This window comes from Homalodisca vitripennis, chromosome 5 (genome assembly GCF_021130785.1).
Source record: "Homalodisca vitripennis isolate AUS2020 chromosome 5, UT_GWSS_2.1, whole genome shotgun sequence".
NCBI lineage: Eukaryota > Metazoa > Arthropoda > Insecta > Hemiptera > Cicadellidae > Homalodisca > Homalodisca vitripennis.
Window position 1 is genome coordinate 106,968,523 of NC_060211.1, and position 144,179 is coordinate 107,112,701.

Consider the following 144,179-nt stretch of genomic DNA (forward strand, 5'->3'; position numbering starts at 1 on the left):
GTCAAGTGATTAAAGTTTTATGTTTTTTTATTCCCTGGTATATTTGTATATATTAATATGAATATCATTTTTATTTTGGAGGTCTATCCATTTTTATTTCGTAATTGTCACGTGTCATTATCAGCTGACTGCTGCCAGTCAGTGCTCGATCTTTTGTTGTTTATTCTTTATGCTTCAGTGTAATCGTATTATTGTATGCTGGATTCTTCTTCATTATTTTATTTTGTGGTTGTAAATATTAGTAGTTTTAGTTGTTACGTGCTTAGCTATTGTGTATAGTTACTACAATGACTTATAATTTGCGATCTCACAGGAGTGAAATTGACCGACAGTTAAATGACGATCTTGCATTATCTGATACAAAATGTGTCATAAAAAATTTATTTATGAGAGAAATAACACAAAATTTTGTATGGATGTTCCTTTCTAAATGTATAATATAATAAAATAGCTTCCCACACTAAAATTATTTTTACGTTTTTAGTTATTGCAAAAAAAAATTAAAAAATCAAAAATGTTTATGTAATCTATTAAAACATTTTTTTATAAATTTTAAATTACTTTAAACTACATCTATATATTTTTTTGTTGATAGTATATATCTATACGAGTAATTTGGTGCATCTTTTAGGTCATTGTCTAATTTTTATGAAAACATAAATTTTGATCTAAGAGACTGCAAAATCGTCAATTTTAGTCTGGCCTTTTTGACTAGTCACAAGGGGATATGAGATGTGAACAAATTTTGCAACATCTCATATTTGCTCCTGGCCCTGAAAGGGTTAAGAGTTCAATATCCTATCACAAAGGTTTTATAAGTACAACTGTATTTTCTTAAATTACAATATAATCTATGCTATTTGTGCATGACACTAGTTTGTATGTCACTCGCCTTCCACTAATAAAATTAATTCTTGTTTTATCTGCTGCTGAACAGACTCAAGAACAAATATTTGTATGCTCACTTTATGCATTTTTATGTCAGAAAAATAATATGAGGGTGTGTCAAATGTAAACAGGTCTGGTTATATAGAACATTCCGCAGGAGTCATTGATCTACAATCAGTTGATGCACACACAGGCAGTTGTACTGTTAAGGAGTGAGGGAAAGCAACCGAAAATCTCTTTGATCTCGTTACTAACAAAACAAATCAAGAGGAAACAGAAAGTGCATTTCTATGTGGACCAATGGATCATAATCAAGTTATTGGCCAAGGAAAAAGTGAACCCAACAGACATTTTGTGGCGATTACAGGCACAGTTTAGGGGCAACATCTGGTTGAAAACCATTTATTTACTTGGCTAAAAGAATTTTCTGAAGGCTCTGAAAAGGTTGAGAACGAGAGCCACAGTTATCGCTTAACCAATTGGGGAACTTGTCCGAGCGTCACTCGTTGCAGCCGAGCGGGACTGAATAATCTTGCCCGAGCGGCACTTGTGCTCTTTATAGATGCTAACGATCGTCTATTTATTTGTTTTTCCGCTAATCGCAGTTTTGTCCATCGAGCATCTTTATAAACAATTATTCCATTTCGGTTTGTCATGTTAGCACACAGGAACCACAACTAATAGCTTGTTTTGTTGCTGTTTACATTGTGCCATATGCTCAATTTTTGTCACTTCAATGTTCTGTTTACATTCTATGTATTGTGTTCTCAATGTTTGGTGTTTAACTGTTTATAGTTGAATGAGTTTTTAGTCCTTCCACTACCTCATGGAACAAGACAATTTGCATACTTCAGAAGTAGACAGATACTTGACTCAAAAAGATATCAAAGATACACAAAGACTGACACAAAAGTGAATTATAAAAAGTAAATAAATGGTCATTGTATGTAATGTAAATAGTTTATTTTAATTATCATTTTAATAATAACAATTGAATGTAACAAACAGTTTTATCTCATCTCCCACACAACTCATTCAGGAGCTTGTCATAAAATCATAAAAAAGTGAAAAAATGTTAGAGAATTTGGATTGTTTTGTTATTATGCTTTATAAATTAACCAATCCAATAAAAACTGATTTTTCTTGTCAAAAACATAGTGCCGTTTTAAATTTAAAAAATTATTGAAATAGATAAACAAAACAGTATTAAAGTACTGACAGTTGCTTTTGATTTTTTGTTTTTATTACTAAAAAGTTGTTAAAAAAATACTAAAAAAGTGAAATAAAAAATTTATTTGGAGAAAGCAACAAACGCTATTGTAGAGCAACAAAATAGACTAAAATGTCCTGAAAAATTGTCTAATTTATCTATATCCAAACTCATTCTATTAATATTTTAGTACACACATGCATTTTTGCCAAAATCAATCCAAACATTTAGTCCTAGACAGGCTAGGTTAATTGCTTCCTCAATGGGTTAAGGGTTAATTTAACTGAGATCAACATTGAAGCAGTCCAAATCCCATTGAGGAAAATCGGTGCATTACTCTCTCTGATATCACAATGCACAATATCATTGTGAAATTGTGAAGTACTAGATACTGTAAAATCGTAATTTTTAAGGAAAAGGAAGCAGAAATTCACCAGAAGTGACATTCTTGTGCATGAAAAAATGCCTGGCCACATGCAGCTACGCCATAAGGCAATAATCGGTTGCGTCAGGATAGAAAACAAAGGAACATCCACTCTATAGTCCACTTTGTGACTTTCATCTTTTTAGACCCCTCAAAGAAGTGTGTGGAGGTTAACATTTTGAGGTTAATGTAGCGTCAGAGGCGTTTCTGCTTCAATAGCTAAGAAAACTTCCATGCAGTTTTTACGATGCTGGAATAAAAAAACTCTGAATCCGGTGGAAAATATGCATTTAAAGACAAGAGTATTGTTTTACTCAAAGGTAGCGTGTTGTCAAAATATCTCTTGTTTCAGTCTCTTCCAATGTCCAAATTTTAAAATATATTCTCTCACATAGAAGACTGTAGAAGATTCTGAATTGCTGCTGGGATGTATAGATCAAGATAAAAATATTCTTTACAAAATGTGAACAATTTTTCTTGTTTCTGCTTGTACAATGTCTGAATTTGGTTGTAAAATTCAAGTTTAAAATCTGTTATAGGTTTTAGGGAGAACAATTCGAGTAGACCATGTTGCAGACTACAAACCTCCGAAGGAGTCCAGTAAGGCAGACAAGGAGCTATCTAAACTGCAGAGAGAAGGCTGTGCACCTGTTCTTGTAGTCCCTACAGAGGTTAAACAAGGTTTGTAATATCATTTTGTTTGTTGCCATTATTAGTCGTATTATATTTTTACAAAAATCTAAGTAAAAATTTGTTATACAGTACAAGTTATATACTTACATGTAGTCAGTGGTTATTATTATAATGTAGCTACAATTTGTATTTGCAAAATGTGACAGCGAGTATTCCTGGGAAAATCATGGACTTATGCCTGGTGCCTTTTCATATTACAAATCAGTTTCTTAAGCTTGCTGGTTTCCTTTGCCTCCTGTCTTTGAAAGAATGTCACTAGTGAATCCAAGCCAATTCTCATACAAAACTTGGATTGTACACTCTCATTCCTTCATATTTACCCCCAACATTATTACAGCTCGCTTTTATTTAGCATGATGCCTCATTATCTCCACAATCTATAGTGTCAAGTCTGGAAAATCATAGGTTTGTATAGTTAACCATAAAAAACATTCAGTTAGCAAAGGTTTGTAATAACAATTAAGTGTGAGAGTACTTGAGAAAATCTGGTGCCAAGAGTTTACTCTACTCACAGGTGTAAATATGTAGTATTAGTACTATTGCTGTAATATGGACATTTAAGGTTATTGGAATGGAGCCCTTACGTCAGAGTGTAGTCCTTAAACCATTTGTTACAGAGATACTTTAAAGTAACATAAATACTTGTGTAATATTAACTGTTTCATTTCATTCAATAGTTTATAAAATTTCAGTAATTTTTTAGCCAGGGTCTAAACCCTGACGTAGTATATCAAAGCCATTTCTTAGAATCTGGCACTGAGATGATATACCATAGATTGTGTTATATCCTTCTGTTGTTTTTCTTGATGATTTCATCAGGTAACCACAAGTGGTCTGCCACTTCAAGGACGTAGTTAAAAGCCATTAAAAAAAAAACTAAAATCTGTTTCTCTGTCAAATTAAGTATTTTATTATTCATTATTTACATGAAATAACTCTATATCGAATACTTAATGTTATAATTTTAAATACCGGTAATAAATATTCTGTTACAACCTGAATTTCTGTATTGTAGTTAAAATGTTATGTCATTAACAATTTATTCTATTTTAGATTATTACTGTATTATTTTATTAAATTTTCTTTCATATAAACATTGGGTTTAGTTGCTCATTTGAGATTTTTTATTATTCCATGTTGTCAAGGTTTTTCTAACCACCAAATAATAAATATTAATAATTTTAAATATTATTTCACACCTAATACTCTCCAGTAATTTAAATTGTATATTGCTGGTCTTAATTTTATTGTAATTATTCGTTTGACATGATCAAGAATATTACAGCATTGTAATTTGCAATTTGTGTGCTGTCACATTTGATTTGCACATTGTAATGTAAATCCCTTATTACATTTATCCACTTCACAGTAATATTGTACAATATAACTAATGTGCATTCATAAAAAAGTTGAATTGTTAATAAGTTCAAAATACATTTTTACAAAAATGTAAACAATATGATTAGATACAGATTGTTACCAGATAGGGAAAATGTGCTCTTTTAAGTGATACAACTTAAGTGACCAAGTCAGATCTGGAAGGTTAGTGAATTGAAGAACATACATTTAGAGGAATAATGGTTGTTAAATAAATTATAACTTTTGAGCCCCTTTCTTTTTTTATGCCCAGTGACAGGAACCCTCGCTTATAAGTGAAGAGATTGTAATTAATTTTAACATTGTAATAGTCCATTCTTTGTCAAGATACAAGGGTTTAAAGTTCAGGTTTTAGGTTATGAAGGGGGAAATGTCTTGGTGCCTTTCTCTCTCTGTGTTAAGAGGTTCTGAAAGTGTGGGTAGTAATTGATCTCTTCTCTGTTCTGTACCATATCTATAATATCACTCATTAAAGCTGGCTTTCGTTTATTCATTTTCACTTTGGTCTAAGGTAAAGCCAATAGCATCTTTTTCAGCGTACGGAATATAATTTTGTACAATTAATGTTGATTCTATACAAACACTTTACGTACAAGCATAGGAAAAAGTTATTATTACTTTAATTTTGTTTGGATTAGAATTGTATTTTCTTTTTCAGAAGAAGAAGCAGAAGAAGGAGAAAGAAAGCAGAAGGAGAAAGAAAGAAAAAGGAAGAAAAAAGAAAAGAAAAAGAAGAGAAAAAAAGATAAATCCAGTAAGAAGAGTAAGAAATCGAAAAGAGATAGGAGTTCTAGCGAGTCAGCCTCTTCATCTAGTGATAGTGAAACAGACTAATGTAAAATATAGTTTTTATAAGTGCACTATACATTTTATGCATAATTACCAATCATAAGAATAAATGTTTTATTTTGTTGATAATATCTTCAACCTAAATTAGGTAATTTCATCCCTACAACCCTTATTGAACAATATCTATACTCTATTAAATTACAGTGGTAGTGTCATATGAGAACTCCTAAGTCAGAAATAAAGATATTTAGTTAATCTCCTTAATTTAAAATTCAAAAGTGAATATATAAAATTAACCAAAGTGTTTTATTTAAAATTAGCTGTTTCCCACAGCTTTGCACGCTTTTCGTAAGCTTTGCCTGTGTATGAGCACTTTTGGTTCAAGTGAATTATATTTTTAACGCCGATGTAGAGTTTACCTTGTTGCTACGATCAAGAAAACCTGTCAAAAGTGTATGTTTATAGCCATTGTAAACATCCATGTACTTTATTATAAAGTGGTCTAACACTCAAGCTTTAAGTTCAACCAGAAATTTATTTTAAAAACAAGTATATATCAAAACTTAGAGCCTTCAAATTGTGTTTGGCTATTTAATTTACTTAACTGTCTCGTAATTGAAATTTATACTGTGCAGGCGCTTTGATAATTTACGTCCTGGTCCATTTTAGATTTAAAGAACAGTTTTTTGGGACTGAAGTCAAAGGGTGAAAGTTTTTAAAAGTACATGTAAAATAACTCTAATTTCTCTTCAATATATTATGACGTTTTATTGAATAGCTCTAACAAATCCAATAAAAAATTAATTGAACTATTTTAGCCCAGTGTGGAGGAATTCTAAAGTTGAAGTGCATAGCTTTATGATGTAATAAACAGCTGGTGCTCTGTGTAATTTTGTAATGGAAGTAGGCATATTATAGGTACATATTATTACAGTGTTAATGGGTAAGAGCTTCACATGTAAGCCAAATTCCATATAGTTTTTTACTTTAGGTTTTGGACATGTATGAGATCTGGTTTGAATTAATTTCCGACGCCATGGTTGAGTTTGCCTTGTCGCCTTGATCAAGAAAAAAATATATACATACACAGGTCTCAGAAGCTCACTTCGGTCATAAAACACCTATTTTTGGCCATTGTAATTTATTTCCAGTTTAAGGTATTTCTGGTACCATAGTTGAGTTAGTTTGCTTTGTTACCCTGATCAAGACAATATATACATATATATATTTCTGGGAACCCTACTTCTGTAAAAAAGAAACAGCTGGGATGTACTTAAAACAGTCTTTAAATCTGTAGCAAAAGTTAGTAATGTTGCCTTTGATATCTGCATTACCTACTAATCAAGTAATTGCTAAAATTTACAGTTTAAGGGTATTTTTACTAAAACTTTCAGTTTTATCTGGATGTGCACAACAGTGATTACAGAAAAGGTTGAAATAAGAAGTGTTGTTACTCAACGCTTTCAACCTATAAACGTAAAGAAATTTAAAATGGTATTTAAATTAATTAAACATAATATTGTGTTGTTACATTATAATGATTACAAAGTACAATTGATTACAAAAACACATTTATTATTTGCTGATTAAGCCAAAAAGGGAGTTTTCATGGCCAGTGGGGCACAGTCGGAGAGATTTTCAAAATAGGTATGGGCCTATACATTAACCAGTAACGTCCAGTAATTTTTACGTGATTGATTAATACACACAATCTCACAGACAGACACCATTAGATTTTTATACAATAGTATAGATAACTAATTTATTATATTGTTTTGATCCTACATAAACTCCCAATTGATTTAATAAACAGTAAATATCTAGTTTCTCTATTATTTTTCATCCATCTTTCTTGGAAGAATGTTGTCTGTAAACATTGTTTTTTAATTTATGGCTGTTTTTGTGAAATTTGATATAAACATTTTTGAATGGCTGTCATTTTGAAACTAACCAAAATGTAGTTTTAGTCTTTTCCCTTGATTACATGTCAATAGAATAAACATTGATACACAATTATAATGCTGTAAAATAAACCATTCATGTTTATGTAAAAGATACAGACTGGCTAATAAATTGAAAATAAGGAGTTTAGGTCCAGACTATGGTCATATGACCTTTTTTGATAATTTTTCTGTGTATAGTTATATTCTGAACATATTAAAAATCTTATATTTCAATACCTGTTACAACCCTTATTATATTATAGATTATAAACCAAGTATTCCAAAATTCATCTTGACCCACCATTCTCCAATTTAGACAGGAATTGTACAGTCAATTTGCCTGATGGACTAAAGAGTAATCGTACTATGTTGTATTTTTCTATTCAAGATACATACAAATCCTTAACAAATAAACACTCCAAACAATAGCAATTGATGTCAAATTCTGATTATATGTGTGATTCACAGTAATTAAATTGCAGTTAGTGGTGGTTATAATTGACACAGCCATGGAGTCACATAATTCTCGTGAGATAAGGATAGCTAGGCGATGCCTGAGAATGTATAATGAGTAGGCCAGGCAGAGAGGTATTGAGAGCACGCCAGAGCCTCATTACTTATCAACGCCACACTGACACAATGCGCTGCTGTCATTGCCTTTACGTGTGCGATCAACTATCTATTACCTTGGGGGAATTCATTGTTTTCGTGTGTGTTCAGCAGTCCATTTAATGGAAATCCTTTCTTGTCATTTATCAACAATATAATTTCTCAATTTTATAAATATTTATTATGAATAGCAAAAATTAAACACTTAATAATATCTTTTCTCAAATAGGTGATAGGTTGTATATTTTTATTGGTGTAAATGGAATTTTGTATAGTTTTAAGCCAATAATATTGAGTTAAACCAAATTTAATTTACTTTTTATATTTTTAAGTTTCCAAATTTTATACTGGGTTGATCTGAGTATATTCAGGTGTGTACTTAGTTGTTTAATGTGTCTACAAACAGCTTGTCTGTAAAAATGCATATACTTATATGCATCAAATGTTGACATCACCTGACTTATTGTCAGAAGAATTTACATTTGTTTAAATTAATATTTTCCAAAATCACATAATCAGCGATTTACTTTTGGACATAGACAATATTTTGTATCTTAAATTCATAGCTTTTTAAGATAACATCCCTAAATACAGAAAAAGAAGACATTCTTTATCACTACATATGATCACAGGCAATTTTGGCATTTTATAATCAGATTCAAACATAAACAGCTTAAAATAAAAATGTGAACTTTTTACACTCTGTTTAGTTTTTGATGGATAAAGATGGAGGGATGGAACTCAGGAAACCTTTTCATGAATTAGAATTGATCTTTTTAGTCACTGTTACAACTTTGCCCATTTGCTCAAAATGGGATTTTGGGGAGGGGGGCTCAAAAAATGTTTAAATGTAAGACCCATTAAATGACAACTCATTTAAAAGGTTTTGATAAATAAAAGAACAGTGGAAACTATAGCTTTATATCTCAACCTAGTACTAAATGGCAGCTCATTGAAATTAATTGAGGCAAAACATGAACATCCACATTCAGAAAATAAATAACTTCAATAGAAAACCACCTTCTTTACAAACCCAAATGTTGAAATGGAGTATGTAAAAGTGAACAAGAGCACATTATGATCCTTATGATGCGAGGCTAAGGAGACAGGGTAAGATCTTATGATGAAGTAAAGAATTTATTTAATGGCACTTATCCCAATCAAAACTCTGTATTTAAATCAGGCGTTCAAAAAAACAATCAAATGTTTCCAGGAAACAGGCAGTGTTAAAGACCGCCCCAAACCTGGACGATCAAAATCTGCTACAAACGAAATATTGTCACTTGACGTTTTACAGTCTGTTGTAGATCATCATGGCTCATTAAGAAATGTTTCTCAAACTTTATCAGTTTGTAAAGTTTTACATGACAGTGGTTATAAAGCGTACAAAATTTGTTTAGTTCATCAAATGCAAATTTTTCAGAGTCCAGACTCATTTAGGATCTTTCTAAGCAATTTGTGCATTCACTTCATCCAAATATGCTTTTTCAACAAATAAACACACATGCCAATCTTAGTAGTAAGAGATCTTTGGCCATTCAAGCACTCAAATTGTATAGGAACTGAAACATGAAGGCAAACAGGAATGGTGAATTTTGAGGGGTTGATGGACTGATCCAAGTTCTTTGAGAAGGTTGTTCTTTCTCTCATCTGAAATGGTACCAACCAATAAAGGAAATTAGTCTTGGGGAGAAAGAGGGCAAACCAACACCCTGGCTTCTAAGAAAATTATTGAGCTATTTGATTACCACGAGAACAATGCTCATGCTTATAACTTCCCTCTTGGATACCACAAAGTAATAAACTGATACACCAGTGAGATGGGTTGCAAAGTTGCAAATTTTGCTCAAAGAAGTATTACTTAGTTTGGAAACTATTTTTCCCATGGGTTTCTGAAAACACACTTTTAAAAGTCTGTGGGTTTTTAGGTTGTGTAAGGCTGAACAGAATTGTGGTGATGATATCTCTCCACCACAGGTTTTCTAGAGTTTATTTCACCACCCATGTAAGTGTGTACAATAATACTGCAACTGAAGGCCATGTGATACGTTCAAACTTTACACCTGCAGAAAGATGAGTGAGAAACAAGAACGAGTAATTTATTTTGCTGATATTTCTTCTAAGATGGGTTCACAGAATGCTTGCTATTATCTGTGGCTTACCTCAAATCTTAGAATAGTTTCAAATCTTAAAGATGTAACTGCCTTAGAATATCTGAATATAGAGAGCAATGTCTGACAATGAACAAGTTGAAATAGCCTCAGAAAAAAGCTTCATATGAATAAAAATACTAATATTCTTACAGAATTATTACAGTTAACTTGTTTGTTTGTTTGCTGAATATTTAAAAACCTATCATTAGATTATTTCTAACTAATTTTATTTCCTTCCAGCATTGCCTAAATTCTCTTTTTGTCCCATTCTTTATCTGTAATTAGAAAAGTTATTATAAAATTTGTTTATTTGAAAAAATCTTGGATTAGAGTGAAAGCTTCGTGGTAGATTGGTGCAGTGGTCTGAACAACATTACAGTTGAGAGTTATCAGTTTGTTAATCCTGGCTTGTGCAAGCGTATCTTTAAGGTGATTGTGTTCGCTTATGCACCGACGGATTTCGTTGAAACAAGTACCGTTGGAATTATAATGAAATTGCTCAAATGGTTGGTATCTAGTACATATTTTTTTATCTATATGGTTTTTTTGTTATTTGACTTTAAATATTTTCCAATAGACACCATTTTGTTAATGTTTGAAAATAACACAACTATTTCTTTTTATTTTCCTCTTATGTATTCAAACCTATGGGCCAATGGCCAATGGATACCTTAGCTTGAATAGTTCTAGACATATTATTTTTGTTATGAAATAAAATAAGCTAGCAGCTAAATGATACATTTCTCGACCTATATGAATAGAACATTTTTGCTTGAAATGATAATCACCCACAGAAGTTTGTGACACCCTTTTCTGAACACCCTGTATATAGGCTGAAAGGAGTATAATTTAGGACGGAAGATTTGGAGGACAGCAAATTTTGAGGGAGAAAATTCAGAAATACATATAAACTAAAAGAATAAATGACAAAAGATAGTGATAAAATATATTACAACGAAAACTTTTAAAACATAAAGGAACATTAGACCAAAAAGGCAAGCTCTACTAGTATTGTTTCTTGAATTAAAATAGGCCATTTGCTACAGTTAGATAAATTATCCTTTTTGTGGCTATGTACATAGTACAATATGTTCTGTCGTGACGCTGATGAATCGTGAATCAGCATGACATTCGCGACTGAGTGTCTGACGTCACGCCGCCGCCAGTCCTGATGGCCGCTACCGCTGCTGTGCAGACGCGATGATCACAGCCTTTGATCATATTGTAACAGCTCACTTTTACTTAATATGTTATCATTTAAAGTAAATGCTGTAGCTTACGCAGAATGTTAAAGCAGAGCAGATATTATATATTAAGATGGTGTACTGTGTTAGAGAATGCTGACTATTACGTATCTAACGCAGTGTTTTCCATAGCTAATAATACAAATAACATCGTGTTTCTGATATGGGTTGATCTAATATTATGTGATATCAATTACGTGTATTCAGTTTTCTTTTTAGTCGACATTTTTACAACGCTCAACTGGATGAGGTATAACGAATTGTGTATTTTTATTAGCAGTTATTAATTAGGCCTAATTAATTGATTTATTCTACCTAATAATTTATTTCAATTAAAAACAAATAGGATGCGCACATTTTTTTCACGGAACACTCTTTGTACAACGGTACAATGTCATATCGTTATAGAGAATTGCGTGATAGCTATGACTTTAAAAAGAAACATAGTTTTAGTTGAAAGTTGGTTTCATTTTCATAACATTGAAATATTTGGTACTTTTTGTTATTGTGAAAATTTACTCAATATAAAATATTTTATATCTTTCTGTACAATTTTTTTCGTCTTTTAGTAATAGATAAGCAAATATAGCTTCGTTTCATATGGCAACATATATTATAGCGTTTGACTACTACAAAATGAAAGGTTGTAGGTTTAGGGGGACTTATATGGCGGTCATCAGTCATGGAGGGAGGAGGCGGTGCTATCGAGATAGCCTATGGGCGGCAAATTTTCAAATCCGCCTCTGGAGAGTTATAATACTTTAATCTTCGCTGTGTGGTAGAAAAGTTCTTCTAAGAGGAAAGAAAGTTTCTGGACTTTAAATAGTAATAATACATTTCCTAGGAAGTGTTCCTGGAAACTTCTGTAAATATTTATCGTAACAAAATTAAGTATTATGTCTTTAGAAGTTGTTTATTAAGTTTTATATAAACCGAGTTTTAAAATTTGTTCTCCCCTTCACACCTCTCCAAATTGACTCTGGATCTATCGAGTGGAGTCTAGTCGCTGTTATTATTAGTGTCAAAGGTTGCTTTAAATTCTGCGACCTTGGCCCCAATTTATCAAATAGTGACATCAGTACGGATCAACTCCACCGTCTTCTGTGTTGTTACTGCCTATTTGGCTGTATCAGTTTACCTTTATACATATCTGATTGATAACTGAACGTTCAAGTTAATGATCTCGACTTTCCAACATATTATTTTAATCTCAAGAACATAGTGTTGTGGTTTCTACCAGCTATTTATTGACGAAGTATAATATTCCCTACACACGAGTCTTCATTGGCTGAAAATATAGGTATGTGTTCCCTACCATAAACCAAAGCTGATTGTTGGCATAGAGAGTCTATTATGTTTCATTACTGGACCTATGAACCTTTCCTCGGAGAATTGCCATGGTCGGCCAATTAAAAGATTTTGTAAAGGTACAAAAAGAAAAAAGCTCATATAGTTAATGCAATTTTAATTAGTAGTAAGTGCTTGTATGAGTCTTAAACGTTTACTTGGCTTTAGAAGTCCCAGGATGCTGACTTTTCATGACCAAACAATCTTTCATGTGGAAATGAATTGATTCTTGTTTGGAAATGGGTTTCTGATGAGTCCCCCAATCATTCTATTTCAAACGAGAGTGTATTTGTGGTGGCTTTAATACTGTTACATATTTTTGAATCCAATCCGCTCTACTGCTTCTTCATCTAGATCACAATCGTTTATACTATACCAACTGTCAAGCCTCCTGTACTACTGTGTTGACCAATAGAAAGTGTATAAAAGTTTATAAAAGTGTTTCTATCTTACTAATACAATTACTTCATTTTGTACACAATACTTTTATTACGTAGGCTTTTATTCTAAATTATTGCTTATAACAAAACTTAGATTATTGTATTACGTGTTCCACATCACTGTCAATACAATATGTACTTTAATGTTTGTACATTATTTATATCTTTGTATATTACGTTCAGATTTTATTCATTGTTGATTCTGCCTCTCATATAGCATATCAATACACAAATAAAAAATGTATATACCTTACATTACAAAAACGTCAATACTATACTCAGGGTCGTACTCAGCTTTGGCGGGCCCCGGAAAAGATATTCGGCCGGGCCCCGTCATGTACCGCCACCCGTCTCAAGTGTGGCGGAGCTGGCCCCGGGCCCCATGATGGTCTGGGCCCTCGGTAAAATTGTCCGTAAAAACCGGCCTGAGTACGGGCCTTTATATACTATAAGCTCAAACTGCAATTAATTGGTTTACTATGTTAGCTTGAGAGAAATATAGTTTTCATTATGTGTTATTATATCTGATTTATTTTTAATACAGTAATTAGTTTTTAGTATATTGTTTATAAGGACTTGTAGAATATAATTCTATATTTGTATATTATATAATAACTGTAAGGTTTTAAAAATATTAAGTACATTATGTGCGTGCGGGGTGCTTAATATTTAAAAACCTTACACTTGTAAATGGATCATAAATATATATTACTATAGCTGTTTCCGTTTTGAATTTATCGGTACACCAATTTTTGAAAACGTGTAATAATGAAAATATGGGTTGAACATTTTTTATACTTTAAAAAAGCCAGTGTCTTGAGATAACGGGAGTTTATTTTAATAAAAAGATTGTTTGCTGTTTGCAGCATTATCTCAAATCTACGCATCTATTATTTGTAGAGAGTCAGAGGTCCAACAGCTAGCTTATACATGATTTTAAAACCATGGTTTGACTAATACTATAGCTGTCTTGGCTCAATCATTTTTACGATGATGAACACTTTTCACTTTTTCAAATCGTCCAATTACATTCGGTACTTTGTTTTAAGACGACAACCTTTGTACTTGATATTATAAGTATTAAATTATCAAATTTCAGTATTAAACCGTGTGAACCTGTAAAAGTGTGTTGAGATAGCACAAATTACCATCTTGAATGGCAACATATCCGAGTATTTTAAAATGGATTATGAATGAAGGATGTGTGTTGATGGAATTGATGAATAGTGTACCTTCCCTTTATTCAGCAAATGTCATCACTTAATTTCATAAATTTCATTAATGTCATCAATTTAGTTTATTAAATTACTTTTACGATACAAACCTTGTATTTTCTTAAGTATTTTCTGTGAATAGATAAATAATTAGATTGCATACAATTTTACAACGTAATAAACAACCAAAAAAAAACAAAAAACAATTCTAACTTTCCTAGCTTAGATCAATTACTTTTCTGACTAATGTTACAGGTTTATGTGATATCCATAAAAAAAATTAAAATCAGATGTGCAAACTTTATAGGTCTTATTATGTTATCTGAGTTCAAAAATGTTATCATCTCCAATACCCTAAAATTAGCTATTTTATACTGTTAATATTGTTAAAGGATTCTATGTTTAAGGATAGAATAGAGAATCCGAAGAGAACTAATCGTATAGCCCTTCAACAGAAGAAGGTAAGTGAATTAAGCGATTGTTCTCAGTAACGAATTTACTAGTGACAGCTTCTTTTCTCTAGAAATGCACTGAGAGAGTGACAAATATTCACTAGCAAAGTGTAAATGTAAGCATTGTGCGGCCGACTCCATTAATCAGGCTGCTAAATTGGACGGTCTCATCGCTCGCAGACATTAATTAATGGCGCGTATCAGCTGACAGGCTACCTGTGCCTGCACGCTCTGACACGTCTTGTCACGCTGTCACTGTCACAACACAAACACTTCAAAAACTCAGACACAGCTGAAAAGAGCATCATAATATGTAAAACTAACATGTTAAGAACAATCATTATAATTTAGAGCATTTGTCTAAAAAAATATTTACAACATGATTTCTTCAAATATCGCACTTGTGTTGGAGGAAGAAAACCTTTAATTAAAGTCTTAACAGAAATATATTTGATATTTGAGTTAAAGTAAATTTCATCATAGTGAAATATTTATTAAAATAGCAGTTCTTTATTTCATTTTATAAGGTTTCCTCTGGAACTGTAAAACATTATTATGGTATATTGGTCGAGTAAAAATTAAAAAATAAACAGGAATAAACTTTATTTATTTTCTTGTAATGACTTTAACCATGCTTACGTATAATTTAATAAAAACATGTACTATCTCAAGTTAAAGTAACGATAAAATATGAACTCGATTAGACGACAAATTAAAACTATCTATAGTTTTAAATGTAAAAATCATACTAACTTAAACAAACTATTTATTTATAGTGGTCCAGTGTCCAGTTATACTCGAATTTTGTTTTAAGTAAATAATCACTTTTAGCAGGGATTAATTTTTTCAGAAGATTAATTCAAATCCCTTTGAGTTTTCTCACTGAAGTAAATAAAAAAACATCTCTTTGATCATTCAACTAAGTAGGCATTTGAAGAAGTAATTGGAGACATCTTGGAATCGGAGGCTTATAAGAAAAACGACTCAAGAAAAGGATATTAATTTTTACAGTATGTATATGAAAGACTATTGAAAGAAAATGCGTGTTTGTTTATAAAATGTCATTTAAAACATGATGTTCTGAAGCCATAATAGATAAGAACTGTAAAAATTCAAATTCAGCATGTGTTTATTTTTAGATAAAATTCTGATAAATTCAACAGTGGGAATTGCTTCAACAAATTCCAGGTTCTGTGTGGATATTAGAAACTCAATTGCATCAGCAACACCGGCACTTAGGGTTTATGTCATTAAGTTAGTTGGAAAACTTTAACCGTTGTACTTTCTGCATGACATTTAGTCGTTCAGTATATTTAAAATCAACAATACCATCTACCGATAGTATACTTATAGCGAGCCAATGTAAGCATGTAACAAACATTGAGAATTACATAGACTTTTATATTTACATTGTTTACTTTCAAATTAAAAAGTGATTTATTGGGAATTTTACAACCAAGTTTTTTAACTGCAGTTATATTGTAGAGGTACCATCGGAAGTAACATTATGTACTTGAATGCCTGATTCGTACAATTTAGTAATAGACATTTTAATCAATTTAGATAATCGCAGACGCTATTTATTCAATTTAAAAAACAAACAGCATATAAAAAATCTCATCACATTGACACTGTTTAAAAAACTACAGATTCACTAGCTACCTAGTGTTCATCGAGTTTTAAGTAATTTCTAAACTTACATAACACATCCAGCAGGGATCACTTCTGGCTGGTTTATACCTTCCAGTTGAACCCACCACTGGGCACAGTAAAAACCGATGTATCACTTCAATATGGGCAACCTTATGAATGTTCAGGAGCGGCACATCACTAACCGCAAATGTAGAGATTCTGGGGTCGAGTCTACTGTAGGAGATGACTGTTGGAGTTGGTGGGGTTTGTTCCCTAAACCTCAGAGATTCTTGCTAGCCTCAACAAGGGTGTGCCACCCCCTGCCTACTTTGACTAGAGAGGCTGGTTCAGAGCTGGCCTCTCCTTCTTCCGGGGAGACATGCCTTTGAGATGTAGTGCCCTAATCCTTCCTCATGGAGGCGGTCCCTACCCCTTAACCTTATCCATCCTGAATATCCTGTCACTCCGGAAGCAGCACAAAGGTTCTTACAAGACTAAGTGCCATTTATAAGCTTCTTGTCCTAAGAGAACAAAACAAACTTACATAACTAATAAACTTCCCTTGCTTCTTCTCATCGTGCATTTAACCTCCAAAACATGCAAATATGGCATTAGGGTAAACAGAACACCCCGCGCGCCCGTTGAGTGATGTAGGTAAGACGCGGGAAGAGGGACTGTGTTGAGGCATCGTTCTAGCACTGACACGAATAATCCATATCGTTTAAATCGATGTTTAACACGATGTTAGCGACACTAATCGTTACGTCTCTTACAAACCTTGTGGAGCTTGCGGAGTCCTTCAGTGTCGATCGACCGCTCCTGTGCCACAGTGAAAATAAACCCTTATAAGGCACGCAACGATAATAATAATACTCTCTTTAATGCATTTTTTTTACATAGTATCGTAATTGTCAATAATTTTAGTCCATTTACATGGTTTCATCTACACATTCACACCTTCATACTCACAATTCATACAATCATTCAAGACACAATCGCATTGACCTCAGATCCAGCACTCTCAAAGATCCTAGCAGCTTACCATGAATTCATCAACAGAGTAGAAAGCTTTTTGAGATGAGTTTGAGACGCGTTTCAAATTGATTTTAATTATTGGAAATATTGATTTCTTCAGGGAGCCTGTAGTTTTTTTGTTTTTGTTTTTTGTAAAGACAAAATTCGATTTACACTGGTTTATTTTCAAAGTACACACACTGTTTCGTGTGTATACATTATTGGCCCTCCTCGGGATTTGAACCCGTGATCTCTCAGTTAGAGAGCCAAGACTATAACCATTAGTCTACGAAGGAGGTCTAGAAGCATGTAGCCTGTAGAACTTCTTGCGGTAGATGTTTTGTTAATGTCAGTCTGCGTTGATGAGTTCGAAAGTAGTTCCTGCCTCTAGTTTCATATTGATGAACGTTCCTGCAACGAATCAAGGCGCACCTTGATCTGCAGTACATGATCTCCTAAAAAATATAAAGTCAGGGCAAAGTCAGCAATCTCAACTCCCTGAAAGATTCCCTACTCGACTCTCTGTAACTACTACTAACTCTACGATGCGTCACGCACATATCTTGACGTTTGATGTGACAACTATGACTTTTGTGGATAGTCAGTGTTCCATAACGTTAGGAGGGAGTATTACTGTACCAAATGTATCCTTGCTGACATCCAGCAAATGTCATCGGACTAATTTTGTGCTCGCTGCTATAGTGTAGTGTCCGTCGTATTTCCTGTCAATGATGAAATTATTTCGAATAAAGCTTACAGATGACAACCACGTTTCAGGCAAGACCACATTATTGAAGATAGTCCCCGTCAAGGATGAAAATATCTCCTAGGATCTTGTCTGGATAGCCTATTCCTGGTGTTGAATAGAAAAGCCCGCAACTGTTTATTCACGCTTGAAGCTTTCTTTTGACGATTCCAGATATCCATTTGTTTATTCATCGCTATAGAGGAGAATGTATGTGAAAGGGCTCATTTGAACGGATTTGGGCTCATTAAAATCATGTCATAAGAAAATGATATGTTTTTTTCTTTTATATAACATGATTTTTACCTGTGTTCAACATAATCGTATAAGATTTGTTTAAACATTTTCATATTAAAATATACTTAAAAACAAAAAAGAATGACTTCAGAGGCCTGATTTGTGATACCCCATCATGATGTATTTCCTATCATTGAAAGTTTTATTTCTTTTGTAAAACATTTTGGGAATTGTAATAAAACATTATATTCCTATTTATGGTTCAAAAACTTTTGTCGCCGTGTTTGCCAATGCCATCAACAAAGTTCATTTCAGCTTAATGTTCTTGTTTATCAAAGACGTTTAAAATTATTTACAATTTGATGAGTACTTGCAATTAATTAAGATTTCAATCATTCCACTCGGTTTGTCTCTATGAAGATATGAAGAATACTGACAACATAAACAGTAGTATTTAAGGGCCGTGTTGATGTAAAAAGTTGTTTTTCAGTCAGGATTTTGCAGCACATACCGTATACTGTGAAGTGATACAAAATTTGTTGACTGTTACATCAACGCATAGCTCTTGACATCATAATAAATTCATTACCAACTCCTTTCATTAATGTTTCCCTTTTTATCGGTAACAGCGATACAACCGATACATTGATACAACTGTTTATGGTCGAAACAGTTGTTATAGGGACCAAAGCCAAAGGGCTAAAATAAGGTAGAGTAGTATACCAATGAATGTTATGTGTTTGGATAAAAAATAATAATTTAAACGTTACAATATTGTAAATACTGTTATCAGTTTCATATTTCACTAAAAACTTATTAACGGTTAACGAAAATAAAATATAAAATTTCCTGGACCAGAATTGGTGCTTAATTTGTTAGATTAACTAACTATCAATCGGGTTTATTTGAGAAAAAACACATTTAACTTTTCGTTGTGCAATATTCTTAATTTTAGATGAATACATGGGTGATATATATGGTACATCCTTCATAAATCTGTATGTGCGGAATGAGTGAAACCCGATTTGTCACATTCAAAGAATAGAATTATTTCGTATATCGAAGAATACAGTGTTCTAATACGTCCATTTCATGTCAGTGCTCGTTTGATACGAGAAGATCAAATAATGATTTTAAATACAACTGTATTGAGCTACAACTGATTTTAAGTACAACTGATTAAATAGCATAACAAATTTTATCACGCTGTATGGTGAAGAATTCTGAGATATATTCTGTTCACTTAGTATAAGAAGACGAGGACCACATTTTTTATTTTAATCCTAAAAGGACCTTCGCGTTGGTTTTTAAGTGACAGGATATTCAGGATGGGTAAGGTCGAGGGCAGGGGCCGCCTCCTGTCGAGATCCAAAGTGTTGGGATAACTGGAACATCTACATGTCACCTTGGAAGATAGGGAGACCAGCTCTGTTCCTGCCTCTTCCAGACAGAGGGAGCAGAGGAAGCCATACTCTTCATGTACAACCATTAGAAAGCTTCAGTGGGAGCCCCACCCACTCTAACAGTCATCATCCGCAGTAAACTAGACCGATCGACCAGCCCGCTCCTTTTCTACTCCATTATGACGATAATTGCGGTTAATGGTGTGCCGTTCTTAGACATCCATTGTGTTGCCCAGATTTTGTGACAGATCGGTTTTTGCTGAACCCATATAGTGATATAAGAATTTAGCTATTTATCAATAAAACATACTGTCAAAGTTACTTACTAATTGATTATTGCGTACAAATCTATTTTTTAGTATGGTCGGTAATAATTAATGTTTGTTTTATTCGTGCAAGTCTTATCGGTAGTATTAGTGCAGTCATTGAAGCATTATTGCTCCGAATTTTTTTACTGTGAAACCGAATTGCATACAATTTTGGAATTAGGTTCATCTTACCCTTAACTTCAAAAGTGAAAATGATTTGAACTCCGCTACCACACTGGGTGGTGCCACCCATCTCAGGGGTGAATTTTTGTTTTTTCAAAATAACCTTGGGACAATCGATAGAAGGCCTAATTTTAAGCAAATAATCATCTATAAAGTTTTTAGAAAAAATCCCAATACTTTTCAAGTTATTGGAAAATTGAAATTTCGCAATTTTTTTTACGTTTTTCATCGGTTTTTTGCAAATATCTCCAAAAAATATACGTTTTATCGAAAAATTTTATAAAGAACGACATTGTAGCAGGTAAAAAAATGAACAATTTGGTTTTTTATAAGGTATTCTAAGTGCAATTTTAATAGCTAGATATTAAAGATCAAAAGCCGTTTTTTATTTTGTCTGAAATTTAATCGATGTGGCCAATGCCATCTAGCGGCGAGCAGACGCATTTTAGGCATTCTAATAAAAAAGGGTTTTGTAGTGCTTGAAATAAGCTTTAAAATGAGCAACTATTAAAGTCTTTTGCACGTAAAATAAAGTGAGCTGTATTGCAAATAAGAGGAGCATCTAATGTTTTTTCTTTTAAATTAATGGGTTTCATAAGTGCCATTTCCACCAAAATTAAAATTAATATCGTATTCCGCCTAGAATTAACTTTATTATGAAGATTTTGATAGATTATATCAGTTTGGCTGCTTCAGGGACACATATTTTTTCAAAAAAGTCACGATTAAAAAAAATTTCAACTTTTTAAAAAAAAACCAACGTTTTTCATAATATCTCAAAAATGACGACAGATACGTATAAAAGTGTAGGGATAACACAATTTAGGTATTTTTTCTGACAAACAATTTTTTTTTTTGTTTTTTCTGTCAAAACAAAAAGTGACGGAGATATGATTGTTTAAAGAGCGCGTGGCAGCGCAATCACAGCCTCTTCTTAAGCCCTTTAACCCTTCACCGTTTTAGAAAAAGGTCTGTTTTACTATATATTGCAATGCAGGATGTTGTAGCTCTCTTAATTACCTTTACAATGGTTTTTTATAAATTGTGAAAGCATGAAAATTGAAGGAGTTATGGTCCAAAAACTTATCATATTTTTTCTACTTAGTAACTGAAAATTTCGGAAGTGTGAATATTTGGAGCAATGTGAAAGTACGCAGTATTAATAGAGAGACCCAAAACTGTTGTAATGTGTATATATATAAATACATAATATGGCTCATATATTTTGGAAATTTATATTGTAAATAAAGTAAAATTGTTTAATTATTTATTGACTAGCCTGGTCGGCTTTTAAGCTTATTCTCCTATTAATTTAATAAAATTACTTTTTTTAAATATTAAGGTGAGAAATCGATAAAATTTGTCACCAAATTAATCGATAATAAAATTAAACTGATAATGTATAGTGCAATTCTTTAATTCAACACATTTTTAGAGCTATTTTGCTACATAAATATATATTACTAATTAGTTCTGCCCTACATAAAAAATATTTTAAACAGTGGAACTCGTTTCTACCAAGTTTTTAATATACTATAATTCATACAATTTAATTAAGAAAATTAAAATTGACCTTACTTCACAGGGTGAAGAGGGTTTAAAAAGCATCTTCAAAAGAATACTTGTGGAAGCGATTTTTTTTCAATAGCTTTTCACTAATTGGGTATCTGTATTGGTAAGTTTATTTTAACTGATAAATAAACTATCGAATAAATGGCAATTTTTTTACTCTAAATTAAATTATTTTTAAAATATGTAATCATATATATTTACTGTTTGAATTTAGGGGTAGTTTTAAGGGTAGAAAAGCTTAAGAATATGATAATAATTTTCGAGAGTGTGGAATTATATTTAAATCCTTTTCATTTTATAAAATAAAAAAAATTTTTTAAATTTTTTATCAGGGGTAGTTTTCAAGGGTTTCAAGGGGGTTAAAAATGGGATAATTATTTTAGAGAATATAAAATATTACTTACTCTATATACTTACATCTTTTATGTCATATACCAAAGTATTTTTTGTGATTTTTTTCAATTTAGGGGTTGTTTGCTAGGGTTGTAAGATTTTCAAGGGGTTTAAAAATTATTTTAATATGTGGTAATTGTGTTATAAAACACTTTACAATTTCACCACTCACTATTAGACATGTTTTCTAGCGATAAAATGGTTTAATGTCAATTTTTTCCATTAAGGGGTTGTTTACACCCCTTAAAAATAATAGGCGGAGTTCAGATCATTTTCACTTTTGAAGTTAAGGGTAAGATGAGCCTAATTCCAAAATTTCATGCAATCGGTTCACAGTAAAAAAAATTCGGATGGTAAGACCGTATTTTTCGCTTCAATGACTGCACTATATGTATGTACTTAACACACGCAATTTGTCGTGATTCCTGACTCCTGGGTATCATAACGCTTTGGTACTTGTGTATTCTTAACCAACGTTGTTATGTTAACACATAACAGTTATTAACTCATAACAACATTGCTTAAAAATAAATTAGTAAGAAAACGTTGTGACACGCCAGTCATAAAACACAACAATTCGATCATCGTTGGTATCAAGTCTAACGATTAGTTATCCGCCCGAGAAATACATCAGGTTGCAGATCTCGAAACGTAGAGTTACTGATTATGCATCTCTGAACGCTTGCAAACGTTCGAAACTATCCGGTTACCTCCACAAAGTTATCTAGACTCTTCTAATTTTAAGATAATTTGTCTCATTTTTTTAATGATAATTTTAATATCTATACTTTTATGAGTATTAGAAATTTGTTAAAAACTATCCCAAATATCACCAGATTGAGTTAGTTAAGAGTAAACTCCATGTTATGTATTAGATTAGTTATCCACCTGAGGAAGACGTCAGGTTGTAAATCTTGGAACGTAAGAGTTTCTGTTTATGTATCTCTGAACGGTTGCAAACGTACGAAAAAATCCGGTTACCTCCACCAATTTATCTAATTTTATCCGGACACTTCTATTTTTACGATAATTGATTTCAGGCGTTGTTGCTAATTGTAATATCTATGCTTATAAATTAAAGTAGATAAGTAGGCTACATAAACTATCGCAAATACTGTCAGTAGTTACGTCATGCCATACTTATGTAGTCAGAAATGCCTAAGAACCTGTAATTGCTTCATGTTATTGGAAGTATTTCTGTATATGAAACGTATATACAAAGTTATAATGAATTTTCATCTTTGAATATTACCAGATTTCAAGAGTAAATTACCAACTCTCGTTAAATAATAATTGGAAAGTCGTAATAATGTATTTTGGTTGGTACTGAATACACATATAAATTCTGTTTTTGACGTGACAGCAGAATATAATTGTTATGATGTAATTTAGCTGACAAAACGGAAACTTTACAGAGGAAATGTAATATAATAAACGCCGTGAGTGTAAAATAATGGATGATGACAGTTTGTGATTAACGTTGCGATAAATTCTGCCAACATCCGATTCCTGTTGTCATACTTCTGCTGCACATTCTTTACAAACTTCTTCAGAATAGCTCCAACAACGTGGGTCCCGATAATCGGTTGGTTAGCCTACATTGTGATAGTGAAATCTTTGCCAAACAATTGAATTCTCACTTCGAGCTAATTTCAAGGTAATGACTTATGCATACATTAAAATACTCGTGTGAAAATTACATGGTTTCAATAGGTATAAATATCGGTTTATTGTAATCTCACACTATTATTATTTAAGAGAATGTAACTGATCCAAAAATATATATTTTTTGTGCATTACCACAAGCAAAATATAGCTTTGGAAGATCACCACAGATTACAAAGTAATTGATAAGCCTGCAGGCAAAACAGTCGCATTTCAGGTAATAAAAAGTAAAGAACTGCTACTAAAAAGTAACCCAACTGCTACGAAGTTAAAAAAACCAATGAGATAATAAAAGAACGGTAAGTTGAAAGCCATGAAAATTTAAATTCCAGATAAGTAAACAACTACACTTAGCACAGTAGCGTACGTGACTAAACTCATAAACCTCCATAACAGAGCCAGCAATGTGGTTCGAAGCTCCGTGTGGTTGAAATCTCCAACTATATTCACTTGTACTCCAAGAATAACCAATAACCGCCGTGGAATCCACAATCGCCAGCTACTACTAACGACCGCTTACGCGGCAAATCTGTGGAGCTGAATCGATAAACTAAATTGCATTTTGTTCATTCAGTAACATCAGCGTAAGGTTGTTCTGTATTATTGGGGATCGTATAAAAATATTTTGTTTTTGTAATTAATATTTTTTGTGGTAAGGGGTTGGTTGGTGTTGAGATTTGAGGGCGGAGGGTAATGATAAGATAAACAATAGTACACTGAAGTACAGGTGCGTAGGTACGGTGATGGTAAGGTACGGTAAGGTGAAGGTAGGGTGAGGGTGAGGGGCAGGGTGAGGGTGAGTGGGTGGTAGTGTACAGTATCGGCAGATTGCGGGCGCATGCGTGGCTGGACCGAGGAGGCTGCGGCACTGTGCATCTCTGCATCCCTACACTTACACGGTCAGTACAAGCCCCGCTATTATTACATTTTAAATGCTACATTTAAGACATAGCTTTACACCAACTCTTCCAAATAATTTTGGTAAAATTTAAATTGTTAAGATCACACCTACATTATAAATACAAATCGATAAAATTGCGGTAATGATTTATTCCTCTGATAGATTGGCTATCGCCGAAGCAGTAATGGAAGGGGTACTTCTTTTTATGGTACAGTCGTAAAATAACTATCACCGTGTTAGGAAGACGTTTCAATTTTACGGCTCAATTCTGAGTTGGAGTCATCAAGCATAGTAATAAAACATAAGTGAAATTTTTAATGCGATACATGAATAATAAACCGCTCGGCAATCATGTAACAATCCCTAGAAATCTATAACAGCAAATTTATAAATGACGATCTATAGATATAAATTGATTTGGAGGTTTTTCTTTATGACTGTCATGTTGTTAGTTATGTTTCTGTACAATAATCTAATATTTTGTAACAATAAGAATAAATTCGCTTAATTATTTTAAATTGAGCCACAAGTAATGTAGTATTTCTTAGAGGAAAAGTCTATGAATTTATTCTTTGCTTCTTGTCATCAAAAGTACGAAGTCAAGTCAAACATTCTGCATTAAAAATGTGCAAAAGCAATGTTTGCTTAGAAACATGTTGATAATAATTAACAGTCATTCCAAATTCAAGTAAATTGCCTAATTCTCCCAATAATCACAGTTATTTCACTGATCGGAAGGATATAAATTGTTCTTTCCCAAACAACAACTTAATTCCTTGCTACATCTAGAAAATACAAACATTCTTTTTTACATTTATCGCATAATCCAAGGTTGGTTTAATTTGATGAATTGTTCAAGGAGAATAAGCTATTATGAAGAACAAAACTATAACTGATTTATTTAATAGTTTTGAAAGGGTCTTTTAGCTTTTTGTGAATACCTGTGATTTATTTGATAATAATAATTTTAGGTCTTCAAAGCTTAATAAAAAACAATGTACTGGAAATCTCTGGACTGTTTTGGTTATTCGAGCCCTTAATTCCTTTTAACTCGATAATTTTTACATTCAAGAAGAACGTTTTTGTTCACAAAGCATAAAATTGATTCCATCAGCCATTAACAAATTAAAATAGTTTAACACTTTCGTATGCTGTAAGTGGATGACACACTTAGTAAGAATATTTATGAGATCCACATTCATGTTATTTAGAGCTCTGATGATTTAAGGATTAAGACGCTCCCTTCTTTCATAATATCTAATATTTATACTACTCTGATGTGTTTGTTAAGTTAGAACATGAAACTACTTTGTGATAAGATGGGTATTTTGAAGCTAATTTTGTTTGTAGAACATGTTTATTAAAACATAGATTTATAAACCTATTGTATTGTTAAAGCAGAATATATTTAATTATTTCATACGGAAAAATAAAATGTATTGCTATTAAGACGAAGAGCAGGTATAGTGTTACTCTTTGCGAGTTTATTTGCTGAATATAATAACTTGTTGAAGTATTTTGCAAGAGGCAGTTCTATGGTTGTTAGTGTCTATTTGGCAGTTGTAGACACATGAAAGATCAAACCCAGAAGTCTCTCTATAGCACAGTTCACAGCTCGATCCTACGGACAGACCTAGGAACTGCCATTTACCAGATCTAGGGTAAAAATAGAGAATCTGTCCACTGCTCCTAGTTACTAAACCCTGTAGACGTATAGGTAGGGAATTCCATTGAAGGTTATACATTTATATGTCCTCTAAACTTAAAAGTGAATTTTACTTCAGAAATAGTCTAGAAGAGCATATTTACAATTATCGACCGTCAGATACATTACTAATCTTGAACTCTATGAAAGTTGTCACGCTAAGGTTAGTTGACATAATTTAATATTTATTTATGTGTCTTCTTGTTTTGGCGGTTTTTAAGTGTACAAAGCTAAGAAAAATGTCTTATTTTATCCCATTTGATACCTTCCCATTTCGATGTCAAAAATAAAAAACTATCGCGACAAACGTTCGATTTTATTTTTAGGATTATTCTTTATAGCCTAAATTTCAAGAAAACATAGGTTTTTGCTTGTAAAGCGCAAATTGGTTCTCGGCCCTTGGAATATAGTAAAATACTTTTAGTTTGATTCTCGTGATTTCGAGGGGAAGACAGACAGGAAAACAAGGGAAATTGTATAAGCTCCTTCGGTAACGATCAGTTAATATATTTATAATAAAATCAATACCAATACATTTCAAATGAATGCCTAAAGTATTGAAAATAGCGTTAAACTACGCATCACTCAGCTATGGTGAGGAGGGTTGATTCAATGTGAATATTGAGATTGGCTCCATTTAGCTGATGTGAAAATGGTGAAGGTGAAAACAACTGAGAACTCATCGCGTTGCCGATAGTGCGATTGGATACTGAAATCACGACGAGTACTAAAGTAATATTGCCAAGGTACTTTAATGGCAAAATACCCTGAACTGGTACAGCGGCAGCGCGCGTTTATTTTATATTTAATACCGAGTTTTCATTGCATAGTATTCGCATTTAGTTTTGTGAAGAATATTTAAGGGAAATCGCCATTTTAATTTGTGAACTAAGACGCGTATCTGACTATACGATCCAAATTCTAGCACTTTGGCGCGTCTCGGCCCGGCACGGCGTTTTTGGATTGAACATCGAGCAAAAACATAACAGATTATCGTTGTTTTACCTGTTTCAATAAATTGTAGATTTGATTATATTATGTTCGATACAGTTTATTGTGAAAGTAATGCAATGTATGTCATCTTTAAGGAGTGTAGTAATAAAAAAGCAGATCAAATTAAGTTATGCAGATCAAAACTTCACCACATCACGCAACTCAGCAAATTCTAAGCATTTCTTTCTCGTCCATTTTGATACTGACTTAATATAAAAAATGGATTATAGCGTTCCGCCTGCCTTAAAACACTCGTACAGTTAGTCACTTCGAAATTAGGCGCAGATTAAGCACAGAAAAATGTACTCGTATAGTTACATAAAAAAATTCAGAATCAACTTTTTTGATCGCTGGTTTTTGCAAATAGCAAATTAATGTACTCTCTTTCAATTATATTTCGGTAATGACTTATATATTAGGTTACTACTGGTTTACCATAAACTCGTATTTGTCGTATTTGGATAAACTTATTGCATTATGCGCTATTATTGTGTGTAATAATGTAGTCTGCAATAAACCCCATAGGTATTACAAAATATTAGTATTATTATTAGGCTATACTATCTGTTTTATTTTCACATTCATATTTCCATGGAATTACTTCTTTTATTACATGTTCCCTACAATATTAAAAAAAACGAATAATAAATCCAAAATTGTTGTTATGATTAATTATTCATCTTAATCTCATTTTGAGCGAAATTATATACAACATGACGCATAACATATTCCTAAATCTGGGATTCCTATAAGTACAATTTTAAACCTCACGCATCTGATGCGAGGTTTAAAATTGGCCCGCCACCATAAACATTATAGCCACCAGGGGGTTGCAAGTATAAAAGAGATACTGTGGTCTGCATTCGTACGTAGGATAGAATGGATTACACCAATTTCAAACGAATATTATAATTTATTGGCTGAGCGTTAGCGAAGCCTATCACTCATTTATGGGGCTGGCAAAAAGTGTTATTCCTTTTTCCCCACGATATCAATAGAATGAATTTACCTATAAACTCGAAATGTTTGTATAGACAACATCGAGTTGATGATTGTTGCATGCCCTTCCATGGGATTTGGTAGAGCGATATCTAAGCCTCATACCTCAAGAACTTAACTACAGAGTTGAAATTTAAAATATTTTGCTATCACTATTCCTTATTTGTCTGTCTGCATATTAGTATGTATCTGTCTGTGAGTCAGTTTAAAGCAGAATATTTTGTGAACTATTAGCTATGGATTTGACAACTTTTTTCGTGTAACTTAAAAAAGCCTATGGGATTTGGCCTAATTGTCCGCAGAATATCTCGAGAACTATTTGACCTATGCACTTTACACTTTGCATGTTCGTATTCTACATTAAAAAACTGAGTTTGGAGATGGTATGTGACCGACCATGCAATGCGTAGCTCCGGAGGGTATCTCGTGAGCGAACTGAGTTATGCACTTTATATTTTGCATGTTCGTATTTTACATTAAAAAACTGAGTTTGGAGATGGTACGTGACCGACCATGCAATGCGTAGCTCCGGAGGGTATCTCGTGAGCGAACTGAGTTATGCACTTTACATTTTGCATGTTCGTATTTTACATTAAAAAACTGAGTTTGGAGATGGTACGTGACCGACCATGCAATGCGTAGCTCCGGAGGGTATCTCGTGAGCGAACTGAGTTATGCACTTTACATTTTGCATGTTCGTATTTTACATTAAAAAACTGAGTTTGGAGATGGTATGTGACCGACCATGCAATGCGTAGCTCCGGAGGGTATCTCGTGAGCGAACTGAGTTATGCACTTTACATTTTGCATGTTTCGTATTTTACATTAAAAAACTGAGTTTGGAGATGGTATGTGACCGACCATGCAACGCGTAGCTCCGGAGGGTATCTCGTGAGCGAACTGAGTTATGCACTTTACATTTTGCATGTTCGTATTTTACATTAAAAAACTGAGTTTGGAGATGGTACGTGACCGACCATGCAACGCGTAGCTCCGAAGGGTATCTCGTGAGCGAACTGAGTTATGCACTTTACATTTTGCATGTTCGTATTTTACATTAAAAAACTGAGTTTGGAGATGGTACGTGACCGACCATGCAACGCGTAGCTCCGGAGGGTATCTCGTGAGCGAACTGAGTTATGCACTTTACATTTTGCATGTTCGTATTTTACATTAAAAAACTGAGTTTGGAGATGGTATGTGACCGACCATGCAACGCGTAGCTCCGGAGGGTATCTCGTGAGCGAACTGAGTTATGCACTTTACACTTTGCATGTTCGTATTCTACATTAAAAAACTGAGTTTGGAGATGGTACGTGACCGACCATGCAACGCGTAGCTCCGGAGGGTATCTCGTGAGCGAACTGAGTTATGCACTTTACATTTTGCATGTTCGTATTTTACATTAAAAAAACTGAGTTTGGAGATGGTATGTGACCGACCATGCAACGCGTAGCTCCGGAGGGTATCTCGTGAGCGAACTGAGTTATGCACTTTACACTTTGCATGTTCGTATTCTACATTAAAAAACTGAGTTTAGGGATGGTACGTGACCGACCATGCAACGCGTAGCTCCGGAGGGTATCTCGTGAGCGAACTGAGTTATGCACTTTACACTTTGCATGTTCGTATTCTACATTAAAAAACTGATTTTGGGGACGGTACGTGACCGACCATGCAACGCGTAGCTCCGGAGGGTATCTCGTGAGCGAACTGAGTTATGCACTTTACACTTTGCATGTTCGTATTCTACATTAAAAAACTGAGTTTAGAGAGGGTATGTGACCGACCATGCAACGTAGAGGTCCGGACGGTATCTCGTGAGCGAACTGAGTTATGCACTTTACATTTTGCATGTTCGTATTTTACATTAAAAAACTGAGTTTGGAGATGGTACGTGACCGACCATGCAACGCGTAGCTCCGGAGGGTATCTCGTGAGCGAACTGAGTTATGCACTTTACACTTTGCATGTTCGTATTCTACATTAAAAAACTGAGTTTGGGGATGGTACGTGACCGACCATGCAACGCGTAGCTCCGGAGGGTATCTCGTGAGCGAACTGAGTTATGCACTTTACACTTTGCATGTTCGTATTTTACATTAAAAAACTGAGTTTGGAGATGGTACGTGACCGACCATGCAACGCGTAGCTCCGGAGGGTTTCTCGTGAGCGAACTGAGTTATGCACTTTACATTTTGCATGTTCGTATTTTACATTAAAAAACTGAGTTTGGAGATGGTACGTGACCGACCATGCAACGCGTAGCTCCGGAGGGTATCTCGTGAGCGAACTGAGTTATGCACTTAACATTTTGCACGTATCTCAATTTATACGTAGACAAGATAATTGGCAAAGTACATGTCCGTTCAGAGCTGAAATTTATTAAATTTTATAACTCAGGGGATATCTCAGGAAAAATTGAGCCATATACTTTACACTCATTCGAGGGGTATGTCTGTCTGTTTCCGTTTACGCAGGATTTCTCGTAAAGGAACTGGGCTATCTCCGCAGGGCACCTCCAGAATATAATGAGTTATACACATAACACTGTGCATATAATTTCAGCGCAGCCTGTTACGCGACACTAGTCTGGCGAACTCTTACTTTATAATCAAATATAGGAATTGTGTTAACTAAATACAATTTGATTTAGTTATTTAATGTTTTCTTTTATTCGTAACTCTTTTATGACGAGATCAATGACTTGAATGTGTGTCGCTCCCTCTCTCCCTACATCCTCGCCTTGGCTCTAAGCCATCTCTACTACTACTGTGGTAGTGGCTGAATATCAGAGGTCCATCATAGTACAGTTGCTGTATTATGTGCTTCTTGAGAAATTAAGTCCTCACCAAAATATAATCTATTACGTGTAATCCTATTCTTATGATAGCCAAAATAAGTGATACAAATTAAACATCTCAAATATTTATTAAAATCATTCTATTGAAATCCAAATAATATACATATTTATAAAATATATCAATTTAAGCTTTGGCTAAAAATGAAACAAGTAATCTTGATCTTACTCCAAATTAAGTGTTTGCTATTCGGTATAAACATATAAAATCAGAAGTTAAGCAATTAATAACTGTAAAGAGCAAGACTACATTAATAAAGGTAAAACTTTTAATTACAAATTAAATTAACAGAAGAGCATATTTTAAAATCTTTTATTTATCTCAAATTTGTGATTGTTTTCAACACTTACATTATGTTAAAATTCGATGCAATGCAAGTAAATTGTCATATTTTTCACATTTAATTTAATTAATTAATAACTCGCCATGTTTATATTAAGTAATTATAACGAGATTGTTTTAGTTACCATTTGGTCTTATTGCTGACTGTAGACTGCTCATTAAAGACAAGATATAATGGAATGTGTAGAATAAAGTGAATCGGATGGGAAGCTGTATGCTGGCGAAAAACACACTCTGTCTTAAATATACGGACATGATAACATGTATTTACTTTGAAAATAAATCCAAATATCCGCTGCAATCAAGAAAATTCCAGTAATCGCATCAAAAATGGTTTTATAATAACTGTCCACAACATGAATACACGTCTCTGTTGGTTTGTTGCGTCAAGCTATTTTATATTCCGTTTGAACAGTTCTAGGGGCCTTTAGTTCGTGAAAATTGTGTACAGGTGGGCTGATTATATATGCAATTTGTCCCTATAGCGAGAGTGGCCTGTAGTTTAGGCCTACGCATAGCTTGTTTTCAGTTACCTTCCCAAAACCTTCAAACAACTTGTTTGTCAATGATAAAAAAACCAGTTACAATCTTAGTGTAAGGTACGAAACGACACCCTCACAGCTATGTGTTTTCCGCGATACCGAGGCATAGCCTAAACTAGCTGTACTTACATCAAATTTGGCGTGAATCCATTGCATAAACTCGAATTCCAAATAATCTGATCGTTCCTCTCATTCATTGTAGTGATGGTTTTAAAAATGTTGAATCCTTAGAGAAGTAGTCAACATTTGGAAATAACGTCTTAAGCTCCTAAAAGACGTGTGTGTCACTGTAAGAAATTAATACAAAATAAATAGATAAATAATAATAATAACAAAAAATAAAAATAATTACAATGTTTTTACTAACACTGCTAACTAGCTTGATCCGCAGAACTGACAAGCACAACGGTTGTGTTTTTAGCAAAGGCTTTGCATGTTTTTTTAAAAGCCACTCCATTTTAGCCAAGGACAAGCACAAAAAATGTTTGTGCAAGCTTCTCAGTTTAATATAATTCACCAAAGTTATAATGTTTAAATTTAAAGCCAGCACTTTATAATTGAAAATTTGCCCTCACTCCTTTAAATACATAGGTCTGTAGAGTATAAATCCAAAAATATACTTAAATAAACAAACGTGTTTGTATAATATTGTGTGTTTTATTTTCAATTGTATTTCAAAATTTGGAAATTTTCAGTTGGAGATTCCAATCTTTCGAGAATATTCCCTTGAAATTGTGAATATGCCAAAAAGGAGATTGCATTAAACTATATTCTCTGCCTTCTTTTCCCAACTGATGACGGTAGAATACTAGCAGGTATGCAGCACCCCTGTGTGTAACTAGGCTGAATATTCCAGGTTACACAACATGGTTGTCGAGTGGGTAGTGCTGAGTTGTATGGCCTGGCTGTGTGGAGCCTCCCCTGGACCATCGACCTCGCCTTCACCGCCCCCGGCTCTCAACATTGGATGCGACATCAAGTTAGGCCTGGAGACGGTTCTCTGGCGACCCAACCAGACACAGGAGCTGCTGCTTCCCGCTATGGTAACTTTGTGTTTATGCATTAGTTAAGTTTGTGCCTTTTACTCATGATTATTCTTCGGAGCGACCATGCAGAAGCAAGAAGTTTACAAACTAAACTAGGTACCATTTTTGTGTTACCATATTTATGACTTTTCTTAGTCCTCACATAAGTAAGTTCTTAACCAAAAATGTTAAGCTCTTCTAGCACCAGCTTGGTGGTTATTTGAATTAATAATGAAAAAGCATTTAGCCATTAAAAATATTAATAATTCGTTTTTTTGGAGAGTTTGGACTTATTTTCGTGTGAAAAATCATTTCTCTGCAGCATCTTATGTAAAATTCTCACAATAATCAATGTTTTACATATTCCTACGGCAAGAATGTAGCCAGGAACAAATTTTGGGGGTCCAGACAACTCATATTATCCCGTAGTGGACATAGAGTAAGGCCCCATTTTGTTCCTTAAAAAGTTCTTAGCCCGTTTCTTTGCTGAGAACGATCTTTCAGCAGTACATGTCAGTAATACTGAATTATTTAAATAATAATAATTGTTTACTAAAAAATAATTGGAAAAATTAAAAATTTGAACATTTGGGGGGTCCAGACCTGGCTACGTCCTTATTCTACGTTATCTACTGTGTGCATTTTTAAAGAAAGACTTTGTACACACTGGTAAGTTTTTGAACATTGCACAGTTTCAAAGCCGTAAAATCTTATTTCCACACATTAAGAGCAATTTTATTACAAACTCAATAGTAAAAATAAAAAGCAGTAAGTAACAAGAATAAGAAAAGCACTTTAGTATGTTTTGCAACGTTATCCGAAAATATGCATTTCTTGTAAAGGAATTATATTATATTTGAGAAAACTTATAAGTTGTATTAGAAGTGAGGACAATACTATGTTTATTTTTAAACATCAGAACTCTATTCATGGAGACTGATTGAAATCTAAGCAAAATATTTGCAAGTTTGTCTATTTCATAAAATTGGAATTAAAAAGTCATACAGACAATATCTTTCTTACATTTCGGTTTGTTTTGTTAACTCCGAGGGTGGCCGGTTAAATTATTATATGCGAACGCTATTTACCACCGACATGTTTAAGGCAACTGCAAATGCTGAAAGAGTTTAAAACACATAAATATTGGGTTACATATGCAACAAACAAGTGGACTGTCGTCGCACAGTTGGAACACAATGGTCCCGGGTTGGACAGATGGAACGTGCGTCCAATTAAATAGGTAACAGGCATTTAATGGCCTGGTGGGCACTTTGCGAAGTGCAGTTATATGGAAAGCGGTGCCGAGAAGTTTCCAGATGGCTTTTGAAAATCTCGTTCAAGCCAATTGTTTTGTGTGACATAATATTACATTATGGTTGTAAATCAAAATAGTCAAACAATGTGATAATTTAAATTTTTCGATAAGTTACCTAATAATATCACTAGGTATTATAATATACGTTATACACAGCCCACTAGATATACAAGATTGTGCAACTACACAACGTTATATTATGCTACAAAAACACAATGTGCATACGATCGAGGTCCCACGTTGGTTGTGCCAATTTGCTCACGATCGGTTTTCTAAGTGTGCTGCCCCTCGTTGGTTGTGCGACTTGCTTACGATCAGTTTTATAAACCGCTTTTTAACATGTGTTGTAGTCCCCTGTTGGCTGAGTCATATTGTTCCAAGTCGGTATTTAAATAACGATCAAACTTCAATGTCTGTGGTGTTGTTGAAAGTGTAGTTTGTGTTAGTGAAAGTAGGCTACACGTTATATATCACTAGCACTGGGTCTATATTTATCTCAGGTTTTTTTAAGTAGGTTGAATGATGGTTCAAACTGAATATTACTCTATTGAAGGCTCTGATAAATATGATTATTTATATCATGATAAAGTTCACAAAGTATTCACTGGGTTCTCATCAATCACTTTGATTCTAATAAGTTTTGAAAGTAATATTCTTTGAGTTAAAGCTTATTTTCTTACTTACCACATTTCTTTTAGATGGGATAATCAATGAAAGACAAAGCAAATCACTTTGATGTCAATTTATTTCATATTATACTGTCTAATTGTACTCACTTTGCTTTGATAATTTGTTCACTAAAGCAACATCCCATCCCTGATTACAACTTTAATGCACTATTGTACAGTTTCATATTTTATCACTACTGTACCAGGAGGATCTACACGAGTACACGTCCTCCCCGCTTCAAGTCCAGAGAAAGAAGAAAGATTCTCCCACTAAAACCACGCGTACCGGCTCAAACAATGCTCATCCCCTCTCCCGTTCAAATCAGCGTCTTCACGATTGAATATAATTTAATTCTTTTCTCATAGTTATCGAAATTTATCACGTTCACTATAATTGATCAATTTAAGTCTTTCTATTTTCTTTTATTATTTTTCTATAGCTTTTTTATTTAAATTTTTTGCAACATGTGCTTTCTGATGTCATCAATACGCAAGTCATTTTATCCTACAATTGGCTTTTCTGCGTAATTTTATTTAGTACTTTTGTAAAACACGAATTTTGGTTATGGTAAACTCATTTTAATTAATTAAATTTGTTCCCGTATAAAGTTTAATATATTTCTTCGTTATTAATTAAATAAATCTCAATTCCGATAACATGTGATTTACTTACGTCACAAATGTTGTAATTTGACCTGTCACAAATGTAATCCTTATTATGCAAATATTTTATTTTGAGAGATAGTGAATTCTATTATGAACATTTCTCTTGGGCTCTACAAATAAACCTGTATAAAATTATACAATAGGCAAAGAGGGCTTATCTGCTTTTATATCAAAGTAGCCTATTTTTATGTGGACAGTGCCTGCATGTTGTACGATTAGTTAAACAATAGTTTTTATTTAAGTAATACGTTATGGGGTGCAGATGACCGAGTGGTCTAAGACATCCGATTTTGAATCTGAGTCTGGTTAGAGATAGCGCAGGTTCGAATCCTGCCTGTGACCGTAGCACTTCTTATCAATACCATTGACCTTGTGCTGTATCGATTTGACAAGCAAGATCCTCGCGTAGGCCTGTAGCCGATAATGACGCACAGAATAAAGCTTAAAAAAGTTCATAAAATATAAAAAACACACCATTAACTTATAGGGAGCTTTCTGTATACATCAGAGATCGTTTTAAGAAAAACTTATAAATAATGATTTAACACCTAATATTAGCAATACAGACTATTATATACGAACTGTTGAGATTTGCCATCGTTCAGTGAAACAAAAAATCAGTAACACTCACTACGTTTCGAGATCTGCAATCTGATCTCTTCTTCAGGTACGTTCGGAAAAAAATCCTGTTTCCTTCACAATCCTTCCATCGTCAAAAATAAACTTCAAACAAAGAAGTGTTGAGATTTGTAATGAAACTATTATGTTTAAAGTAAAGTAGTGCGTGAAGCACATTTAATCTGGGAGTTTTAAAACTTAGTTTTAGTTTAATTAGTTTATATTCTCATAAATAGTATTAATTAGTTACTGTATTGAGTGGAACATACTGTATCAGTGTGGAGAACAGCAACTCACCTGTTTCTCTGCGTGTACGTTGTCATTAGCGGCATCATTAGAGTAAATAGAGCTTTGAATTTGGAGGAGAAAGGCGGCTGAGTGGCTTTGTGTATGGTAATTTACTGGTAATTCATTAGAGGGAGACATTTATTTAAATTGCCGTCGTAAACGCCGCAAATAAACTTGTTTTCAATGTTACGTAGGGAAGTAGCGTTTGCCATGTGTTGTGAATTGTATTGACTTTGTTCAATTTAAATAGCACGATGCAGTCAGTGTTTTGCAAGCTTTACACCTTCAAGCGCTTTGGAAACTAATCGTTATAATTTCCAACACAGTAATGTGTCATCAATGTATCCTGTACTGCTTAATTTTTCTAATACCCAGCTTAGTAACATATTAATTACTAAGCCAATAAACTATCAATGAATAAAGTATAACCTCTATTAACCTATTATTATTTAAGAGCAATTACTACAAAGAAACTATAAATACATCACGGCGAATTTAATTTCAATAAAGATTTAATTACAAAAAGTAATTGCTCCGTTTGGACTCGAACCCGGGTCTCTCACTGACTGGGCAAGCAAGTTATCATACACCACGGAGCCCGTAGCCTACTATTACGATTATATTATTTTCTATTTGGCTGTATCTGTCATATGTGTTTATAATCAAACTAACACATGACGGGAAGACCAAATACATCTCAAACGACGTTTTTTATATTTATTGTGTGTGTGTGAGTGTGTGTGATAAGTTTGTGGCTATGTTGAGACAAGAAGCCATTGGCATTTTATTATGCTATCAAAGTTGGGTTTTACTTGCGTTAACTTTCCAACGATTGTATTCAAACCGTTGCAACATAACGCATGTTTCCACAAAGTGGTTCTCTCTAAAGGAGCGGACAGAGAGGGGTACTGAAGTATCATCAGCAATAACATTTATTTAGCACATATTTGAAATTCATGGAACATGGATAGTATTAATGGAAGATAGATACTAATTAAAATTTTAATTGGGCCATATTTCCATCTTACTGTTATTAAGATTCTAAAGCGATTTGACTTTACAAATCAGTTAGAATGGCTGACTATGTATTTTACCTTACTTTGACAGAGTCAGACCAATAATAAGTAACTTCCTAAATGCTCCATTATAGGTTATGATCTGATTGCAGATAAAATTTCTATAGGAACTGATACTATAGAACATATCATAGTTCACCTAGCTTTTATTTACAATGCAGTTTAACGTTAGGAAAGACTTCTCTGTGCAAATAAAAGAAGGCCTAATAGTCTTAAAACTTGTAAATCCTGTCAACAAGCTAACATAGTAAATATACTAATAACTCTTCTCCTCCTTAGAGCATCTAGGATTTTTATAAGATAATTTGGTGTGGGTTGGAGTTCTCATTACGTAACATAAAGCTTTTTAACTTTTTTTAAGACTACGTAATACCTTATAATAACACATGGAAGTGGTCAAGGAGCTCAATTACAAACTTGCAATTTCAATGTGTGTTATTTGTGTGCCTAATTAATTTATCTCTAGGGGGTATAAATTAACAACTGAAGATATACATGCATGTATATGAACATTTACAGTTTCAAATAAACGTCATTTTTAGAGGGGGAGGGAGGGGTTCTTATATTCAAGGGACGCTAAAACATTTCCTCTACTAACCTGGGTTTCAGACGCTTTAGGCTTAATATTTAAACTGCTTACATCCTGAATAAACTCGTCATCAATAAACGCTATTACTGGTAAGCATTATTCCACCAGACTACATGTTAGTACGTTAGTCCCGAGGATGAAATGCTGTGCGGCAGTATGAAGAGCACAGTGTTAAGTCCTAAATCGATTATCTTGTATCAAATATTATTGGACAGTAGCCACACACTGGGCATAGCACACCCCGGTATTAGCAACCCCCTAACTCTGCCACTCGATACAGTTTGCAAGTTCAGCATTTAGCAAATAACTGTTACGATCAAATTATAGCATTACTGGGTATTTATAAATTAATCAAGCAGGCTGGACACTAACATAATGAGATTAATAAAAACGCTTGAAAAACTACAACAAAATATCGTTTTAATTAAATAACGATATTACTCTATGTCCACTACGGGAAAATATCAGTTGTCTGGACCTTCCAAAATGTTATCTAGTGCTTGATTTGAATCGGAACGCAACGGAACGGCGCGGCGTTCCGGTAACTCTGTATGAAAAATAAGCGTTAGGCCTATTGGTTTACCCAGGAAATTGTCCGATGCAACACTGTTTGAAAATATCCTCTTTCATAATTTTACTGGGAAAAGGCGCGGACTTTCCTTTCTACTGGACTCTGTCAAGACCCCCCCCCCCACGAGGTACAGGGTTTGTCCGGAAAGTAATAGGACTGATTTTCTTTTGCCGAGACTGTACTTCGGAGCGTGCGTGCAAACGACTGGATTCGTAGAGGGTGTTTCCTAGCTAACGAACAAGCGGCTGGTCAGTTGTCTCCGAGCACCTGAAGAGTCAGAACAGGCATTTTCAAGTGACGTGTTTTTGTGAGTGGTGCAAGCTGAAATGCAGCGTTTCGTTAGAGAAGAGGTACACGATTAGATTCAGTGTGAAAACTCGGTAAATCTGCGGCAGAGACATTTGATATAATCAAGCAGGCTTACCCAGATGTTGCTTTTAGCAAGAAGTGGTGTGTTTCGGTGGCACCAGGCCTTTTTGGAGGGCCGGGAAGAAGAGGTCGCTGATGAAGGACTTGCTGGAAGACCTTCGACTTCGACAAACACCGACAATGTGACTCGTGTGTGCGCAAAGTTTTGAACTCAAGACTGTCGACTAAGTATTCATTTAATTGCCCAGATGTTACATTTACCGAAATCTGTCGTTCATGAAATTGTGACGGAGCATTTGAACATGCGCAAAGTGTGTGCGAAGATGGTCCCAAAAAGTGCTCACTGGCGACCAGAAATTGCGGCTCACACCGTCTTTCTTGTGAATAGCTACCTGACCAAGGCCGGCATCCCAACTCTTCCACATAATTAATAATAATAATAATAATAATAATAATAATAATAATAATAATACTTTATTGTCATGGACATATATACATGTATTGACAATGTCAGAATTGTTGAACGTTACATTGTTCTTAGTCTTACTAGAGCAGTAAAAAAACAAAACTTAGCGGTATATAAAATAGTAACAATGCATGTATTGCGTGTAATGTAATAAATGTAACAATTTTAAAAACAACGTTAAAATTGATAATAATAAACTAATTAATAAATAAGTATATAAATAGATAAACATCACAAAAATTTCAACAAGTTAACAAAAAAAATAAAGACTATTAGTAAGAACAGTTAACAAGAACAAAAATAAACTATTTAAAGAGTCAACAAAGCAAAAAGGTATTGATCAACGGACATATATTATACAGAGTTATGCCAGGGTGTTCTAGGAATTCCTCAATGTTATAAAAAGGATTTGCTAACAGCCAGTCATTGAGTTTTTAAGAAAAACCTTACAACTATACAATTTAACAAAATAACTTAACTTATTATAGACTTTTTTGCACATGACAGAATGGCTATTTAACATTTTACTTAATCGGCATTGTTGAAAACTAATATTATCTTTATTACGTGTATTGTATGGATGTAGGTCTTCATTAAGTATCATTTCTGGTAATTTTTTTAAGGAGTAAGCAGCAAGGTTCAAAAATGTAAAGATTGATTGACGACAGTGTTAATTTTTAAAACTAATGAATATAGGCTTGCAATGATCTAATGGGGCTGAGCCATTAATTATTCTAATAACCCTCTTCTGCAATTTCAAAATCTCAACAATCCTTGGAGAGTTACCCCATACAAGCAAAACAGGATTTCATTATTGACTGAAAGAAAAGGGAAATATGCCATCCTAATATAATCTGTCGTTACACAGTGTTTCAGACGTCTCAATAGAAATATAACTCTAGACAGTCTAGTTTTAATGTGGTCTATATGTGTTCCCCAGGTCAGCTGGTGATCAATAAAATACCAAGAAACTTAACATTATAAACGGTCCAACTCTACAAGTTCCTGATTATGGCCTTAAGCTAAATATTACATTTTCAGTTTTACTTTTATTTAAGAGATAACCATTGGCTCGGAAACCACACACCTGCCTCTTCTAAAAGAGCTCTCACCAGATCATTCAGCTCTACAATATCATTTGAAACATTCAAGAAAGTTGTGTCATCAGCATAAAGGAAAGTTCTAACATTTACAGGCAAAGGTACAATCATTAATACTTATTAAAAATAACAAAGCCCCAAAACCCCGAGCCCTGCGGCACTCATATTTTAGGACAACTTCTTGAGACCATTCTCCATCGATAAAAAAAAACCACCTGCCTTCTATTTTCTAGATAGGACTTGGACCTCAATGTGCCTCCAATGAATTAAGCTACCATAAAAATAAAGTTTAGTTTTTCTAATAGGTCCGAGTGATCAACACAGTCGAAAGCCCTGCTCAGGTCACAAAACTGCAAAAGCGTTTTCAAAAACCAAACTATCTCAAAGGCCTGCAATTTCACAAAAAGCGTGGCTTTACCCCTCCTAAAACCAAACTGAAATTTGGTCAAAATGTGTTTTTTCTTTCCAAAAAAGTAACAACTTGTTCATAAATTATAATTTCAATCAATTTGGATACAACAGGTAAAATTTGAGACTGGGCGATGATCAGGTTTCAATCTCTCGGTCCTTTCTTGTAGATAGGACAAACTCTGGAGATTTTAAGCTCTTCAGGAAATTTCCTTCTTAAGTAAACAGTTAGACACATTTAGTAATAGGTTCGTAATAGAGGTAGTATTTGCTTCAAAAGAGTATTAGACATGTAAAAATCATGTAAGAATGTAAGTTTTGCGGCCTTAAGAAACATCATCTGTTGACACTGTTGACACGAATTTCCACTCAAATAAGCTAATATTACTTAAACTAACTGGGCAAACATTTTTAAGGAGAGCTTTAGTAGTAACAGCCAGGTTTTTCGATGGCTTTTTTTGCTTCAACAACTGCTTCTATACAATCATTGTTACAATATTTGGTGAGAACATTGGCCTTTGGCCTTTTGCCATGTTACAGTTTTTCTTTATTAAGGACCAAGCTGCCTTACACTTGTTCTTGCTAGAATCTATTTAGCTGACTGTTATAACTTTGGCAGCAGAAATGTTATTGGTGTACTCTCTCTTTAGCACTTTTCAGCTGATTTTTAACTGTATTACTACCAGTATATTCTTGTACAAAAAATCAAGAGACAACCTATCCTTTAAAGTATCTTTTAAAGTCAGGCCAAGTCGATATATACCAATATTTCTCCCTTTAACACCATTTACTTCAATTTTAGGTCGTTTTAAAATCAAAAAATAATTCAAAATATTAATCAAAATAGTAAAAAAACATGTGAACATTGCTGCTCCATTACAAAACACTGTGCAGAAAACAGGGACCAGTTAACAAGATTAAGTCTATCAGTTAAACAAGACGATACTTTTTCTAGGCAGGACAAATTTGTAAGAGGAGGAATTAGCTTAAGTATACTATGTTGTTTAGATGAAGCTCCCTTTGCATCGATCTTATTTAAGACCTTCAAATTAATAAGCATGCCATCATGGTCAGTAAACGGAAAATTTTTTGACAACATTACAATTTACATAGTCTAAAAACTACAATTTACAAAAACATTATCAAGACAGTTGTTACCTCTAGTAGGTGCAGAGTTCAAACAGTAGCAGTTAAATTGTCGAAGTAGATTAAGAAACTCAACTGCTGTGGTCTTTGTAGTAGTTACATCGAAATCAGCATTGAAGTCGCCACCTGCTATGACTGTTGTCATCATTTTGTTGGGACATTTTGGAATTTGTCAGGTGTATAAAGAGATCTTCCATGTAACTGAGAAAATGTTTAGGGTCAGACCCAGGCGAGCGGTAGATGCAGATGATAAGCTTGAAATTGTACCACAATTGCTGCCGCTGCTTCAAAGTTCAAATCGGAACAGAATGATCCTAAATATTTAATTCTCTTGGTTTCCAAGTTATTTTTCACAAAGATTGCCGCGCCAACCTCTGATATGATCAGTTCTGCAATAATTTGCCGCACAATAATAATTATTCTGGTGAGAATTCAAAAGATTCATCTTGACACAACCAATGTTCTGTGATACATATGAATGCGATCGGGATAAGTCTAAGTTAAGAATTCACTATATAGTCCTCAAGAACGACAGTTTTATTGTTAAGGCCCTGTATATTTAGGTACAAAAAACAAAACAGTTATTCATTATTTGATTTCACGAGGAAGTCATCTAACCTCTGCGTTTTGCCTAAAAAATTGCCTCTGAATTGGCCTACGCAGTGGCACATACTCCTTAACAACTGATTGATTTTGATTTTCAAGTTCTGTTAAGAGGACATACATTAATTATACTCGGCCAATACCTTCTTCCCAGAACTCGGGGATCCATGATTGATCAAACTGTGAGTCCTTTACACCAATTTTAAAAGACTTGTATGTATCATATTTTGTCTCCAACTCTAAAACAAACAAAGTCCTCGAGTCTTTTAGAGTCATGTATCAATTATTTTCCTTGGCAACACTTGTATCCAAACGAGAGACAAACACCCAAGATCTCTTACTAGCAATTTTTTAGTTTACTACTACCCCCTGTTTATTTTCCACAATAGGTCTAGCTGTAGCTTTTTCTTGATAAGTAGTATCACCACTGTTATCTCTTTCTTGAGCATACTTCATACAGATTTTCTCCTTCGTGAGATATAAACCTCAAAATCCTTGTCACTATCATAATTTTTTTGAGACTGTATCATCATTTCCACCCATCTTAGCGCCCAAGAGCACTGTTGTTTTAACTACTCTGGAATATGTTATGTTGTTTGAGCGGGTAGTAGTATTGACAGCATCAGGTTTCGTCTGCTGGCTCCTGCACAGAGTAATATATGCAATAGAGCTTTCAATATTATTAGTTACGTTGTGATTAGTAGATCGACCTACACATGTTCGAGTGTCTATTACTTGAGAATTACCGTTTATGCGCATAATCTCATTCAAAGTTACATGGTTTGTTTTAATTTCACGAAGTTCGCTGTTAAGTTTTTGATATTGGGAGGAAAGCATATTGATTCTCTCACACAGTAAAACATTCTTGCTTGCTTTGATTTTCAAGTTCTGTTAGGGACTACATTAATTATACTCGGCCAATCACAACCGTTCCGTCAACTTTCGATGACTTGCGGAAAAGCATATTCAGTTTACTGTTATTACTGCCTCGCAATACCATTTAACCCATATCGGCTATGTCATTGATCACAGCATACATTTGTCAATGTCCAACCAATGTCCACACAATCATGGTACCATAATTGACAAAAACCATCATCACACCCCATAGCCATTTCATTGGAAACTGGCACTATTGCACTTTCCACACAAAGATTCTTCTTCATTTTCTATAGTATTTGCCATACTGATTTTGGCCTCAAGATTATTACGACTACGCGTATTCATAGTTCAAATACGGTTGGCTGGCTGCCTATAAAGTATGAAAGAAGGAAAAAAAAAAATTCTTCAGTATAGGTAATAAACCTACAGTGTATATGAAGAAAAGTATTTCCAAACAAATTAACTTTCTTGAAGTACAGATAAAAATAATCCAATACACATAAATGTGTTTTATTCAATTAAAAGTAATTTTCTTCATAAGCAAAAATATATTGCCAATGGCGAGAATTGAACCAGGAACCTCAGACCCAAGAGCTATCTCACTAACCAACTGAGCTTATCAAACCACAGGCTATTGCTGAATACCTAACCTGGCCACAATCAAATCAGTTGCTTTTGCAGGCAGAAAACTTGTTTTATAAACTCAGTTCAGCCTAGGCCCAACAACTCACCAAATGTCAAATCAGCTGTTAACTGTTGTTTACAAAATTTTATTTCACAAACACTTTCAACTTTCTTTCAGTTTTTAATTGAAAAAATTTATTATTTTCACAAAATACTTGTATTGCAAAATAGCTAGTAGGTTAGGTTAGTTTCTAGGCTAATAATTTAAACCTTTCAATAAAATGAACTCATAAAAGTTGATTTTCAAAAGTTAATTGTTAGGAAAAGCTGACATATAACTCGAGTTTAAAACCAAAAAAAACCAGTCACCAAGACAATAATAGACACCAATAATCCACAGCAGCCGCCCTCACCAAGATGTGGCCCCAAGCCGCACTACTGTTTTTCCAACGCCCCCAGACTTTTTGAGCACACATTTATCCCAGCAGCAATTTTGAGACGACAGAGGATATAAGCAGCTTGTACCGCGGCTCTCAAGGCTATTCGGAGAATGCCTTCTGTGACGCCTTCAATGCTTGGAAATCGCGCTGGCAGCGCTGCATCGACGCAGAAGGAGCCTATCTTGAAAGTTTTTAAAGAATTGGTAACGATTTGCTCAATACATTTTTTTTAATTGACTCAGTCCTATTACTTTTCCGGACAAACCCTGTATATACTTATATATCTAACAATAACAAGTTAGTCTTATGTAATATTTTCCAGTTCATGGCTGTATTTTGAGTTGTTTGCAGAATGATTTGAATCAAGCGATGCTGCGTTCATTAAAATTTCGATTCTTGTTAAATGTTGGCTTCTTTTTACCAAACCATTTAGCAGTCTGAATTTAAGCTGGAATTAATCCACGCGGTTATAAAACACACAAACGTTCCTGTACAGTTATGAAGTATATTCCTCCGCTTTGACCTGTATCTTTAAAAGGCAAGGCCTCAATCCCTTTCTATAACTCAACATGCATAGTCCAGAATTTAGGTGTTACTTGGCATGGGATTTTGTCCCCTCAGATCGTACAATTATTGATGAATAGACCACGAAAAAATGTTTTAAGAATTATAAAATAAGAAAGAAACAAAAGTAGTGAAAGGTAAAATTTGTATATGTTATCTTAAACTGACAATATCAACAACAAACACCAAAACATAATACATAAAAATTATATTGTTAGTTTGTATTACATTACTGTCTCATTTCTTTTACTCTTTAGTTAGTATTCATCATGATAATACTTTGGTTTCTTAATGAGTATCTGTGACCTTTGAAAAGGTCCCTCACATACTTCAGAGAGTTCTTCAATTATCACCTTGGGAGTATTAATGGTATTCCTTTCTTTCATTTTCGTAATTATCGATGTTCTGTCTTATTCTCTCTGGTTCTCTATTGATCGACATGCTGTCTAAAAGCATGAATGTCAATCTGACATCGATAAGATAATTGTGTTGATTTTACAAAAATTACTCCTCTTTCCATTTTCTAATTTTGTTTCTTTTTGCCCACAGTAAAACTGTCTAAAAGCATGAATGTCAATCTGACATCGATAAGATAATTGTGTTGATTTTACAAATATTACTCCTCTTTCCATTTTCTAATTTTGTTTCTTTTTGCCCACAGTAAAACTGTTCCCTTTTGAGTGCAATTCGTCATACCATTTCTGTTTTGTTAGAGAAAGCTCAATTTTTCCATCGATAAATGTTCTCAGTTTTCTGTTGAAGAATAGTTTCTACCATGAACTGTGTAGCGTAGTTGTGTATGATAGTAGCATAGTCTGTAGCCTTATTAAGTGGTCATTTATATCAATCATTAGATATTTATTTTGAATGGTCTGTATGAATCGTCCGGCACATCTGTCTGCTTTCATATGTGTGTAGTTCTCACATATAAAATATTGTTTTCTTTAACAAAACTCTTGGAATTCTCCAGATGAAAATCTATTTCTGTTATCACTTAGGCTACTATTTATCTTATCAATCGTTATCGACAAAATAAATCTCGTAAAGATCTGATCACTGATTGACTGGTTACTTGTTTCACTGGGAACACCTCTAACCATTTAGAGTAAGCGCCCACAATATGCGGTATTGGTCAATAGCGTACTAGAATCATATTTGAACAATTGAAGCTTTTATTTGCTTGAAATATTTATCACAGCCACCTTGGAATCAATTGGAATACATTCCCAGGGATTGTCAGGTATATTCCATGAGTTAATCGGTGTTTCTGGGTCTTACTTTCGAACTTTTGAGATTGGTAGCAGCCCTTAGCTAGGTTATCAATGTCTTCATGCGTTTTAAGCCAGCACGCATAATGTACCTTTTCAGTGAATTCAAAGCAGCAATTCCTGGGTGGGAACTTGAAGATAATCATAAATACATTTCTTTAAAGAATGTGATATTATAATGTGTTGTTGCCCACGAAGAATACCATTCTCTAAAGATACATCACATAGTTTTTCATAGAATGTGTGCAACCTAATTTTCAACTAATTTTCTGGTAATCAATCCTCTTCAACATTACGAAATAAAATGGTCAGGATCTATTTACGTGCGTACTTGTACTTCCATCTTTGTAGTGTGTGGGTCTTCCATCGTCGATAACATTATTTGATTCGCTACTCAGAACCCCGCTTTCTAAAATACTTTGTTTATTGGCATTTGCCATTACATTACCTCTTCCAGCCATGTAATTTGATTTCATAAAATCATAATTGCTGAGAATAATAATGGCCTAGCATTCCGTATTCCGTAAAGGTCCGCAGGCAGAATGTTTAGGAATTGCTTGTCTCACCCCAACAATGCTTTCAAGAGGTTTATGATCACATAACAATGTACAGATTTTTTTCTATATCTAAAATTATGGCCACTCCTTCTTTATCGATTAAAGAATAGTTTAGTTCAGCATTGTTGAGTGTTCTTGAAGCAGCTTCTATGGGTATTTGAGCGCCATCTTGTCCTTCTTGTAATAACATTGCTTTAAACTCCTGATTACAGATATCGGTAGCTAAAGTCAGGGTAAGCTTTGGGTCATAGTGTACTAGGATAATGTTTTAAGAAATCGAAGCTTTTATTTGGTTGAATGTTTGATCAAAAATAATTATTCCATTCTCACGTAGACCCTTTATGTAGTAACCTATGAAGTGAGAAACTCATTGATTGTAAATTAGGTATGACTGATGAGTTATGTCAAACATGAGTGAAGCTCTGCTACATTTTATGGAATAATTCAATTTTTTATCACAGCAATTCGGTTTTTAACCGTGGCAATGCCATCAGCGCCAATCTTATGGCCAAGATATATTACGCTTTCCTTGAACAATTGTAACTTGTCTTGACATGTTCATAGTCCACTATTTCTTGGAATATCTTAAACTAAACGCAACTCTTTAATACGTTCAGTCCAGTTTTGACCACCAATACAAATATCGTAAAAATACCAAGCTACTTTGCCTGTACTAACCAAAATTTGATCCATGTGTTTCTGAAAAATATTATAAGTTTTTATACCAAATGGGAGGTTATTATAAGTTAAAAATCCCTTTTACAGTTTTACAGTTGTGACTGTATATTTCAGTGAACCCTCATCAACAGGCAACTGTAAATAAGCGTCTTTCAAACCAATGACAGAAAACATTACAGAATTGTCCAATTTTTAAGTGGTGTCTTCAAATGTAGTAATGTAACAGTCGCCATCAGTAAAAGATGGTGATTTATAGAAGCTTTAAAATCTCTACAAATACGAATTTGAACATTTGCCTTAGGAACAACAATAGCCGGAGCACGAATAATTAAAGTTGCTGATGGGTCACCTGGCTGTAGAACACCTATTGATACCATCTGTGTCATTTGTTGTCTTCTGCAAATAGAATTCTACTGATCTTGGTTTGTTACAGACAAATGACTATTATTTTCTATGTTTATTATAGCTCTAAACTACATACTTTCTACTCCTAATTTTTGGGTTATAATATCACTACATTTATGCATATCTGCGCCATGCCTTCCTTAATCCTGTTCTGCTATGTTCAGAAGAAATGTGATTAATTATAGCATTACTTTGTGTTAATGCAGTTTGGCTCTAATTTGAAAGCCGCAATCCAGTCTTTATCAAACCAAGGCGTTCCTACAGAACTTTCTGTCACAGCAACAGTCAACTCTTGTACGGTTAGCCCCAACTGTACAGTGATTCTAGCAAATTGATTTTAAAGTAATGGTATGCTCCTAAATTTTGAGTTGGAGTTAAACTTCTTTTTCCAATAGATAGCCACGTCGATATACTAAAAATGGTTTTAGCTACAAATGTGTCGCACTCTATTGTAATAGGAACATTTCTTTTGAATTCCCACATTAATTACATAACAATTATCATTACATAATCCGGACTGTGTAATTTTGTTGATTTCAAATCGAGTAACTCTGAACTAAACTCATCCTTAGAGCTTTCTTTCCTATTCTTGTTGAAATACAATACTTTCTTGAATTATATGTTGGTTTTTCATTATACAAAACAGTACTGTTTGCAGAATTATCAATATATTTAATAGTCGTTTTAGATGTATCTCCACTATCTGTATAATCATTCTAAACACGATTAGATTTTAAACTAACCCTCTCAAAGTGTCCACTTTTACCACATGATCTACAGTTAGAACTAAATACATGCAACGTCTAAATTCCCTATCCTCAGCTAAGCCACATCTCATACGAGAATTCAGTAGGATGACATTTATCAGCATTAGTTTGCACGGATGTCTTGGTAGTTTTAGTAGACCTTACTTTGTACATGTGAGGATCAGTCGTTAAATTTAATTCATCAAGTTGAGAGTATGCCATTTCAAGCAAAAAGGCGTCTTTAAAACAAAGTAAAAAATTAAACTTCTCTTCAGGATGTGTCCGCATTTTCTCTTCTTGCACCCTGGGATCATCCAAGATCTAAAGAAACTGATCGCGTAATATCTATTAAATCGTGTCTTTAAACTGACATTCTGTTGCGTCTATCTCAGAGTGTTGACATAAAGAGATACAGTCTGTTCAAGAACCTTATTAATATTGCCAAACTTAAGTCTTTTTGACAAATGTGATCATCTAGGCATGTAGAACTTAGCTAACAATGTAATGATTGAACAAATACAATTTGCAATTTAGGAATAGGACAACAGTTATCAAAAATTACCTTATAATGTTCAACACCAATCCACTTGAACAGTAAAATACCTTGTGAATTAATATTATGTTTCAGATTATTCACTTGCATTTCCAGTTCAAACCGTGGAAATTATAGTATGTATTTCCATAACACTTCGTTGGAGTAAAATGTTTATATGTTAACTTTTTTATCCGCTGTAGATTCGTTTCTGTCTGAGTCATTATTATTAACTAACACTTATTATAAACCTTCATCTTGTTCTCAGCGCCCACCTCCTCCGCTACCGTAACGTGACTAGGTTGGTTCTAATACGGTCTTCAGCAGGGATCTCCGAAGCAACCGTAGGAACAAGATGGTCGCAAGAGCTACGCGGACTGTAGTCCATACGCCTATTCATGTACTCGGTTATTTAATTGGATTATTATTGTTAGTACCAGTGCCCACTTCAACATTCCTTAACCCTCATTTTTAAACGTTCACCTAAGTGTTTGCGTTTATGTTGTTGGCATTTGAAACAAGAATGGGCTATTTGCTTAGAGAACCAAACATGAAATAAAGAGTGTCTACACTGGAGTCTTTTTCTTCTTCAAAGCAATATTCTACCTTTGTTTTGTGTCCGAAGTCAAATTTGTCCCTAACCCCTCCCCTATTTTGAGAAAGAGAACACTAGCTATTCCTTAAAACAAACTTTAAGTAATGTAATAACTACTCAGCACAGACTTCAGTTCATGTTGATATTAGAGCATATAATTATAGAGAATTATAATTAATTCTGAGTAGAGAGATTTTAACTCAGTACCGCGTCAAGAATTATTTTTTGAACCAACAACTTCATTTTTGTGTTGACTGGACAGTTTAACAGGGAGAAACTATTTGAATAAACGAGTTTAAACTGTGTCAATAAGAATACAATTTTGTTCATTAAAAGATCACAGTAATCACACAAACGTAATAAACCATTTTACAAAGCAAACAATCGCAGCCAACAGGACGAGCAATTACAAAAAGTTGATCCTACTAACACTGACTATGGAATAATTCAGGGAATTACCTTTAGCTCCATAATTTTTCTTGTATATATATATCGTATGGGGGACAAAGGCAGCTATCCATAAATAAATAAATTAAAAATTACAATTATTAAAAAGTACGTAAGAACAAAGTTCTTGAGTCATAAATTAAAAATAATATTAAAATCTCCCGTCACAAAGCTAAATCCAAATTACTGAGCCAGTTTAGAGACCCATCCTCTAAACCACTCAGACCAGCCAGACCACCAGAAAACAATCTGGCCGTGAGGAAAGTTCTTTCAGGCAACTTAAAAACGGCCTTCCACAGGGCTCAGTACTTGCTCCTTTGTTGTTCAACGTGTACTCTGCCGACATCCCAACAACGTTATCCAGAAAGTTTATTTATGCGGACGATATTGCCTTAGCCTACCAACATAATGACATAAAGAAAACAGAACAGGCACTCACTGATGATCTTTCAGTCCTCGCAGATTATTTTAGAGCCTGGAAGCTAAATCCAAATCCTAATAAAACTGAAGTATCATGTTTCCACCTAAATAACAGACTGGCGAACTACAAGTTAAATATTTTTCTTGTATTAAAGTATCTAAGATTAAAATAAAAATTTACCTCTCAGTGATTTGATGATTTTTTTTAACTGGCGTGACCACAGTAATCTTAACGGTAAATACGGAGGACTAAATCCCTTCCAATATTTATTAGAACTTAATGCGGGTCATAAGGCGCTAAAGCTCCATACATGTTTTTATCCGAAATATGTACTTCTTTGCTGCGACAGTGTGGATATGTCGAGCAATTAATTTAAGTATCGTTTATAATAAAAATGTATAGAAAATAATCAAAAAATACTGTCCAGAGTATAGGCTTCTAGTTTCAAACATGCAACACACAAAGGAACCACAGTGGAACTTAGTAATTAAGCATTTACGCAACTCGGACATTCGCAATCGGTGAGATGTCCATAGACAACTGTGTATCCTACAATTAGATGACAATCTATTCTGAAATCGGTACTTTTGCCATATAATCAAGTTGCTAAGAAGATAAGCCAATGAGACATATAGTAAACTATACCATATTGGGGGATATCGAACTAACTACTTCTTCTTGAATCCAAATACATGTATAACTGTTACAGTTTCGTAAAATTTTAAAGTGTGACTTTGTTCACTAAATATACAGGGTGATTCATGAAGTTCTCCCCCCACTTCTACAGCACATTTTACTAGTAAAAATAATGAAAAAATGTTATATAAACATAGGTCCGAAAACGCTTCGTTAGCGAGTTACAGCTAGCGAAAGATTTCGCCTGAATTCCTGGGTAAAGAGTAAAATAAATCCATACTGAACTTTTGGAAAGGTTAATTAAGTAAGAAATATCGTGGATTCTTATGTATTTTTACCTGATAAAGCTAATAAAATAGGTTTCAGAACTGTACCTGTAGTAGTTTTTGAGGAATTCAGGGTTAAATGCAAAAAATTGGGGCACGAAACAATGTTTTTTTTAAGTTTGATGTACAATAACTTTGTTAAATTGGTAATAAATACATAAAATCAACGAAAATTAATTGTAGAGAATTTAATTCTGAGAAAATTGATATAATCAAAGTCTAAAATAAAACAGAAATAAGTACCAAAAAATCGATTTTATTCAGTATAATACATTACTAGTTTTAAGCAAAATTAATCAGGTTGGGCCAACCGTACGCACCTTTTTATAATAGATGTTCGAAAATGAGGCCATCATTATCAATACATTTTGCAGCACGTTTGTGTATTGCTTTTGTTGCGTTTCTTAATTTTTCAGGACTTCCCTGTATCTGCACAGCCGAATCCATAATACGGGCAATTAATTCATCACGAGAATTCACTTTTGTCTTGTATACAATGTCTTTCATCCATCCCCAGATGCAATAATCCAATGGAGATAGATTTGGTGATCTTGGTGGCCAAGGGTGAGGCCCTCCACGACCAATCCAGTGTCCAGGAAATTGATGATTTAAGTAAGCAGAAACGGCACGTGAAAAGTGGGGAGGTGCTCCGTCATGCTGGAAGTACAAATTTTGTCTGAGATGTAAAGGAACATTCTCTAACAGCTGCGGCAACTCTTCCTGAAGGAAATGCAAATAGAACTCAGCATTTAGGCGTCCAGGTAATATGAAAGGTCCAATCAGTCGATTGTGCAAAAGGCCACACCAGACATTGACGCTAAATCGGTGTTGAAAGTTTTGTTCCACTACCTCATGTGGATTTTCTTCTGCCCATGAGTGTTCATTGTGCAAGTTATTGACACCATCCCGAGTGAATTGTGCCTCATCCGTAAACAAAATACGCTTGTAGAGTTGATTATTAATATTCAAAAAGTTGCAAAACTCCAAGCGAAGCGGACCATCCCCTAGCTGTAGATGTTGAACCTTTTGTTTATGAAACGGATAAAATTTGTTTCGATTAAGTGACCTCCACACCGTTGACTGCGAAACTCCTATCCGCCTAGAAATACGTCGTGTACTTACACCTGGACTGCGATGAACGGCATTAATAACAATATCATCATCAAGTTGGACAGCTCGTTCATAATTGGTTCTAGTACTTGGTAGTGATCCTGTTTCCCGAAGAGTACGAAAAGTTCCTGAAATTGTTTTGGTATCTGGAATCCTCCTATTAGGGTAACGTAGTTCATATTCTTCTACAGCAGCTCTAGCATTACCATTACAGTAACCCATAATAAAAACCATATCAGCGTATTCCTCTGATGTAAATAAGTAAGGCATTTTTTCGCTGAATAAACAATCGAATTATAACTCACAGAAAAATTGCATTTAATAACACGATTCACAGAACCCGATCTCCTGCTGTAGCTTGCAAAACACCACTAATACACAGTTCTAACGTAACATTACAGAATACCATTGTTGATCAGCTGTTATTCGTGCGTTACCAACTTAGAAATTAATAAAACAAAAAACTGCATTTCGATGATTAGTAAACAATAATGGGAAAATGTTTGCTTCATTTATTTTCGAACATTTGATGTAAATTTTTATTTAAAAAAATACAACGTAATAAAACATGATATTTTTATTTACAAACAAATTTATTTAACAGTTAATCTTGTTTTCTCAATTTATCTCATCATTAAGGAACAAACATTTTGTTTTTTTACTATTTTATTTGTTTTGTATTTTAACTAAATACCGTACGGTATTTCTTTACAGCTAGTAATGTATTATACTGAATAAAATCTATTTTTTGGTACTTGTTTCTGTTTTATTTTAGACTTTGATTATATCAATATTTTCAGAATTAAATTCTCTACAATTAATGTTTGTTGATTTTATGTATTTATTACCAATTTAACAAAGTTATTGTACATCAAACTTAAAAAAACATTGTTTAGTGCCCTAATATTTTGCATTTAACCCTGAATCCCTCAAAAACTACTACAGGTACAGTTCTGAAACCTATTTTATTAGCTTTATCAGGTAAAAATACATAAGAATCCACAATATTTTTTACTTAATTAACCTTTCCAAAAGTTCAGTATGGCTTTATTTTACTCTTTACCCAGGAATTCAGGCGAAATCTTTCGCTAGCTGTAACTCGCTAACGAAGCGTTTTCGGACCTATGTTTATATAACATTTTTTCATTATTTTTACTAGTACAATGTGCTGTAGAAGTGGGGGGAGAACTTCATGAATCACCCTGTATAACAATACATATTTTATAAATTGACATTAGATTAAAGCATCAAATATTAATGAAAGGTAAATAATACAAACGTAGGCTATAAAAAAAGCACACAATTTCGTTAACAGTATGTTGTATGCTCTGATATGATTTGTTTATTTTAACCTAGTTTGTAAACATGTGTTAGGTTAGTTATTTACCTGGAGAAGAGATCAGATTGCAGATCTCGAAACTTAGTGTTACTGATTTTGTTTGTATCACTTGACAATGGCAAATGTCCGGAGAATCCTGTTTCTTTCGCAATCCTTCCATCGTCAAAAACAAACTTCAAACAAAGAACTGTATATATTCGAATGAATAAGGAATGTAACAATATTATTAAAACTGAATACATTTTTTCAGACTACTGTATATCTACGAAAGGGCCCGAGTATTTTATTAAAAACAACACGGATTAATTTCAGATGCACGCGTTAAGTTCAGGTCACTGAATAGTTCGGTTACAAATATGTCGGCATTTAACGATTATTAAAATTTGAATGAACGGGGCATCTGCTTGATCCACATCATCACACATTGAACTCAATTCCTGTGAACCGTAATCGTAGCATAGAGCAATAATCTGTTTGATAACGTATTGTGCAGAGAGCAAGGCGGCGCCAATCCAGCGTTTTGATATGGCGGCCATGTTGTTTGAGTCCTTTGTTTTCTCAATCAGGTTGAATCGGGTATCGATGTAACCTATATTACTCTCCTGACGTTATCTCATTAAAAGTTTTTTTTCCATTTATATTTGTTCATTTGATTTCGACAATATTTTATTTGAGCGGATATTAAAGTGTTATATTTATTTAATGTTTATTGTTTTTTAGAGCTCTTAATTTTTATAAGATTAAATAAGTGCTTATCAGTGATATTTCCATAATATTTTCTGAATATTATACTTGAGGGTCATACCGTGCAGTTGTGTGTGTGTGTGTGTGTGTGTGTGTGTGTGTGTGTGTGTGTGTGTGTGTGTGTGTGTGTGTGTGTGTGTGTGTGTGTGTGTGTGTGTGTGTGTGTGTGTGTGTGTGTGTGTGTGTGTGTGTGTGTGTGTGTTTAATGTCCTTCAGTTGGTCAGTGGGTCCAATCGTTTCTGGTACAGATTTAAGAAAGTTTTTGAGAAACTTTTGAGAGACTACTAGATCCATACTAGATACATAGGCTATATTAGACATTATTTGAAGATTCCATGTTATGGAAATTTAAAAGGTGAGATTCAGTAATAGTATTGATTATTATATCGACATTGTAGCAAGATCTCATTTACCGACTGGTGATTATTGGGATGGCATTGACTTGATAATTGGTAGTTAATTAACGAGCAATATTGATGCACGGTGCGCAGGTTCAGGGCAAAAACTGAAGAAGTTGGCCACTTGATGCAGATGGTCTCTTCGCCAAGTCGAGCACACTCGAGCCGAGAGCTTTCAAGATAACCTTTAATGACGGCTCGCCTCGCAACTCTCGACATTGTGTGTTTGTATCCATCGATCCCTTTCGAAAACACCATTAGCAAGTACTTTGACAGTAATACGCTTCATTTCATCTCGATTGGTCCTCTTAGGCTATCTCTTCTAGCGTACCTTTCAGATAATGGTTCTCTATTGAGTGAAGCTTTATCTTAGCTATCCTTCATTCCCAATTTCTAGTGTTTTTGGTCTTTGCGTCACAAATGTAATTTCAGTCATGAACGTACGTTAAATTAGTACAACGCAGGATTGCAGTTCAAACCGCTTCTGTAATTGTACTTGTATGAACTCTCAACACCAGCTTGTATTTTACTACAATAGATTATCACACGGCGTACATACACAATTGGTCGTTATGATCCAAGGAGATTTGCTACAACACGCACAATTCTGGTTTTGTGTATTAGACCTAAAACCATAAAAATGATGAGGTTGATATTAATTCTTATATCAAAGAAGGAAAGTGCCGTTTTGCCATTCTGAGAAAAAAGCATAAATATTCTAACATATCTGTAAGACTGATTTCTGCCATAACCTCAACGTCGTTAGAGATATTCTAAACGCTCAGCAAAACGGTGTTTTACTTTACTCCACGTTTAGAGAGAGCTAGTAAATGGCTACTTTGCATAGTAAGTAATAGCTGCTTTGCATTGCAAGTAGGGGGGGGGGGGATAATGTTCCAACCACCTACACATTTTGGTCCCAGTTACCATGGATTACGAAATAAATTTTTATGATTTTATCTTCTTCATTAGGCTGTAGATTTTTCTACATCTAAAAACAGTCCAAACACGATGTTCTTGATTATTTATTGCCCTTTTCACCATGGATTGTTTCATAGTTTTTTGTAACCAACTTTTGGCTTAATGGTCATAGGAACTTCCGAGCACTAAACCATCTGACGTGTTGAAGCCTCTACTAGCTGACATTATCAGGTATATGGTTATTTTTTTATTTGGTTATTTTTAATAAGACTTTAATTTACAGACAGCTTCTGATCTCTGTAACTGACAAAAAGCGAATGTGTCTCTTGATTCAGCAAGTCTCTTGAAGCAAACAGTATCTGCAGTCACATGTATGAGCAGTGCCGCATTTCCCTATAGGCCCACTAGCCCAAGCCTAGGGCGCAAAAATTTTAGGGGGCGCATAAATTTTAAAGTACACAAAAGAAAAAAGTTGCGGCGGCGGGTGTGTTGGCGCTCGGCGGGGCGGGTGGGCAAAGTCAACTAGGTCCGGGGTGCGACGTTGACTCATTCATTGGTTCATTGCTTTTATTTATTCAAAACACTCCTATATATATATATATATATATATATATATATATATATATATATATATATATATATATATATATATATATACAGGGTGTTCTGAAAAAAGGTGCCCATAAGTCAGGGCGTGATTCCTCACATCAAAATAAGAAAAAAAGGTCTAATTAACATAGGTCCGAAAATGCTTAGTTACCAAGTTATACAGGGTGAAAGATTTCGTCTGAATTTCAGTTCCCCTGCTGCAACGAAGCCCCTACGGGTATTTTGTTGGCTGTTAATTAAGATGTACAATTTAGCGTTACTTTATGTAAAATGAACTGAAAAATTGGAATAAAAACCGTTTTCCAGACCTGTAGCTACAGTAATTTTTAAGATATGTGACGAAATACGCGAAAATTGGTCCCGAAAAACAAGTTACATTTAGGTTTGAAGCAGATTTACTATGTTAAATGTACAATAAACACAAAAATATTTTTTCACGGTACTTGTAGAAAATTTAATTTCGAAGAGAAAGATGTAAAATAAGTCTATAATAGACAAACGCAAACTTTAAAAAAAAATCCTTATAATTACATACAAAACGCATTAAAAATAGACAAAATCTGTTAAGCTCTCTACAAATGTAATATTGAAATTAAAACAGCTGTTTTATTAAAACAAATTAATGAGTTACTATTATTTTTTATCAATTAAATATTTTTAACAATCATACATTATCATACATAAAAAAAGTTATCTGAATTATCATTCAACAAAAAAGTTACACTTGTCCTAAAAAACTAACCACGTCCACAGTAGATGTTCATTAATGTTTCCCCTCATTCAAAATACAAGCATCCAGCCGTCTTCTCATAGACTGCCGAACTCTTTCGAAGATCCCAGTGTCTCACGTATCCTTTGAATTCCGTTAACAATCCTTATTCGCAACTCTTCTATGGTATCCACAGGCGAGTCGTAGACAAGCGTCTTTAAATGTCCCCATAAGAAAAAGTCTAGAGGATTGAGGTCAGGTGACCTTGCAGGCCATGCTACTGGGGCTCCTCGACCAATCCATCTGTTTAGATATGCTTCATTTAAAAAATTCTCTTACTTGTAATGTGTAATGAGCTGGAGCTCCATCCTGCCATGAACCACATGTTGTTGCGTGTGTATAGTGGCACATCTTCGAGTAACTCATTCAGATTAGTCGTCAAGAAAGAAATGTAAATAATTTTCTCACCATTGAGCGGTATCAGGTAAAAAACTAATAAAAATTTTATCACCCAGAATAGCAGCCCATAACGTTTATAGAAAACTGATATTGGTGACGGTTCTCTGAAATAGCACGTGGATTTTCAATTGCCCCACATGTGAGTATTGTGGGTGTTAAGAATAGCCATTCTTGAAAATTTTGCTTCATCAGTAAAGATAATGTAATTTAAAAAATGTGGATTTCTGCACCTTTGGATAAGCCATTGGCATAGGCTGAACACGAGGAAAGTAATCTCGAGGCAAAAGAGCCTGGACCCTTTGATAGTGATAAGAATGCAAACTGCTGCTCGTGTAAAATCTTCCAGACAATTGAATTAATAACACCGAAATCCAAGGCTAGTTCTCTAGTACTTCTTCCAGGATGATTCTCTATTTCGTCCAACACGCCCTCCTCCAATTCAGCTGTACACGTTGTACGTGGCCGTCCTAATCTATATTTCAATATTACATTTGTAGAGAGCTTAACAGATTTTGTCTATTTTTCATGCGTTTTGTATGTAATTAAGGATTATTTTTTAAAGTTTGCGTTTGTCTATTATAGACTTATTTTACATCTTTCTCTTCGAAATTAAATTTTCTACAAGTACCGTGAAAAAATATTTTGTGTTTATTGTACATTTAACATAGTAAATCTGCTTCAAACCTAAATGTAAACTTGTTTTTCGGGACCAATTTTCGCGTATTTCGTCACATATCTTAAAAATTACTGTAGCTACAGTCTGGAAACGGTTTTATTCAATTTTTTCAGTTCATTTTACATAAAGTACGCTAAATTGTACATCTTAAATTAACAGCCAACAAATACCCGTAGGGCTTCGTTGCAGCAGGGGAACTGAATTCAGACGAAAATCCTTCACCCTGTATAACTTGGTAACTAAGCATTTTCGGACCTATGTTAATTAGACCTTTTTTTTCTTATTTTGATGTGAGGAATCACGCCCTGACTTATGGGCACCTTTTTTCAGAACACCCTGTATATATATATATATATACATATATATATACTATTGTAATTATCTTTCATCAAAATTACGTAATTAAGAAATTTACTGGATTTCTACGTCAGTGTTAATCAGAGTCCTCTGGGGGGGGGGGGGGCGCGCTCATTGGTCTGTAGGCCTAGGGGCGCCGAATTTGTAAATGCGGCCCTGTGTATGAGAAGAACTTCCAGCTTAAATCTTAAAACTAATTAGTTTTTAGGAATCTAATAATCTGAACTTTGAATCGACCAGATCAATGGAAGACTACAATCTCTGGGTCAGGGGCTATCTGGCTTTAGGAACCTCATAGTCACCGAGAGCTCCCAGTTACTGGAAGGTTCGGACATTAAGAAAATTTGAATACTTATTGTTTAGATTCTTATTACTTTTATTTTGTTATTAAGTAAAAATTATCGATACTTGAATACTTAAAAACATAACGTTATGAAGTTACAATTTGGGATTGATTTTTTACGTTATTGATTGATTTGACTGAATGTGATCTTATCTTGGAGAAAGTATAATAATATACAATATTTTAACTATTATATTTAATGTTACACAGTATACACAATCTGTATTATGTTAGTTAAACCTAATGATCTTAATAACCTAAGTAAACACTGCATTTGTAACTTGTATGAAATAATAAAAAAAAAATTAAAATTACCTTTTTATTGTTTTAAAAATGGCCATCTCAAAACTCAGAAAATAATCCTCCATATAAAACGTTAAGAGTGATGATGAAAAAGAATACTTTAATGAGGAACCTTGTTGTTTAATATGTTTTAACAAAATTGGAACTCTGCAGGATCAAGGAGGGAAGCTGAAGTGGGAAGGATCAATCCACATGCAGAGTGGAGACATCCTGCTTGTGAGAATCAATGACACCCAGATCACAAAGCCACCCCCAACCACTACCACTCCTCAACCTTCAACTACACTAAACTACACGACAACTGTGAGTGCCAGACAAAATCATACAGTGACTCCCTCCATGGATGTCACTGAGTCCCACATTGGGAGCTACCACCCGGCAGAAATCTCAGTGTATCAGGCTACGCGACCAGGACACATGTCCTGTGACATCTCGGAGGGAGTCTTGTTGGACATCACCCCTCTCAGTGTGGAAGGACTCAAAGTTGTAGCTCTCTACGACAAGGATCTCAGTGATGGGCTCAACTTTCTTATAGGTTAGTTTTCCTTTCAAGTAATGATTTGTTAGATTAAAAATATTTGTTTCAAACCATAGTGAATCTATTTGTGAACACCATGTATCCATTTAGGTGATAAAACTTCACTATACTTGGTTCAGAAATCTTAAAACTCACTTGATTTCAAATGTTTTTAATCCTGCTACGTAATCAATAAAAAACTAGTTCATTGGGTTATTTGTATTAATTTTACCAATTTAAACGTTATGATGAAATGTGTTGCAGTAACTTCCGAAGCATGGACTGACTGTGTGCAGTTACGAGTATCAGTGAAGTCAGACAATTGTGGAGACAACCAGGACTGCTCTGGCAAAGGCATCTGTTACTCCAATACATCAATGGTCAGTTGTGTAACTTAATTAACTGTACGAAAATTACATTACTACAAATTACTAACTTAATTAATAATTTTGATTGTTATTATTTTATGGTTATTTTTTATAATTCAATTAAATTTTGAAAGTAATTTTAATTTACAACCGTTGTCAAAAAATACAAACTCATAAAAAGAACAAGACAGTGATGTAGCCAAGAGAGGGTTATAGGAGTCACAACCTCCCCCATATAATCTCATATGAGGATCCTAAACTTAAGTACAAGAAAAAATTGTATTGTAAAAAATTAATTAGCAACAAAGCAATCAAACTGATACTTAATTGAATATGGTAGCTTATTTATGTATCAACTCACAATTATTTATTGGGTTTTAAAGATGATGTACCTTTGTGCATATATATATATATATATATATATATATATATATATATATATATATATATACACCACAGAGCGCTTACTTTTCCGATTCAATTATTTTGTATTTGGCCGTATCTGTCACATATGCGTTTAAATAAGCAAACTAACATATGATCGGAAGACCAAATACCTGTCAAACGACTTTTATATACATTAAATTGTATAAATGGCAATTGCCTTATTTAATTTCAATAAACATTGAATCGCAAAAAGTACTTGCTCCGCCGGGAGTCGAACCCGGATCTCTCACTTGCCGGGTGAATGAGCTACCATTACACCACAGAGCCCTTACTTTTTCCGATTCAATTATTTTGTATTTGGCCGTATCTGTCACATATGCGTTTAAATAAGCAAACTAACATATGATCGGAAGACCAAATACCTGTCAAACGACTTTTATTTACATTAAATTGTATAAATGGCAATTGCCTTATTTAATTTCAATGTTTATTGCTTATTTAAACGCATATGTGACAGATACGGCCAAATACAAAATAATTGAATCGGAAAAAGTAAGCGCTCTGTGGTGTAATGGTAGCACATTCACCCGGCAAGTGAGAGATCCGGGTTCGACTCCCGGCGGAGCAAGTACTTTTTGCGATTCAATGTTTATTGAAATTAAATAAGGCAATTGCCATTTATACAATTTAATGTAAATAAAAGTCGTTTGACAGGTATTTGGTCTTCCGATCATATGTTAGTTGCTTATTTAAACGCACATGTGACAGATACGGCCAAATACAAAATAATTGAATCGGAAAAAGTAAGCGCTCTGTGGCGTAATGGTAGCACATTCACCCGGCAAGTGAGAGATCCAGGTTCGACTCCCGGCGGAGCAAGTACTTTTTGCGATTCAATGTTTATTGAAATTAAATAAGGCAATTGCCATTTATACAATTTAATGTATATATATATAATCCAGATAAATCCCATCCCCCTTTTGAAAACCCTGACTATGGTACTGAAGCAACGACATGTATTTGCAGGATGGTTACGAGTGTCAGTGCTGCCCTGGGTTCATTGGTCCCCATTGTGAGGAACAAGACGCCTGCTATCCTAGCCCCTGCCAGAATCATGGAATTTGTGTAGACATCTCTCAAGGTCACGATGGCACCACATTCCAGTGTCTATGTCCATATGGTACATAAATAATTATTAACACATTCACTCCCATATTTTACACAAGCTGACTACACCATTTAGTCCAATACTAGACACTGTTTTCACTAGGAGGCAGAATTGAACAGGTTGTGTATGTGGCCATCTTGGTTTTAGCCCCAATAGAATGATAAACTTCTTAAACTTTTACATAATAATTTCGATCATTTAACTATAGATAATTTTAAAGATATGAATGATAAATATGTATCCACACACTTTTTAGTTAAAAAAAATTTGGATTGATTATTAAAAAAATCTCAAAATCTTTTAATTCAAGGTTTAAATATAAAAAAATAATGCACTTTTCTAGAAAAACTAAAACTCAGGTCCCTTCACTACATCCGGGTCTTAATTAGAGAAATTATTTCAATACTAGCGGTACTGATATTGGTTGACTTTATGTCAGGGCTTTATAATTTTATTTTTGTCTGGATTGTTGTTCCAAACTTTACATTTTCCGAGTTGGATATGAAAACTACTCCATTTGACCAAGCAGCTAACATAACAAATATAAGTTTCCACAGGAATATAAAGACAATATAGTTTAACAACTTAACTTTATATATCTCAGTATGGTTTATGAATGTAAACATGTATTTTTATAATACTCATATTGTGTTGTAAAGTATGTTTTGCTTTAAATAATTAAATAATGTAAAATAATTAGCTTAAGCGGTGCATTATTCTTAATTAATAAATTATATAATAGTAATTTGGAAATAATCTTTTACAAATTCTTTAAATGATGTTGTCATCAAATTAATAATTATTGCAGTTATGAAGGTTATCAGGTTATAGCAAGCTAGCTTCTTTAGTTTCGAGCTTTTATACTGTATCAGATCTAGTTAGACTCCTCCCCTAAGGAATGTTTTGAAAATTAATATATTTAGAATATTTCATAACTATTAGTATCTCTAAGAACTTTTATTTGGGAGGCAAAAAGTAGGATACTTAATTAGGGTGATAATGAGTAACTGTTGAAAAAACGAAATAAATATTAGAAAATATGTGTGCGTATAGGTTTTACAGGGAAAGTGTGTGAAGACACATCAGACCCTTGTGAATCGAGCCCATGTCAGAACCGCGGAGTGTGTAGGGCCAGCAATCTGACAGCTCAACAGTTCAAGTGTGAGTGCAAGCCGGGGTACAGTGGGCCACACTGCCAACACAATCTGGATCAGTGTGCCTCCTCGCCCTGCCAGCACGGTATCTGTGTCGACCAGCATGATGGCTACCGCTGTTTCTGTCAGCCAGGTAACATTCATCCCTATTGGTTTGATTCGTGATGAAGCAATTTTCGGACTGAGTATGAACATAAATCTCTCGATACTCAAACAAACTCAAGATAAAATTTGTACCCAAATTGTGGGTGGTGGCACTCTCTTGCCTGAGCCAAAGTTAACTATATTCTATTTATAAATATTTCGTTTAAGTAACTTACAGTTTACAAGATGTACATTTTAAATTAAATTGTCTATATACTATAGCTAATTAAATTACAAATATTTGAATACGTTTGAGGTACGTTAATTATAACTAAATCTTATATAGACATAGAATAAACTTGAACCCACTCACATACAAATCAAATTTATGGATAACATAATATAATTGTTATGGATATTTGATATTTTTATGTATTACAATAGGTTAACAACATTTTTTTTATAGTTTAATTAATTTTTTCCTCAAGTAAAATCTAAACATTGTGTGAATAGGATATTTTATGTATTGTTTGATATAAATTAAAATTTAGTTTTTACATGTGAAAACATTAAAGGTATTATTTCTTACTTACTACCATTTTTAGCTTAGCAAATAAAATATCTGTTAGTTTGTAGAAATGTATTACCTTTCTTCAAAATTATCATGTTTTGTGTTTTTCAATTTTTGGCACTCTCTGTGATTAAGCCCTTCCATCCACCAATACCTGCCTACATGGAGAGGATTGAGGGCTTCCAGTTCCTGCCTCTAATACACATATTAGCTGTCAATAGAACCATCAAGAAAGAGGTCTACCATGTAAAGCACATGATACGACACCATAAATGTAACCAGTAACAAAAATTGGAGTGGAGCAAGCCATAGTCATTAAGATTGTAACATTTTCCTCTACCAGTCACCAGGTTGCCCTAGACCAGGGGTTCTCATCCTGGAGGTTGCGAAAAGGCCACGTTTGGGGCTGTGGAAGAAAAAGGAGCATGTTTTTGTTCAAAAGTCTTATCAGAATTCATGATGTTTGGTTTCCAGAAAACGTTACACTTTTGATGTTTCATTGTTCAGGGGACAGTAACTTCACGCGTGACAGACTGCAGCTTATTTCCAAGCGACAAGAAGAAAAATTAAAAAACGACTTGAATTTTCTGAATTTTTGTTTGATCTGCCTTTCTTGTTTAGTTTGATTTGCCTTGTTACTCACAGAAGCATTTCTTTAAAAAATATTATCCATTGCAACATTGAACTAACTCAAAACAGCAAAATAAACACATGAAGAATAAGAAACTCAGATTAGATCGGGCTTTATAGCGTGAACAAAAATATTATATTATGATTTTGTTTTTACGTTACGTATTATCGGTTTTACTGTTGTACTTTTATTAGGGGAGAAATAAATTAGTTCTTATGAAATATTTATTGAGAGATTACCATAAAATAAAACCACTGCATTTTACAGGATATGAGCCTTATTTATTTAGTGGTGTAGAGTGCTTAGCTCCCCCACCAATTGAAATTACGGTCAGGGGTTGTCAAAATCTCAGACACAAAAGGGGGTTATAGGTTGAAAAGGGTTGAGAATACCTGCATTAGACACTTCTAATTCTGTACACCATTTCTGGGTGATAACAATCAGTGAGTCACTATCACCATGCCTAATTTTGTTCTGTTTCATCACTCTATACTCATTACATTTTTTTGGCTTCTACAAGACGGCAGCTGCTCTGTGTCCTTTCCTGGGTACACCCATGTACAACACATATTTCAGAAACCTGCTAAACAGTAGTTTAATTGCTGACACTCTTTTTACTAGTACTCACTTTCTCAAGATAAAATCAACTCCTATAATGTTCAGTGCCACAGAGTTACACTTACCATTAATATTAGAGGAAACAACTGTAACATAGTAATAAAATATGGAAAAGGGTTACAGGATATTACAGAGTTAACTGTTCTTATATTTGAATATTGCTACGCGTAGCATCTTTTGAAGTTCTACCTTATCCTAAACAGTTAACTTATTCTCTGTCAATGAATTTTAACTGCTATATGTTTACCAGAGAACAATGCCAATATGAGTACAATGAGTGTAAGCCCTCTCCTTGTCTTCATGGAGGCACCTGTACAGATCACATTGGCAGCTACGGTTGCTCCTGCGGTAGAGGTTTCATAGTCAAATCGTATTCTCTATCAATTAATTTTAACTACTACAGGTTTTGCCGGAGAACAGTGCCAATACGAGTACAATGAGTGTGAATCCTCTCCTTGTCTCCATGGAGGCACCTGTACAGATCACATTGGCAGCTACAGCTGTTCCTGCGGTAGAGGCTTCACAGGGAAGCGTTGTGAGGACAAGGTATGTTTACTTGACTGTCTCTTCTACAACACGTTTTACTCTTGTATTATATCTTATGCGCCCTTCTTCATTTATGAGTTCTTATAAATACTTTTCAGGCACTGAAGTACTGCTTTTGTAAACTCTTTATCACTTTTATCTGTACTTAGGTTGACTTGTGTGACCCTAACCCTTGTGCACACCACCACGTCTGTGTTGATAAAGGGAACACATATAACTGTGAATGCCCAAAAGGGTTTACTGGACCAGACTGCCTTCTGCCTCGTCGAGCTGTAAGTTTCAAAATTTTAAGGTTGTCAGTTATTTTAATGATAGAAAAGTTCTTTGATTCAAAAACTAGTCCTCGTTTCTGTGTTGAAATAAATGTCTAAATGTGTAGGCATGCAGTGCCAATCCTTGCCACAATGGAGGAACCTGTTGGAGCAGTGTTGACTCATTTTACTGTGCTTGTCGACCAGGATTTACGGGGAAAATTTGCAATGGTATGACATTTTTACTAATCACAACATTATTAAATTGATAACACCTTAACTGTTTTAATGTTAATTTCAAAACATTGCAGTATTACAATTACTTATTACACAGCATATTTTTATCTTTAAGAATCTGTAATATTGTTACTGGCGTTACAGAAGAGGTGATCATTGAGGTTATACCGAGTGCTGCTGGCAACATAGATGTGAATGGGAACAACGTTCATCCGATGGATTTGCAAATGCCCATCTCAATCCACCTTGATCACTTGCACAACATTTATGTAGCAGCTGGCACATTGGCATGTGCTCTACTAATAGTAGTCTTAACGGTAAGTTTGTTATTTATTTTTATTTACTTTACTTTTAATTATTTGAGAGGTTATTCATTAATGTAGCACCAATAAAATAATGCATAATACCTATACTTTTCATAACAGACTTTAGTAAAAAAGCACAATTTAATTTTACATACTTTGGGGCTAAGTTAAGAATTGAAACATGTTTATGAACACATGTTGTATGAACACTAGATTGTATAATTTACTGATCAATAGACACACATAGCATTCCAGTCCATCCTGTATGAACAGGAACAGAAAATTACAGTCACCATGTATGATATGGGAGAAAAAACATTTTTGAATTATTCACAATTTAGATTTTCAAAGAGTGACTAGCATTAATGACGGTTTTTATCTTGTTTTATGAAGCACTCCCACTCTGAATATTAGAAAATACAAATAATTTGAGTCTATTTAAAGTTAAATTTAATTTGGAGAGTTTTCACTTTGCTTATTTAACAGTGTATAAGACGGTATTGCATGGGCCAGATTTTATATTAAACAGTCTGATCCATGCAATATTACATCCTCACAAACTTTCGCATTTTTAATATTAATAGGATTATCAGTGTGGTCACAGTAATAAATATGAATTTATAACAAACCAAAACCAAAACCGGTTTGTTGTTCACACTAACTACACTTCCTACAAATTAAAGAAATAAAGGAAAACCAAGGAAACCTAGTGAAAATGTAATTACCAATATGGTTCTTAATTTTGTCACATATACTTAAATAAATGAGGGCAGTAAAATACAAACAAAATTACTATAGAGTGATTCAAAAGGCTTATTTCTCACAGCTGGTATTTCTCTCGTTATTGTAGCTAACCATGGAGAAGATTACTTGTGCGCAACGAATTGTAATTGTTAAAATGTTTGATCAAAGAGGAGAAAGTTATGCGGCTACTGTAAGGTGAAGGAAACAGGATTTTTCCGGACATTTGTCATCGTTCCGTGATACAAAAAATCAGTGGTGCTACATTTCGAGATCTGTGAGCACCATGTTTTGTGTCAATTTCACTAACTATAAAACATGCACTTAATAAAAAAAAGTTGTGATTCTTGAGTTACGCATGTCACAACGCTCTGGTATGATTTGTTTATTTTAAACTAGTTTGTAATTGTGTATTACATTAGTTATTTGCCTGAAGTAGAGATCAGATTGCAGATCAGTAAATGTAGTTTTACTGATTTTTTTTGTATCACTGAATGATGGCAAATGTCCAAAAAAAATCCTACAATCCTTCAATCATCAAAAACAAATTTCAAATACAGTACTGTAAGGTGAGCACCGAATGAATCAAGAGTTCACAGACTCATGAATAAGTTCTTTGAGACGGGTTCAATAGTCGACCTTAAAAGTTCTGGCAGAATTGAGCAGAACATTGCGTTGGTTCGTGACAGTGTGGCTGTTAGTCCAGCAAAATCAATACGTCATCGTTCTCAACAATTGAGTTTAAGATGTTCTTCTGTTCTGATGGGGTTATCTGAATTCATTAGTATATGCCAATAAATCCTGAACTGTTAGTGAGTTGAAGGAGGAAGTTCTAAGCAAAATAAAAGTGGAACTTCACTTCCATTTGTCACTCAGTCATAGTGAACTTCATGGGCAGATTTGTGGCATACCAGTACAGTAGAGGAGGCCACATGCTTGAGATCATTTTTCATAAGTGAAGTTGGAAAGTTATATGAGCACGTTGATATGTATTTATTTTTTAGTTTTTTACTAAAATAAATCTCTCAATTTGATATCTCAAAACTGACGATCTTTTTGAATTACACTATAGATCATAATTCAATCATTTTATCAGCTTTTCCAATTATGTTATAGCTACCTGCCACAATGATTTCTATTATATATAAGTAGTAAGTTTTTCAACCTTGATCAATATGTTTCTGAATATAAATAAGTGCATTTTTCATCTAATTTGAATCCTTGCTGTTGTAAAATGTCTAATTTTTTAGACTTGTTCTTACAACTACTGCATTGTTCATTATTGTTCAACAACAGTCCAAATTCTGAAAACTTTTACAAATAAAATATGTTTATTCCTCAATGACTTTACTAAATAAATATATTTCAAATTACCCATCAAATGCATTCATTGGAAGTTGTAATATTTAATGTCTGTTCATGAACAAGGTTGTGTTTTCAGGTTGCGGCTTGTCATTGTCGAATACATGAAACATACAAACACTGTTTCCTACGAGGTACTCCTTTATTACCTTGCAATATCAAGCGCTTTGACGTGGATGTGAAACCTAGCAGGTAATTTACTAATTTGACTTACGTACTTAATTCATTTCATTAAAGTTGGGTTTATTTCAAAGGAATAATTTATGAGCTTCAGACGTAGTAGTACACTGTAAAGTCAACTAGTTTACATTTAACGTTTGCTCAAACTTGTGTGATTTAATCTTTTATAGGTAACTTTTGATTGTGAATTTAATAAATGTTGAAGGAGGTGATACATAAAACGTAAGACTCAACTGAATGAAAGAAGTATGTTTTAATTTCAATGGCCATGTGTTATACCATATGTAGAAATTAACATTTTATACATTTTAAAAGAGATGTCAAAATCTTTGTTCAATGAGGATTTTGTTGATGTGCCGCTTGTAAAAATTTAAATAATAATTTTATAATTATTTTGTGCTAAAATATTTGTAGATACAAAGTTTGAATTTTGATCATTTTTCATTCTAGAACATGTTCTAGCATTTAGCATAAATCAAATGTTAGAAATCAGTTATGTTTGCTAATCTATATATATAAAAATGAATGTTTGTATGTTTGTCCTTTATGGAATCGTGAACTATTGGACCGATCATGATGAAAATTTGTACGTATATGTATTTTTCCACGGAGAAGGTTTATAAGCTATGCCCATCCCTTTCCCGATTCAGGATTCCGCCCCACTGGTTACAGAAATACCCATAAGAAATGCATTGCAGCAAACATATGTTAACGTCTTTTCAAATTTTTAATCAGCTGTTCTTTGTAAACATATATTACACTTATAGTTTTTAAAGCATAGAGTAAGCTTAAGAGAAACGACAAATTTTGTTTAAACTGTTTTTGCAATCACTGTTAAACATAGACTTTACTATCCAGATAATACAATTCAAATTTAACGTAAAAATTCACCTTTAACTGCAATATTTATTTAACATAAACCATGCTCATGCTTGATCAGAAGAGTAATGCAGATATCATAATTACTATCTTACGTTGGCTACAAATATAAAGAATGTTATAAAATCAACCTTAGTTGTTTTTTTTTTTGACAGAAGTATGGTTCTCAAAACTCCGTGTGTACATATTCTCTCTCGATCGAGACAACAAAGCAAGCTCAATCGTGGCATCGGAGATATAACTAATTTAATCTAAAATTTATTATAGTAAAAAAAAAAATTTACTAAGTAATATAAGGACTTTGGTTCTTAAGATTTGCGTGCGAAGCCGTGGGTAACAGCTAGATAGAGGCAGGAATATGGTACATACCTTCATAATACGCCCAAGAGGCTCACGATGGAACGACTATCAATTATCTCAGCAATGTTTAGAATGTGATAGAAAAAGAATAAGTGAATATAGTGTACTGTTTTCAACGGGAAATTGCGTGCGAAGCCGCGGGCAACTTTTGCAAAAAATTATTGAAATGCGCAGCAAAGCGCGCCGGGCCCGCTAGTGTTAAATAAAATATTGTTTTACATAAAAGAATTTAAAAGAGTAAAAGCCAATTTTGTTTGAGAAATTATGTCTATTTGCATTATTTTATCACAATTTACAAGCCTAAATAATCTAATAATATTTAATAATAACAAATTCTTTATTTTCTCAATTTGTAAAATACTTTAGCAACTTCATAAAATACATCAATACATAAATAAATTACTTTTTTTACGTAAAAGCTTAGATAAATAAAATGTTTTTGTTAATTCTGACCAAAAAGTAAAAGCAAAACCATTACAAACAAAAAATTAATCTTTAATAGACAGAATAACAAAATATAATAAATTACATAATAATTAACGATTTATTACTAATATATTTAAGATAAGAAAATGTAGGGCCTCCAAAGCACTTTGCCTAATAGAAGGTTCCTATTATTTACATTTAATTAGTTAAACAGCGATCAGATAATGAAACTTAATTATTTATATTTGTTAAATCGCCCAATGCTCAAATTTGATTTTATAATTGCTTCCAATTTAAGAGTTGTAATGTGCAAAAAGTAATTCTGTTATGAACAAGTAGTTCATTTATGTTAATAATTGTAGTTAATATTATAACAAAGCACATAAATAATTGATAAATGCTACTAATTAATGATTAAACTACTAATGATGAATTATAATCAATGAATCAATGTTATCAAGCGTCAACAGCCATTCTTTTAGTCTTTCCAAAAAAAATCCTGCCACCATGAGATTTGCTTGATATAATTTGCTTGATATCTTTGCTTGGTAATTTATTAAATATTCTTGGTGCTATAAAATTCGAAGTTTTGGTAAAATAATATCATTTGGTTTTGGTATTGGAAAGTGATTCCCCAATCTTAATTATTATTTGTAATTTAACAAATTTTGTGATAACACTTTTACAAAAATATATTTTAAAACTTTATGAACAAAAATATACTTAACTGAAAAAATTGTTAGCTTTAAAAAAACTGAATGAGAACGGCCAATCTCTTTTTAATGGAAATTAATCTAACTACATGTTTCTGCTGAAAATATATTATGTTTCAAGTAAGGTGCTCCCTCAAAAGTTGACTACATATTCAATTCGGCTCTGTATACAATATATAGGCCTACAAAACCCTTTCATTGCATAATGTTTTCAGAAAATAAAGTTTCTTAAGGCTATTTTTTAAATTATGTGTTTTTTTTATATTAACTAGTTAAAAAATGTGATTTCTCCTTTTAATTTTTGAACACATAAAATCATTAATCCATGGTTTTTATACCCATGTTACTTTTTATACCTCTACTTTACATTGCAATTAAAATTCACATAAAATGCTTGAGAATTCATCAAACGCATTAGATGCATTCGTCTGGTTGTAGACATCAGTCCAATCACCACCATTTAGCAGCTGATCTAGCTGAGAATAAACAATGCGATCTAGAAGTTCTCCTTCAATATTTAACAGTGGACAAAGTCTTTCTTCCATAGATGTGATTATATAGTAGATCATAATTATTTTCTGGCAGGAAAAATAATCCTTATGCAGAACAGTTTGATATAGGAGAGCACATACACATCTTTCTACCACAATTTCTACACATAGGAAAACCAACAGTAGGTTTCCAACTCTTATTTCTTTTATAGATTTTAGTGGAGAAATCTTTTTTAGTTGAAGAGTTTTTTTTCGGATTTTTAACAGCTTCAAATTTGATTTAAATACTATTTTTTGTGCTTCTGCTGGTCGGAGATAACCAATTTTCTTCTTTTTAAATTGAAGAAACACTCCTAATGTTGGTACAAGACTTTTATCGCAGTGAACATGTTAAAAAATGACTGCAATCTTGAATTTTTGCAGTTCACTAGGTGGAGAATAAATCCCCAGAACTGTACTACAATTACTGTTTCCAGGGAGTTAATTTTCTTGAACACGCCAATGGCTTCAGCAAGGGATGTAATCGGGTGAGAGAACTATGTTCCTTTACAGGCTTGGAGGTCTGAGCAAACACCAAACACGTTACTGGTATTTTCATATTATTAGTCATGGCACTCTGCAAGGTTGATTCCTTTAGTATTGAGGGCATTGAACAACTTAGAAGCTTTATGCTCTGTATTGGACAAATGGTTGTTTGTTAAAATAATTTTTTGTTAAGTTATTTATTGGTTTTAGTTCTGTTTATTACTCTTATTAATCAGTGGTTTTCTGATGGACAGTTCTGTGAACCCGAAAATTAAAAACATTAAACACTTTTCCTGTTTTCCTATAACTTTGACCTACTTACAAATATATACAGTATACAAATAAATCTGTCAAATGTGTATATTTATGTCCATTGTAATTTACTCCAGTCTCAGTATGTTTTGTTCCTAAGTTGATTTTGCATTGTTTCCTGAACAAGAAATATGTATAATTACACACACACACACACACACACACACACACACACACACACACACACACACACACACACGCACGCACACACACGCACGCACGCACATAGGTTTTAGAAGGCTACTTCTGTCAAAAGATGGGTTTTATAACAGTCTTTAAATTTATAGTCAAAGTTAGATAGTTACGTTGTCTTTTATATCTATATGATTACAGTACTGGCCAAGCACTGCATACCTAATATTTGCTAAAATGAACAGTTAAAAGTATATTTTACTTATACTTGTAATTTTCTTATCTAGGTACTTTCTACTCTGCTGATAGAAAGTAAATCTAAAAACGGATAAATTTTGTTTTGCTCTTGAAGAAATTCATGCAATGTTACAATGTTTCTCACGTTGAGTATATGACAGACTGGAGGTGGACAAGGAACACATGCAGCCCCTGGCCACAGCTCGCTCCTACCCCCACCTGGACAGTTCCGAGATGTACTACGCCCTGGACTTCAGCGACAGTCAGAGCTCTCCTCTCATCCAGTAGCAACACTTAACGATCTGTACTGGAAATGAAATGTTAAACTATCCTAGCTCCTAGTTATCAAATGTAAAATATAAATTGAAAGTCTAATTCATTACCCTCCAATAACTTTCAATTAAATTTTGAGGTTGTTTAATTCGATGAATAAAACAACCAAACTTTTGCTTCCTAATATGTTATGTGCTAGACCTCCAAATGTCATTGGCTGCTTAAAGATCAGCATAGTCCAACTCAGTAGTTTTAGAGTAGATCCTACAGTTAGTTCATTTATTATTAGAATGTATTGTATTTGAAAATGAAACCATTTTCAATAATAATAAAAAATAATTTTACTGTAAGAACATTTTTGTTTATAAAATTAAAAATAACTCAAATTTGTACAATTCCCTGCTAAGTAGGGTGCTTGAACAAAATATTTTTCAATTGAAATATTTCTTTCAATTTTTGCCTAAAATTCCTCAATTGAAAAATTCTATAAATATTGTTGCTCTCTAATTTAGTTATATTCTATTTAATAATGTATTAGTGTAACCAACAAGAGACTTGAACTCATTACTAAATATTTTAATATCAAACACTGTTTCATGTATAATTTTTCACAATTTGTATTTAAATAAATATTTAATGCTTTTTACTATAACAGATTATTACAAATAACTTGTATCTGATTTCACTACAGAATTGAATTACTCTGCTATGATTTTGAAATAAGGTATGAAATTTCATTATTATTAAGGCTATATTTTATACACTATATATACTAGCAAATTATTTGGAATATTTGTGTACACAACCCCCTTTTTTTAATAGTATTTGTCATTTAGTCATTTTTAAAATCAAATTTGGGTTTTTATTTAAAGAATTTAATAGCCATTACTTATATAAATTATTTAATATTGAACTTTTCACTTTCTTGTAAATATATAAATAACAAGTTTTTCAATTATTGTAAATATATCAAGGAGTAATCAATAAATAAACCTCGCTTATTCCTGAAGGTTGTTACGCATTTATGTAAAAAGACTCATCCAGAAGGTATACAAATCTTTTGCTCATACCCAGATTAATCTCAATTCTTATTTGTGCTAACTCTGTACTGTCATTGCCAACTGCATTCTTTTCCTTTTTGAGAACAAAATGAAATATGTTGAAAATCGTATAAAATTAAAAAGCTATCAATGTTTTAATACTAACACAACAATATTATTGTTATTTAACTGTCCCCTACCATACATATTATATATTGCAATTTTACACATGTTTTTTTATTATACTGATTTTTATACCTTATTTTATTCATTCCCCAAACACACTACGAGTTCAATTTTCTGGTCAGCTGGGTGAAAACTAAATTATTCTGTACATCAGATATTTTAGTACATAGAAACAAGGAATACAGTTGGTACGAATTAAGTACTTAAGTTCAATGTACAACTTGGCTACTGTTCCTAACTAAGCATTACTTCACTCTAATGGTTGTGAGGTACAGATGATACAGTTTCAGGAAAACTTTTAAATTGATTATGTTAATGACAATAAATGAAGAATGTATTTATTTTATTATAAATCTTCATAGTTGTAATTATGCATTATCATGATGATGGCGCAATGGATTATTATGCTGACAACTTACTTTTCAGCCCTCATGTTTTACTTCAATAAGTATTGATTTTTATAAAAACATTAAAAAGTCAGATCAATTAATTTTTTTTTTTTGCTTTTTGCTTTTTTAATCTCTTGCCATTTACTTTATTATTAACATAAGAGTAGTAATAATATATCAAACTAAGGATTGTTAAAAGGTCATTACTATAACTATAACTACTGTTAAATAATTGTACTGACAAACAACTATGTAACAGTACATTACATTAGGGTGTGGGAATTAATAGCACATTAACTTGTTTAAAGGAATGTATTCAGTTCTAAATAATTTATAACTATCTACAGAAATATTTAGTCCTTCGATTATACCTTAAAAAGTCAAACAAATTACAACTGGTACCTAGACACAACTAATGTAAAATATAAGAGTCATATTCAATTATAAATGTGACAAAAACTCCTGAACATATGTAGTCAATTTTATTCTCTATTTCCTACATGATTTGTATAATTTTATTTAGTCTATTCAACATTCTCTATATACATATGTACTAGCCTAATACTTACAGTACATTTTAATGTAAACAATTTATTTAAAAAAACTAACTCTATCTGTTATTTTATATTTAAATATAAAGTTGATCAATTTGATCAATCGGTTGTATTGTGAATGGTCAATTTCATTGTGTACAACAGTTTGATTAAACTTTAATAATTACCATTGAATATTGCATCCATGACCATCTGGTAGTGCTGCCTGTGTCTTAGATGTGAGGGACATCACACAACTAAGTATTTCAGAGGACACCAGCAATATTGCTAGGTATTTTTAAAGCCAGATCTCTGACAATGTATTGCAACCTAGCAACAAACTAAGCATAACCAGGAATGCTCTGTATGTTTGTCCTGCTCTAATAACTCTGAAATAAAAGTATCCGATAATCTAATAGCTATTTGTGTATCAATAGTGGAGAGTGTAAAGGATCGCTTTGTTACCTAAAAGAAAAGTTCAATCATAAGAGACAAAACAGAGGATATCAATTCTCTTAAAGGTGGCAAGAAAATATCCTTACCTAACACATACATGTACACATATTCTGGCCTAGTATCCAGCCATGTATGCTATTGTTAATTAGAAATCTGATTATAAAGTTAGAAAAGTTTGAACAAAAATGCATCACAGATGGTGACTTAAAAACGATTTTACTTAAGTCCTTCTTTCTCAATAGCTCAAGTTAGGAATATTTTCACAGAAAATCTCATTTGTGATACAACATAATAATATATTAGCTGTATCATAGTTGTTATATTTTGCATCATAACCGTGGTAACCGTTCATAACAACTATTCTTGTTTGATTCTTAATTTTATTTATTTATTTTATTTTGATCCAGAACATTTAATGGCATCAAATGTGAAAGACTATTAACTTTTAGGTTTTCGTAAATTTTATGTTTATTCTTTATTATTGCTGTCATCTTATAACTTTGAAATTATATGCGAAATGATTTATACTTGAAAATAAGTCCTTTTCTCTGAAGCAAGACTGATGAAAACCTCAATTGCACTTAAACCTAAAAGATCTTCGGCATGGCTTCGATAGTGACAAGATATTGGAAATGGATAGGGGCAGATGGTAGTGGGGTACTTTTATCCTCAGCCATGCTAACTCCAAAGAAGGAGAGGTAAGTGTGTTCAGGCTCAGTGGACAAGCATTAGATGTCTCCCTTGGTTGGTTCTAAACTTACTAAAGCCTTTGATATTGAGAAGCCTCACTCACTCCAATCGCCATACTAACTTATCTTTATCGTAATTCAACATTTCTAGTTTGTGACTTCTTCATTGGGTTACCCAGATGTAAATAACATCGGTTCATGCTGTAGTTGGCTTAGAATATGGTTTAGTGTGTTTAGGTTTTACTTAACAGGTAGAATCCTGCTAGAAATGATCCTTTCTGGGATACTAATGTCATAATTTCAAGATGTTCTACTGAAATGATATGAAAAGGCAGGATAGTTATATGATGATATGCAACGCTTCACTTTTGTGACTAGAACTGTACAAAATGTATCAACTCAGATTCTAGGCTACTTAATTGAAACTTATCAATTCAGATTCTAGGCTTAATTGAAACTATGTTTCTATGCAACTTTAGATGTTTACATTATATGAAAGTTTTCCAATAAGTTTGCTAAAACTATCTGGAAAGAAATTGTAACATGAAATCTGTATCTCAAGAATATTTAAAACTACAATCATGTTTTTATAAACAAATAACACAATCACACGCAAAAGTAAATATTTTACTATTAGTCATAATCTAATATTTTTGACAGAATTATAGTTATTTGTCAAAGAAGTTTGAAATAATAAAATATGGTGAAAAAACATGAACAATTATAAATATTAATAAACAAATATAACATCCATTTAAATTTTACCAATCATTGAGATTGACTTAAATTGTCAGAGTTGGTTTATTTATTACAGAAAAATGTACAGTTTACTACATTTACATTTGAAATATCCACATTAAGTAATAATATCTATGTTTAAGTTTTCACTATTTTTATATAGTTTTAATTCTGACTGAATGAATTAATAATACTGAATAGTTGGATTTGTATTCAAGAATTATTATTTATGTAATTAATACACATTGAAGTTTACTGATGTATGATGTTAATGTTTGTTGTAACAAGTCACAAAGCATGTTTTAAAATTCGATGAGGCCTAAGTTTTCAATGTGAAATGATGAACCCTTGTTCGCCTCTGATTTTATACCTCAACATGCTGCTCAAATAGTTGTAGATGCAAATTTGTATCACTTATTGTTATCTGTTGGAGTAATGCTGTCTTATTAATATTGATGTAATGGTTTAGCCAAGCTTGTGTCAATTACTGTATTGATGTAATTATATTTATTTGTTATTGAAACATTTGTTAAATTATTTTTGTTTGAGTAAAATTGTAAAGAATATAAAAAAAAAACAAATAAATATAAAACTGAATAGGTTTGGTGTTTTATTATAAATTCCAATTTACTTACAAATAATATAGAGTAACCGAGCATGTGCAAAAAGACAATTACAAATGTAAATACGAGGGGGTACCCAAAAGTAACCGGAATTGTATTGCTGGCAGCCGGCAGCGTGTAGTACACATTCCTGCCGCTAGGCGTGTCGCGCAACCCATTGCGAGCTCAGTGACCCCAGTTCCGTTGTCCTAGTGCATTCTGTTCGTTCGTAGTGACTGTTTTCGCTAACCCTGTTTTGTTCTTGTTTCGTTTTTTGTCATGGCAAGTTTAAGTGAACAACGTGCAGCTGTGAAATTTTGTTTTTTACTTGGTAAAAATGCTGCAGAAACTATTTTAATGTTGAATACAGCTTACAAAGATGATGCTATGGGGAAAACTCAGGTCTACGAGTGGTTCGCTCGATTTAAAAATGGCGACATGTCGATTGAAGACAAACCTCGTTCTGGACGTCCATCAACCTCTCGAACGGACAAAAATGTTGAGAAAATTCGTGAACTTGTGCTCACCGACCGTCGACAGACAATTGAGGAACTATCAGAGAGTAGTGGGTTAACTTGGAGCTCGGTTCAGCGAATTTTAACAGGAGATTTAGGACTGAAAAGGGTTGCTGCCAAATTTGTTCCTCGACTTCTACTGACCATCAAAAGGCACATCGAGTTGAAACTTGCCGCCTTCTGAAAGAACATCTCGCAAATGATCCCGATTTTTCTGGAAAAGGTAATTACTGGTGATGAGTCATGGTGCTATGGTTATGACCCAGAAACGAAGCAACAGTCAAGCCAATGGAAGTCGCCATCTTCACCTCGTCCAAAAAAATGTCGGCAAGTCAAATCAAACATCAAAACCATATTGATTTGCTTTTTTGATGCTAAAGGCATTGTTCATTCTGAGTTTGTTCCTCCAGGTCAGACTGTCAACCAAACATTTTATTTGGAGATTTTAAGAAGATTGCGCAACAGTGTTCGCCAGAAAAGACCCGATTTGTGGCAGACTGGAGATTGGTTCTTCCACCACGACAACGCACCGGCACACACAGCCATCTCAGTTAGGCAGTTTTTAGCCAAAAACGGCATGGTTCCGCTGCCCCACGCACCTTACTCGCCTGACCTCGCTCCATGTGACTTTTTTTTATTTCCACACATGAAAAGAGGCTTGAAAGGTCAACGATTTGACAGCGTTGAAGAGGTTAAGAAAAAAACAAAGCTCGAGCTTGCAGCCATTTCTAAAGATGACTACAAAAAATGTTTTGATCAATGGAAATACCGTTGGGACAAGTGTATTAGTTGTAATGGAGATTATTTTGAAGGAGATAAGGTCGTATTGTAAAACATTTGATAATATATAATTTTTATAAAATAATTCCGATTTTTTTTGGGTACCCCCTCGTAAAGTGATAAGACAATCAGAGGCTTGGAGTTCTGTTTTTTATTATTAAACTGTCACAAGTAGTGATGACAAGTAGCGTAATTTTGTTTAAAGCCATTATACCTCTATTTAGGATAAGAAAATCTGCTATAGAAAAGGATTTCATGAAATTGATTCACTTGCAAAATTTACTCATGATGTAAAGTACATACTCGTATCTAGTACTGGAAACAAGTTAGTTGTTTTGATAGAAACAGCAACAACTGATGAATACTGTATCTGCTGTCTCAAATAGGTATTTAGCTATTAAATAAACTTCCTGCCAGAATCTACTATAAAAGAAGGTAAGTAGTATGGCACACCACATGTCACGTTTCAGGAGGCTCAATGCAAAATTTCAGGTTTAGCCAATAGCTCATTTCATTACTGAAAGATAGAAAGATGGAAGATCATACAACAAAGAAATTTCACATCCACTGGCAAACAAAAGAGAGATTGTGTCAACATACAGGGTGATAGGCTTCAATAAAACAGCCAAATTCCATGGTTGTGCATGCAATATCATAAAACTCATTCTTGTCTATGTAGAAATATAGTTGCATGCAATATTTCAAACCTTGCAGATGAAATCTTTATCGAGATATCTTGCAACATGATATATTATTTTTCATTAAACTGGGTTACATATCAGTGTTTAAATAATAATTGTCTATACACCAAGTCACCATAAACTGATGTTGGATGTTTTAAGACAATTAGGATACATGTTTTAATACGTCACATGTTAAACTCTCTTATGGGTGGTGTATTGAGTTTGTTTACAAATTTATTTATTCTGCTATTTACTCATTGCCATTAAGGAGACACATAAGACCAATGTAAAAATATTTTGCTAACACTCTGCCGAATTACATGCACCATAATCAAACTCAGTGTTTCTCATATAGATATGAAGCTTTGTGCAAAATTTCAAGTCTAAAGGACAGTTCATTTTAGAGATATCATGTGCAAGACAGACAGAAAGAAATAGATTTTATCCAGCCCCACAATGATAGGCTTTGCAAACACTCAGCCAATATTAAAATATGATTTAATATTCTTTTGAAGTAATTCCTTCTTTATACAGAGAACAGTTCATGGATTGGGCCTTAAAATGAAAGTACAATGATAAACTGCTACTGAGGCGGCTCTATGTCTGTTCAACCCGTACATCCTCATTGGTGCCGTTTAGGGAAGGGTGCCAAATCAAAAGAAATATTTAAAATATACACTATTAAAATGAACGGGTGATTGTTAAAATGGAGTTTTTGCCTACTGCAGAGGTCCACACACACTTGGGTGTCAAAAGGTACCTTATTTGGTCTCTTATAACACATTATTATAGCCACTCTGTTTTCTTAGTGAGTGTCAAAAGGTACCTTAGTCAGTGACTTAAGTCCATTTTAACATTCAACGGTTGGTAGCATTTCCAACCATGGTCACCACCTGTTTCTGTTTATGTCTTTTTCTTATTGTGCTGAGTGTAATGTTGATTGGTAAAACTTATATGCTATGTAATTGTAGAGTTTTCAAAGTAATAAATATAACATTTTAATAATAAAACAGATTTAGCACATTACAAAATCTACAAGGGCCAGGCTCACATAGGACCCGATAAAGTTGCTTCATCTCTTATTGACTGCATTAAAAACCATATAATAGAGACTGTTAACGAGTTGCATATTTCCTCAGATAACTGTCCAGGAAAAAATGAAAACCACATGCTGTTACAAGTTTGTTTTGCATTTACAGATACATGCAAATGTTAAACTATTAAACAACTTATCCCTTTACGTGGTCATTCTTACAACCTCGTGTATAATTATATTTTCATGATCAGAACAATAAGGCAAACTCAACTATCAATATCATTCAAGAATATAATTCATTCAAATCAGAAATGCTCTGCATGGGCAAAACCTAACATAAATATCAGTTGCAATTTCGCTTAACATCTGAATTTCTTAACCAGGAACACTGAAATTATGTAACTGATTCATGCTTAATTTTGATTGAAAAATATCATTGTATACTGTATTTTCAATAGAAAGGCTACAAACAGTTTTTGAAAATTGTGTACAAAGCCACGATTAACTGTAAATGTCAATAATTTTATTCTTACTTTTCAACAAAACTAATGTAAACCCATTTAATTTTTAATACCTTTAATAAATGTATGGAACATCAATGTTCAATTTAAACGTTCAAAATATAATTCTGTTAAAATGTTTAAAATGTTGGTCTTTTACTTGTTATTTAATAAACAAAAATAGTTCAAACACATTTGTTGAAGATGAGTTTGTTAATAGATGAAATTACACAGTACATTTAAAACTTCACTATTAACAATTATTACAGAGGCAGTGGAGTTGTCATATATTGGCAGTCACAACACACTAATTCAGTATGTTAATTAATCAATAATGTAAAGGTTTTGAGGATCAAATTATATTATAGTTTAGATGAAAACATAATATCTATGTATTTTAAAAGACTAAAACAAATATTTACTATACAAGTGTATGATACAAATCTTTCTACTATATATAAATAAACTACATACTATTTGAAATTTAACAGCAACAATTTATTTTTTTCGTTCTGAATTATTTTCTGGTGTTCTTTGGCCATCTTCAGTTGTGCTTGCATTACTTACTCCTTCCATCTTATTTATAATATCACTTATAGCTTCTTCTTCTTCAGGAATTGACCCACTGAAATAAAAGTTTGCTTCGTTTGAAAACTTGTTATAATTCTAATTATTTTTATTTTAAAATACTTTTTATTGTAGCTTATGATTCCATAAAACAAACAAGTGATTAAAGTTTCAAAATGGGATTACTAATTTAAGTGTGAATTTAACAAAAACTAAGTAAATAAAAATTTGAGATCTCTAAATTTAATTTGGAATAATTCACATTTGCCATCCATGGTATTATGAAAGTGTTTTATTACCAAAAGGTCTGATTGGTTTAAATGTTGCTAATAGCAATTTGTGTTTATATTTATATAAAATAAATATGTAAAGTTAATATTGTAGCATCAGTATTAATTGATATTATTTAACTTACCTGCGGTTTCGATACTCCTCAATGGCAGTCTTGCGATTTGTCTGTGGTGATGTTATTGCAACATTTTCTGTGTTTACCTATCAACAATAATGTTTCATATTTGTTTTTGCGCTTTGCTACACTTTTTTATATTTACTTCAATGTTTGTTGAAAATTTAAATAGATGGAAAGAATTAATTTAATTTATTTTACGTGAAATACAGTTTTATATTAAATTATAATTTAAATTTAAATTACTATAGTTTTTTATTATTAAGTGTTTTAGATTTTGGTATAGTGAGAATTTTATACAGATCAAACAGCAATTCATCCAAAAGGTATATAAGAGTAATTACTATAGCAAAAGTAAAAGGTTTTAAGTACAGGTCAATAAACTGGAATTAGATCCTATCAAAATATTTGTTTTTTGTAAACAAGGTTAAAAAGGAATTAATCCCTTGAAAATATAGATCTATTACGTCCAAAATTAGTTATTTATCAACAACGTGACACAATACTATATTGAGCAGAACGGAATCTGAGATTATCAAGGGAGAGCTGGAACTCTCTAACCAGCAGATCACAGGTTCGATTCCCAGAAAGGTCAAAAGAATATTCACAAATACCATACAGTGTGCTTAGACAAATTTCTCTAAAAAAAGTTTATGTGAATTATCCCATTGTCATAGAAAGAACCCCATAAACAATATACAAAAAAATATACTGTATACAGGGTGTTTTTGTGACATTGTACCAAACTTAAGGAAATGAGTCCTTAAACTGCAGTAAGTAAAACATTTCCTTTAAATATTTCAACTAACATTATTTTTTTATTTATTTTTCTATATGTATTTTTGTACTAAAAATGCATAACTAATAAACAGTTAAGATTTTTAGTACGTTATTTTGTATTCTTTGTTTTCTTAATAAGGCCTGAATTTGAGTTGAAAATAAAGGAAATAGTTTATTAAACAGTTCCAAAATGGTGGCTGTTTAAAAACCATTACATAAAATTGCACAAAAACAAAGTTGCAGCAAGAAATATTTAGAATAATGTACATATTACATTAAATTATGTATATTCAAAATGTAGACATAAGTAAAAAAAGAAACAAAGACTGAATTTCTCGATTTATTACAGATAAGTAAGATAAGCAATCAAGTTTTTCTTCTGAAGATGCTAGTAATGAAAGTAGTAGAAAGTGCTTGAGGAAAACAAAAAAAAATGAGTTTGTATTGTCTTCATGCTTCATCTTTGTTTAATACTCTTAAGACCTTATCTTCATCTCACCATACTTTCACGTATAACACAAACATTTTTATTTTCCCAAATTAATTGTTACACATTGAATTTTTTTGTTTGCATTTAAATAACTGTGACTGGGGGAACTGATTCTATCGTTTCATAACTAAATTAAGGTCTTTTCTTTCTTTACACTTCTCTCAGACCCACAAGGTTGATCCATATCCAATAACAGGGAGTTGACTGTAGTTTATTTTAACTTTGATACAACATTTGATTCATTTTAAAAATTTGTTCAAACCAGTATTGCCTGTTTAAACAATTCAGGAAGAATTATCTCTGAAAATAAGACACATCAAACGACTTACCGCCTTAAAACAGAAAATTTAGCCTATATTATATTTAACTCTAAAGAATGCAATGTTTTAACTAATAAAACAAGTACACAACACATTTTAAAGTATACAATCACAGCCATAAGTTTTAAAGAAAAGTTTTTTTTAGAAATGAATAGTAACATTTTTATTTTTATATACACTTTTTATACATTTTTTTTAACGGAATCTGAAAACCCGAAATTATAAATGATAAACTGTATTAAAAACCCAATGTTTTGAAATGAATTTTACATTATTGCCTTAAAAGCAGTCAACACATTTCTCAATACATAATGTTATAGTAAGATATAGTTTTGTAAGTTTTACAATTATCAACATGGCTACATATTACAAGAGAGATAGCTCTGTCAGTCAGCAATGTTTTTAAATAAATAAAAATTGTATTGTTAAGATTATATTGAGCACGTTCTGTATTTAAAATAGTATAGTAGGCATATCACCGTTATTGTACAGATTAAGGAAGAAATCACTATGGAAGGTGTAAAAACAGTCATAGGTTATATTTTCAAAAGATTACTACAATAACAGAAACTACGCAAATCTACTAAATGTACAACAAGGATACCTTTGTAGTATGCCTCTGTAGAGGGGCTGGTGGTGGGGGTTTGCTGTTCAACTGAGGGTTTGAATTCTTATGTCCAACGTCTAACGTAGACTTCAATAAATCGATTTTGGGACTGCTATTCGCCTTATGTGCACGGGCTAACTCGACGCTTGTGCTGTTGCGGCGACTACTGTTTGTCCTGAACAATTCCAATCGTGAACCCCGATCCAAGGATGTCAACGATCCCCTATGGTTGAATCTTATCATTAAACTTAATCTTTCAGCACTCTGAATCTTTTCTCTCATTGAAGCCTCTCTCTCTTGTTCATCTGCATTAAGTTTCTCTCCCTCCCCATAATCTGAAATGTTCATTTCTCTCTCACTTATGTACAACTCTGTGCTACTATTGCTATTGTTAGTCGTTACTGTGGGGGAGAGGTTGTTAATTCTGCGTTATTGAGAAAATGCTGGAAGCAGCTTTAGTCGCTTTTACTTGAATAAGCTTCTTTTCTTCTTCAGGTTTATATTTTCATCTTCTGTTATCTTTGAGTGTTAATCTATATTCTAAAAATCTGTTAGCCAAAGCATCTCAAAAACTAAATATCAAAAGCAGAAGCATATTTAGGCGTGCAATACTTAGCAAAGAACGTTGGAACAGATGTATGACTAGTGACAGACTTATGGCAAGGAACACACTCATGATGAGGGGCAGACATATGATGAGGAACAAATATATGCATGATGACTAATTAAACAGAAAGGACAAAAAAATTGAAAAATAAAATTAATAAAAACACATATAGTAAACTCCAATGAATACAGTAAACTATGTGACTATGAGTTTGAGATTGAAAGCTTTTATTATGTATAGACAAAATTTAAGCCAATAAAAATGTATTCAAACACACTTTTAGATAACATTTTTTATTTTTTATAAATTATGAATAAAAATTTTCTCTCTGGAATCTTTGTTTCAGGTAACTTAATAAATAAATAATGAATACAATTAAAACAATGATTTTTATAAAAAATAATCTTAATTGTTCAGATATAATTACACACAAACATACATGTACAGATAAATTGCAAGACTCACTACTTTGGTAAAAAAGTTTATACTTCACCAATAAAATATTAGTTTATGAAAAAGTTTCAAATCATTAGGGTTATTTTTGGAAGCCATTTTATGGTCTTTAGTGAGATTTTACTGTACTTTTTGGACAGATTAACACTGTGCTGATTTCTTAACTCATATTTGTATCCACGATCTAAGTGTAAGAATATTAATTTCCATTACTCAACTTGAGTAGAAGTATTTAACCATAATATTAAATTATTACTCTCAATAAGTGGAATTCAGATATGTAACCCAAATTAAAATTACTCAATCATTATGGAACATAGGTTTACTTGGATCCATCTCATTACCCAAAGCGAGGATGTCCATGTTCCTGATAGAGGATCACAAGCTTCTGGGTCTGGTGCAGTTAAACATGTTTTGGTATGAGATGTGAATTTTTTCTGATGACCATTACTAACCTCAAATGTGACATATTATCTAAGGTATGGTATCCAACCATATATTTGCTTGAGATAGTGAGATAACGGTGAAGTGAGAATGATAGATACAGAATGGGTCCCTTCCAAAGGTAACTAAACTCAGGGACTTCATCATCCACGTAATAGTGCCTGATAATAAGATTTAAGAGTTTACAATGCTGACTCTTGTGCAATTAAATAAAAAATAAAAATGAAAACCCTCCCTTGACCAATCAGGACTTAGGAAGTAGTAGTAAGGATGGTGATTAGAATCCTGTTGAAGATAACTAAGATTTCAGCTTTCTAAGACTCAGTTCAGAAGGAATATAGATTTAGATACAATTCAATTTGTTTTGATTTCTTTCTAAATCAGGATCTTTGTTTAATAATAATAATGGATTAAGGTACGGTTTGTAATTTGGATTCTATTTACATATCTTAACTTTGGACAAAGATTTGCAACTGTGGTTACAAACTTATTTCAATAACCATAAAACATTGCTACTAGTAAAAAGATGATACTCTAATTTGGAAGTTATTTGTGTTTCTTGGTCATAGGTATTTTAAATAAATAAACTCTCCTTGTTACCTGTAGATTCCTCACAGCTTTTGCTGTTGTATGCATCATCATATTTATGAAGCCAAAAGAAATGCATCAAGCCGTAAATTATTCCGCTGATGAGTCCTAGAAGACCCATGATTTGAAACGCTTCTCTTGTACCATAAGTTCCAATTAAAAGCCCACCAGCAAAACTTCCACTTCCTCGGCCTGGAAAATAGGAAAACCATCTTCATGTAAATAGCTTGAATAAATGTTTCAAACCCATATAAATTATTAAGATATAATAATTAATATTGAAGACAAATTTATTCAATACTATATTGTAGTGGTCCTCAAATAGCGACTGACGGGCCAGGTCTGGACCACGACCTCATTTGGAATGGGCCGCAAAACAATTTTTGAGTTGTATGTAAAATACAGCAAAATGTGGAAATTTCGGATAATCAATTATCAACTTTTTGAAATCAATAAAGAAGCTTTTATTCACTACGTGTCACGCTACTGTGAGCTTAGCGAGTGAGATCAAGTACCAGTATTCGATTGTACCGAACACAAAATGGCTTCCCACACAAATTGGAACTGCCCAGCTGGCCAACACACCGACCTCCTATCGGATTGAACAGAAATGACAGGCCCGGCCAGATCACCTATCATTCTGTCAGTGTTGTCCGCTGCGTTGAATATTAATGCAGTTCTGTTTTACAAACTGCAGTTTTGTTGTGTTTAACATGCTGTGTTGTTGCAAGTTTTATAAGTTCGTTTAAGAATTGCTCAAGAAGCTGAGCTTCATGTAATTGGTTAATCTCCATATGGTGAAGTCCATATTTTTCACCCCAAATTGATGAAACAACAGATGCAACCAATATGCCAAATTTGTTGTTATGTTCGGAATGAAGACATGCTATTAAATAAAAATATGCTATTTTGTGAGGTTTTACCAACAAGCGAAGGTATTTATGTAAAGTTAAATGGTTTTATAACTGAACATGATTTTGATTGGAAGAAGTAGGTGGGACTTTGTCTCGATGGAGCCGCTGCAATGGCTGGGTGTGACACTGAAGTTGTAGCTAAAGTAAAAGAAGTGGCTGCCCAAGCAACATTCACTCACTGTTGTTTGCATTGAGAAGCTTTGATAAGAAAAAATTGCTCTAAGAGCTCGAAGATTTTGTGCCAAGCTGTAAAAACGGTAAACTTTATCAAGGCATGTGCTTTACAATCCTGAATGTTTGCAATATTATGCGATGAAATGGGTGGTTTGTACAGACAGCTGTTGCTGCACACAGAGGTCAGATGGCTATTGAGAGGGACAGTATTAACACCTTTGTTTGAACTGTACTATGAGGTTTTCGTGTTTTTGTCTGACATAAACATTGAATTGAAAAACTGCTTTGCAGATGAAATGTGGCTGTGTACATTGGTGTATTTGGCAGCGATATTTTCAATGCTTTATGAGCTCAACCAAACGCTGCAAGGAAATTCTAACACTCCTTTTCAGGTTCATGATAGAGTAAGTGCTATGAAAAAGAAGCTGAACCAAGCAGCTAAAGAAGCAGAACAGAAAAAGATATTGTTGTTTCTAACGCTTGAGAATTTTGTTACAGAAAGTAACCTCAAACTGAGTCCTGCACTTCTGACAGACATCAAAACACACTGTCTTGGATTAATTCCGAGCTACAACATATATTTTCCTGAAGACTTCACTAAATATTCCTGGATCCAAAACCCATTTACTGATAAAGAAATAGCACCAGAAAACTTTACTGTGACAGAAAAGGAACAACTGTTTGAACTAAATTGTGACTCAGAACTACAGCAAACATTTTCTAAAATGTTGCTTGTGGCCCTCTGGGTTGAAAGACGTGGAGACTATCCACAAGTTTTTACTTCCATTCACAACTTCTTACTTATGCAAGACAGCATTTTCTTTACTTGTGTATCATAAGAACAAATAACGGAATAGACTCATTAGTGTAGAAAATTATATTCGTTTAAGACTGAGCAATCTTAGACCAGACATTCGCAAGTTGGCTTTTAATCTTCAAGCTCAGCCATCTCATTGAAGTTTTGTATTATTTATTTTTGTATTTTCCTTACAGTTTAATCATGTAATGTGTTTTATACTAATATCAAATTAAAACATATTTTTTGGTTACTGTATGCGGATTTCTTGTTCATATTAATTATTACTAAAGTAATATAATACTATACAGAATTTAATTTTTCATACTTATAGTTGTAAAATGATAAATAATAACATATTCCATCCATAACTACCTCCAGATGAATAAGTGGTACGCAAAATATTTTTGTCTTGTAAAATGGAACACCAGGAAAAAAGGTTGGTGATCACTGATCTAGAGCAGTTAAATCTAATTACTAAATCTCAAAATGGGTTCTTGAAAAGAAAATCTACCATCTCTGCCATTATTAACCTTCTTGAATATATCATTGACCAAACTGACAAAGAAAATTACATCTCTGCCCTTTTCCTTGACTATAGTAAAGCTTTCGACTGCCTAGGCCATGATTTGATCTCAAGGTATCATCTTTATGTATCAGAGGTACAGTCAACATCTGGCTCTCAACTTATCTGTCAAGATGATTCCAAATAGTTGAGGCGCAGAGCACTACTACTCTTGGCCTTGAAAACACATATCAATTACACCCAATGTCTGTTACACGAAGAGTACTTCAAGGATCCGTCCTAGGTCCAGTTCTCTTTGTTCTTTTTGTCAATGATTTACCAACATACCTCCAAGACCATAATACCACTTGTGTGATGTATGCAGATGACACAACACTCTTGATCAAAAATACCACTGCTGAAGAAGTGTACGTTACTGCATCTAACTCGCTATATAGTGTTCTGGAATATTGCAGAAGAAATGACTTGGCTGTTAACCCATTAAAAACGATACAAGTAAATTTCAGTAAAAGAAAGGACAACACTCCTAACATATCTGATATAGCAACTGAAAGCCATGTAAGAATGCTTGGTGTCGCTCTGGATGGGAATCTCACCTGTACTGAGCACGTAGACAGCCTCTACATTATTATTGCGGAATGCTAAAAGTGCTCACTGACCAATACAAAGCAACCTGCTTTGAAATTGGACAAGAAGTACTGATACTAAATTTACTAATTTTAAGATTAAAAATACCATTTAGTCACAATAGGCCTAAAATGGTAAAGTATTTATGCAAGAACAAAATTAAACTGAGTCATCCAAATAGTAAAGAAACAGTTTATTGTACAAAGTCGTATTCTACAATCTTAAGTTTTAAAGATGTCACTAATTTTCAAGCCAAAATATAATGAATGACTTTTTGGAGAACAAATTCTTTAAATTTTAAACTCCAATATAGAAAGCATCTTTTCTGTGTAAGACATGCATTTAATAAAAATTGTACTTTAACTTACAAACCTAAACTGAAGTGGGCCATCCCCAAGACTCCTATGAGGGTAGCTAACAGATTTTTTGGTGCAATGATTGCACAGTATGTTGCTGCAGCCACCCACATTTAATGAGCGTGTGTCTATCCAAGATGGTTCACACTTCTGGCTAGTTTATACCTTCCAGTTGAACCCACACTGGGCACATCAAAAACTGATGTGTCACTTAAATCTGGGCAACCTTGTGGATGTCTAGGAGCGGCACATCACTAACCGCAAATGTTGAGATTCTGGATAGCAAGGATAATTCAATAGGTCTAGTCTAGTTTACTGCAGAAGATAAGTGGGATTCATTCGATAAGAGTAAAAGGTTCTTGCTAACCTACACATAAGGGTGTCACACCCTGCCTGCTTTGACTGGAGAAGCTGGTTTAGAGCTGACTTCCCCTTCTTCCAATGGGACATGACTTGAGATTAGTGCCTTAAATTCTTCCTTGTGGATCTCGAGAGGAGGCAACCCCTACCCCCAACCTTACCCATCCAGAATATCCTGTCACTCCGGAAGTAGCACAGAGGTGCTTATAGGACTAGGTGCAATTTCTAAAGGTTCTTGTTCTAAGAGAACAACAACAAAAAACCATGCATATAGTAAAAATTCTAGTTTAACTTACAAACCTAAACTGAAGTGGGACATTCCCAGGACACCTATGAGAGTAGCCAATAGATTTTTTGGTGCAATGATTGCACAGTATGTTGCTGCAGCCACCCACATCAAATGAACCGATAATGCTTCAATAGCTTCAAATGGAAAACACCACCAAGCACTCCTAAAAAGCACAAAAATGTGGTGGTTAATGCAATTTATTTTTTATGAATTTAATTATATTTGTACATTACTTTTTTTGTTGCTGACTATTATTTTCATAAATGAATCTATTAAGATTTTTTACTAATTTAGTTATCAATTAACTCATTTTATAATATTAAATTACGGGATATAACATTTTAACCAAATTAAATAAAATACAAAATATAATATAACAAAGTAGAATAGAATATAGAATAGAATAGAATAGAATAGAATAATGCTTTATTTCTGAACATCAAGTACAGAGAATGGTGTCAAGTATGTTGAGGTTAGACAATTCAATATTCAATATATTCAAGTAAGATACAGTATGATATCTTTATTACATTGAATTATATTTGTGAGCATATATTGCATTCAATAATCTAGTAAAAGTAGAAAACACCAAATGTTTTTCATGTGCGAGTAAAAAAGTAACTGGTATGAAGTAATTGAATAAGTACATAAACTGATACACCATGGCATCAAAGGACCCGACATAACATAAGAAAAGTCTTACCAATGAATCAAACCAATTAATTTCATCACATGTGATACTTTTGATTTTACTTTAACATCACATGTGTTTCACCACATGTGTTACTATTGATGACAACTTTCACACGATAAAATGATTTACAAGGTTTGTTTACAAAATCGGTCAATTCTGTAATTTTCCCATTCCTTTCATTGTTATCCGTGTGACCAATATAAAAATAATGGAATTTTATTCCAAGAGAAACCTATGTACCAAGTTTGAAGTCTCTAAAACCCTCTGGCAAGGAACAATCTATGAGACAGACATTAATGTAACAATAATCTTTGAAAAATAATAATAATAATAAATAACTTACCCTATAAATGAGTAGCCTATCAGTCTCGCAGCATGAGCGAAGAAAGCAATAACGATGATGTTGACATGGCCAATCTTCTTACTGATCCGCTCAGCACCGTAGAGAAACGGTATACTGCTCAGTGTACCCACAGTCACTGTCACTCCTGCAAACATTCAACTGTTTCATTTTTTAGATATTTCAGTAACTTTGTATTCAAATCAGTGTAAAATAAAAATTGTTCTTAAGTATTGATAATAACAGACCTCAGTTGTCTAATATTAAAATAATTTCAAATGTCTTTATTTTTTAATTTATGTTTTAATTAATATGGATATATTCTAACTACAGTTTAAATACACACTCATTTGTAAGGAAGCTCAGCTCACTGTGGTGTGAAACTTTCATTTCATTTTTGACTTACTAATTATTTATTATTAATGGTTATAATCAAACACTTTCCGCAGTAACTTTTAAAGTCTAAGAGAAACGATTTCCTTTTGTGTCAACCATAGGTTGCTGTAATTGTATTGCTAACAGTGTCTTTGTATCAAAATTGTCTAATATACCTTATGAAAGTAGTCAGACTGTTATAAATTACTATAATTCATAAAAAAATTATGGGATAAATATTTATAAATATATAGCTTTTAAACAAATTGTGCCATTTTTCTCGTACTGATATTAATTGATTTTTAACTTTTGTAAAAAACTGTGATGTGAAATTTTATGTAGTGATCCCTGTAGTGAGTGTAATTGATTTTTTGTAAATAGTTTATTTAGTAAATATTAACTTTCATTGATTTTTAAAATTGAAAAATTGAATGATCACCTGGAACTTTTGTCTACTCACCAAGGAGATAATTATGTGCTCCAAGCTCTTTTAAGTACAGAAATAAATACGACTCTATGAAACCCCAGCAGTTCCCAAGTAGAAAGAGGAAGAAGATGAACATGATAACATGAGGGAGCTGGACAAGGCGTAGTAGATCTCTCATGATGTTATCTGCCGGCACTTTGGCTCCGATAGGCATCAACAGCAGTGAGACGGTGGAGATGAGCAGTAAAGTGTCATATGTGTAAAATGCAGCAGAGTAATCTGTGTAACCTATAAATCAAGTAAAAGTTAAAAAAGTGTCATTCTCTATCACAATCCTTGGACATTCAGATTTCTTTTCACTTTAACTTAAGGCAGCCTCCCTCTTACCAAGCTACCTCGGAACTGGAGATCCAACAAGATAACAATTTGGCTGGATAAACCGATTTGTTCTAAAATGTACTAAATTACAGTTTTTTTGTAATTAATCATACATTCACACGCATTGGAAAAACATGCATAAACTACAATTTACTTGTAAAAACAGCAAAAGTCAACTTAACATGAAAAGTCTGGACGAACTAGAAAAGAATTCAAGACTATACATGAATAAAGCAAAACCATGTTGGAATAAGTCTCTATGAGTCACAAAGTTTAATTTAAATACTGCCGCCATTCACTTTCTGTCGATTCAGTTCCAGCCATCATCACTTCAACTAGCCTCTGCTTTTAAAATATTGACATCCTTTCAACCATGACCGGTTAAAACAATGTCTTACTAAAAAGGCTTGCTTGAAAGGATGTCAATGTTTTGAAAACAGAGACTGATTGAAGTGGTAATCAATTAAAAGGTTGTTATTTAAGAGGAAGAATACTGTTATACATAAGAAAGAGCCATGTGACCCTAATTTAGTTTCTTTATATCATGTATAAATACAAAAATATGCATTCACTGTTAACGTAATGTTAATGTTGGCTTCACTTTTAAACTACAACACTCATATGAGACTCCATATCAGACAGTGGATTAAGACGTATTTTATATATACTAGTAAACTGTCAATTTAATTTATATATGTCCATTTTGGATATTTGTAAGTGTTATTCTCAAACAGCTATCAGTTTTTATTACAGCTGAATCAGTGGTCTGATATGGGTTGGAACATTAACATCAGACTGGTTATACGGTTATGGCCAAATCTCAGTAGGTATTTAACTAAAACTAAAAGAGATTAGCGTTTTCTTTAATGTCTGTTATCAATAATTGAGAATAATGAGTCGATGTCAAATCAAAGTGATCACTTCTACCCAATCATATAGAGTATTGCACTAATACAACTTAACATCCTGTACCCTAAAGACTAGACTCTGTGAAGCCTAAGAGCCAAAGTCTTAGGTGAAAGTCTTAACTTAGTTATTTCTTTTGAATTTCAAATGCATTGTCATGAGATTGTAATGCCTGATTTACATTGCAGAATTCTATGACAATATCAATCTTGACTGGAAAGGACCTCACAGACATAGAGAACACAAGAATGGCAAAATCAAAAATACCTAGCCACCAAATAACTGAATACAGCACAAGGTGAAAGAGATTAGGATATACCTTACCTAACTTTTTACTTTTTACATCAATTAAGATTCCAGTGAGTGGAGAGAACAAAGCCATTCCTAAAGTAGAGGAAAGCCTTTCTCTGCCGAATTCTCCTCCATATTTCTGTATCATTGTGAGTGCTATAGGGTCCATGACAGTGACGCTAGCCGAAAGCATGGTAGTTCCCACGAACCGCAGGAAGAAGTAGAGGTAGAACACGTGAGGTGCAGACTCCTTGTAGTCAGGAGGACAAACCTCAGGTCCACCATGACTAAATATTAAAAAAAAACTTAATTTGAAAACCATTATGATATAAATCATAATCCAAGTTTACTATTTGGTCATATTCACCATATTTTAATCGGGTAATATTTCAACAACAACTAAGGTTGGAGAAAATGTCAAAAGTCTTGTGAGCAAAAATGTGTATAATTCAAATATTTTCAATTTACTATATTCATTTAACCAAAACAAAATCATTTGAATTTTTATTTGTTTTACTATCCACAAAATAGTATAGTAAGACATTTTTAATTCAGCATACTTGGGGATTTGGCTATGATGAGTTATTAAAAAGTCTGGATGATGGTTTTATTAAAAAAAAACATGATTTAAGCAAGGAGCCAATCATATATTTGAACATCTATAATAAAGAATAATCATTCATTGATACACCTCTTGTGTAGAGGTTTTTTTTACCTCTGATGTTATGATTTAGCATAAAATCTTAAAACTCATAGGATGATTGATACGTTCTGCTAGAAGTTTGAAATCTCATATGGCTATTGCTGGATTGGAAAGCTTACAATTACTGTCACGAGATTTTGTTTTTTTGCACATAAGACCTGGCTTTAAAAAATAGTTTAAAAGATTCCAAGATGAATACCACATTGTTACCTTATTTTTACAACAAAATGTGAATGAACAACAGGCTACCTAAAGCTGCACTTCTGCACCATACAGTCTGCAGCCAGCTCCTTGAGAGTGTTGTAGGTGGAGGTTAGATTGGACGACAATACCACTCCTCCACAGCGTAGATCCTCTCTCTCTAGTGATCCGTAATCCACCCTCGCAGACACCAGCAACTCCTTACTGAAGTGTTGTGTGAAGTTGGTCACCTCCTCATCTTCATCTGGCAGTTTACTGAGTCCTGGACATAATTACAGCATATATCCAATAAAAAAATGTGATACTATTTTTAGTTACCTGAAACATATAGCCTTAAAATTTTCTTCTTCCCATTTGTATAAACCACTTGGTTTATCAGCTTATTAGTATTACGGTACTTTGTTTAGCTTTGTCAAATTTAAAATTATATTATGAACAAATCATCTCAGATTATTAAGAGCTGGGTTTGTTAGTATGGTAAAAGGACTGTTTTTGATTCTTGATAATTCCTTGCATGTATTTGCAATATATAACTAATTAGAAGAAGACAGTAAATATATCTTATTAGTAACATATTAATACTAATTTTAGTATTTGAGTTTGAACTGCACTGGATCAGGTTTAGTAATGTATTTAACAAAATCTATTAATAATCTGTTCAAAAAATGTATCTTTTTATAAGTAATTCATAATTTATAAGTAATTTTAATCCTTTGGTGTCGGTGATATTTGACTTAGGCCACAGATTTTTGTATTTGAGTAGTGGCGCTGTACAGACATGGCTGTCCTGGTTGACTGGTGTGAATTTGCACAAATCTTGTGATGCCAGTTAAATGCATCTAGCTCAGTTCTTACTTATTGGATTGGTTTGAAGTAGCCTTACAGCATTATAGCCTAGTCTTATGAACAGTATTTACAAATCAAAATAAAAAAAAACTGTTTGTGAAACCAAAAGTACTAAAGAATTGTATATCATTACAATAATAATAAGTGTAGAAAAAAGTCATAATTTAGATAGTATAAATAATTTGCTAAACTTCATTTATAAAGAAAATATGCTACAATTATGCCTTATAGTTCGAATTGCCAACAGCACATTTTAATAAGTTGCTGATGGTTTTACACACCAAATCATAAAAACATTGCAACAAAAAACGTGTTTAGATACACACACATAACACAACATTTTTAATGTATTTTTTACAAAATATAACTATCAATGTAAAAGTGAAGGTTTTGACACAAAAAGATAAATTGTCTATTGAGTAAATAAATAAGAACATATCATTACAGTGTAGGACAGCAGTGCTAATTGGCTACCAAGATGCGGAGCCATGCGCTATCTTGCACCTATCTTTGGCCACTCATTACTGGCCTGGCCAATCCGAAACAATTAAAACACGACCTTCTTTCACATTCAAAATTAGAGTTGTTCATTAATAATGTTCTTTTATACATATGAAGATTAAATAAACATGACATATTTAATTGTAAAAAATTTAAAAAACAAAATTAACTTTTTATTCATATAAATACTTTGCTTTTGAGCTTCAAACTGCATCTATTGTAGATTAGTTGCCAACATTTCATCTATTGTAATGCACCTTTCAGAGTGAGTTCGTGAGCTTTCCTGTTTACTTTCCTGATAGAACATTAATTCACCTGAAGAGGTCTATTGCAATATGGATGAAATGTTAGTATGTTACAACAGCTTGATACCCAATATCAAAGTACATGCTGTAACAATAGTTGTGAGATTATGATTAAAGCTCAACAATTGAATTATCGATAGCTACTTAATATTTTTGAGAATAAAAAACTAAGAAAGCTACTGTACCTAAATTTTCAGAAGCCTCAGCTAGCAGTGGGTGCATTGTAACTAATATGTTTATCGCTTGCTGGTTTGAGTCGTTTGGAAGTTTCAAAAAGCTTGAATTCACTAAGCTGTTATTTAAATCTTTGCCTAACTTTACTAGTTTTACTAACTGATTTGTCCCATTCAATATTGCAAACTGCAACTTGTTACTAGATCTCGACGAATTTCTCTGAAGTTTCCTGAAAAATAAGGACAGTAATCATAGAGTGCAATAACTGGTGATAGATAACTAGGGGCAGACATCTACACTATATGTCCCTAAGTAAAAAATATACACATATGATGTTTTCTTTCATTATAACTGCAGCTAAAGGTTAAAGAATTATTTAACACACAAATAACATATTATGGTAATAATAATTGTAGTGCTTTTAATTGATATGAGTACTAGCTATACAATTATTTAAAAGTTTGGAACAGGTGGTAAACAACGATGTAAAACAGATTCAAATAGTCTACTTTGCTTTGGTTTCTGCTTGCTTCCACATAAATAACATTTACAATAAAAAGTGTGTTTAATTCGTACAAAAAATAAGAGAAATTAAACTTCCAACTATGGAGTGTTTTTTAACATTTCAAATATTCCTATGGACAATAAAATGTTATTTTGAAACTGTTATTTATATGAATATTCAATTGTCACTGTTGCTACAGATGAAACGGAATTTTATACTATTGAAGATCAGAATTATTACAACAAATAATAAAACTGTGGAATTTTCTAAAACTATACAATTTTGTCTCCAAATTAACTCAAGGAGCAGAAATTTGAATTTCTGCAAATAATTTTTCTGTTTATTTTACAATTCAAATACAGTCAAAAGTTATCCAGTTATCTTCTGTAGTTAGAGAAGAATAAAACTTTGCTATATCATCTTTTGATTTAACTTTGTTTTAGTTTTAAACATAAAATCATGATTTGAACACATGTACAGTACATTGTCATCAGTTTAATAAATTTCACTTTATACAAGATTAGGATAGTCATTTATTGCCATTTTAAGAGTTATGCAAATTAATAGAAAATTTAATATTCACACAGTTAGCAAGCCATGGGATGTTTGAAATAGCTTGGAAAAAACAAATTGGCTTGTAAATAAATAACTCAAAATAACAATTAAAACTATTATATGTTACGAAAAAGTATAACACTACATATCGAGGATTGAAATCCACTCTCTTCAAATGTACTAAAGGCTCAAAGACAAGGACGTAGCCAGTGAGAGGGTCCAAGGGTCTGGACCACCTCAAAATTTTCAATGACTTTTTTAGCAAACAATGATTATTATTTAAATAATTCAGTATTATTGACATGTACTGCTGAAAGATCGTTCTTGACATTTAAATGGGTGAACAACTTTTTAAGGAATAAAATGGGGAATGAGCGACTGACTGCACTTGCCATACTTACTGTCAACTACAGGATCAGTCGCCTTGACCCCCCTCTCCAAAACTTTTTCCAAGCTACATCTTGCTCTGTCACTAAAAAAACAACACAAAATGCGGCAATGGACTGCCAATAAAAGTTAAAATACTTATTAAGTGATGCCTGACAAACGACATGAAGTCCAAACTGGAGAGAATGAACCCAAGTGATGTCACTTCACAGGAGCCAACACTGCTCTTACTTCACCTTGCTTTGCATCACTACACATCTACACATTGCTTCACCTTCATTAGTTCGGGTGTGACGTGTTTTTGCTCTTACGTGTTCACAGGGTGAGGCATACCACCTATCAGGGATGTGTAGCGGCTGAACGGAGAAACCTACCTTCTTCATTTTAATGAAAATCCCCATATTTTTACCCCAAAGAATTTGGGAACAATAATTTTAACACCCAAAAATATCTGTTTTTAACCTGAATAAGAAATAAAATCTGATAAGACGTGACTGTCATCTCTTATCATTTCTCCAAAATTTTTCAAAATTGTTCAGTAGTTGTTGAAGATAAACTTGTCCATACTGGTAGAAATTAACTGAACGTACGAATTAGATTAATTAAAACCGTTTAAAACATAGCCCAGTTTTGTTTTTGGCCTAGCATAGCTATTTGGTTTGTTATCAAATAAATCCATCACAGGTCACTAATAGATAAGTTGTAATCAACGTTTGAATTTGATAGAAATTTACACTTTTAGTATACAGTAATATCTCATTATACAGAAAGTGTTTTAAAAACAAGTGGTAGACACTTGTGAATACTAAATGCAGTAAAACCACGTAACAATTAGTATGTTTAGCGCCATTCTTAACTATCCAAGATAAAGGCAAACTTTGAATAAAAAAATTTAGTGTATAAGAGAGATATTGTAATGAGAGCCATAACTTAATTTCTTAATCCTAATTTTGAAGTATTTAAAAAAAATTGGAAAGTGCTGAAATGTGATAAATGTAATATATTTTTAGGAAGAGTACTTGGTAACCTTGGATTTTTAATATTATCAGTAAATAGAGATCTTTAAAATTAGGTACGGCTCAAGCTACCTTTACATTTGTAAAACTTTCAAAAATGACCTCTATTCCCCTCCAAAAGTGCCATTTTGGGGCATTTTTGGACGTTAAAAGTTATTTTCTCGAATTCTTTGGGGTCAGAATATGGAGGTTTTCGTTAAAACAATGTAGGTAGATTTCTCACTTCACCTGCCTTACAACCACAACTGGTGGTTTGTTTCACCCAGTCCCACAAGTAAAATGTATACTAATACCAAATTATATTTAAGAGACAGCTGTAGTAATTTTTTCCCATGAGAACAATGTTAAAACTCATGCACTTATACACCTTTATTTATGGTCGTAGCATTATGGGAGGTATCTCAGATTAAAGGTATAATTAATATGCATCCAAACTCTCTTTCAGTTATTTAGTAAAGTATATATTACTTTTTCAATATTTAAACAATAAAGTACTTAATCTTTTTATCTTTTTAATAACCTATGAAAATACTGAAAAATTAAAAAGCATCTTTAAGTTGAGACATCTCTCAAAATTCTACAACTAAAAATATGATTGTAAAAGTGCATGAGGTTTAAACATTGTTTTTACAGGGCCACAATCAAGATGGTTGCCAGTACATCTGGCTCTTAATGAAACTCTATAGACATTAGCAGGTTTTTATGATATTTTACAAAAATATCTTCAAAGATAGGTAACTAAGACAGAATTACCTCAACGCTGTTCCATTTTTTCGTTTCTTTCCAATAACTTGAAATGTCAATTCATCATCGGGAATTGGATGCCCATTGTTACAGAGTAGTTGCTGAAATCAAAAGTAAGAATTTTTATGTTTTAAAACTTGATTTAAATGGAGTAATTATTAAATATTAGAACATTTATTTATTTTCAAATCAAAATTGGTGCTGTGGTATAGTCTTTAGGTAACATAAATATGCAAACCCTAGGTACAACTTTTTTGTCAACTAATTAAATTTAAAGAAACTTACAACTAATAAAAATAAATACATAGTAATTTAAAAATGGACTTAAGAACAATTTACCTGCATAAATAACAGCATGAAGAAAGTTATCTCCTCACAAAGCTAAATAGTAGACACTGAGGAGCCTATTCTATTCATATGATATGGAGGGTGACCTACTCTTCAGGAAAAGTGCACGAAAACAATCATTAACAGTGTTCTCCATAATCTGGCATTTTATTCCGCCATCACATGATTGATTGTGTGTCATCCTCCATTTATGTTTCCAATACATATATTTGCCCACTCTTAATTTAAAAGCAACTAAGCTAGATACACTACCTGCTGTATAAGTTCATGCTTCATGCAGCTATTGTGAGACCATAAACCTCTTGGAACAATTTTCTTACTCCATCCATTAAATGTATTCCAGGATGAAACCAGTTTCCTTCTGGCTGAAAAGCCAGTTCTAATGGGAAAAGCTGTTTGAAGAGGTAATTTTAGAATTTCAACCTCTTTCTGGGGAGAAATGGGTAAATGTGGTGTGGGTTAAATCTTAATATATTCTACTAGAGTACCTCTTTGTGATGAATCTGGGGTGGGGTTATATTAATTGAGAGTGGGAGCCACAAAAAAGGAGTTGCCATAACAGTACCATACATTTTATTGTTCTCATGACTGTTGATCACTAATCTTCCACACATGTACACTACTTAGCCATGCAGGAGCACAGAATACAGCAGCTGAGTACAAAAGCAACAATGATGTATACATCAAATTTGTGTGTATAAGATATATATATATATATATATATATATATATATATATATATATATCATTTCAATAAACATTGAATCACAAAAAATACCTGCTCCGCCTGGACTCGAACCCGGATCTCTCACTTGCCGGGTGAATGTGCTACCATTACACCACAGAGCCCTCACTTTTTACGATTTAATTATTTTGTATCTGGCCGTATCTGTCACATATGCGTTTAAATAACCAAACTAACATATCATCGGAAGACCAAATACCTGTCAAATGACTTTTATTTACATTAAATTTGTACAAATGGCAATAGCCTTATTTAATAAGTCCTTTCGGAGCAAGTACTTTTTGCGATTCAATGTTTATACAACTTTAATGTATATATATGTATACCGGGTATATATATTATATATAATATATATATATTATAATATATATATATATTATAATAGGATATATATATATAAATGAGAAAGAGTGTTGATTGTAGAATAATCTTGTATAAACCACAACTGAGCTCAGAGACAGGACTTAATTTTTGTAAGAAACCTGGAACAAATTCTTTATTAATTTAAAAACCGTGTGTCTTGAATTTAATTATTAAAAACAGAATACTTACATTGTGGTTGAGACAAGGTCGGCCAGGAAAGTGTCTTATGAATCCGTTATGTCTAGTTAAATTCTCTTGTATGCAGTGATCCACACATTCGTGCAGGACGAGTGATAGCTTTTCATCATCAGGACACTCACGGCTGCGGCACGGACTCCACCAAACCTGTTGGTGCATGTTACTGTGTGTTACACTCACGCTTGTCTTTGTAATATATCATTAACTTGATGAAAAATTTATCTTTATTCTAAAACCAAAATGACTACAGCCTTCTATTATAAGTGAGTAAAGTTATTAAAAAACATTTTAGATGAATTCAAATACATAGATAGAAAAATTTGTATTGATTATTATATAAATGTATTTATTAACATAATAAATAAATGTTCTAAAGTGACTAAATTAATATGCAAAATATTATTTTTATTGGAATGTAAGAAATGCTTATCAAAAGACAGCTCTGTCAGTTCAGTTCCTCCACACTAAGCCTTTGACATGACTACATTAGCATGCTCACTGTAACTCCTTTTGCAGGATTTAGTAGAGCCTCAATATGTTATGTAATTTTGGTCATTTATGATATTTTCATTAAATTACACATAAGGAAACCCACAATAGATGTGTGATAAAACTTTCATTTTATAATTATTTTCCCATGCTTAAACTCACTTCTCACCGTCAGACAAAGAAGAAAAATTGTCCATCCAGCATCAATTTCACTGTCCCAACTACTATACTATTATTACTTCTAATCACAGTTTGGAGATATCACAATCCCAAACATTTTTCTTAAAACCTACATAAAGTGGTCATAAGTTGGTGCATCCATATAATGTCAGACCATACAGAGGGATTAAGAAGCTTTACAACTAAAATTAATGTCGTTTTTCTGTTCGTTTCAATACGAAACAATATTAAATCATTTAAAAAAATGTTTGCTTACAAGGAAAATTTTCTTCTGCACATAAACCATAAGGGCATTTGTACGGCTTCTGAAGTGATAGGATACTCAGGATGGGTGAGATCCTTCCAGTGATATTCTGTAGTACAGTCACCATGACAATGGGTACTATCTCAGCCTTCCACTTTGGAAGACGGAATTTTTATATTTCTGCTTCTATGAGTCAAAACGAACAGGGAAGTGTCATATTTGGAGAGGAAGTGGACATTTGGGCTTGCTAAAACCTTTACCATGAAGGGAGCCCCAACCACTAGAAATCATCCTTTGCAGTAAACTAAACCTATGGATCAAATTATCCCCTTAACCCAATATCTCTACATTTTTGTAAGTGATATACTGTTCATGGATATCCATTAGGTTGCCCATCTGTGATTATATTGTCTTATATAGGTTGTGATGGCAGATATAAACCAGCCAGAGGTAATATTCCATGATTGGTTTAGGACTGGTCCTGGAGGTACCTCAAGTAATACATTAATATGAAAACTGTAATTCTATATTGTATATTTCAGAGTAGATGTAGGAAATCAGAAAACCTTCCAAAGTAGATTCTTTTGTCTTTAGGGGGTTCTTTCAACACTGGTGGAATTTTCCAAACAGGAAAACAATAAAATCTCAATTTTCAAATTTTTATGGAACTCCCCATGAATCGAACCTGTGACCTCTTAGTATTACTCGTTCAGTGAAGATGGATAATTGCATTTCAGAGTTATGGATGATCCACAATTTAAACTTGTGATTTTTGTTGAGGAAGGACAATTCATTGACTTAAATAGGAATTCAAAATGAAATTAAATGATTTGTACATAGGACTGTATATTTTACATTTTATCACTGTATGCATTGGAAGTAAGTATCAGATAAGAATGAGAATATAGCATGAAATAAAGTCCACACTTAGAACAGTTCTGACACAACAACACATGAGGCAGGTGCATTTACTATCACCAAGCATTTCCTGCAACTCTAGATGCGATATTACTGTTCCCAACCAAACTTGTTATATATCATATATAAAGACTCAAGGATGTTCACCAGCCACTTCCTGATGAGACGATTCTTGTAATGATAGATGTAGAATCGCTCTTACACTAACATTCCACATCAAGGTGGTCTGGAAGCCACCACACATTTTCTTGAAACAAGGCCAAATAATACTAAACCTTCAACAAACTTTCTTAACCTCACTCATTCATTTAATTTTAACAATGAATAATTTCAAATTCATGGAATCAGAACTATCTCCAAATTAAAGGAACGGCGATGGGTACTCGAATGGCCCCATCATACGCCCAACCTTTTTATGGGATTTGTAGAACAAAATTTTCTTAAAACTCAAAATTTCCTTCCTTTATTGTGGCTAAGATTTATAGATGACATTTTTGTAGTCTGGAATCATGGGTTAGAGAAACTTCATTTCCTTGATAGTTTAAATAAATTTTCATATCTTAACTTTAATTGGAATATTAATCACAAAATCGTCACTTTTTTGGATGTTGAAGTTTTTCTAGAAAAATCGTAATTTAAAAACTAAAATACATTTTAAGGGTACTAATAAAATGAATTTCTTACATTACAGTAGCTGCCATCCAAATCATGTAAAAAAGTCCATTCCAAAAAGTCTTTCGATTAGAGCCAAATTCTTATGTACAAATGCTTCAGATTTCAAAAATTTACAAAAGCAAACTTACTAAAGCTCTTTCTAACAGGGGATACCCTAAAAAACTTTTTAACCGGCAGCTCAGACAAACCAAAAAAGGTTACAAATATTCCAAATCACTTCCAAAATGATCCCTAAATTTATAACAAAATTTTATCCTGGTTTGCACAAATTCAATAGAGTTATGAAAATTGGCTATGAAATTTAAAAAAAAAACTCGCCCTTAACTGAGAAATTATTGTCCAGGCCACCTAGAATAGTATTTAAGAGACCTAAACATTTGAAGAATATGCTTGTAAGGCCCAAAATTCATGTTGGAAAAAATTCTGAAAATTTATCTTTTGGCTGTGAACCATATAATAAACCACATTGTGGTATTTGCAAAATTATGGATAAGACTGATCAATTCCAAAGTAGTGTCACTAACAAAACTTATCCAATAGCTGGTAAATTGGACTGTACCTCCACAACAATTCAATTTACCAGCTAACCTGTGGGTTTTGTCCCCAAGGACTAACATTGGGCAAACCTCAAAATTCTTTGGGGGTACAAATGACCGGTCACCCGTTTTTCTATCAATCACAAAGACGAAAAAAAACCCGTAGCCTTACACACTATTCAATATAACAAAAGCTTTGAGGATTGTTATAAACTCAAAGCTATAAGCAAAAATTACACCTGAAAACAGTTGTGAAAACAGCTCTCGAAATGATTTAAATTTAAGGAATAATGAATTGGCACACCAACTTGTATTAAAATCGAAACAACCATATGGACTTAACATTCGCTAAATTTATTGTTTTCCACTTGAATAATTACATTCTGATATACAAATTTACCTAAATTCAAAATTAGATTATATTATATTATGTTTACTATTGTTAAATTTAACAACTAATCAAAACTTGTTTTACATGTCAAAATTGTATTAATTTACATTTAGAATGTTTATTATCAGGTGTTTCTCCTTTTGTTTGTTTATTTTATTCTGTGTATGTTTTATAAGTGTACTTGAACAAAGTTGTTAATTACAACGAAATATTGTACATAAAAAAATTGTTGTTTTCTTTTGAAACTGCTCTAAGATACTATATAAATTATATATATATATATATATATATACAGTATATATATATTATATATTATATATATATATATATATATAGTATATAGTTTATATATTCATATATACAGGGTGTTTACTAACGGTGTTCCAATATTGTAGTATATTGTTCTAGACATGAAAAATGAGCAAAAAAACTCCATATGGAGGTATGTCCTAAAACTTTAGTTTCCGTCTAGCTGTCTGTATGTGATTTTTAAAAGTTATATCTTTTATACCAGTAAAGATAAAGTTATGCAACTTTGCAGTTGTTTTGACCTTTTATATGGCCATTTGAGAAAAAAAATATGAACAAATTACCTTTACACCCGTTTCAAAATGGCAGCCAATCATAAATTTTTATGTTACATTCCGCAAAATCAATACCATGTATTTAAATTTTACAAGAATAATAAAATGTTGTAAACTTTATTCTAAATCTAACAGTGGTTGTTTCATTAAAAATCAAATAAAAAACAACTGATTAGTACTACTAAACGTAATACCATGTTTTACAACATTACACAACAGGAAGTATAGTTTTCTAAACTGTTTTACTCTGAACAGCTGATTTAAAGTCAATGAGCTGATTAATGTGAACAGCTGTTTATTTAGGTTTTTTAAAGTTGTTTATGTTTTCTAGGCATTGTTTGCATTTTGCTCATAACTAACTTAACCTATTTCTTCTGTAATGTAAAAGTTGCATTCCAATTACTTTAGTATAAAGTATTGATTGTTTTAATTAGTAAGTGTTTATGATTTAGTTTCTTTTTAATTAGAAACAATAATGGCAAATAACGATATTACAATTTTACCAACTCAGAATTGGCAGACGTTAGTTAAATGAGTCATTTAATATGAACAACAAATTTCAACAGAGAGTTGAATATATCGAAATAAGCAGCATTTTTGTTGAGGTGAGTATATCAATATAAGTGATTAGTCTCTAATTGAATTTACAAAATTTTGGTACTTTGGGATTATACCGACCACACCCAGACATGAATCGTTATTTGACATTTTGCTTCTACTGATTACTAGATTAGCATAGAACAATATTTCGTCAATATAAAGCAGGAATTATCTTTATCGCAAAACCCCTCCCCAATCCTCAGACAAAGGTCAAAGTCGAGCGGTCCTAGTAGATAACGTGACTGCAGAGTATCGCCGCCTGTTTAGCTGGTGACATCGATACAATTTTTGTCGACCCGGAAAACTGGTGCTAATACTCAACAGGTTGAGCAAATGTGGGGTTCAGCTAAATGGCATAATAAAAAAACGACGAAAAGCACGACACCATCTTGACTCATACCTAGCTGAATACATTGTGGCGGTCAGCAGTTGCGGCTGAAGGCGGAAATCCACTACACTCACTCATCCTTCATATTGCTGCAATCTGGGCGTCACAGGAAACCCATTAACAATTGATAGTAGTAATTTTGTAATTAAAGAGTTGTTTTTTTCGTTCTATAATGTTTGTTTCTATAAATTTATATTTTTTGTGTTCCTCACAATGTGTGGTCGGTATAATCCCAAAGTACCAAAATGGTACTAGGCCTAGGTGCCTTTAGAATTCAACTGGACCAATTTCCAATTTCAAAGAGAAACATAAATTAATTTACATCATGGTGAAAAACATTAACATTCGTGTTAAATGGCATAGAGACATGTTATTAAATATTAATTTAGAGTTTCTATTTAATGACTTTGGACAATGACCAATTCTCACCGTTTCAAACTGATATCCAACAACATCCCACAACTTCACACCTGTTACAACTTGGCTCCACCAACGTGTGACAAACATCTCACTTCCTTTCAAATTTGTACCATCAACATGGGGCTAGACAATCCAAACACTTTCAAACAATATGAATAAAAAGACCTAAATGGGATTCCAAGGAAGCAGGTACACGGTTGATGCAGGAATATTACAGTGTATCAATGTCTGCCAAGAAAGAATTTCATTCCATTAGCATCTCACAAGACAATTCAGACTTTAATGCCACATCGACTTGCACTTTAGAGAGGCTTATTCTATCTCCAAGCCTCAAGAAAAGCAAACCATGTGTTTTAAAGAACACATTAGTCAAAAACTTTATCACTTGTAACGCCCTAAATCCAAAACAAACCTTTGTTGCTTGGTATAAGCATGCAAAGTTTCTCTAAATTAGTTTGTAATTAAAATAAGCACTAAATAATAGCTAGAGAAGTCTGTGTACTATGTTTAAAAAGTTTAGGGTTGTCTAGGAAAGACAAAAACACTTTCCACTGGAAAGATGATCAAATTATGATTGAGATGAAAGACTCTGACTTTAGAATTTCTCTACAATTACCTAAAATATATTTTAATTTTATTTATTGCATCATGTTTCTTACAATGATTAGAATTTAATGCTATATTAAACTTAAGTAAGATAAATTTTGTTTTGAAAATTAAATTACAGTAAAACTTACACATTACTTTTAAGTATTTAAGAATTTGTTCACCAAATAGAATGCTTAACACATAACTTAAGTTTAGAGAAAGTTTAATTTTTTTTACGTATCAATTTGTTTAATTTGAAAAAGTAAAGCATTGAACAGTTTTAGTAAAGAATGTTGAGCCCTTTGTTCATATATTTTCAGGATATTGCAATATATTGTGCCTGCGGTATAGAATATTCTAAGACAATAATCATAAAGAAAATCAGGATATCTTTTTAAAACATCACTTGAAAAACATAAATACATGGAAGTGGATTTTAAAAACGATTCGTGGATTTTAAGAGGCACATTATCTTGACAATCCTTTTTTGATACCTAAATACTTTAACTGAATTTATAGAACTTTCGCAAAAAGCTAAACCATGTCTCAGATTACATGTGTACATGAGTGGTTGTTAACTTCAAATGTTCCTGAAATGATTGGAGTATTTCAATTAAATATTACGGAGCACATACATTTAAGTTATTTCATTAGTGCTTATAAAAACTGTTTATTCCTCCTGCTTCAGGGCCCCAAAATACTGCTCATTGATCTTAAAGTCCAATATTATCCTAAAATGGATCAGAAGATTGGATACATTGTAGTAAACATTACTTATTTCAGGAGCAATTATTGTGTTTTTTAAAACGTTTATCCCTGCAGTACTCTATTATTCAGTAGAAAATTGTGTTTGAAGCCATATTATGTAACTGCTTTATAGTTACTAGACAAACTTTAAAGTTGCAATGAACTTTTTTTTTATTTTCTTGTTGCGTTAGTCCCAACAACAATAATTAGTCGTTATTCTAAATTTATATATTGTTTATTCTCCATCTAATGTTTGTTATTCATTTCATTTTGTTTTATTCTCTTCTGTTACTAGATTCTTAGTTGTAGTCTCAAATGTTATAAGTAAACTACAAATTTAAAGTGGTTTATACCATAAAATAAATAAATACATGTTTTATATAAATGCCATAACTACAGATAAATGCTTTAGAATTTTCCCATTTTAACACAACTTCAATATTTGAACAAAAATATGTAATTTCTCAATGCAATTTAAACACAACCAATTTTTTTCAGAAAATAAAAAGCAATTGGTTTTATATTGGAAATATACCTCAACTTCTTCTGTTTTTGGGTTCCTCATTATGTAGGCCGAAGGCACTTCTCCAGGAATTTCCATCTGAGGTATCAACATCAATGAGTGATGGAACAGAAGATTGAGAATCAGAGAGAAGAGGACAACTGGTTTATAATGGCCAAACTTGTCTACTAGGAAACCTAAAATAATCACAATTTTAATGCAAAACACAGTTTAGATCAGCATTATAACGATACACTGCCTTAGTCATATTGAAGACAAATTATTTTGTTTCATTAATTCTTTATTTTATGCATTTAATGGTATTGAAATTAAATTTTTGCTTACTACACTCATAAATTATTAGCTGAGGGTTAGCAAAGCCTATCATTCAAGAGGCTGGAAAAATTGTATTCATGTTTGTCTGTCCGCTCAATATCTCAAGAACTAACGGACTTATCGATTTGAAGTTTTGAATGAAGCTTTATTTCTATACACATAACACTGAGTTTAATGACTATGCATGTCACCACATGAGATTTGGCTTATGTTAGCCAACTTTTTAATATTTTTTGCCATAAGGATAACCATGATGGCAACGAGAAAATAGCATAATTCCCCAAAATCCCCAAGCACGGCAGAGCAACTGAGTTTTATGCATAATAGATGCTCTACTGTGCTTGAGAATCTTGTCTAAAACATAGCAGTACACTCAATTGTGCACCTGATGAGACGATGAGAACACTTCATCTGGTTTGAAGGTTATTGTTGACGATGGAAGGATTGTGAAGGAAACAGGATTTTTCCTTCACTTCATCTGGATTGCACTGGATGGCTGCTAGGTGAACCAGACAGACCTCTTTTGTAGTCTCGATGTTAAAATGATTCAAAGAGATTGTTTTTAATGTCTTCATCGCCGACCTCTCTCGTACCTCTTCAGACGGACGTGGTCTTTAGATTCCAAGGGGTCAAGTCTCTTGAGAGTTTCAGGTTTTAGACGCTGCACTGAGTGGAAGGTAAATGGAGCAAACTCAACATTTGTATCTAATCAATCCTTCCCACCATAGCTGCGTGTGAACTTTTATCTTGTCAGTTCCAAAATTATAGTCATGTAGACATCACAATCAGTACAAGTGCCTCATCATTGGGTGTATCAAAACACAGGTCCCTCACAGATGTTAAATGTTGTATGTTCTGTGTTTATTTATCTTTCAATGAAATGTATTTTCAATGCTTGAAGATGAGACTTGTCTTGAATGTGGTGTCAACATAACAAAACACTTTTGGAGCTGTTTGCATCATTATTTTTAGTGAACTGTAAAAATACTCAATACATACCCGTAACTGGTGGACTCAGGAATGTTGTTAAAGGCAAAGCTAAGTAAACAACGCCAATTTCTTCCACCGTAAGGCCTATGCTTTGCATGTGAATTGTTAGAAATGGCAACAAAGATCCAGTTGCTGAAACATTAAACATAATTTATTAAAAAAAACAGGACACACTATTCAGTATGTTATTGCATATACAATTTGACTGAAATTTTGCATACCTGTACTATATGTCATATAGAGTGAAGCTTTGCCGTAACAACTCAGATTGGTTAAATTTATACAGAAGGTAAAACATAGAAATAAATTGGCCCAGTGGTAAAGCTAGAAAAAATTTAGAGAGGAACTGTAGACACCAACCACCAGAAAATCTAGAGAGTATGAAACAACACATGCATGCATCTACAATTTAAAAAACTCAAACAAAAAACACATATGCTGATTTAAGAATGATATATTTATATTGTTTGTCGTCCTTTGGGTGGAAAGTAACAATTGGTTTAGTAGCGGCCATGGTAGTCCTAATTTAGGCTCATAAATTAATTTTTGTTGCAGTACCTTTTTTTTCTTGTTATTATAAATAAGTTACATGTGCAGATCATACAGGTTATAGCATTTAAAAACTCCCTGTGTACTTGCGACTAAAATTATAAAACCATTTATATGACTGACACATTTGTAGTCTCAGTTTTACTTTTGAGTTGAACTACTTCAATTGAAAGATTTATTGTCATAATGATAGTCCTTCTGGCACAGTCGGAAGAAGTAGGTGGATTTTTTGACAACTGAAATATTATCAATTTATTCTCATAAGATTTACATGTTCTCAATATCTCTTGATTGGTAAATGTTATAAGCATTCCATAACAGGTTTCATTTTTCTCTAGTTTTGTAAATGAAGAAATTCTGAAATTTTCGTTATGTTTAATCGTCTGCTATAATGGAACAAAATGGTGTACAAAGCTGTCCAATGAACTTAGTCAAGTTATTTATATAGTAAATTTTTGTACCAAGTTTGAACCTATTTCAGCATTTCTATAGCCAGCTCTTTATGTTTAAAAAATTCTTGTAGGATTTACATGTTATTGATATCTCGAAAACGGTTCAAAGTACAAAAAATTGTTTATGACCAAATTGTTTAGTAAAAAATATAAGTACTGCAAAGAATGTTATAAGATTACAACAAATGTTTTCTCTAGCTTTATAAATAATGGAGTTGTGAATTTTTTAAACGTTTTGATAGTTATTAAAAAACATGGTGTAAAAAGCTAGCTAATGACCTTGACAGAGATATTCATAAGATCAAGTTTTGTATTAAGTTTCAACATGTTTGGATTTTTGTTGGGACAGGTACTGTTTTCATAAGCCATGTTATATAGCACAGATATTTTGGGACAACATACAGTGGGCTGATTTTGTAAACGTCTACTTAAAATGTGCAGGAATAAAAGTGGTTTTAAACTTTTTAAAAGCATTATCTCAAAAATAATCATCAAAAAGGCATAAACTTGTATGTATGCAATTTTTTAATAAGGTGGTTTTTGGATTTGAAAGTCATACAGATAGATTCATACGGATAGGCAAAATCGTTTTTGTCTGCAGTGAAGGTGATTTCAAGCAGATTTATATGAAATTTACTAAAACCAATGTCATAACTTTAGATCTAAGTCCTAGGTACCAATGTTTTATTGTAATTCGTAAATGTCTTGGTGGGTGCTGTACATTCCAGAATATGTTAATTTTAAGATAACACATAAGAATAACACATAAGAATTTTTACTACCTGGATTAGAATATATTTTATACATTATTGTCAAAAAATAAATTGTTATAAAAGTCTTACCTCCGTACATCATGAAGAGTGTCACTTTTAGCATAAATAAATTGGGATTAATATTAAATTTTTCACAATATATTTCAAACCGACTGGGGTTGAGGTGCACTACTTCCTTTTCTGTATCACCCATTTTCAATTCTATATAATGAAATGTGCTGAAGTGGGTTTACCGATAACTGGGTAGGGAATAATCTTAAAGCCTTGATGGTGTGGCTAAAGTTTGCTCTGGAAAAAGAAAACACCTGTAAATCTTGGAGAAATATTTATGAGCAGACAATATTTGAGTGAGTCTGAGATTAGTCAGGAACATAATGAGGAAAACATTGAAGATAAGAGATGATGTGCAATAAAAATTGTAATGGAAATATTAATATTTAAATATTTTAAGGTATAGTATTAAAAATTAATGCTAAAATAAAATATCACAGTTTTAATTTTCTTATAAACAATAATAATTTAATGTTTTAATTCCAAATGTAACATAATAACAATTCACCTACTGCAGCTTTTTTACTCTAAATATATACAATATATATCAAAACTAAATTAACTACTTTTTAAATAAAAATTCTTTTTATTATTTAAATAATTTATGATTATCTAAAAAAAATATTAAATTCACTGTTGTTTTAATGCAAAGCCATATATATATATATACAGCAAGTGCTTTAATATATTCACCATTGCAAGTGAATCACATACTAGATGGTTGTTTCTACCCATTAGGAAAAACCATGAATAGAAAATACTTTAAAAATTAATGTATGTCACAACTGTGATAATTCTACATGCAAATAGCTAAACAATATGTTTTTTCTTACTAAGATATTGGACTTCATAACTTGTGCTATGAGTGTGGATATCCTATGTACAATTAAATGGATACACTACCTCATCAGCACCAGTAGATGTTTGGAAATTGACATACTTTCTTCTTATAAACCGTAAATAAACATCTGCTGTGGAGAACCATCCAGTACAAACACATTGCACTTCTAGGTGTTTCTAGAATATTCTTCCCTTCTACCGATGTTCTTTACTCTTGTTCAGTTGAGACCATTGCCTAGAACAAACTACTTGATGAAGGGATTATGTGTCACGTTTATTGCTGCTCCTAGAGAACATTAAATGAAATCACTCTGAAGTGTCCTACTGTTATAAATGAGCACCAGTCATGAGAAGAATAGTGTTAAATCTCACTTAGGAATGTCCAACACAAGACTAGTGTTATCTCTATTACTCAACTATGTAAATGTCTGATTATAATCACTTATATTATCAGTTGAATGTGTTTTCAGTCTTTTCTGGGTCTCCAGGTTTGAGCAAATAGACAATATGACCCAAAACCACAAATAATAATCTGTGTCTACAATTAGTAATAGTTTAATGCACTCGTTTGAAGTTTGGTACCTTTATTGTCACCACCAACAAGTGTTCTTTGTTATAAAAAAGGTATATACATAGGGGATCCATTTATTTAGTTTATTTTTTTATAATTAGTAATAATTCTTTATTATGTTTTTTACTTAGGACAAATGTTTTTTGTGTAGGAAATCCAATATTTACATCACATGATCTTATATATGAAGCAAAATTATTTTGGAAGAAGCAAAACTGTTCCATTGACAACTGAACGATCCACTTGATCACCAAAAGTGATAAAAAATAGGTCACTGTCACTATTACCTTGCCTTGTGTTACGTTGAAATTAAGGAAGCGCTCTGGAAGGAATATATTTTTAATTAATGAAGGATATATGTTGAATGGATTGTTCTCTTTCATTAACATAAAGTTACTGCTACATTTCAAACTCAGTAAAATAAAAATGCTTCATTTCTACTCACTCTAATTTGATAAAAAGCTGGTACTTACTTACTTCGTACTTCGTACTTCCAATTCCGCAGGAGTTGGCCCAAACTGGGCTTCTGCAGGTCAAACTGCCCCAGGAAAGGGTCAGGGTGGTTAAGGTACAATGCCCTCACAGAATTCAAAAAATTCTTCTACACTGTAGAAACAATTTAAGACTAAAAAGTTCTTTAGCTCACACTTGAATTTTTTTATAGAATTTAAATCTTTTACACTAGAAGGCAGAACTTGAAAAATTTTGTTTCCAGAATAATAAGGGTTATTTTCAAAAATAGTAAGCCTATGGTATACAGCAAAATTGTTTCTATGCCTGGTGTTATACGAGTGAACATCATTTTGGTATTCAAGATTTTCTGTTTTAATATACACTGCACACTCATAGACATACAAACATGGTACTGTTAGGATATTTAAATCAATAAAAAGATTTCTACAGTGAGTCAGAGGCGGTAAACCCAGCATAGCTCTGACTGCTCTTTTTTGCAAGGTAAAAATCTGTTTGATATTTGTTGTTTTGCCACCCCAGAGGATGATTGAATAGGATATGTGTGACTCAAGCAGGCAGTGGTATACGCTTTTGACTAGGTCTAAGTTATTGAGTCCAGAGAGACACCTAAGAACAAAGGTGCCCTTGGATAATTTTCCAGCGACTTTTCCCAACTGCCTGCCCCAGTCCATAACATCGTCCAACACCACTCCTAGCAGCTCAGATGACTCTGAGATATCCACTTCAGTGTCACCAATGAACAAGGATGGAGTCCAAAAGTTTTTTGAAATTTTCATTTGTTTGGTTTGGATGCAAATGCATTTTGTTTTTTCGGGGTTCATTTTAAGACTGTTTTTTGAAAAAAATTGGGCTAGTACATTTGTTTTGTGAAATAATTCTAATTCAAGAATTTCACAATCCCTACTTTTGGTCACAAGAGTGGTATCATCTGCAAACATGTAAAGGTTTTCTTTTGGAATTTGATTTGTGATGTCATTTATGTAGATCAAAAAAAGAAGGGGACCTAGAATTGACCCCTGTGGAACTCCATTTAGGATCAATTCTGGCTTAGACTGAAAGGTTTTGATTTTGGATTTTGTTTTGTGCATAATTTCAACTACCTGATACCTGTTTGACAGGTATGAGGCAAGCCAATCTCTGGCATAATTTTGAACGCCCAGGGCCGAAAGTTTGCCAATAAGAATTTCAGCATTGACACAATCAAAGGCCTTTGAGAGATCTGCAAAACAAGCCATTACAGTCTCACCAGCCTCCATTGCCCCAATGACATAATTCACAAAGTCAATAAGAGCCAATTTGGTTGATTTTGATTTTCGGAAACCATACTGTCTCTCCACCAGAAGCTTATTTGTCTCAAGGTAGTCAATCAGCTGGTTACAGATGGTTTTTTCAATGAATTTTGAGATCACTGGTAGGAGCGATATTGGACGATAATTACACACATCCATAACATCCCCCTTCTTAAAAAGAGGCTTGACCTTGGCAATCTTGCAGGCGTTTTGGGAAGGTGCAGCTACTAATTGATGTGTTTACAAGATCCACCAGTGGTCGAGTAATTTCTTCCTGACAGAATTTGAGTGCCTTCATACAGAGGCCATCAACTCCAGAGGAAGTCTTAGGACTGAAGTTGACAAAGAGTTGTTTTATAGTTTTTTCATCAATTGTTTTAAAACTATCAAGTGTGAGGTTGTTTTCTACTTGGGCATGAACATGTACATCATGATTGACTTGTAGATCACCTTTAATTTCATTTGCAATGTTGATAAAAAATTTATTAAAGTGCTCACATATTTGAATTGGATTGTGTATTTGTTTATTTTGATTTATGATGCACATGTTTTCAGAATTTGTTTTGCTTTTTCCTCTTATACCATTTACTATATTCCATGACTCTTTTTGTTTGTTATCAGATTCCTCAATCATCTTGTTGTACCACTTAGCTTTTTCAGTTTTAAGATTGTCCCTGTATCTTTTAAGAGCAGCATTGTATCTTAATTTATTTTCTTCAGACTTAACATTTCTCCACAGGCTGTAGCAAGCTGTCATCTCATTCTTCAATCTTAAAACATCATTGCACTGCCACTTAATTTGTTGAGTTTCTCTTTCATAGACTTCTTTTACTGGGCATGATATGTTATAGTGATACAAAAATGTCTCAATGAATGATTCATATTTTTGGTTTACATCTGTCTCTCTGTCAAAATCAGTCCAACTTTCACCCTTGAGTCTAGCCTTTAATTCCATTAAATTGTTTTGATTTAGCTTTCTAATAGTCTTTTTAATTTTCTGATTTTTTTATGGTTTATATCAAATTTTAAAACAATTCCATGATGATCAGATATAAAAGGTTCAATAACTGTACAGTTGCAGTTTTCCAGGCTGGTGATAAAATTATAAATGCATGTAGCTGAGTGTTCAGTTTCTCTCGTGGCCTCATTAATTGTGGTGATTAAGTCAAAACTTCTAATAATATTATTGAAATCGATTGTGTTATTGTTTGGCTCCAAGAGATTAATATTAAAATCACCTCTAATAATTACCTCAGTTTTCCCACCACCTAGATGTAGGTTTCTCAAGTAACTTGTGAGATTTGCTTTAAAAATGTCTATATCCCCATCCGGGCTTCTATACAGTGCACCTATAATAAAAATTTTATCATCAATTGACGCTTTAATTTCACAACACTCAAAGTTTTTTCTTTCTGATATTTTGTTTCCAATTTTAAGAATTTTTATGACTTTTGCACTGGTTTGATTTTTTCCAAAAACAGCTGTACCTCCCATTTTCATGTCATGTCTGCTAAAATTATTTAGAAGCTTGTAATTTTGAATTTGTATCATTTGAATTTTGTCATCATCAAGTCCGTGTTCCGTTACGAGAAAAAAATCTGGTTTTTGTTCATTTAGAAAAATTTCCAGCTGAGGTATTTTGCTATATAGACCCCTGACATTCAAGTGAATTATTTTAAAAGTTGAATTTTTTATTTTGGCAAATTTATTCCTCCTCCCACCTTTGTTTTTTCTCATGGCAATGTCAATGTCAACTGAGTCATTTAGGTCTGGTTTGGCTTTGAGCACTCCTTCAGGTTTTTTGTACAAGCAGACTGCTGGACCAGTGGGTCGACACATGCTATATAGCTTTCAATGACACCACTGAGGACATCTTTTCCCCTCCAATTCAAGTGTAGGCCATGCCTTGTATAGCATGACCTATCCATCAAAGAGTTGATGCCCAAAAAGGCCCACTTGTACTTTGTACATTTCTCTTTAAGTACCTCATTTTGCTTTCTCAATAGGTTGTTGTGTTGAGGTAAGTCGTACCGGTATGGTGTTTCTACCCATACAACCCTTCCCTGCATCCCCTCAGCCAATGCATCCAGCCTAGGACCCAGCCTCTGAACACTCTCCTCAGTGACAAAATTTGTCCCCCCGACCATCACAAGATAATCCGAGGCCTCGGCCTCGCCAGTCACCGCCCCCGCTCTGTCAACCATGGACATGACAGGATCACCAGGCTTCGTATGATCTTCAATAAAACAAATTTTTCCCACCTCCGACCTCCCCAGTCTGAGCCCACAACCCCTACCATGACTGTCAGATACAACCCTCAAAAACACACCCAGACCGAAACCACCCCACCCCCCCCCCCCCCCACCCCCCCCCCCCCCCACCCCCCCCCCCCCCCACCCCCCCCCCCCCCCACCCCCCCCCCCCCCCACCCCCCCCCAAAAATTTTTCCAAATTTTTGGGGTTTTATGTGCATGCTTTTGAATTTCTAGGCTTTTTAGTTTGCTTTTATAGACTTTTAGAAACTCTCATGTGTCAAAAAATAAATACTACTTAACAACTTATAACTATCTTATATTCACAAAAGACCAGGGACAAAATATGTTTAAACCAACTATCTCCAATCTCATCCAATCATCAGTATAAAAGAATTTTGAAATAATTCGAATAGGTAATGTTTAAATTTATGTTACTTATTACAAATATCTAATTAAACTTAAAAGAATATTATTATCCATTTTATTCCAGACAAAATAATAAAGAATGCCTAATAAGTAGTACTGTGGTTTTCTTTTAAAATCCCTTTAAGACCCAAAAACAGGCCGCTCTGAAATCTTGAAATGACTGCTATTTACAGGGATAGGCTACAACATAACCTATAAATTGTAAAGGTTTTACGATAAATTTATACACTTTGCAAACCGTACAATAACAAGCGTTCAAATGTTCAACGGTACTGTTTGTTTAACAATAAAGTGAGCTAGGCCTACCTTGGACAAAGAAGTGAAAACATAATCTTACTCAACTGATTCATGGTTTCAACTTATAATGTTAAATTAGAGAGTTTTAACACAACACTATCACTAGGAGATGTAAAATATACCAACGTTGAAGAGGGGAAAGCTTCTCTATAAGACATTGTGGCATGCAGAACATGAGTTGCCTTATCACTGACCACACCTCAGATCACTTAACATTAGGTCAATAGCTTGCATGCTCTCAGTTACTGATTATCTCAGGCCTTTGCGCTATTTCTGTCTGGCATTGGAGGGATAAACAACACTTCAAAACTTACACCTGACTGACACTAGATAGCTGCATTACCTAACAGATTCTATTGCTTATTTACATTCTAATTTTTTTATCAATATTAAACAACAACATTAAAATATTAAATCAAACATACTCTATAATAACATACTTAATAAACTACCATTAACTATTACAACATTGATCAATTCCACAGAGACTTTAATTTTAATTTTAATGAACACAATATTTATAAATCTCAATTAACACCTTCACTGCTGGTCCATACTGAGTGATAAGTATTCTAATACAACAACATGCACAGTAAGTAGGGATTTGCTGCAGTTAAAAGGGCTAAATTCAACATTTTAATTATATTCACTGTTAATTTGGAACAATGAACATACAGTATTGTAAAAATTAATGTGAACAGAGGTCGAAATTCAGTTTTCATAGTTGGTGCACCTTCTGAGCAAATTCTGTCAGCTGTTTTGTTAAAAAAAACCACATAACCTCAGAAATCTTATTGACATATTGTTCTAAATACATGCTGTGTGTTACATTAGTATTATATGTTGTTATATTTTAGGTTATGTATGCAAGTTTGTGTTATTTTCATTGATTTTGTAAAAACTGTGTGTAAAAAAAATAATTAAGCAAAAAAGGATACAGGGCCTGTTGAAGTTGAGCGAAAAGGAAAATGTGGAAGAAAATGGAAGACTACTCCTCGATATGATGCCTTTCTTTTGCGTGATAGCAGACTTCATCCCAGAAAAAGTTACAACCTCTAGCAAGATTTAGAAAAAGCTGGAGTAAAAATTCATAGCTCAACGCAAATGACTCTTAGAAGGAGAAGAGATTTGAGACCACAGAGGAAACAACTTCTGACAGCATTTATGATAAAAAATCGACTAAATTAGACAAAAAATACGCTCACTGGAGCGCAGCAGATTGGAGAAAAGTATTATTTTTTTATTAGACACACTTCCTTGTGTAGGGGCAGCAATCAAAATTTGTTCGAAAGGCAGTCAATGAATCACTTTCTGATAGCCGTTTTAATTAAACAGAAACTTCCCACCAAGAAAATGTTCTGGGATTGTTTTTCATACTCAGGACCTGGCACTCTTATTCCTATTGAAGGTATTATGAAAAGTAAAAGTGAAAAGTACAAAGCATTGCTAGGGCATCGCTTAGCTATAGAGCTTGACAAAGTCCAAGCCGAAAGGACTGCAATTTTTTAACAAGACTCAGCTCTGTGCCACATATTAAAGACTATGATGAAATACTTTAAGGATATTACCCTTCTGGATTGGCCTTGGAATTCACGTGATCTTAATCTTATTGTGAATTTGTGGGCAATATGTATGACTAAACTGCATAAAATGGACTGTACGACAAAACTGGTGGAAGCAGTGATTCAGGTGTGGTTTAAAGATAAAGGAGTCACAAAAAATTGCAAAAAAACTTGTGGATTTCATGCCAAGAAGAGTCCAGGAAGTCATACAAAAGGGGGACATACTCCATACAAATTATTGGTAACAATCTCATGTAAGTGTACCTAAATGTAACTTTGGCGTAAATAAATCATATTTACAAATTAATTCTGCTTGTTCACATTAATTCGCACAACACTGTATAGATAGTTACACGAAAACATCATTTATTTCTTAATAAAAAAAAAAATTCTTTAAAGAAATTTAGTAGTCAGACACATTGCTAAATAAAGGTTTATACAACATACCATATTTAATTTAATTTTTAATGCTTTTTCTAACATCCCAATCTTCTTCCTAACATTCAGCAGTCAGTACACCTTATATGAGTATATATAGATGGATGAACTAAAAATATAAAAGATCAAACAAATACATGCCTCAAATATTCCAAGAAATAGCAATGTGCAGAATGTTTAAATTTTCTATAACACTTTCAAACATAACTTTTTCTGAAACCAATGTTTGAGGTTTGACATTTTATGTTTGTTGACAAACAATTCATACTGGAACAGGTGATCATTTGGGATTAGAGAGCCTTAAGAATGAGTCACAACAATATTAGAAAATTACAGCATAACTTTGAAAATAATGTTAGTTATGAGTTGGATAATTATTGATAAATTTGTCAGTAACAATAATACTATACTTACCACACACAAACTAAAACTATCTCTTTGTCGTTCCCAAGATAGCCCATTAAAGGTCTATGGACATATTTTAAAGGCCTATTAATGTAAAAAAATGTTCAACTGGACAACCTTGATATAGTTGTTCAGTTTTAGAAAGGCTGGATATCATATATACTACATAATTTGTACAAATAGTTTACCGAAAAATCAAACTAAAAAATTACTTTAAGATAGTGAGAACTAAAAACAATATGTGCAGGAGAGTTTCCTCCAACCTCGGATTTTTTATTAGGCACCATGTTGAGGACATGGGCCAGTTCAATTATTCTGAGCTGACAGAGCCATTTTGTGGTCAGTAATCTTATTTTTATAAAATGTTATGTGAGAATTTTGGTTGCCCCATCTAGAATGTTCATTTTGAAATAGTGACTTAACACTTAACAATCTGTTCACAATAAAATTTCAGCTTTACAACACAATACTTATAATTATATATCAATTCAATATATAGTATAAATTATAGTTTCTTTTTGTGTAGGTCTGTTTGAGCATAGATATTTTTTTAAATCACATAACAGATTTTTATACAAATTTCACTGTCACCTTTTTTATGAACTAGGACTGGTTCCTAGATATGATACATCAATATTTTAATCATAGAAAGTAGAGAAAAGTTGGTATTATGTGAAAATTTATATTTTTGATAGATTTAATTGTTAATACTGACTAAACCTTATGACTTATAACAAAATAATGTACTACGGAACTGTAAATTTCAAAAAGTTGTTCCACGACAGCACAACCATATATTTAATTAATTCAACCACTATTTTCAGTTTGTTTACATTTGTAGCCTTGAAAGCATAGAGTAAGCTTGATAGTAACAACATTTCTTATTTCAACCTTTTCTGTATCTGTTGAGCACAGAGTAAAAACATATTAAGAGAAGAAAATTCAAAGTTTTAGTAAAAATATAGGTTTAAACTGTACATTTTAGCAAATATTAAACAAGCAGCAGTGCTTGGTCAGTACTGTAATGTAGATATCAAAGACAAAGTTACTATCTAACACTTTCTGTAAATAAAAATACTGTTGTTAAACCAATCTTAGTTGTCTTTTGACAGAAGGCTTCTCTGACCTGTGTATTTATAGACATTTCCTTAAAGGAGAAAACAAAGCAAAACCAACTATTGCAGAAAAAATATTAGGACTAGAATACATTACAAGGGCCATGAATATACACTTTTTAAATTTTTTCTTGATTGTTGCAACAAGGTAAACTCAACATTGGCATCAGAAATATAATTCTTTTGAACCAGAGGTGCTTATACAAGTGTAAAGCTTGAAATTACATGTGAAGTCGCAGGTAACTGCTTGTGTATTATACAAAAAGTGACTAGAACTGCTGCATTCAACTATCTTCATTAATTTGAGAAATCAGGAAAATGTGTGGCAAAAAGAATAAACTTACTGTGTCGTCACTGTAACATAAACCTTGCTAGCAAGAAAACGTGGCAAGAAAATAACAATATATAATGTATCGAACAAATTTAAAATTTGATAAAATTATAGAAAGATTAAGTGTAGGTTTTTTTGAGTTATCAATAAAATATTATACAAGTAATGGTTATGAATATTATTCTATTGTAAAAATTGTTAAATTTTCATTTGCTAATTTCTTTAATATTATCACATTTTCTTATTATGTTGGTAAGTAAAAATAAATGGAAATTAAAATGATACATTTATAAACATTTTAAAAGAGCACCAACATGTTTCCTTCTATTTCTGTTCAAGTTACATAATAATTATTTATTCCTAAAATATCAGTAATCAAAAGGGATCAAATATATAGCAGAAGGCATTTCAAGAATAGAACCAAAAAAGGGGAGACAACAAAATTCGGCCTTGTTTCCTTAAAATTTTTTAACCCTAATATGTATAATATTTTTTGTCAATGTAGTTTTCATATATTTTAAGGAAATTTCACTTGCAACTCGTGTGATTATATAGCAATAATTATATCTATGAGATGAAATGAAGCCATGGATAGAAATTTAAAAAAGAAAAGAGTATAAAATTATATCTTGAAAAGGTATAAACCTTGTCCAGCAAAATAGAGCACTTCAGAAAGAGATTGGCTGGATATAAGAAGGTGGCAACCCCAACCCCCCTTCCCGTATATATACATATATATGTATACTACATAAGTCAAGTGTATGTATTACATTATTCTGTGTAATCAGAATAAGCTTTTCTTGGTTTGACATCCTAAAAAGATGCTGATGTAGCACTGATTGGAATAGACAGATTTAGTTAATTTGCAGAAGTATACACGAAGAAGTTGAACTACTAAAATTATATTACACCACATTCATAGTTTTTAACGCAAAGCAAACAGAGATGTCTATGAGTAAGATAGCTTATGAACCATGTAAGTGAAGTGGAAACTGGAAAAACACAAATTTTTTTGCTCGCACAATTCTACAACAAATGTTTGCCTATATTATTATTGTTTATTTTTTTATAATTTTGTGGGATAGTTTCAAAAATTTAAAAAAGTTCTCTCAGCCTTTACTTTGGTACTAAACTTTAAACAAAAATTCAAAGCAGAAGTATCCTCCTGGTCAGAAGTAGTTGAATTTGAGAAGTGAATTGAGTAAATATTAGAACTACTACAAATAATAAATATTACTGTTGAGCAGTACAAAAATATAACAAAAACACATTCTTTCTTCAAAAGGAGAGATATTTGACAAAAGAAGAAAGAGTATATTAGCATCAGAAACCTGCATTTTTTAAAAAGGGAATTAGATTCCAACACATTCTTTGAAGAAGGAAACTTTTGTAAAAGATTATATTTTCTATACAGGAGGAAACTCTTACAATGCAGATACATGCATTTTCTGCAAAAGAGAGAATTGAGGCATCAAAAGTTCATATGTTCTACACATGATACAAGCATGATCAGAGTTATCTGCTGAAAGCATGAGCTAGTCATGTTACCTTCACTTCAACTAATCTATAAGTACTTGTTTTATTAGTATCAATATAAATAATACGCTATTAATTTATAGTTTTGTTCCATATTAGTGTGCTCTCAAGTATGTAACAAAAAACAGCTTCATATACCAGCACTCCTTTCAGGGACGTATATACTTAGAACACACACAGACATCGTGATACTTAGTACATCAAATATGACGACACCAGATCTCCAAAAAAATGTAGATCAATCAATTTTTGTAGAAATCAAACAGTAGAAACTCAGTGGAGACACCATTTCCTTTTAGTAATGGTTTGTGTTTTTAAAGCCAACAGTTAATTATGGGATCAAATGCATGGTTTATGAATTCCAAAAGGTAAAAATCATTTTATAACTCATTGTACACATTTTGTTAAATCAAACAAAAAAGAGAGAATTATTTTAATATTCCATCTGTATTAATTAGTGTTGTAACAATAGCCATTTCAGTATAATCGATTAACAACATATTTTGTTTTAACAACATATTTTCAAGAAACAATTTGTCTTTCCTAGACTTGATTTAATTTTATCACCTTGAATAGAAATGTTCTTAGCTATAAAGTATCAAAGATCCTAATCCATAAATACCAGAGCATTAGGTTTAAGCCTGAAACATAAAAATTGTTAAACAAAATCACTTGTGTATTCACTCTATTGTATCAAAGTTACTTATGGCACCAACACAAATCATTACACATTAAATCATTACACATTTTTAAACATTACAACAATGTCTTTGTTTGCTTTTTTTAAGCTTAAGCAAAAATTTTGTTTTCAAACAAATAAAATTTAGAGCACAGAATTCATCTGTCCAAATAGGAGGAGAATACCATTATTTATTTGTATGTATATATATATATATATATATAAAAAAAACCTTTATATTTTATACCTTTTAGTCTTGTTACAAGAATATGTAAAATTTCGGTTAACACCCTAATGTAATGAAGTATACATGATCGAAATTCTAGACTAGTATGACAATTTGTAAGGAAGAGGGACAATACTGACGTCCCAAGCCACAAAACGTGAGAGATGAAGGATTGACACAATTGTGACAAGGTGAAGCCTGTAAATTTCAGGCGGATCCTACTTTGTTTGGTTTCTCTTTCGTAAATTCGGCTGAAATAAAGTGAAAGCCAATACAAACCGTGAAATATAAAACGACATCTAAACGGGGTTTCTGTTAAACAACGTCGCAAAATGCCGTCACGCACGGGGTGTCATGTCACAAAAGGCGGTACATAATTTAGCACTCACGATCGTGATTCGGCACAAGGACTCCGCCGCTCACGAAGACGTATGTGAAATCAATTGCAGCACAACTTTGTAATAGCTTTATAATTCATTTTACTGACGCTTTTACGTTGAACCGTGAGATAAGGGTTCTTTCTTTTTAGTAGAATAACTAACAAATATAGCACAATAGGTAATTTTTTTAGATATATCAATTCTGTTCATTTTGCGTGAACCAATAATGAAGAGATCCCTCTGATATCGTGGTTTACAACAGGCAGCTATTTCATAACAGGATATTGTGTCCTACTTAAAATCGTCGAATAGTGAGATAAGTCGATAATCACGACCCACACGAGGGGAATGAGGTAAGTGGTTCGTTACACGTCTAGACAAGAGCTTTGGCGCTGCACCAAGTCGTGCTTTTATGTCGGATATCTAATAACGGCAAATGTAGAACATTAATTATACATTATAAAATGTCATAGTAGAAATTTGCGAACAGAACTTTCTTGGGCGTTGAAGCAAGACGGCTCTCGTGTGGGTGCATTGGCGGAAAAACACGCCCAATACTGCACCGCGCTACGATAGATAGCTACACTTGTACAAACACGGAACCGTCGCGCCGGAACGGTATCTCGGCTCTGCAATTATTTACGACCTCACGGCTGCTTCTGACTCACCCGATAAAGTTCTTGATGAAGCAATAGACGGCGAAGAGGGTGCGATCATTGAGGTCGAGCTCGGACTGGAGTCTGGGCAGCGACTCCGAGCAGGGCAGCAAGTCGGCGAGCGGGGACGTGGCCGCGGATACCATCGTGGTCATGACGGCTGCGGCTCCCACACATCAGCCTCGCACTCCTGGCATGGCCACAACAGAAGACACGGACACCGTGGTCGCGGCCATCACTGCTATGCTGTCTGGGCCCTGGATAGTATTGATCTACCGTAACTTCGGGCGTGCGCTGCCGCCACCGCTGCCACCACCTACCCCAACCCGCCAGCTGACTCTCGCGACACCCACTCTCATGTGCTAACTTAAATGTACAAAAATGTCGTACCGTTGAATAAATGATTACAAAATAACATCCTACTATATAAAAAGTTTAATTTGTCCACACCAAGCTAAAATGGGGATAACCTGTTTAATTCGATTGGGCGATGACGTCTTGGTCGAAAAAGACTACCGCCAATATAAATTTCCGTAAGACTACAATTTGAGCAATATAAAACACAAGGAATCGCACAAAAAATATTAAAAAAATATAAAATAAGAATCGATTTTTCTAATCCGAGGTACGTATGAAAATATTTAGGCGCGAAGTGTTCTGTCTGACCTTTCCCCTCAAAAGTCGATAAACGTTCCAAACATGTCTGAGGTAGACAGAAGACAGGCGCGAAGGACGGCGCAAGCACCGGTTCCATGACCTGCCTTTTACCAAACAACGGTGTTTCTTTCTTGTCATTTGTTAAGCGTGTCTACCATTGTGGAGTGGAAAGCATATTGTAATGCGTATTAGATTTTAGTCCAGGAGTCGAGAGACAATTGGCATTGAGTAAGCACACGACTTGGTTTTTGTCGAAATCGATAGAGATATTTCTCCGGTCGTCAACCGCGCTAGTTTTGGTGGAGGTCAAAATGTCAAGGTACCAAAGGGGTAAAAATTGAAAAATTATAATTTTTTCAGACATATTTTCTTATTTTGACACACTCAGACAGTAAATAAATAGTCTATTAAATCTGCGTCAGTTATTATACCCATCCCCTTAAAGTGACGACTTTCAATCGCTTTATCTACTTATTTAACACTTAAATAACTATTATTTAATATTTATGTACCTAACAGTCAATTTTAAGTGTCTCAGACAAGGAATAATACAATCTGAGAAAAAAATATAATGTCATATAACTGTAGCTCGATACCTTCACGTTTCGACAGCCAAAACTAGCGTGGCTGGCGATTGATTTCTTTGTGAGGAAAAATGCATCCGTCGTTTTCAAGAAAAACCAGTTTGTGGCTTATAAAGTGCTATTTGGCTCTCGGCTCCTGTGCTTTTATGTAAGGTATACCGGTCATATAGCATCCTAGAAATCAAAAAAGAAAATAATATTTGGACAGAAGTATGTATGTTCAGGTTTGAAGTTAATAAACAGAAAAAGTGTTTTAATATTTTTCTACCGATAGCTGAAAGGTTTGTTGAAAGAATAATTTACTCCTGACTTAACCGCTTTTGAAATGCTGACACGGTGGGAATAGATTCTTTGTCTACACAATGCTAGAGTTTCATGATTTTGATTGAATTGTGTTATTAGTTTTAGTCAATTAAAAACCTTTTGCTAAAGCAACCACTTAATGCTGCAAATGAAATTCTAAGTGCTTACATTATTGTCATGATAGATTTTAATCCCGCGCAGTATTTTACCGCCCCTTTTTTGAGTCCAGGACACGGGTTATTTCGTAATTGTGTACAACTTAAGTGACGTTTTATCTACTATTGAAATGTTATTTATTTTATCATACTTCGCCCGTCCGTTAAGATCGGATAATCGAGACTCCACCGTATAAGTAAGTAACCAAGCATTTGTATGACATTGGTTTCTCGCCACAGTCGGATGAATAGTACTCCAGACTTGTGACAGTTATACGCGTATACAACACTTGGGAAAGAACTCCTACCGAGTAGAGTGTTTATTGCTAGCCAACAAAAGTAACGTAAGCGTACATGAATATAACTGCCAGTTCAAAAATGACATAACTGGAAGTGACTTATGGTCGTAGATATAAGCGGAAATTACATGCCTGCGCGAAACAAAAAAAAAAACGTTTACAAACTATTCTGCAGAGAACGGCCCGCGCTATAATTCGATGAACCACACAAAGTCTTGGGTCCAATTCTGAAGCCAACTGATCCCAGCGTCTAGGTTGAACTAACGAGTGTATCGTTATTTAGATTATTGAAACCGGACTAGGAGTCACGTTAAACCTAATAATTGTAAATTTATATGCTTCCGTTTTGATATTCTGAGATGATTCCAAATGAGCGCTAACATACTATATGAATGATACAACTGTCTACCTAAAAAACCAAACCCGCAACGCTATTATTTCTCTGTATTACATTTTATTCTCAGGTTTGCGGCAAACCGGCAAATCATGGCACTTGAGAATCGTAAACTTAAGAAGCAGAAGTACTACGCGTACCATCTACGCATTGTGTGTACGTCTACATGGCTGTAACATTCAGAAACGTAATTACGGACAGAGTTTTGAAATCTCTCCTCCATTACGCCAAAACCTCACGGTACCAGACACGTGCGCGGCCCTATTCAAGAGCGACCGAGTTCTTTTACAGAATTACAATTCCTAATAAAATTAGTGGACCGACACCCTTGCACGAGCGGCGGAGTGTGAGTGACGCTAAACCCTTATATGTGCAAGGAAGTGGACCGAAATAAGGGTATAAGCAAGACAGGGCGGGGGCGGAGAAGGGAAGGCGGAGATCACGTGTGGTAAACAAGGAAGAGAAAAGCCTACATTAATTTGCAGCCCCACCCACTCAGGCCCACAGTGTGCTGCCTGCTTCTCTACTGCGACACAACATAGTCACTGCACTAGTTCAGACTTCGCGTCGACACAACAGATCAAACGTCCAAGTGCCTGCCCTATCATTTGTGATACAGCAAGTTTTACGAGGCAAATTGCGATCTGCTCATTAATATTATAACCATGTATCGTCATTTAACTTGATATATTGGTGCTACATCTAGTTCACACTAAAACATATCACGTGTTTACAAGTTTATGCGCGGCCTAAGGTTTGTATGAACTGAACTCAATCAGAGGACGCCATCATTTTGTCTAAATTACCCGAACAAATTAGGTTTAATATTGTTTTTATGTGATTAGAAATAAATTAATTCAATTATTATTATAAAACACTTCAAATTGTTAAAAAGAAACATACCAAATTTATAATTGACACGTCTTGTAGTTTAGTATCTAAAAACTTATTTATAGCAGCACAAAAATTTTATAATACCAAAATTTGGGACACGTGATAGTTTTAATTATGTAACTTAACACTTGCTCTTGTATGTTAAGAAACAATACCTATTTCTGAATAGTTATACTGTGTAACAAAAATGTTTTAAAATATCAGCTATTTCAAAATAATAATCACGACACACGTGATAGTTTTAATTATGTAACTTAACACTTGCTCTTGTATGTTAAGAAACAATACCTATTTCTGAATAGTTATACTGTGTAACAAAAATGTTTTAAAATATCAGCTATTTCAAAATAATAATCACGACAATCATTTAAGCAAACGTATTTGATTTTACAATGTTTAATCTATTTCAGCATCTGAATTTATTTTTATTTGGGTTGGCGGAAAGCAATGTTCAGTCAAATTTCAAAGAGCACTTGATGTAAAACGTAACGCATTTCGTAGCCAAAGTTTGCATATATTAAAATCATTATTTCAAAAATAATTTTGAAAGCAAACCGAAAGATTTTTTGCAATACACTATGATTGTTGGATTTAGGAGTAATGAGCCAAACCATGATAGTGAGTTTATTAGTTCATGCATTAAGTCGTCATAAATTACAACGTCGGATATAAATACACAATCTATTATTATTTTATGGATTCGGATCTACAATTGCCGTATTAGCGACATGAAATGTATAATTGGTAAACTAATGTAAGACTCTGACTCATCATTAACTCCAACATCGTAGGTATAAATTAATAATCTACAAAAAAAATATTTTATTGACTCAAATCTGCAAATGCCGTATTGACGACACGATCTGTACACTCGATGAAATTTGGCAAGACTCCGACTCATTCGTAACTGCAACGTTGACAGTATATATACAATATAATCTACAAAAACATTATTTTATTGACTCGGATCTGCAAATTGCCGTATTGACGACACGATCTGTACACTCGATGAAATTTGGCAAGACTCCGACTCATTCGTAACTGCAACGTTGACAGTATATATACATAATCTACAAAAACATTATTTTATGGACTCGGATCTGCAATTGCCGTATTGGCGACACGATCTGTACATTCGATGAAATTTGGCCAGACTCCGATTTATTATCGTGCGAGTATGGGGACAGCGGCGGTGGCACGCCATTTTTCAGTTGCATGGTACAGTATATTATTAGAACGAACGTAAGAAGTAAACAGTTGTTTGTTCTATAAGTGAGGCGGCGGTAGAAGGGATGGCCTCATTGAGTACAAAGGATTTCCGATCTGCGTTTGATCTTGAAAACCAGTCCAAATATATATCAATGTAAGGACACAACGATTCTCGTGGTAGCCTAATACTGACAATTTAATGTTACAAAGACGATAATTAAACAGTTGTTTTGTACGATTTACACTAAAATAATTCTTACGAAGCTATGCTAAAAATGTTAAATAATGAATGCGTACATAGGATATCGAAGTGTAAGTTGTTAACAGTTTTAAGTTACATTTAAATTAAAATATCAGGGATTTTTACTGTTTCATCGCATTTATATTGTTAGTCGCTTAATGGCGCAACATGTGTACATTCTCACAAATTAATTGACATAAGTTCGCGTCAGTATACAAGTGAACCTATTTTTACTGTTTGTAGCGTGTGTATACTGAACGACAAACAAGCGAAGTCAGTAAAGCGCTGACGCAGAGGAATAATACGGAGTTACATAAATTCTCGACGGACGACAAGATCCATGATAAAACATTTCCATACACACAACTACTACGCGCGGCGCGCCACACCGTCTAGTCGACGTTGACGAGCTGACATTGTCTCCTGTCCTATCTCAAAGTCCAAGTGAAAGAGACAGACAACTCAAGGTCGGCCTGAACATACAATACGGCCGGGTGAAATGTATACAGGAAACAGAATGGCTACCCAGAAGGTCAGGTAAGGTGAGAATACTATACTTCTGCGTTCTCCGAAGACAGCGATGATTCAACATCTGGCGCTCCGATACAATCAATGTCAGAATCTACAAGAGTGGACAACACGATATTACCATAGCTTTCTAGGTAGCGGTGGAACCAAGTCGGAGAATCACACACTAAACATAACGACAATACCAGTGAACGCGGTAATTACCGTAGTTATAACTGATACCGATCAAACAAAGTTTGTACATGCCTTAGCGCTATTGCACATACTGTGAGCTGAGAGAGTTCGTAACATACATCCATTTAATTAAGTACCAGTATGGCGGTCGTAATTCTAATTTGTGAAACAACTGTTCTCTTTTACTTAACAATATAGATTGTTCAAATTAAATTATTCTAAATGGTTTTACGTTTGTACATAACATTTTTAACAAAGTTGTCACCAATACGTAGCAAAAATAAAGCGTTTCATACAACTTAGTAATAATCCACCTCTGTGTTTATAATACCTAATCTCGTACAACAATACCAATTTTTAAATAAAATACGTAATAACATATTAACTATTAAAGAATTGTCATCGCAATAATTTAGTATGAATCAACGTTCAAAAACTATTGCATCTTTAATGTGATATATGACGATACCGACGCACGTGAAGACTACCATTCTTCTTACTGTGCGGAATGGAATTTTTACTAAAAAGTAACAACATATTCAAAATTTTATTAAATCTCTCCAACGTATTGTGTTGAAAATAATAACTAGTGGTGTTCAAATCCGAAATGCCTAGTGCAGTATTCAACAGATGGAAAATTTAGAGAAGGGAGATGGCTTCGCTAAACCGTTTGGAAGAATAATCAAATCCCCTCACAAAGAATATACGAGATTTACACACGCGCACGCACACGCGCACGCACACGCGCACGCACACGCGCACGCACACGCGCGCGCGCGCGCGCGCGCACACACACACACACACACACACACAATATATTTTATACATATATTTTCTTTTCAATAAACATTGAATCACAAAAAGCACTTGCTCCGCCGGGACGGTATTTTGACAGGAATTTGGTCTTCTGATCATAAGTTTGGTTATTTATACACATATGTGAAAGAAACGGCCAAATACAAAATAATTAAATCGTAAAAAGTAAGGGCTCTATAGTGAAGTGGTAGCACACTCACCCGGCAAGTGAGGGATCCGGGTTCGAGTCCCGGCGGAGCAAGACAATGCTTTTTGTGATTCAATGTTTATTGAAATTATATACCGTACTATATAATACATTTTAGCAATAAATCAAATTGTACATTACACGCCGTTCATAACATCTCTTACTACCAATTTACAACTAATTACTTTTGTATTACATTCAATAGAAGTGTATGTTTTTTTGCACCGGTGGTGCCGTTGATGGGCACACAAACAAGGACAATCTGGACACAATCAGGCCGATTGTAACTTATACTGTGGGTGAGGTCAGGTAAGATGAGAACCCCCCACCTCACCCACATTGTTTACCTCGTATTTACACACCGCGTCTATGTCACATCGAGTCAACTCCTGCGAGACGTCCGAGTGGCGCTGGCGTGGTTTTGTTTTGGCGCAAAAACAAGTTCGCCTTGAATTGGGAGTTCAATACTCATGTAAACACGGCGCACCGACAGACACCGACTCGTAATCACGACGCAGACAAGCATGTGATTAAGGTTAAATATACCGGGAAGGTTACGAAATCTATCCGATAAATGGCAGCACATCTGTGGCCAAATTTCTATTTTGATTTCCTTTAACTTTTACTGATTTTAATTTAAAACTTGATTTACATACAATTACAGAATTGTATGTATAGAATGAAAAAAATAGTTATAATAACACAATTTTTTTACATAATTTCTATTTAAAATCTTAAATTGAATTTTGGCATTTAATTTAATTCTTTATATGGGAAATATTTTGGTATGAATTTTGAAATATTTACTTTTAATACAGGCTAGTTCAATCAGAATCCTTTTTCCTAATTTCCTGTACTTATCTCTTGCCATCACATGTGCCGCAGTCCCCCCTCCCCCTTCCCGTGTAACACACCGTACTCCCCAACAGTCCTCGATTCTCGCGTAACACACAACTTAACGACTGCAAAAAATAACAATCCTTACTGGTACGTGTTATTAACATCTACGTCGACCACCGCAATCATTCTCTATAAACCCCGTACAAGATCGCAAACTAAGGGCAAAAAATAAGTCCCAGACATTCCATTTACATCACAAAATGTACAGGAAAATTCAGCGATTAACAATATAGAGCTACAATAACCTGTATTAGTAAGTTCAATTTTTAATTTTTGGTTTGGGGAATCGACACAAACTAGTGTGTATGTTCTTGCGAGGGGAACCACACGCCCAGGTTATATAAGGGATACATACTTCCATGTACTCGTAATATATAAATACGAAGATTACAAATAACGAAGCTGTAATCCTGGGGCTGTAGTTAACAAATATATTATTTATAGTAGTTGACATAAAATGGATATAATGTAGTAGTGGCTTGCGAGTTGAAATAGTTTCCGATTGTACCTTGATGGGATCGGAATATAACCGGCGTTTCGCGGTGGAGGGGCGGGGAAGGAAATCCGGAAGCCGTGTCCCCTTGAGAAAAACCGCAAAACCGATCTTAATTATTATAAATACTTATTCTTGCTTAGTTGGAGCTTTGTAAGGTAATTTTAACTAGTGGCTGTCATATCTAAATGTTAGACTATAAATGTATTGTTAGTTACATTAGTTATTTTGAATTAGAGTAGGCAATACTCAATACTGTGTCAATTTACAGTGTTCAAAAAATACTTTTCTGAAACTTCTGCTATAAATCTTTCAATTTTGTGAGTAAATTTTACCGGACTCCTATCCAGAACATTGTAGATCTATGGATATATGAACAAAGCCAATGTAATATTAACGGTCGATGAAAATTAACAAAACATTTTCAACTAGAGCTAGAGTTACGTTCGTCTTTATCACTAAACTATTTAATATTTACACAACTAATGTTGTGGGAGAACTCTATGTTGTCACTAATTCTTGCCCATTTTTGATGAGACTGTAAAGAGAACTTGTAGAGATTAACTGAGTAGCAACCGTGAATAATATTTTAAACGCCACTGAGCAATTTATCTACTTGCGATGGTTGTTTATTTGCCTTGAATCTAATTTGCAGCTGATTGGGAGACTTTGAAGATAATTTAATATAAATTATAGACTAAACCTCTTTGAGGAATAATATTGCCGATAGATAAATTATTTCTTATTGGCATATAGGGAAAACAAATGAAAAAGATGATAAGCTAAGGTCAGAAAAAAGGAAAAGAAACTACGTTACCTTTAGCATTATTTCCTTTTGCTTGAACTAACGCCCCAAATGACGACACCCGTAATATCTGACAATGCCAGCCAAACTAACACTGTACATTCAACTGTTACTGTTAACTTCTACTTGTAGTGAATAATACGTCATACTATGAGGTGATATTTATTTAGTTTCGTACAGTGAAAAGGCGTTTCTAATAATATTATTGATTTTATTTGAGCAATAGCGTTCTAACGTGCTTTAGATAACAATGTAAAAGTTCATATGCCCATTTCAGAAGGAGCGGGAGAGGTAATAAACTTTTGTTTACATTACTTTTTAATTGGTGGGTTGATATAATACAAAGCTATGACGGTTAAGAGCCCGACTATAATAATAGATCTTGTTACTGTACTAAATACGTATTTCTTTCAGTAAAAATCAAAACAGTTACGAAGTCTACAAATTGGCTGGCACTCCGTGAAATGCTCAGGCTGAAAATCAATTAGTCTATAAGTTACATGGCCGTAAAAGAGTTAAATCAAATTCTGAACTCGGGTTCATTATCAAAGATATTTGTTTAAATTATCTTTTCACTAGTTACTGTTTTAATATATTCCAAATGGAGCTTTGTCTTCAGTTAAAGCTAATCGCGTTATTGTCTACAAAACACCAACAAAATAAAAGTTATAGTATAGTGCAAACTAATGTGAACTAAAGGTAAATTCTCTTTTGCTGTGTAATTTCATTCCTCCAGTTTCATCACTGCTTTAACCTATTTATAACCTCTAAATCACTTGATCTTGCTAAATAAATGCGTGCCAATTTTTGTATACATCTAATGGATTTTAGGTTATGTTTGGGTTTTAACATTTTGATGAATACAACACGTAGGAAGAAGAGAGGAGTCAGTGTCAAATCGCTGAAGAATGTGGTTATATCAGTTTAGCAGTAGTAAATACGTAAAATCATAAAGCAACAGCTGACTCTTGGAAGAATTCTTCCACAACGCAAAATTGTGGCCAAAGGTGATGTTATCCTGCTTACAAATTGTAAAACAGATCCGCAAAAGACAAGTATTAAGACATGTATTTCTGACCCTACTGTTCCCATAAGGCTTTTTGAATGCGGTCGCAGAGCCCGAAGGCCAGTAAAAACAGCTTCTCACTGAGACAATGAAGAAGAAAACTTTCCCGGACAAAAATACAAAGATTGCAATTTACAACTGTAGAGGAGAATTCTCTTTTCGCATGAAAGGAACTTTTTGTAGTTCAGGGCTCAAATGCATCACCTGTTCATAGAAGTAGCGCTAAAACGATTTCACACACACACACAAGCACAATTAGACAAACTGTAAAAACCCCAGTAAAAAAAATCTTGGGGATTTTTCATTTTCAACGCATTTTCTTTACTGCCTTTCTCTGGCATAATTGGTCAAACATACATTCCTACTTGTAGACAAAATAGTCCTTCCTGCTTAGTCGGAAGAAGTAGGCACATTTTGTGACAACTGAAATATTGTTAATTTATTGCAATGGGATTTACGTGTACTGAACATTTCTAAAACTGATCGCGATATTTCTTTTATAACAAAAGGTGTATGAAATGTCATGAGCATTCCTGAACACTTTATTTTTTCTCCAGCTTCATAAATAACGGTATTGTAAATTTTAAAAGTTTGAACAGTCGCCATAATGCTCGGCAAGGAAAACATCGTTTTAAACAGAATTCAACCCTTGCCACGCATTTAAACTAAATTAGTAAAGGTTTTATATATGACGAAATTAAATCCTTAGAATGGACTGGCTTCTCTCCAAATATTAACCCCATCGAAAATTTGTAGGCAAATGTTCAAAAAAGAAGGAAAACTAGACTGTATTACTAAAGATAGGATGATTGCACTTAAAATGTGGTTTCATAATGATTAAATCATAAATATTAGTAAGAATCTTGTCGGTTCAATGCTTTTAGCAACACAATGTTTCCAACACCTTCTAACAATTATAAAGAAAAGAAGTGGACATTTTAAGTATTACACCAAAAAATAAATTATACCTTGATATTTTTCAATAAATATGTAGCAAAGTAAAGTATCATTTTTATTCACATTAGTTTTCACAATACTGTGATAACAATTATCTACGCTCAGGCTATTATTAATTATCATATTAAACTAGATCACATTTCTTACTTAAGGTGCTTAATTAATACTTCAGTACCTCCCCGTTGTAGACTAAACATTGTTTTTATGTATCCCCTTCCTCGCATGATAATGTTTAACTTGCCTCGCTTACAACCAACCGTCAGGCACGTGAATAAAAGATAAATTAGTGCCAAACAATAAAATGAAGACCGCTACTTGGCTGAAAATTACGACTGTTAGTAGTTTTTTATCCTGTTGGCTGACAGTGATATAACTTTATTTAAATGTGTAATTATCGGTTTTAAGCATGTCAAGGTAAAAAATATGAACAGAAAAAAATTACTACTTTATAAATATAACACTTTTCATATCACCACATTAAACCCCCCCCCCCTCCCACCAAACTAGCGTGGTTGGTGGACAATTTCTTTATTAGGAAACATGCCTCTATCGACTTCTAGAAAATAAGGTTGTGTGCGTACACAATGCAATTTGCTCTCGGCTCTTATACCTTTAAATGGTTTCATACAGTAAAAGGTCTGTAGCTACTATTTCAATTAATTCCGAAGCCAATACGTCATGTACAACGTATGAACCTACAACAGTATTAAGCACCTTAACTAAGAAACGAGAACTAGTTGAATTTTGCCTTAGAATTAGATCTTAGTTATAACGATACGACAGGCGTATAATACCTAATAAAACACTTGCTGTTAACTGCAAATTCAATCCAATTATCACATTGTATCGACCTAACTAATTAGACATTCTTTACGGATTAACCTTCATTGATTGGATCCATTAAAGCCATCTTAACCGTCTCATATGATGTTAGCGAGAGCCTATGACTGATAAGAGCCGTCATGCTATAACAGGCCCTGCAGCTATCTTGTACACGAGTCCTCTGCTGCGAGAGCACGATCCTCATTAAGCGTTAATTATATACGTATTACGATCTGAAGTAAATCCTTTCATACTCACGCCAGGTACAATGACTTTAAAGTTATCATCAATCAGAATGCCGTGATTGAAATAGTGAAACAAAACTAATAATTAATACCCAGTACACATATCCTTTCCCCATTACACAAACAGTCATCTTATTGTGCAATAATTATTCTAAGATAATCAACACCATTTAATTACCAAATAAAATTACTTTTTGTCTTTTTTAACAATATTAACCCAAAGAAAATTTAGGCAAACTGCAAGGAGAGCACGTCTTTTGGGAATAAAACTGTTTACATACACGTGTAATCTTAAGCGCATGTTTCTTCTGGAAGTACAGATTTATTATACTATACAATGTCACACAAGAACAAAACAATTCCAAAGGATAAAGAATATTATTCCTAATATAAATCTACTCAGGGTGCAATAAAATGGCCTGATCTAAACCCTGATTGTGACGTGGACGAAGCAACTGATTTTTAGAAAGATGTGTTTTAAAACTTATCGGCTAGTGTATTCGAGGAACATAAGTAGGCCTACACACGGGACTGTCTGGAATCTACCTCAACTAACGGGTGAAATGTTATTCCTAGAAGCCAGACAATTACAGTAGAATAATGGATCACTTAAGGGAGTACGTCATATCATACATTTTAAAGCACTGTCATGTGTCAAACTGTATCATTTCGAAATAATAGGTTCTGTACATTCTCGGACTGCCACGCGAAACGGCTCTTCAACCTGGTCGAGCTCAGTTTTCCCCTCTTATGTATATCCGATTACGGTTGACAGTGACAAGCCCTGAACCTTCTGATAAGGAGTACGGTAATCAGATGACCTCACCTGTCCATACGCTGCGAGTGGAGGGCATTGACAACACAACATCGCGGACTGTGTCGGTACGTTGATAGTGACAAGTCCTGAACCTTCTGATAAGGAGTACGGTAATCAGATGACCTCACCTGTCCATACGCTGCAAGTGGAGGGCATTGACAACACAACATCGCGGACTGTGTCGGTACGTTGATAGTGACAAGACCTGAACATTCTAATAAGGAGTACGGTAATCAGATGACCTCACCTGTCCATACGCTGCGAGTGGAGGGCAATGACAACACAACATCGCGGGCTGTGTCGGTATGGTGACAGTGACAAGCCCTGAACCTTCTGATAAGGAGTACGGTAATCACCTGTCCATACGCTGCAAGTGGAGGGCATTGACAACACAACATCGCGGACTGTGTCGGTACGTTGATAGTGACAAGACCTGAACCTTCTGATAAGGAGTACGGTAATCAGATGGAACCTCACCTGTCCATACGCTGCGAGTGGAGGGCATTGACAACACAACATCGCGGACTGTGTCGGTACGTTGATAGTGACAAGCCCTGAACCTTCTGATAAGGAGTACGGTAATCAGATGACCTCACCTGTCCATACGCTGCGAGTGGAGGGCAATGACAACACAACATCGCGGACTGTGTCGGTATGGTGACAGTGACAAGCCCTGAACCTTCTGATAAGGAGTACGGTAATCAGATGACCTCACCTGTCCATACGCTGCGAGTGGAGGGCATTGACAACACAACATCGCGGGCTGTGTCGGTACGGTGACAGTGACAAGCCCTGAACCTTCTGATAAGGAGTACGGTAATCAGATGACCTCACCTGTCCATACGCTGCGAGTGGAGGGCAATGACAACACAACATCGCGGACTGTGTCGGTATGGTGACAGTGACAAGCCCTGAACCTTCTGATAAGGAGTACGGTAATCAGATGACCTCACCTGTCCATACGCTGCGAGTGAAGGGCAATGACAACACAACATCGCGGACTGTGTCGGTAGAATGGCCGGGAAGAGAGCATCGATCTCGTCGGTACCGGCACCAGCGGAACCAAGGCCTGCCTTGTACCATACCGACATCGACACAATAACATCTCTATGTGGTATTATAATACGTATATAATATATAATATGTAGTATTCATTTATATTAAAAAACTGACACATAAAAATACTGAATTGCAAAAATGTAGAAAATATTCTTCAAAGTACAGTGTTTACATTAAAAGGAAAAGACAAGTTGGCTGAGCGTAAAAATAAATGTACAGTATACGTTCTTATACACTTTCTTGATCGGAGCAACAATGGAAACTCAACTAAGGCTCCTGAACTATTAATACTTTGAACCAAAAGTGATCATACGCACGCAAAAACCAATACACGTCTGTATAAAAACCAGTCGCACTTTCGCCTAACCTCTGATCCTATTATCCATGAACTCTGAAATAATATATACCTGATATTTGCCTAATTCCGACAAAAAAATACCTTGCATCGTCTAACTCGAAGCCTCTTACGGGAAGAATAAGCTTACTTCTAATATACGTAATGAAGAAGTTTCTCTTCTTACTTGATATAGTTACGATCGGTTCAGTGGCGGCTGCAGCGTAGCAAACGCTCGACTATGGAATACAAGGTGATACAAGGAAGTTGGAAGCAATATAAGAGTGGGCGTAATTAGAATATTTGTAATGTAATTAGCCTACTCCGTTAGAGTTCACTTTCTTCTCATTAGAAACTTTTTAACCACGTGTATTATGTTTAGACATTTATTGTACAATCGTTTAACAGTTGACTCCGATAGACGTATTACTGGATGGTTAAGAAAATCATTCAGTGCCCGCAGTGAATGTTTTAGTACAAACATCACAGACGTTTGATAAAATTAAATTTACATTTCTTTTCGGTATAACGTCATCCATAGCTCGCTTGGGTTTTATAAATAGCATGCGCTTAAGTGCATGCAATTGTATAGCACTTAGAACGTAATTCTGAGATACTTCCAGACACATTCTGTTGTACATATAAGATAGATAAAGTAAAAACTATATTCATTGCAATACATTAAACAGAGATATACCTTCATAGTGGTTTGTTATTAGATTAACTTGATAAAGAGTACATACAAGAAGCCTCTTTGTGAGCAAAATGCAACTAACCACTTCTATAACATTTAAACCACAGAATTTGCAATTTCTTACCATGTTTGGACAATCAAACCGTTAATAGTGTATTCTGAAGACCTTTTGGACTCATAATATACCACAACTTATCGTTAGGGAGATTACAAATAATTGTTGGAGTTACAAATAAACCATAACTATGTACTAGTATTGTATACGGGAATCAGCTATATTATAATACAACCTACAGTGTAGCTCCTTTTTGTTAAACAGGAATTGCTCCTTAAAGATTTGTTTAGATCTGAAATTGAACACAATTTTGCAATATAAAAATGTAATTGTTTGAGATCAAGACTATAAATCTTTATCACAGTAATCCATAACACATCATCAATCACACAATTGCCTCGTTGGTTCAAAGAGTGAATGGGATAGAAATGTGTCCAACTTTCCCCCCCCCACCCCCCCCCCCCCCCACCCCCCCCCCCCCCCACCCCCCCCCCCCCCCACCCCCCCCCCCCCCCACCCCCCCCCCCCCCCACCCCCCCCCAAATTGTCTATAAAGATGAGGGTAATAATTAAGTAAATGGTGGTAGACCAGTGACAAATAAACTGGTGGTGGCTAAAATTTGGAATTAATTATCTGCCATTTTCAGACTAGGTTTTTTTTACTTCTGTTTTATCAATATGTTCAAATTTAAATTAGGACTTGTAATTGATAATTATGGTCAATTATATATTTTGTTTATGTTAAATTAAATTTTATATTTATGTATATTTTTATGGATTATGAATCGAAGTTTATATTTAACAACCGTTTCAGATATAAACCCTTAAAATCAAATTTTGTTCTACTAAAATAAAATGTCAGAAATAAGATATACTTTATTTTACTTATATTTTAAATACATTCATTTTAAATTATATCGGTAACATTTGTTTTGAGTTATTTTTGTTTAACACTCTTAGTTTTTTTAACGAATTGTCTTTAACTATCACAGTTAAACTTTAATGATGATAAAAACATTACTTTCCTGTGTTTATTATTTAGTTTGGTAATTTAGGGATAGGTGTTGTATTTTATAGCTTGATTTAAATCTGAATAACTGAAAGTGAGATTGGCTAGTTAGAATTTAGAGGCAGTCAATTTTGCTCCAATTCATCATCAAAGATGGCTTGTGTAACATTTAAAATACTGTTTCTGGCCTATTTAGTAATGAAGTTTGGATTCAGATGTCATTTGAGATATTCTTTTACAGTATATCATAAAGATTTTAAAAAATGTTGTAAACTTATTATAATTTAGAGGTGAATATTTAGGCTTTGTTAAAATGTTTTGAGTTGCATTGCTCCTCTCCCATTCCCATTCTTCCAAATGGCTCAATCATAAAGTTTCCACTACGTATTCTTATCTTCTGAAATCTTATTACTTTTGCTTTTTACGGCTGTTTTCTTTGATTTTGCATAAGTATTTACAATTATGTAGTCTAGTTAAAAATTAATAAAAGAGCCAGTTTGACTAGATATAGTCCAGCAAATGTTTTATTGTTCATAGTTTGCGGGGCCTTGCTCTTGCATTAGCAACGACTTCCAGTCTCACGACAACTTCTGACCCCGATTCTCCACTTCCTAAAATTCTCAGCTCCAATGAGTCCAGGTGAGATGGTTGTTCCCTTCCATCTCACTCACAATCTAATCATCTCTTGCTCGTGTAAACTAATATTTTTGTTCCATATTTTATGTTTTATTTTGAAAATTAAAAAACTTGTGCTGTCCGCATTGTTCCTCAGTTGAGTTTTTGGCTGGTTTGGCGTGCGTAATGGCAGTAGTAGATTGTTGAAAGTTTGATATTTTTCAACTATGACACAATATTCTATTATTTTTATATTTTGCCTCTTCATACTCGCTGCAAACAGTTCACTTTGATGCAATTCATATTATAATAACTGTATTAGGAATAGGCAATTTTGTTACTTTTACACTAAACACAGTGCTCATTTTTAACAAACATAACTAAAAAGGTATTTAATTTTATTCAGAATTTAAAGAACTGAGCTTAAACATATTATTGTTATCCTAAACTTTGAACGATATTGTTTTATAGGATCTACATTTGATCTGTACTCATCAACATTTCATATACCCCCAAGACATCCTATACATATCCCTTCAGTCAAGAACCATTGGTCTGAAGCATTATGTGGTATTGAGAATTTTGCTTTGAATATATTCTTGATTTCTGAAAAAGATCTGCTAAACATAATGAAAATGTTAAAATCATGATTTGTTGGAATTTGTAATATAAAATTATTCTTATTTATTCAGTATTTGTTTTATACTCACATTACATTTCACCTTTAACTGTGTGCAAATAATAATTTTAACTGTAGTGTGGTTCATATTAAAATAACTTAATAATGTGGTAAATTCAAACTTGGCCTTGTTACATAATTGTACATTATTTATATTTAAAAACATGGACACTATTTTAGAATTGGAGGAAAGTTCATACATGTGATGACACTACATGTTACCACGTGTAATATTTATTTAAAATATTTCAACATTTGTATGAAAGTTTTTCTTTTATACTGATTGAAGAATAATTTGTACAGTCAATTTTTCTGGTTATTGTAATTTTCTGTAGGAACTGATTTTGTAATAATTGAAAATAATGGTTTTTGCAAACACTACTACTTTGAGTACTAATACAGAAGTATGGACTTAAGTTGTCGTTTGTACTTTCCGAGACATAACCATAAGTAAATGTTCTTGAATTTTGTTAATAAATACTTAGTAAAGCATTCTTTCCTTAAAATCTCCCAAACATTTTCTTAAATTTTAATATCAGGGAATTTCTTTGCGTAAACTAATACCTGTTTCGATACTTTATAACGATCAATGCTTTAAATTAACGCTGAAGAAGCTCGGTCTTGTTAAATGGTACTTATTTCTTACACAAAAGATTAACTGCTTATATTTTTGAAGTTACTATAATTTTAATACTATAAACAATTAAAATCAGTGTTATCGTGTGTATGTTGTATTAATGAGAGTTTTCATATTACTGATACTCCGGCTTTAATATCAATTACATTTAAACCTTATGACGAAATTGTGTTTTAAATTTAAATATTATTGATGTTAAGGAAAGTCTATACAATTAATTTATAAATAGCTTTTGAAATAAGTGTAAATTGTCAAGAACAAAGACTGTCAAACTACATTTTCTAACTTAGAGTCTCAGATAGGCATTTAACCGTATTTTGTACATTAATTTGTGTTAGATTACTTGATATTTAGTTCATTGTGTATATACAGTTTTATTAATAAATAATTAGACCTGTGGCACATAATTCAATTTGTAATAATTATTGCCAAAACGAGTTTGCCGTTATTTGTCTCTATAAA

At 33.4% G+C, this 144,179-nt stretch overlaps 3 protein-coding genes across 4 annotated transcripts in view; 2 read left to right on the top strand and 1 right to left on the bottom strand.

Annotated features, from left to right (window-relative positions):
• The window catches only part of LOC124362672 (RNA-binding motif protein, X-linked 2-like), a 15,485-nt gene extending 9,975 nt beyond the window's left edge, over positions 1 to 5,510 (top strand). The window contains exons 4-5 of the mRNA XM_046817370.1: positions 3,062 to 3,203; positions 5,251 to 5,510. Of these exons, the coding sequence (XP_046673326.1) occupies positions 3,062 to 3,203; positions 5,251 to 5,426 (318 nt within the window). The 3' untranslated portion in view covers positions 5,427 to 5,510. The remainder of the gene's footprint in view (positions 1 to 3,061; positions 3,204 to 5,250) is intronic.
• An 18,253-nt stretch (positions 5,511 to 23,763) lies between these two features.
• Positions 23,764 to 74,589, top strand: LOC124362673 (delta and Notch-like epidermal growth factor-related receptor). Its single transcript, XM_046817371.1, has 12 exons — positions 23,764 to 23,927; positions 33,135 to 33,321; positions 60,429 to 60,810; positions 61,057 to 61,172; positions 62,574 to 62,727; positions 63,769 to 64,002; positions 66,177 to 66,319; positions 66,469 to 66,591; positions 66,699 to 66,801; positions 66,952 to 67,124; positions 69,295 to 69,407; positions 73,632 to 74,589. Exons 2-12 carry the CDS (start codon positions 33,145 to 33,147, stop codon positions 73,756 to 73,758), a joined length of 1,845 nt encoding a protein of 614 aa, XP_046673327.1. The 5' UTR covers positions 23,764 to 23,927; positions 33,135 to 33,144; the 3' UTR covers positions 73,759 to 74,589.
• Positions 74,590 to 82,264: 7,675 nt separating this feature from the next.
• LOC124362674 lies at positions 82,265 to 113,850 on the bottom strand. 2 transcript variants are annotated; one of them, XM_046817373.1, is made up of 16 exons: positions 113,513 to 113,850; positions 112,628 to 112,846; positions 110,794 to 110,916; positions 109,492 to 109,655; positions 102,188 to 102,343; positions 100,552 to 100,643; positions 97,347 to 97,564; positions 95,558 to 95,771; positions 94,639 to 94,892; positions 93,064 to 93,318; positions 92,232 to 92,376; positions 91,206 to 91,357; positions 87,165 to 87,344; positions 85,058 to 85,395; positions 82,873 to 82,949; positions 82,265 to 82,515 (listed from the first exon to the last, which is right to left on the bottom strand). In XM_046817373.1, the coding sequence occupies exons 2-16, from the start codon at positions 112,749 to 112,751 to the stop codon at positions 82,389 to 82,391; spliced, it is 2,619 nt and encodes an 872-aa protein (XP_046673329.1). In that variant the 5' UTR covers positions 112,752 to 112,846; positions 113,513 to 113,850; the 3' UTR covers positions 82,265 to 82,388. The 2 variants fall into 2 exon arrangements, with proteins under 2 accessions (XP_046673329.1, XP_046673330.1); XM_046817374.1 differs by lacking the exon at positions 85,058 to 85,395 and having other exon boundaries at positions 82,374 to 82,515; positions 113,513 to 113,849.
• Positions 113,851 to 144,179: the final 30,329 nt, after the last annotated feature.

Bases quoted from the DNA above. Each gene is read 5' to 3' on its own strand.
- LOC124362673 (XM_046817371.1), top strand. From the start codon at position 33,145: ATGGTTGTCGAGTGGGTAGTGCTGAGTTGTATGGCCTGGCTGTGTGGA. The intron at 66,802-66,951 runs GTATGACATTTT...CTGGCGTTACAG, and splicing joins TACGGGGAAAATTTGCAATG to AAGAGGTGATCATTGAGGTT. The intron at 67,125-69,294 runs GTAAGTTTGTTA...TTGTGTTTTCAG, and splicing joins TACTAATAGTAGTCTTAACG to GTTGCGGCTTGTCATTGTCG.
- LOC124362674 (XM_046817373.1), bottom strand. From the start codon at position 112,751: ATGGGTGATACAGAAAAGGAAGTAGTGCACCTCAACCCCAGTCGGTTT. The intron at 94,893-95,557 runs GTAGCCTGTTGT...TTTAATATTTAG, and splicing joins GTGCAGAAGTGCAGCTTTAG to TCATGGTGGACCTGAGGTTT. The intron at 87,345-91,205 runs GTTTGTAAGTTA...CCTATTTTCCAG, and splicing joins AATGTCCCACTTCAGTTTAG to GCCGAGGAAGTGGAAGTTTT.